Genomic DNA, 136,666 nt, shown 5'->3' with positions numbered 1-136,666 from the left:
TGGTGAGACCTTCTCTTACAACGACAATGACATCTTCCTATTGGATGTAAATCTTGCTTTCTGTTAAATACTTTTAATCTATGGAAACTGGATATAAGTAGAACTGTTTGATTATTCCTTAATTATTCTGTTTCAACTTTGGTTACATAGTAGACAATATGATAAAAGAAGGAAGATTAACTTAATCTTTGGAGCTTATAATAGCATTTTCTTTAAATATTTGTTGTATGCCGGCCTGCAGCTTACAAGGGCCGGGTACACCAGGGAGGCAGGCTGGGGCTGAAAGAGACTTAGACGGCGAGAGGTTAATGGAGCTGTTAGACCTAGTGGGGAAACCCCCACCCCATTCCCAATTCGGCATGCACCCAAAAAAATCACGAAGGACCATCTCTTGCTGTAATTACATGAGGACGTTTAATTACGGGAGCTCCGGACCGGCATGTATCCCACACAGGAGAAAACGGCTGTCAGCCCCGAGGCTTGAAAACTAGGGGTTTTTATGGGGTAAGGGGCTTAGGGGTGTGGAATTTAGCATAGCGACACACTATTGGCTTATTCAAACATTAACAGAAAGATTATAGGGCACCAGGACTTTGTTCCTGTGGGCTGGGGGCTTATCTTTGTTCACATACAACCAGTTGATGTATGACTTTACCCGGCGCCAAGGGGCAATAGACAGAGGGGAGGATCCGGCCAGATGGACTCAGACCAGATAGCCTTGCCTGCGTCCTTGCATTCTTTTCATCTTTACAGTCAAGATGTTCTTAGGAATACCTTAACAACAGCCCTGCCCTGGCATGCCAGGGGGCTGTTCTGCTTTGTTCTCAGTCCCAGGCCGGGGCAGTGGGCTCTTAAACAACTCACAAGTTACAATATTTTATCTTCTTTCAGAGCCAAGACATGATTCTTCAAGGCCCTCCAGTTTACTATGAGAGTAAGGCCCATTTCCCCCCCCCCTCCCCCGTCAGTCCATTCTTGGTGTCTGGAGCCAGCCTGTAGGTGATGTGCAGAATAGGATGTTCCTCCGGAATGTCTCAGGGGCCTCTCAGCAGGTAGCAGTGTCTTGGAGAGAGCAGTGGCAGGTGGCAGAACAAAAGAGCCATCTAGGTCGGAAGGCTCCACCTTAGGGTAATGAAATTCCTTCTCAGTGGCAGCAAGGTCAAAGTCTGGATCAGCCTGCTTCAGGGCTGAGGGAGGCTACAAATATTTATGGAATTCATGTTTGTTTCATCAAAAATGTCTGGATGCGTATGTCTTTGTATTGATTCTGTAGGGATGAAATACTGCCTTGAATGTGTGACCCAGATAGCTTAGTTGAGTAAATACAGAACTCAGTGTAGTTAGAAAGCAGGCTTGACCTTCTTTTCACCTAAACTGCTTGTCCTCCTTTTTGGCATGACCTTGTCAACCTTTGCTGTATTATAATCTTATCCCATGAAACTGGAAATTCATTTGCTGTTAGCACACTTAAGTTCCTGGTAGCTGTTCACAGACTAGTCTTTTATTTATGGCAGTGAGTTAAGACCCTATAAGTAATCATCAAGGCTTTAAAATTCCCCTCAGATGCCATCCTACCAACAAGCTAAGCTCTGAGCTGCCATCCAGGGTTCTTCCTTTGTTCCACATAGATCCCACAATCCAGTTCTACCTAGAACAGATTGTTTCCAGATAGTCTCAAATTCCAAAATGTTTCCTTCATCTGTCATCCCAGTGAACCATAAAGTAGAAGCCAAAGACGGGGTTCCTCTCATTTCTTACTAGAACAAATGACTCTTCGACAAGGCTTTTACAGAGGAAGCATCAGAGGTTGTTTAGAACTAGGTGGGTCGGAATTGGGAATGGGCAGTGAGATATGCGGGTGAGAGTGAAACCCTGTTGTAGGCCACCGTGGCCCAGGGTAGACTGACCTGGGAGGCCTATGCCCAGCTGTGAAAGCCAGACAGACAAAACTTTAAACAAATGCTGGGACAGTGCAAGCTTTCCTGACAGGACTAGATCAGACAACTGAAAGACCAAGACAGGAGACAAGATTGAAGAAATACTATATCAGATAGCAGTAAAGGAAGAAAGAAGCATAGCAAAAAATCTGAAAAATTGTACAAAATGTCAGCTGATAAAAGGACTGTAGCACGTGCACCCTGACTGACATAATGTGTGGTCGCACCTACTGATGTATTATTAATGTATTAATGCAATCTAATGATGCATTAACACTACATGTCAGTCTCAAAAACTATGCCATGAAAAAGAAGCCAGGCACACAAGGCAGCACCTCGGATGATCCCAGTTACTCCAGAACAGGAGAATCCACAGAAATAAGTAGATGAGAGGCAAGAGGGTAAAGGGACCAGCGGAGAGTTAATTAATGTGTTTCTTTGAGGGATTATGGAAGCTGGGTTGCTCTCATAGCTGCAAACTCCATAAACATTCTATCTTTAAGAATCCAGCCAACCATATACTTCAAGAGGATGATTTCAAACTGTGATTTTTAGTAAAGCTATCATTATAAATACAGGAGAACTTTGTGAATTGAAACCCCTGATGGAATGTGGACTGGAAGCGAAGGGTAGAGAAACAGCATACTAAACAAGTGGAGCCAAAGAAGTGTCTTAAGATTCAAAACCAGGGGTCTGAAGAGATGGCACAGTGGTTAAGAGCACTGACTGCTCTTCCAGAGGTCCTGAGTTCAACTCCCAGCAACTACGTGGTGGCTCACAACCATCTGCAATGGGATTTGGCACCCTCTTCTGGTGTGTCTGAAGACAGCAACAGTGTCCTCACATATATAAAATCAAATCTTTTAAAACATTAGAAGAAATGAAGGTCTCTACATATTAATAGAGGAAATAATTCTTTACAGAGATATAATGGTTATAAGTGTATCTCATCAAACAAATACTCTTGGACATAAAGGTACAGTGAGGTCAAGATAGAATGTCTGCAGTACCCCATTCTCATCAGTAGGTGGATCATCCTTTCCTTAGTAGTAGGCTCTAGTCTGTTTGATCTAGTCCTATAGTTTGCTTGGTTTGGTATTATTATTACTACAACAGTTTTCTGAATTGTTTTTTGTATATGGGTGTTTGCCTGCGAGTCTGTGTGCCATGTGATGCCTGCCTGTCTGTGTGCCATGTGATGCCTGGTAGCCACAGGCCAGAAGGAGGTGTTGGGTCCTCTGAAACTGTGGTCTTTTGTGAGGCTGTGGTCTTTTGTGAGGGAGCTGGGAATTGAACCTGAATCCTCTGAAAAAGCAGACAGTGCTTTTAACCAGAGCCATCTCTTCAGCCTCAACAGCAGTTTGTTTTATCTTCCCTGGTTGGTACTGAAGTACGCCATGAACATCAAGTTTCTCAATAAGAGCCCTACATAAAACTGGGAAAGGTGTCAAAACCAACAGGCTGATGATGCACAGAAGTACCAGAAGCAACGTGATAGGAGTCACAGAAGATCGTAATTCTACTATTGAACTCAAAGACAGTGAAACAACCAGACGGCTGATGACCAATCGTTAATGTTTCTTGTAAAGATGATCAGAGACCCTTCTGAGGTGTAAGGCATGCAGAGGGACTTAGTCCAGGGTCTGGAAAAGTCAGCAAAACAGCTGAGAAAATATGAATATGGATAAAACAGTCAGCGGCATGGGAGAAAGTTCAGCAAAGACGTTCAGACTGGCAGTGGGCAGGGGGAGGGGACAGGAGACGGGGGATGGGGGACAGGAGGCAGGGGTGTGTGTTGACAAACAGAAATATTGGAGAAAGTCTCAGTGAACCAATTTAAAGATACAATGTAAACATTGCCAATGATCTCAACCAACAGAAGACAGAAGAGCAGAATTAAAAAAAAAAAAAAAAGAATAACTGGGACAGACAAGGCCAAGGAAATACATTGTGAGAATGACAGGCCCTGGGTGTGATGAAGAAATCACACCTAAAATAACATGGGGCAGAAGATGGGTCTGGGACGAGAATTAAAATCATACCAATCAATCCATTCAGGAAAACTAAAGCAGAAAACTACCAAATATAGAAAAAATATGTCATCCAAATTTCAGAGGCATTTAGCACTGCAAACAGACGTGAGCAGAGCCACCTCTCTGTGGTCAAGCAGGGAAAACTGGTAAAAGCTATAAGGAAACACGCCTACAAATGCAGACACACCAGGATTGCATCAGATCTCATCACAAGTTTAAAACCTTGAAAACAGTGGAATGATGTATTTCAAGCCCTCAAAGAAAATGGTTATAATAACCATCAACCGAGCTAGTGAGATCCAGCAAAGCTATCGACAGAGTGACTAGAAATAGGGATCAGTGTAAAAAAACACTTTCTGCTCTCGGCCCACATGGCAGCTCTCAACTGCCTATAAATCAGTACCAGGCCTCCTCAGGCATCCTGGACAAAGGTGGTGTATTTCCACAAACGTATAAATAAATCTTTTTTAAAATGTATTTTTAATGTGTGTGTCTGTGCATGGGTCTGTGCATGCGAGCTAAGGTCCCCAGGAAGCAGGTGTCCTGGATCTGGCATTATAGGTGGTTGTGAGCCACCTATACGGATATAGGTGGTTGTGAGCCACCTATACGGATATAGGTGGTTGTGAGCCACCTATACGGATATAGGTGGTTGTGAGCCACCTATACGGATATAGGTGGTTGTGAGCCACCTATACGGATGCTGGGAGATGAACCTGGGTCCTCTGGAAGAACACTGTGAGCAGTGACCGCTGAGCAGTCCCTCTAGCCAATACATTTTAAAAATGATGGAGAAATAAGTACACTTCCAAACAAGGAAAACCAGAGGCAGTTCATGACCACCACATCTGGACGGCAGAAGATGCTTACAGGAATTAAAGGAGTACTGTACACAAAGGGGTGACAAGCCCAGCCACCAGAGCATAGCAAAGAACAATGTTTATGAGGGGACTACGCGTACAAAGGACAGTTAGAAAGAAAGCCGTCATGCCTGACGCAGTAAACCAGAAGATCAAGGAAAAGAGAAGATCAGACAATAATCCAAACAGAAAAATAGCAAAATTATGGGAGTTAAATATCCCAACAGTAAATGTAAATGGACTCAACTTACCAGTAAAAAAGATGCAGACTAGCTGTCTTGATTACAAAACACTATTCACTTAGCTTTGTTGCAAGAAATCCACTGCACTTAGACTGTGAGCAAGGACACGCACATTCTAACACTGTAACCTACCAAGCAACTGGAAGGCCAAAACAAGCTGGCCTACCTACTCTGATACTTATGGGCAAAATTAAAGTTAGAAAAGATTTTAAAAGGCCACCATATAAAATAATCAAAAAGAATCATCAATTCAAGGCCAAGAAACTGTGGTGATAGGCCAGAGGGCCTATGGGAGAACCTAGTGTTATTTTCTGTTAAATGGAAAAGCATTAAAACGATTGCTAATGACTTAGATCCATACCCACAGAACAGTGCAGTTCTCAGCAGAGAACCTCAACTGGTCAGTGTGCAGAGGGTAAGACCGTGGAGTGCTCAGCTCCACACTGGATACATATCACACCCCTCCCATGACGCTCAGGAATCTTCCAGAAAGGTGAGAGTCTCTTAGAACCAGAGCTGGGGGAAAGCTTCGAGGGAACAGTTCAGTACAGCAGAGCAATTGCTCATATGAACCCACAGCAGTGACAACCAGCACAGACCTGCACAGTATGAAGCCAGACAAAGTGGTGGCAGAGCCACTGGGGTTGGGGAGGGGACACTGGACATGAAATCCCATCACGAGTTTAGGAGTTTGTCTTAGGGTTTTACTGATGTGAATATGTGCACCCTGTCGGAGGCAACTCTTATAAGGACAACATTTAATTAGGGCTGGCTTACAGGTTCAGAGGTTCAGTCCATTATCATCATGGTGGGAACATGGCAGCATCCAGGCAGGCATAGTACAGGCAGAGCTGAGAGTTCTACATCTTCATCTGAAGGCTGCTAGCAGAATATTGACTTCCGGGCAGCTTGGGTGAGGGTCTTAAGCCTACGCCTACAGTGACACACCTACTCCAACAAGGCCACACCTCCTAATAGTGCCACTCCCTGAGGCAAGCATTTACAAACCATCACAGCTTTTGGGCCTCTAATAGCTGCTAGGAGGTGGGGAATTTAGAATGGCGTTACTATGGTAGGTTGATTACATTCCACAGCAGTTCCTGCTCCAATAGTAGCTGGGCAACACATGCTATATTCACTGGGAGGAGGCGAGGGTATGATGTGGATATGGGAGGAGTTCAGGGGAGAGGAAGTGGCCTTGGTTGTTAGCTTGACCACATGTAGACTGAATTAAAACCCCAGGCTGGGCACAGCTGGGAGGGCTTTTCTTTTTTTTTTTTTCTTGACTGGATTATTTGAGGTAGAAAGACCCATCCTAACTCTGGGCCACATCTTCTTGTGACAGCCAACATAAAGGACATGGAAGAGAGAAGCTTTTGCGTTTTGCCTGCTTGCCCTCACTCTCACTGGCCAGTTCATCTGTCTGGCTACTGAAGTGTTCCTTCACTAACATTAACTCGGGCTGCTTTGGGATTTCAGTGTATACTGAAGACCAGCTGAGACACCCAGCATGAGGACTGAACAACTACTGCATTCTTGGACTCTCCATTGGAGGACAGCTATTATCTGACTAAATGCAGATCACTGTCCCTGGGTCTTAAAGCTATCAAGCTGTCATAGTTGTTGCTGCAGATGGCTTTGCCTCTGAACCAAAATCCAAATGATAACCTGCCAGGATGACTTACACGAAATAAACAAATAGAGTTGGGGAAAGGGAAACATCTGCAAGCTGGAAGGCATGTACATTCCAAGAGAAATTCAAAACACAGCAAGGAACATAAAATACGAAACAGCGTTCCACCACGATTCTCCCACAATCTGACAGCTCCCCAGAAAGAATACAAGAAAGAAACAAAGATCATGAGACCACAGAGATACCAGAGAAAAACCCCACAGTCCTTCTTTCTTTCTTTCTTTCTTTCTTTCTTTCTTTCTTTCTTTCTTTCTTTCTTTCTTTCTTTCTTTCTTTCATGTATGTGAGTACACTTCAGCTGTCTTCAGACACACCAGAAGAGGGCATCAGATCCCATTACAGATGGTTGTGAGCCACCATGTGGTTGCCGGGATTTGAACTCAGGACCTTCAGAAGATCAGTCAGTGCTCTTAACCACTGAGCCATCTCTCCAGCTCCACAGTCCTACTTTTTAAAAAGAACTCTTGAATGACCATAGAAAACTTACATAAATTAACTCAAGGGAAATTAACTCAAGACCTGGACAAGAAAGTTACTAAATGAACTCAGGACTATAACAGGCCCCAAGGCCTTAGCACAACGGACTCCATGAGAAAGACACAGGCTACACTGGGATCCTGAACACACAGTGTATTCACTGGCAGCTAATAGGAACTTTCTATTGGCTTAAACCCGTATCCAAACAGTCTTCATTGGTACATCCCCCACAACAAGAACCAAGACAAGAAGCTGGGTGCGGTGGCACACGCCTTTAATCCCAGCACTCGGGAGGCAGAGGCAAGCGGATTTCTGAGTTTGAGGCTAGCCTGGTCTACAAAGTGAGTTCCAGGACAGCCAGGGCTACACAGAGAAACCCTGTCTCGAAAAACCAAAAAAAAAAAAAAAAAAAAAAAAAAAAAGAACCAAGACAAGAAAGCTACCAAAGCAAATTAAATAACAAATTTGAGTGGGGAAAAATTAAACATGTAAGAAAACTACAGCAAGAAAACCGAAAGAATAAGAAATTCTGAAAATTAAAAGAGCAAATAAAACACACGCCTGAAAGCAAGAGAAAGAGAGAAGACCAAACGTAAGGCCAGATTTCAGGGGAGAAAAACCGACGTCACAGCAGCAACGGCACATATTTGGATATACTCAAAGAAGAAGATCAGTGAACAAAACCATCAAGAAGTCTGAAATACACCGGTCAGAAAAGCACCTGGGAAGCTAGGGCACAGGGTCGGCAGACACTCGCCAGCTACCCACAACACCCGCCACAGGATCTTAAGACTTCTGGTGAGTGGAACACAGCTTCTGCTCCAATCCAATTGCGCTCGGGACCTGAGACTGCATTAGTTAGGGAAGCAGAAACCAGCCTGAGTAGGGCCACAGGCCTCTTCCGGCCGGATCAGCACCAGGGGAGCTAGAGCGCAGGGTCGGCTGACACCCGCCAGCTACCCACGACCCCCGCCACAGGATTTTGAGACTGCTGGTGAGTGGAACACAGCTTCTGCTCCAGTCCAATCACGCGGGACCCGAGACTGCTCTGGTTGGGGAGGCAGAAATCCGGCCTACATAGGGCCACAAGCCTCTTCCCGTCAGAAAAGCACCTGGGAAGCTAGGGCGCAGGGTCGGCAGACACTCGCCAGCTACCCACAACACCCGCCACAGGATCTTAAGATTTCTGGAGAGTGGAACAAGCTTCTGCTCCAATCCAATTGCGCGCGGGACCTGAGACTGCATTAGGCCTCTTCCGGCTGGACCAGCACCGGGGTACCGCCAGGTACCCACGAACCCAGCCACAGGATTTTGAGACTGCTGGTGAGTGGAACACAGCTTCTGCTCCAATCTTTAAACAGTGACAACGACAACAACTAACCCCAGAGATTACCAGATGGCGAAAGGTAAACGTAATAATCTTACTAACAGAAACCAAGACCACTCACCATCATCAGAACCCAGCACTCCCACTTCGCCCAGTCCAGGGCACCCCAACACACCGGAAAAGCTAGACACGGATCTAAAAGCATATCTCCTGATGATGATAGAGGACTTCAAGAAGGACTTTAATAACACACTTAAAGAAATACAAAGGAACGCTGGTAAACAGGTAGAAGACAATAAAGAGGAAGCACAAAAATCCCTTAAAGAATTGCAGGAGAACACTGCTAAAGAGTTACAAATCCTTAAAGAAAAACAGGATAACATAATCAAACAGGTAGAAGTCCTTAAAGAAAAACAGGAAAACACATCCAAAGAGATGATGGAAATGAACAAAACCATACTAGACCTAAAAAGGGAAGTAGACACAATAAAGAAAACCCAAAATGAGGCAACACTGGAGATAGAAACCCTAGGAAAGAAATCTGGAACCATAGATACCAGCATCAGCAACAGAATACAAGAGATGGAAGAGAGAATCTCAGGTGCAGAAGATTCCATAGAGAACATCGGCACAACAATCAAGGAAAATGTAAAATGCAAAAAGATCCTAACTCAAAACATCCAAGAAATACAGGACACAATGAGAAGACCAAACCTACGGATAATAGGAGTGGATGAGAATGAAGATTTTCAACTCAAAGGACCAGCAAACATCTTCAACAAAATTATAGAAGAAAACTTCCCAAATCTAAAGAAAGAGATGCCCATGAACATACAAGAAGCCTACAGAACTCCAAATAGACTGGACCAGAAAAGAAATACCTCCCGACACATAATAATCAGAACAACAAATGCTCTAAATAAAGATAGAATACTAAAAGCAGTAAGAGAAAAAGGCCAAGTAACATATAAAGGCAAGCCTATCAGAATTACACCAGATTTTTCACCAGAGACTATGAGAGCCAGAAGATCCTGGACGGATGTTATACAGACACTAAAAGAACACAAATTCCAGCCCAGGCTACTATACCCAGCCAAACTCTCAATTAACATAGATGGAGAAACCAAAGTATTCCACGACAAAACCAAATTCACGAATTATCTCTCCACGAATCCAGCCCTTCAAAGGATAATAGCAGAAAAAAACCAATACAAGGACAGGAACCACGCCCTAGAAACAACAAGAAGGTAATCCCTCAACAAACCTAAAAGAAGACAGCCACAAGAACAGAATGCCAACTTTAACAACAAAAATAACAGGAAACAACAATTACTTTTCCTTAATATCTCTTAATATCAATGGACTCAACTCCCCGATAAAAAGACATAGACTAACAAACTGGCTACACAAACAAGACCCAACATTTTGCTGCTTACAGGAAACTCATCTCAGAGAAAAAGATAGACACTACCTCAGAATGAAAGGCTGGAAAACAATTTTCCAAGCAAATGGTATGAAGAAACAAGCTGGAGTAGCCATTCTAATATCTGATAAGATTGACTTCCAACCCAAAGTCATCAAAAAAGACAGGGAGGGACACTTCATACTCATCAAAGGTAAAATCCTCCAAGAGGAACTATCAATCCTGAATATCTATGCTCCAAATACAAAGGCAGCCACATTCATTAAAGAAACTTTAGTAAATCTCAAAGCACACATTGCACCTCATACAATAATAGTGGGAGACTTCAACACACCACTTTCACCAATGGACAGATCATGGAAACAGAAACTAAACAGGGACACAGTGAAACTAACAGAAATTATGAATCAAATGGATCTGGCAGATATCTACAGAACATTCTATCCTAAAACAAAAGGATATACCTTCTTCTCAGCACCTCATGGTACCTTCTCCAAAATTGACCACATAATTGGTCACAAAACAGGCCTCAACAGATACAAAAATATTGAAATTGTCCCATGCATCCTATCAGATCACCATGGACTAAGGCTGATCTTCAATAACAAAATAAATAATAGAAAGCCAACCTTCACGTGGAAACTGAACAACACTCTTCTCAATGATACCTTGGTCAAGGAAGGAATAAAGAAAGAAATTAAGGACTTTTTAGAGTTCAATGAAAATGAAGCCACAACATACCCAAACTTATGGGACACAATGAAAGCATTTCTAAGAGGAAAACTCATAGCTCTGAGTGCCTCCAAAAGGAAACTAGAGAGAGCACACATTAGCAGCTTGACAACATACCTAAAAGCACTAGAACAAAAGGAAGCAAATTCGCCCAAGAGGAGTAGACGGCAGGAAATAATCAAACTCAGGGGCGAAATCAACCAAGTGGAAACAAGAAAAACTATTCAAAGAATCAACCAATCAAGGAGCTGGTTCTTTGAGAAAATCAACAAGATAGATAAACCCTTAGCCAGACTCACTAGAAGGCACAGGGAAAGCATCCTAATTAACAAAATCAGAAATGAAAAAGGAGACATAACAACAGATCCTGAAGACATCCAAAACACCATCAGATCCTTCTACCAAAGGCGATACTCAACAAAACTGGAGAACCTGGATGAAATGGAGAAGTTCCTAGACAGATACCAGGTACCAAAGTTGAATCAAGATCAGGTTAATGACCTAAACAGCCCTATATCCCCCAAAGAAATAGAAGCAGTCATTGATAGTCTCCCAACTAAAAAAAGCCCAGGACCAGATGGGTTTAGTGCAGAGTTCTATCAGACCTTCAAAGAAGATCTAATCCCAGTTCTTCACAAACTATTCCACAAAATAGAAACAGAAGGTACTTTACCCAACTCATTCTATGAAGCCACAATTATTCTGATACCTAAACCACAAAAAGACCCAACAAAGATAGAAAACTTCAGACCAATATCCCTTATGAATATTGATGCAAAAATCCTCAATAAAGTTCTTGCTAACCGAATCCAAGAACACATCAAAACAATCATCCATCCTGACCAAGTAGGTTTCATCCCAGGGATGCAGGGATGGTTCAATATATGGAAATCCATCAACGTAATCCAGTATATAAACAAACTCAAAGACAAAAACCACATGGTCATCTCGTTAGATGCGGAAAAAGCATTTGACAAGATCCAACACCCATTCATGATAAAAGTCTTGGAAAGATCAGGAATTCAAGGCCCATACCTAAACATGATAAAAGCAATCTACAGCAAACCAGTAGCCAACATCAAAGTAAATGGTGAGAAGCTTGAAGCAATCCCTCTAAAATCAGGGACTAGACAAGGCTGTCCACTTTCTCCATACCTATTCAACATTGTACTTGAAGTCCTAGCCAGAGCAATTCTACAACAAAAGGAGATCAAAGGGATACAAATTGGAAAAGATGAAGTCAAAATATCACTCTTTGCAGATGATATGATAGTATATATAAGTGACCCTAAAAATTCCACCAGAGAACTCCTAAGCCTGATAAACAGCTTCGGTGAAGTAGCTGGATATAAAATTAACTCAAACAAATCAATGGCCTTTCTCTACACAAAGAATAAACAGGCTGAGAAAGAAATTAGGGAAACAACACCCTTCTCAATAGTCACAAATAATATAAAATATCTTGGCGTGACTCTAACTAAGGAAGTGAAAGATCTGTATAATAAAAACTTCAAGTCTCTGAAGAAAGAAATTATAGAAGATCTCAGAAGATGGAAAGATCTCCCATGCTCATGGATTGGCAGGATCAACATTGTAAAAATGGCTATCTTGCCAAAAGCAATCTACAGATTCAATGCAATCCCCATCAAAATTCCAAATCAATTCTTCAACGAATTAGAAAGTGCAATCTGCAAATTCATCTGGAATAACAAAAAACCTAGGATAGCAAAAACTCTTCTCAAGGATAAAAGAACCTCTGGTGGAATCACCATGCCGGACCTAAAGCTCTACTACAGAGCAATTGTGATAAAAACTGCCTGGTACTGGTATAGTGACAGACAAATAGACCAATGGAATAGAATTGAAGACCCAGAAATGAACCCACACACCTACGGTCACTTGATCTTCGACAAGGGAGCTAAAAACATCCAGTGGAAGAAAGACAGCATTTTCAACAAATGGTGCTGGCACAACTGGTTGTTAACATGTAGAAGAATGCGAATCGATCCATTCCTATCTCCTTGTACTAAGGTCAAGTCTAAGTGGATCAAGGAACTTCACATAAAACCAGAGACACTGAAACTTATAGAGGAGAAAGTGGGGAAAAGCCTTGAAGATATGGGCACAGGGGAAAAATTCCTGAATAGAACAGTAATGGCTTGTGCTGTAAGATCGAGAATTGACAAGTGGGACCTCATGAAACTCCAAAGCTTCTGCAAGGCTAAAGACCCCATCAATAAGACAAAAAAACCACCAACAGATTGGGAAAGGATCTTCACCTATCCTAAATCAGACAAGGGACTAATATCCAATATATATAAAGAACTCAAGAAGGTGGACTCCAGAAAGTCAAATAACCCCATTAAAAAATGGGGCTCAGAACTGAACAAAGAATTCTCACCTGAGGAATACCGAATGGCAGAGAAGCACCTGAAAAAATGTTCAACATCCTTCATCATCAGGGAAATGCAAATCAAAACAACCCTGAGATTCCACCTCACACCAGTCAGAATGGCTAAGATCAAAAATTCAGGTGACAGCAGATGCTGGCGAGGATGTGGAGAAAGAGGAACACTTCTCCATTGTTGGTGGGATTGCAAGCTTGTACAACCACTCTGGAAATCAGTCTGGCGGTTCCTCAGAAAATTGGACATAGTACTACCGGAGGATCCAGCAATACCTCTCCTGGGCATATATCCAGAAGATGTCCCAACCAGTAAAAAGGACACATGCTCCACTATGTTCATAGCAGCCCTATTTATAATAGCCAGAAGCTGGAAAGAACCCAGATGTCCCTCAACAGAGGAATGGATACAGAAATTATGGTACATTTACACAATGGAGTACTACTCAGCTATTAAAAAGAATGAATTTATGAAATTCCTAGCCAAATGGATGGACCTGGAGGGCATCATCTTGAGTGAAGTAACACAATCACAAAAGAACTCACACAATATGTGATAAGTGGATATCACTGATAAGTGGATATTAGCCCAAAACTTAGGATACCCAAGATATAAGATACAATTTGCTAAATGCATGAAACTCAAGAAGAATGAAGACCAAAGTGTGGACACTGTGCACCTTCTTAGAATTGGGAACAAAACACCCAGGGAAGGAGTTACAGAGACAAAGTTCGTAGCTGTGATGAAAGGATGGACCATTTAGAGACTGCCGTATCCAGGGATCCATCCCATAATCAGCTTCTAAACGCTGACACCATTGCATACACTAGCAAGATTTTGCTGAAAGGACCCAAATATAGCTGTCTCTTGTGAGACGATGCTGGGGCCTAGCAAACACAGCAGTGGATGTTCACAGTCAGCTATTGGATGTATCACAGGGCTCCCAATGGAGAAGCTAGAGAAAGTACCCAAGGAGCTAAAGGGATCTGCAACCCTATTGTTGGAACAACATGATGTACTAACCAGAACCCCGGAGCTCTTGTCTCTAGCTGCATATGTATCGAAAGATGGCCTAGTCGGCCATCAATGGAAAGAGAGGCCCATTGGACTTGCAAACTTTATATGCCCCAATATAGGGGAATGCCAGGGCCAAAATAATGGGAATGGGTGGGTAGGGAAGTGGGGGGCGCTATGGGGGACTTTTGGGATAGCATTGGAAATGTAATTGAGGAAAATATGTAATAAAAATATCAAAAATTAAAAAAAAAAAAGAAGTCTGAAATACATCCAAGACACCAAACTTAAGAATCCGTGGGGTAAGGAATCAAGCAGAAATGAAGGCAGAAACTCTGAGATGCTGCCAAGGCCTCCATCAGAGAAATGATTACAGCTCTAAGTGCCCACATATGAGGAGAATCTCACTGAAATAACCTCATGGTGCATCTCAAGCCTCTGGAAAAATACAAAAAGCCACAAACTCAAATGCAGCAGATAGCAGGAAATAATAAAAATCAAAGCAGAAATTGGAGCTTAAAGGAACAATACACAAAACCAAAGAGTTGGTTCTATGAAAAGATTTAACAATCTAATTTCTAGTCCCTAGCTAAGCTAACTAAATTAAAAAAAAAATTGGTAAAATTGTGACTGCTCTTCCAGAGGTCCTGAGTTCAATTCCCAGCAACCACATGGTGGCTCACAACCATCTGTAATGGAATCCAATGCCCTCTTCTGGTGTGTCTGAAGACAGCTGCAGTGTACTCATATACATAAAATAAATCTTTCTTAAAAATGATAAAATTCAAAGTGAAGGAGTTATTATACTGGAATCTATTATAACAGATTCCAATGAAATCAACTATGCGGAAGAGGAGGCAGAACGATTCTAAAATCCAGACGGGATGAAAGACACCAAGGAAACCATCTTCTAGACACAACAGGGCTGAAGCATATATGTACAAGACATGCACAGATTCAAGCCAGATGGAGTCTCAGTGCTAAGAGGAGGAAGCAGACAAGAGCTCCCATGCCTAACCAAGAAGCAGTCTCTAATTAACAACTACTCGCTGTTGGAATACGCAAGGATGGGGCTGCGACAAGACTCCCAAAGCATAGGGAATAATGGCAAATATACATAAATAAAATAAGAAATTCTAATCGAAAATTAGCAGGTGCAGTAGTATCCTATAGGATGGAAGGAAAAAGACATTTGCAAATTATTCATTTGATACCCAGAAATCAAAGGAAGTTTTAAAAAACTCAATAGCAAGAGAGCCCAATTTCAAGATTGGGCAACAGATCTAAACAGACACTTCTCAAAAGAATGGGGTAATATTGTCTTTATAAATAAAACGTCATATCATCACTAGCTATCAGGGAAGTGAAATCAACACAAAGTTATCAGCTTACCCCAAAAAAGCTAAAACTTGGTGCCAGTGAAGATGCAGCAGAAACGGAGCCATTGCACACTATTCGGGTGTAAGTTAGTGTAGTCTTAGAAATATTTAGAGTCCTCAGAAGTTAAAAAATAGAACCCCCATATAAATTAGTAATTCACCACTGCATGTGTATTGAAAGGAGATAAAATCAATATTTGGGAGAGACGTCAGCACTGTGCATTCATTGAAGGGTTCGTCACAGTAATTAAGAAACAGGATCAGCAAATGTGGAATATATACAGCATAAAGAATTAAACTGGCTGAGTATGAGGGCTTGTGGCTTTAGCCAAGGGCTGAAATGGCAGGATAGCTTGAACTCACAAGTTCAAGACCATGAGGACCTTCAGGCAACTATTTGAGGAGATGGCCTGAGGTGAACATTACACACATATACTTGTACTGAACATTACATGGAAAGTACCCCATCGATACACACACCTTTTACAACTTATCTATTTAACTTTAAAAAAAATCATTATTCAAGTGACAGGTATAGCAGCAGTTTGTCAGCTTCACCTTGCCTATGCATCACTCGGGGAGCTCTCAAACACCTCCCACATCTTGTGAGTAATATACTTCTCTGCTTGGACCACATCCCTCAGAGATTCTGATTTAACTGGTTCCGTGTAGTTCTAATGAGCATCTGACTGACAGCTATTATGCAGAATGCTGAACATACATACATACATACATACATACATAGTCATGCCTTCCTGTGCTCATCATGAAACCTTCAAACTTAAGAATGGCGAGGCTCAGGGAAGGACGTGCAAGCACACCCCCTGAATCAGAGGCTTCCCTACCTTTCCTTGCCACTCTCTGCCGGCTGGCATCCTCTCTCCTTCCTGCTCCTGGAGCCCCCTTTCCTCTCTAGCACCTCATGCGGTAAGCCACTGTGCCAGATCAAGGCTTAACCCTCAGGCCGCTGTCCTGGGAATACACTGAGAACTACAGTGCTGTGAAGTCAGTCTCATCTGAAATGGGCCGAAACAAAGACTGCGACCTAGGTTTGACGGATGGGCATTGAAATCATATATTCTTTTATCTCCCCCGGTAGCATCCTCCCACTGCATGCTGACCAGATTTGATGTGAGCCTTGTATCAGAATCTGTATAGCTTTTGGCGCTACTCACAGCAAGGAGCTAAAGTTGGCCCTGGGCAGTGTGGCAACAATATTCCCAGAAGCCCAGAGCTGCTCTCAAGGTTTGCTCACAGAACAGCAGCTGGACAAGAAAAAAGGGATAGCTGTTAAAACCTTAGCACACTGGACTTCCTGTTGTATTTGAAAGGTGACAGTAGAGCATCAGGTGGCCTGACAAAAGGCCAGGGAGCCTTGGTGGCACTGCCCAGCATGTGCTCTGTCCCTCTGCACCCCATGGGACAAGCTGCACTCCCTCCGGAGCAGCAGGTCTGTGATGGAAAGGGGTTAAAAGCGGCTTTTAAAGACCTCGTTGGACTTCAGTGTGGCGATTGTAAGCCCAAGAATTCACTGAATTCCTCCTGAGAGTAGACTTTGTGAGTAGACCAACCAAATTATGGCTTGTTTCCCTCTAAGGGTCAAGCAAGTGGAGCCTTTTCGAGGCTGCGTTTGTCATTTCTTGCTGCTAGATGGCGCTCGAGGTCAAGCACTCTGCAGCCGTGCCAGCAAGTGCAGGGCCCTACCATTGCACTAAAGAAATTCGAATTTAGCATGCAGCTTGGAGCTTCTCTACTCCAATTATTCGTTTTTAACCTGGGAAAGTAGTTAAAGCGACTTTCAAATGAGTTCTTTGGGAATAGAGCTTTAGGGTAATTCTCATAAGGTCATCTTCCCACGGTTTCAATTTATTTTCTAATTTTACTCTATGCAAAATAGCCAGAGCATTCCCCTTTTACAGAAATTGGCAATAAACTGTGACTTTATTCCTTGGAAGAAGTGGGAAAACCCTAACGAGGCTCTAATTACACCCGGAAATTGTAAACACTAACCAAGACAGCTCAGTCGAAAGAAAATCTGTGGCCATCTTTCGTTAGGACTAAGGCTGGTACATTGTAGAATTCTAGCAGGAAGAATATAAAATTCTTACAATTCAGGCATGCCTGTGAATCTCCAAAAGGATTTTCTCAGGCTGAGAATACAGCTACATGTAGAACACATACTTTGCACATATGAAGTAGCCAAGGGCCTGGGGGGTGAGGGTGGGAGGGGGAGTGTTCTTACTTTGTGGTGTCCTGGCCAGGAGAACCTGCAGGAACTCTATATTGTGTGATAGAGGATCTAGTGCTTGTCCTCTAGCGCCACCTAGCAGCAAGAGAAAGGCAAAACCCAATTCCAACAACGATATGTTACATTATGTTACAGTATAAGGCAGACAATGACCACATGTTACAATATGTTACAGTGTAAGAGAACCAAGGCACAAGAGTTAAGTATCTTGCCCAAATGTGGCAGAGAGTAATACTGTGTCATATGAGGTTAGTATCGCTTTACTAGGCACTTATTACATAAATTTATTAGAGTTTTCCAGAGGAACAGAGCCAATAGGATGAATATATCCAGAAAGGGAACTTATGCTGGCTTACCTGTATGGTCTGGGTAGTCCAGCAATGGCTGCCTTCACATTGGATAGAATGAGCATCTGGTAACCACTTGGTCTATGAGGTTGGATTCCTGGGAGCCAGCAGGTCTTCAGACCACAGAGGAGAGCTAAAGATGCTGGGCTCTAGTGTCCAAAGAGAATGGAGGCAGCAATGCAGGCAGAAATGAGAGAATGGTGGACAATGGGAAGGCAAGAAGGAAAAAAAGAAAAGGTAAACCACAAAGCCTACCCATCAGTCCTTGTATCTAGGCTGCCACTGAAAGGTGCCCCTAATTCAGGGCAGGTCTACTTACTTCAGTTGCTGTAATCAAGGCACGCCCTGTAGGCTGCCCATTACTCATTTTAGCTAGATAATCCCAGACAGATGTGCCTAGAGCTTGCCTCAGGTGATTCTAGATCCTGCCATGTTGGTGATATGACTCATCACAATTGATATACTTTCTATGTTTTCCATTTTCCCAACACTCCTACTACAGTTCCATTTTTATAGGTGACTTGAGCATCAGAAAGGTGAGTACTCTCTACCCAGGAGTCACATTCAGAAAGTAGTGACAGGATCCAAACAGGTGGCATTTCTCCAGCCAGTCACCTGAACCCCATTCTCTACGTGTCTCCAGTCCCCTCTTTAAACCCTTCTGATTCCACACACGACACTACCAAAACTGTGTCTGCCAAGGTCTCTTGAGATTGCCATATCACCCAACCCACCAGCCAGCCACCCCCCATGTCCTGCTTCCCCAACCTACTCCCCCAACCCCATCCCCTGGTCATCCCTCCTTGTCCCCCAGCACTGTCATCCCACCCTACTTGTCGGCACCTGACTGCCTGACCACACTTCCTCCTGATACCCTTCGTTTCCAGGACCTCCCTTCCACCTTTAGAATTTCTTCTCTTGCTCAAGCCCTAGCATCTTTCAAGGTCCTCTTTTCCTTTCTTTCTTAACGCTTGAGGGCGCCTTAGCAAAAGTCTCCACATTCTGGCTTTAATCATGGCCCCTAAGCTGAGGACTCCTGCCTTGTAAAATCTGCCAAGATGGCTCTCCCAAAGGGACTGAATTACCTGCTGATCTCTTCACTAACATCCAAACATCTCAAACTTAGCAAATGTGAAAATCCATGAGAGCTACCCTGTCTGCATCCCTAACTATGCCATGTGTAGTTTTCTGTAATCTCATAAACTATAGAGCTCTCTTCCTTCCACCACCAAACCCCTGTGGGTTATCCCTGAGTCTTCACTTCCACTCCTAACATCCAATCAGTCATTACCTTCGAAACAGATCTGATATGGCCACTTCCCACCACGATGGTCAGCCAACCTTAACTACAAGCTCCTACATAAAATGTTCTCAAGTTACCTCTCTGATGTCATCTCTACCACCTCCCCTTGCTCACTCTGCTCTTCTTCTAGCACGTGTCAGGGTAGGCCAGGAGTTAGGGGACTCAGAGAGGGGGTTGGTTCTCAAGCAGGCACCTTGAAACCTTCACCTGCTGGCGCTACAACAAGCAATCCTCGTATTGCTCAAAACCATTCACACCAAGGTGAACCAGCAAAGGCCTCATTCAACCACAATGAGGCAGGTTATGGAGGCTGAGAGCTGGCCTTGAGCTAAGAGCTAAGTGTGATAGCATATATGGTCAGCTGTCTCCTAGATAAAAGGCATTGCAAGCCCCAGTGGGCTGGGCCCTCCCCCATCAGTCACCAATACATTGCCTACAGCCCAATACATTGGAGGCATTTTCCCAACTGGGGTTCCCTCCTTTCAGGTGACTCCAGCCTGTGTCAAGGTGACATAAAATTAGCCAGCACAACAAACAACTCAGTTTGACACACAACACTTTTTAAATTATAACCTTTCTTCCTTTTGCTTCATTCGCAAGATCTCAGATTAATAAATAGCACAAATATAAAACATATTAAAAACTTAAAAGTTGAGGCTGGAGAGATGTCTCAGTGGTTAAGAGCACCGGTTGTTCTTTCAGAGGACCCAAGTTTAATTCCCAGCACCCACATGGTAGCTTATAACCCTCTGTAACTTTAGTTCCAGGGGCTCTGGCACCCTTGAACAGATACATGCAGGCAGACACCAATGCACATAAAGATAATTTTTTTTAAAAAAATCTTGCACTGGGTGTGGTGGTGCACGCCTTTAATCCCAGCAGTTGGGAGGCAGAGGCAGGGGGATTTCTGACTTCGAGGCCAGCCTGGTCTACAAAGTGAGTTCCAGGACAGCCAGAGCTACACAGAGAAACCCTGTCTCAAAAAACAAACAACAACAACAACAAAAACCTTTAAAAGTCCCAGTTTTTACTGATTCATATACTTTAAAAGTTCAGTCTCTGTTTTTGTTGTTGTTGTTGTTGTTATTAAGTCTTTTTTAAAATCCCAAATTTCAGGCTCTCCCTGGGAACCCAGAGGTCACTCTGGCCAGGGAAGCAGGTAGGCTAACTGCAGATCTTCACTTCTCCCTCTCACCTCCAGCTCTGAGCAGAACGCCTGCTACAGCCACTTCCCCCACATCTCCAGTGGATCACACAGAACTCCTCCAAACTCCTTTGCTTTATTCCAGCCCCTAATCCAACAGGCATTCCCTGAGAAAGCAGGCCGCTTTGGCCAGCAAAGCAGGCTAACTACACATCCTTACCTCTCTCTCCTTTCCCCTGAGCCCAGCTCCCCACTATCATATCCAGCTGTGTTGTAGACCTTCTGTCTGTTGTGGCCTCTGCTGTCTCCTCGACCTCAGTCCCAGGGGATTAAGAAGGTCCTCTTTTATCCCTCCTGTGGAACCCCTCAGCCTTCCTCTAAGCCCATCCCTATTCCTGTCTCAGATCCCAGCACCTAGAAATGTGTTTTACCTGGAAGCCCCACTATCCGCATGTGAAAGTCAAAGTGCTGTGTCCTTGACTAGCTCTTTAGATTAGTTTTGGTTTGAAGTCTATTTAGTCAAGTATTAAAATGGTCACGCTTCTCAGGTCCATTTACTTGAAATAATCTCAGTGTAAACAAGGACCGTAGGGCTGGAGAGATGGCTCAGTGGTTAAGAGCACTGGTTGCTTTTCTAGAAGATCCAAGTTCAATTCCCAGCACCCACATGGGAGCTCATGGCAGCTGTCTGTAACTACAGTTTCAGTGGATCCAATACTCATACAAATGTGTGTGTGTGTGTGTACACAAAAGCACCAATTCATTTCAAATAAAAGTTAATAATAAGGACCCTACATATCCAAAGAAAAATATCTACCAAGAAGACACTGCAATTCTTAACATGTGTCCCAAACAGAAGGGCACCTTAGTTAGGGTTTCATTGCTTTGAAGAGACACCATGACCAAGGCAACTATTATAAAAGAATACATTTAGTTGGGGCTGGCTTATAGTTTCAGAGGTTCAGTCCATTATCATTATGGTAAGAAAATGGCAATATCCGTGGGTAGACATGGTGTTGGAGGAGCAGAGAATTCTACATCTTGCTCTGAAGGCAGCTGCCGCAGACCCTCTGGGTCCCTGTGTCTGCGTGGAACGGGGTCTCTCGTCGCGGGTGGGCAAAGCGTGGATGAGCGAGTGACAAACAGACACACACAGGAGAGTTCGTGTGTAGAATCTGAATGTAATTTTACAATTCGAGCTTCAGACTTTTTAATACAGAAGACAATAAAGAAGTTGGGTGACATACCCGCAAGGTACAAATGAGGTAACCGGATGCTTAATGACTCTTACACAGAACAGAGGAATGAAAACACAAAGATCGGAAGGAACTGGGCAGTAAAATAACTGAGACAAAGTCAGCTCTATCTAAGGTCAGCTATAGTCATAGAAGCCAGGTGTGAGAACTTTTCACTCCTAGGGCAAGGGCTTTCACACCCAAGTCATGGTTCTAACTAGGGAGTTCCGTTCTAGCTAACCATCTCATGAATAATGCAATACTCTAAAACCACAGCCCGATCTGTTTACTAAACCATAGTAAATTCCTGTAAATAGGTGTAACTCAGCTATAATACTAAGCATCTATTCTGGTTTCCCCTACGGTCAGAAACTTCTTTCTTCCTAGGTGATGGAGATTCCTGTGAAGGGCAGGGACCTAACTTTTACTCAAAGAGATAGTGTAATACCAGGGGCAGTACTGAAATCCAAGCCCAAGGTCTTGCTAAGGACGAACTAGGACTGTTGGAACACTGGTTTAGCTATGTCAGAATTCAATCTTAAAAGGCACTTATGATAGGAAAATATTGAAAGAGAGCACGTGGATCCATACACTAGACTAATGTGGGAATGGAACGCGGAAATGAAAAATTACTGTATGGGTAGGGAACGCTAGACTCCAGGAGGAGAGCTTCTTTGAAACTCTTTTGCCTCATGAGTGACTTTTAAGCCTCTAGGCTTGTCCAGTTGACTCGAGAGCGTAGCAGGCAGCCAAGGAGACTGGAGGTCGAGGAGACAGCAGAGGCCACAACAGACAGAAGGTTTACAACACAGCTGGAGATGATAGTGGGGAGCTGGGCTCAGGGAAAAGGAGAGAGCAACCAGTGCTCAAAGCTTGCCCCACAGTGACACACTTCCTCCAACCAAGCCCACACCCACTCCAACAAGGCTACACCTCCTAATAATGCCACTTCCTGTGGCCAAGCATTCAAACAGATCAATCTGTGGGGGCCAGATGTATCTAAGCCACCACAGCTCCCACGTTTGTAAAACAAAACAAAACAAAACAAAACACAGGAGGAATGTGTAAAATAACAAAATCAGAAGCGAAAGGGAGAGATAACTGTAGATGCCACGGAGATCCAGAGAGTCATAACTGCAAATACCACGGAGATCCAGAGAGTCATAAGGGCGAACTTTAAAAACCCATACTCCACCAAATTGGAAAATCTAAAGTAAATGGATAATTTTTCAGTAGGTACCGCCTACCAGAGTTAAATCAAGACAATATAAGCAATTTAAACAGATCTGTAAGCCCTAGTGAAAAAGAAGAGGATTTTAAAATCCCCTCCCCTAAAAAAGCAAGGACCAAATGGTTTTAGTGCAGAATTCTACCAGACTTTCAAAGAAGAGCTAAAGCCAGCATTCCTCAAATAACTTCATATTACAAGGCCATGGTTACCTTGATACCCAAACCCCATGAAGACTCAATGAACAAAGAATATTGTAGACCAGTTTCCCTTATAAACACAGATGCAAAAATACTCAATAAAACACTTGCAAACCAAATCCTAAAACAGATCAAAAAGAGCATCCACCACGATCAAGTAGGCTTTATCTCAGAGATCTAGGGATGGTTCAATATATGTAAAGAGATAAATGTAAGCTAACTGTGATGGTTTGAAATGCTTGGCCCAGGGAGTGGCACTTTTTAGAAGGTGTGGGCTTGTTGGAGTAGGTGTGGCCTTGTTGGAAGAAGTGTGTCATTGTAGTTGTGGGTTTTAAGACCCTCATTTTAGCTCCCTGGAAGCCAGTCTTCTCCTAGCAGCCTTCAGGTGAAGATGTAGAACTCTCAGCTCTGCCTGCACCGTGCCTCCTGGATGCTGCCATGCTCCCAACTTGATGATAATGCACTGTATCTCTGAACCTTTAAGCCAGCCCCAAGTAAATGTTATTCTTATAAGAGTTGCCTTGGTCATAGTGTCTGTTCACCGTAGTAAAACCCTAACTAAGACAATAACAGATTAAAAAAAAAAAAAAACTGAAAGAAGAAAAAAAAAAACCCACATGGTCATTTCATTAGATGCAGAAAGGCCTTTGACAAGATCCAACAACCCTTCGTGATAAAAGTTCTGGCGAGATTATGGATACGGGGAATATATCTAAACATTAAAAAGGCAATTTACAGCAAGCCTATAGCCAACATCAACTTAAATGGAGAGAAACTCAAGGCAATTTCACCAAAATCAAGAACAAGACTCAGAAAGATAACATGGTATGTATTTGCTTATATGTGGATATTGGCTGTTAAGTCAATGACAACCAAGCTGCAATCAATAGAACCACAGAGGTTAGCTATAGTAAGGGTAGGCATAGCTAGATCTCATTAGAGAAAGGAAATAGAATAATTACAGATGAATGAGGGGTAACCGGGAAAGGTCAAGTGTAAAGCAGGAAGAGGAAATTGGGAATATGAGGAAAGATGGCTAAGATTGAGGGCTACTCGAGGGGAAGTGTGTACCCCAAGTACAGTGCACAGCTTCCTAACATATATACATATATGAAGATAATCTAAATGCTAGCCAAATAATGATAGAGACAGAGCCCAACTCTTGTCATCAAATGAAGCTTCCAGACCTGGGATTGGGTTACATCTAGTTGAGTTGTTGGCCAAAGGCGTCCCATGGGAATTTTCAAATGACCTAGGCTGTTGCTAGTTCTATCCTAGGTTTTGCTCTCCACAAACTGTCAGCAAGGCTCCATTGCTGAAGACAACACCTATGTAACTCACTGAATGTGAAGAAATTGAGCTGGTGCCTACGCGAGCCTTTACCCCTATGCTCTAGAGTCTTTGGGATAGGAAGGTACTCTGCACGCTACCAAAACAGAAAGAGAAACACCAACCTAGCCACAAACTCTTTACAATGGTGCCCTTCCTGCAAGGTATGCTGGGGCAATGGTGGCACAAAGCTGGTGGGAGTGACCAACCAATGTCTGGTTTGACTCAAGGCCCACTCCACAAGATGGAACCCATACTGGACATGAAAGAAAGAAAACTAAATTCAAGGCTTTAAAGCCCTAGCCAGAAAGTTTATTCAAGGTCCATATCTCATGTGGCTTGCTAGTTAGGAGGGCTTTTGGGGCTTAGAGCAAAGAACAAAGGCTATAAAGTCATCCCAGGAACCAACTAGCCAGTGAGATAAGAAAGGCACGCAAGGACAATCTCAGGACAAGCTCAAGATGAGTAATGGACCACCTGCTGATATGGTTTGGGTTTTAGCCAGATGTCCTGCCAACCAAGTTAAACACCCTCCCTTTAGAGTTACTCTCTGATGTTTAAATTGCCCATGTGTGTGTATCTGCACCAATTCTTCCCCTACCCCCACCCCTTTCCTATATAACCCCCTAACTTTTGAGCCTTGGGGCCAACATCCATTATCTCCTGTGTGGGATGCATGTCGGTCCAGAGCTCCATCATTAAACTACCTCGTGTAATTACATCTATTGGTGATTTTTTTGGGTGCACGCCGAATCGGGAACAGAGTGGGGGTTTCCCCACTAGGTTCTTTCAGACACTGCTTGAATGATTGAGAATTGAATAGTAGGTAGTTCAGGGACCGAGGGTAAAACCAAATACTACTGTTTCTTAAAACAAAAAAATTTAAAAAATTAAAAAAACAGTTGTAATAAAATGACTCCTAATGACACTCATAGATGAGTGCCTTGCTCAGTTATCCTCAGAGAAGCTTCCTCCTGCAGCAGACGGGAACAATACAGAGAGCCACCGCCAGACAGCGTGCAGAGAGTGAGCGACTTTAGAACTCCCAGCCCTAAAGAGGATGTCTCCATCAAATCCTGCCCCTCCCTTGGGTGCAAACAAATGGGTCTCTGACTCTTGTGCCTTTTCTTGGGCTCTTTACCTTCAGTCTGGTCCAATTCTATCATGTCAAATTTTGTTATATCACTCTCCCTTAGGAGTCTGTCTGTTTTCTAGTGAGAGACAGAAAGGGAGTGGACTGAATGGGAGGAGGAGGGGGAGGGGCAGCAGAGGAAAGGGAAACAATAATCCAGATACAAAATGTGGGAATATATCTTTAATAAGAGAAAAATCTCAAAAATTCAAAGTCTCTCAATTGTGGGCTCCTATAAATTCAAAAACTATATAAGCTAAATGCTTTCTTACAGCAAGAGGGAAGAATCAGGCCCAGTCACAATCTGAACAGAGCAAACTCCAACTCCAACAGTGTACATAACTCAATGTCCAGTGTCTGAGATTCACTCTCGATTTTCTGGGCTCCTCCGAGGAGCTTGGCTCACTTCTCCAGCTCCGCCCTCTGCAGCACACATGGCTTGTCTTTCTAAGCTCAGGCAGGCTCCACCCCACCTCTGCTGCTGTTGGTGGTGGTCACCCACCAACAGTACTGGCATCCCCAAAATGCCTTCTTCTGCAAAGCTTCACTGTCATCAGGATTATTCCTGGGCTCTAACATGATGCAAAGCCTTAGCTTTTCTCACAACTTCTTTGATCTCGAGGCTCCCACTACTTCTTGGCTTCCCACTCCTTCACCAATGGCCTCTCACACTGCCAGGCCTCAGCTGCTCTCCATGACCTCTCCATGCCTTCCAAACCAGTATGACCTGGGAGACTCTTACACTACCATGTTTGGCTACCAACACAAGGTACAACCTTGGCCACCTCTGAACACAGCTTGTGTGTGTGTGTGTGTGTGTGTGTGTGTGTGAGGCGCACACACATGAACACAAACACTGAGCAAACTCTTCTCAGATTTCACCTCAGTGATGCTGGACTCTTCTTAATCACAGCCCCAGCTGACTAGCATCCATTGTTCCAGCAAAGATTTTACTTTAGTGGTTCTGGGCTCTTGTTATCACAGCTGATTCTTCGTCTCCTGCTGACCAGGACCACGGTCTTCACACAAATGGCCCAGTAGAGTCTCTGCCTCCCTCCGAAACCTCACAAGGCAGGCCTCGGTTGTCTGCACTGCCCTCAACATCTTACCTTCCAAGCCCACTGAGCCCTCAACACTCATGGCTTTTCCAGTCCAAAGTGCCAAAGTCCTACACAATCCTCCCCAAAGCAACATGGTCAGGTCTGTCACAGCAAAACCCTGCTATCATGGTACCAATTGTCATAGTTAGGGTTACTATTGCTGAGATGAAACACCATGACCAAAAGCAAGTTTGGGAGGAAAGAGTTTATTTACCTTGTGTTTCCACATCAGTATCCATCACTGAAAGGAGTTAGGACAGGAACGTAAAACAGGACAGGAACCCGGAGGCAGCAGCTGACGCAGAGGTCACAGAACAGTGCTGCTGACTGGTTTGCTCCTCATGGCATGGCCAATCTGCTTTTTTTTTTTTTTTTTTGGTTTTTCGAGACAGGGCTTCTCTGTGTAGCCCTGGCTGTCCTGGAGCTCACTTTGTAGACCAGGCTGGCCTCAAACTCAGAAATCCGCCTGCCTCTGCCTCCTGAGTGCTGGGACTAAAGGCATGCGCCACCACGCCCGGCTCCAGTCTGCTTTCTTATAGAACCCAGGACCTCTAGCTCAAGGATGGCGCCACCCATGTGGGTTAGGCCCGCCCCTATCAATCAATAAGAAAATGCCTTCCAGGTTTGCCTACAGCCCAGTCTTTTTTGTGGTTTTTTTCAAGACAGGGTTTCTCTGTGTAGCTCTGGCTGTCCTGGAACTCACTTTGTAGACCAGGCTGGCCTCGAACTCAGAAATCCGCCTGCCTCTGCCTCCCGAGTGCTGGGATTAAAGGCGTGCGCCACCACACCCGGCTGCCTACAGCCCAGTCTTATGGAGGCACTTTCTCAGTTGGGGTTCCCTCCTTTCAGATGCCTCTAGCCTATGTCGCGCTGACATAAAAATTAGCCAGCACAGACGGCAAGAATGACAACAAACCCCACTTTTATCTTCTTGGTTCCAGACCTTGCACTGAACTTCATGGCTAAGGAGCCAGGGATAATTTCTACACAGAAGGACCTTATGGTAAGGCAAGGCTCCTGTGTCTGATAAAATTTAGCATTCTCTGCACAAGCCACAATCCTCTATATCCTATAATCTCCCTCTCAGTTATTTCCTACTTTGGTAAACCCCAAGAGAAAAGCAACCCGAATACTAAGCAGGAGCAGCAAGAAGCACATCTGCTCTAACCTCTGTATGACCCTCATGCAGTAGCTGGGGAGATGAATTAAAGCGATGAAGCCATTGGCGTCAGTCTCCAGTGACGCCAGCAGGAAGGTGGAGCCCAGAAGCAGATTTGCAGCTGACAGTCATTTCCCACCCCAGAAAGTCCCCAGAGGTCCAGGAAGCCATTCCAGCTGGAATAATGTTTACTTGAAAGCTTTGTTTCCATTCTTAACCCACCTTATGTGCACCACTGCATGTTTCTGAAGTAAGATTAGAGAAATTCCCATCTTGATACATAATTGCAGTTTGCAGAAGACAGCTAAAACACATAGAGTAGAAAGCAGACCTTGGGAGTCGGTGCTTTACAGAGGTCTTTTCTCATCTCCATTGCCCTCAAATTCCAGATGGGCTCCCAGTATGGACTAGTCAGAAACTTGGGGTCACCTTCCAACTCAAAGAAAACATATGAGAGACCTGTTAGACACAGGCTTCCTGTTTCCATAGACCGTGCTGGTTATAACTGAGTGTGGAAGACTTGGGAATTTTAGGAACATTTTAAATCACATGGATCCTTATGTGATTTAAAACAGATCCCAACACCCATCTTGAAATTTCTTCTTAAGTTTCTTTTAAAGTTACTGCTGGAGAGATGGCTCAGTGGCCGAAACGGCAGCTTTGTCATCATACTTTATTGTATCCATGTGTGCAAAATAAAAATAAAATTTTTAACAAAAGAGACACAAGTGAGTGCTCTGATGGCCGGAGGGTAAAGGTGCTTGTCACAAGCCCGAAAGCCTATGTTCAATTAGCACAGCCTACGTAGTGTGAGACGAGAACTGGCTTCTACAAGTAGTTCTCTGACCTCCACGCGTGTTTTGTAGATCTGTGCACTCATGCACACAAACATACAAATAAATGGAAAAATATTAAAATAAAATGGCAGTTAATATCTCATTTGTAGCTGAAAAACTCCACTTTAACTGAAAAAACAAAAGACCCACTAAGTATGTTCATTTCTTCCTACCACAGACAGGAAGGAGCTAAGTGTGGGCTTTGATACCCACCACACTGCCAGAGGACTGCTGGAGCAAGGACTAAGGACATCTATGGCCACATCAAGTAGAAGTATAAGAACTTGGTTGTTTCTGTTACCCGGGGCAGAAAAACACACAGGCTGTCTTCTGGGTGAACTCAGCAGCCCTAACACTGGAGGGAGGAGGGCTGGGTTCACAGCTTAGAGACCATGTTAAGACTACCACACCTTCCACATTGGCCAGGTGCTGCCAGGCAGACAAAGACTCAGCCTTGCCTTCCCACTGGAGACCAGCAGAGGGACTCACATCCAGGACGCTGAAGGCAGAGAATTGGAGCAATACAGCTTCTAGAGCTTTAGTTCCTGTGAATGTTCCACAGCCTGTAAAGAGGTGAAGGGGAAGACTGGCTGCCAAAACCACTCGGCCCCAGCAAAGGAAGGATCCACCAACGTTTGTCTCATTTACCCTGGTCGACACTCGGGTATGAGAACTTTGTGGCTATTCCCCAACATGTAGGCACTATTACAGTGAATTAGAGTTCTGACTTTTAATTAATTAGTTAATTTTAGTTTTTGAAACAGGGTGACACTCTGCAGCCCAGGGTAGCCTAGGACTCACTTTGTGGCTCTCGCTTGCCTCAAAGTCTTGGAGATTCTCTTGCCTCAGCCTCCCAAGCATTGAAACTACAGGCGTGAGCAACAATAGCCAGCTAAGGTCTCTTAACCGAAGCAATCTTACTGATGATATCCTGAAACATTCCATCTCCAAGTATGATGCTCAGGGGAAATGTGACTATTAACAAGCAGAGTGGCCTGTTAGCTGTTAAGTACACAGAGGATTTTCACTGCCTAGTTTCTATCTCAACTTCACACAAGCCGGAGAGAACCTCAGTTGAGAAAACACTTCCATAAGATTGGGCTGTAGGCAAGCCTGTGGAGCAGTTACTTAGTTAGTGATTAATGTGGGAGAGCTCAGCCCATTATGGGTGGGGCCACCCTGGGGCTGGGATCCTGGGTTCTATAAGAAAGCAGGCTGAGCAAACCATGGGGAACAAGCCAGTAAGCAGCATCCCTTCACAGCCTCTGCATCAGCTCCTGCCTCCAGGTTCCTGCCCTGTTTGAGTTCTTGCCTGACTGCCTTCAGAGATGAACTGTGATATGGAAGTTAAGCCAAATAAGCCCTTTCCTTCCCAAGTTGTTTTTGGTCAGGGTGTTACATCATGGTGATGCAAACCCTGACCAAGGCAACATTCCTTCTCTCTGTTACACTGCAAGCATCCCAGGGAGTTCTTCATCTTTGGCTAGAGACCGGAGGTGGTTGATACAGCTTTCTCAGGAAATACCAGTCTTTAGTTTGTAAGAAGTCCAGTGTAGGGCTGGAAAGATGGCTCAGTGGTTGAGAGCGTTCCCTGGGCAGATCAGATCTCAGCACCCATCCAACAAACTGTGTATCCCATGCATCTCTATTACCTCAGCTCTGAGGGATGCTGGGACATGGGGATGGTTAAAAATTGATGTCTACCAGCCTAGCCAAGAAAATGTAAGCCCCACGTTCAGGGAGAGACTGTGCCTCAAAGGGAAAAGCAGACAGTGATGGAGGATATGCGATGCTTTCTTCTGGCCTCCACATTCATGAATAAGCTCAAATACCACCAACACCCCACAAATAATAGTAATAGTCTTTTTTTAAACCCAGTCCATTGTATGTGACAATAAAATGATAAACCTCTTCTGAGGGAATGTCTCCCCTCGTTAATTCAAATAGCCATAGCCTGAGCACCAGAGTACACAGCCAAGGGGACAGAGATGTGAGTCTCTTTAGATGCAACCTTTAATTTCTCACACGTGATCCCACAAACCAGCTATCATATGATATTCTCCCCTACACCTGGATTAAAATTGGCAGCGTTTCCAGGCTCTCCCGGCTTTTATCATTCTTATCTTATCATTACTTTCAAAACAGTCTCTCTTTTCTAGGTAGCGCAAGTCTTATCCAGGGTCAGATAGAAACTTCAATTGTCATTTTATTGAAAACTTCCCTCCTTCTCCAGCTGAGAGCTCTGTGGCAGGAGGGTCACAGTCAGCATCACTCTGCCCCTCACAAGCCCTCCCCACTTGCTAAGATGGGATTGTGCTAAGGAAGCAGAGGCCAGGCCTGTGTTACAGAGCCAGACACCGGGGCAGTGGCTGACCCTAAATGTGGCTTTTCTTGTAGGACTTTCCTTGTGTTACTGAAGACCTTCTAGGGTCACTGGAACCTCTTTCCTGTGCCTTCAAAAATCCTTTCTCCTGGGACCCTAGGATTTCTGCTCAACTGCTCTAGTTTCCAGCAGTCTGCCTTAAATAGGGGAATGTATCTTCTGAGCGTTCCCTTGGCTGATTAGGACAGACTTCCTTTTAGCTATTAAAGTGTTAGTCTTTTAGTTATGGTCAGGCTTCCACCTAATTGAATGAGCCACACCTGTATTAGAGACATTCATCCATTAGGGAGGGCAATGTACCATTCTCATGATGTAACGCTAAAGCCGCGTTCAGGATCAGACCCTTCTCCTACCTCCATTGGCCACTCTCAGTAGTACGGGGTTGCAGATTTCTGGGAGGTGGCACTGGCTGCTGCTACAGCCAACCGTCTGGAGGTGCTGGAGGAGACCATGAAAACTCTACTTAAGATGTCAAGAATTCTGACGATGAGTCTTGCTATGACAGTCACTTGTGTGCAGCTTTGTGAACAATGAGTTAGCCCAGAAGCGCTGTCGCTGATGATTAAAGAGCTTTACAAAACTGCCGAAGCAGTAAAGGATGAAGAAGATATGACAGGCAGATTTTCTGGAGTCCTGATAAGACGTGACAAACACTGTAGTCAAGAGAGTGTTAACTGGGGCCTGGGGAGATAGATCAGCGGTTAGGGGCACTGGCTGTCTCTCCTGGGACCTGGGTTTAATTCCTAGTTCCTACAGGGCAGCTCATGACCATCTGTAACTCCAGATCTGGAGATCCAACATCCTCTTCAGGCCTCTGGGGATACCAGGCATGCATATGGTGCACAGACATCCATACAAGCAAACCATAAAAGAAAAACAAGTTAAAAAATTTTAAACATTTTTTCAAACACAAAGGAACAGAAAACATTTCCTTCCCAAAAGAATTGTCAAGCTACAGCTTCATAAGCCAGTGGAAGGCAGCTTACAGAGAGAAGCGTCCGGTGTGTTCCTGTGCCGGCATACAGGTCTAATGCCCCAAGGCTTTGGCACAGCTGTGTTCACATGGGTTCACATGTGCTCCTTAACTACAGCCCTGGGAGCTCTTGCCTCCTCAGCAGTCTGCCTTCAGGTGTGCATGTCTGACGTCAGTGGAACCCAGTAGTGATGTGTCGTAGTTACAGCTTGTGAAGATTTGCACTGTGAGTTTTAACTTTCAATTAAATATGTAAAAGGAAAAATCAAACGATACAATCATAGTGTCATGTATCAGTAAAAAATAATCTTGGTAGTTAAAAAAAAATGTTGATGCCATCCAAAACACCCAGAAGATTGGTCTAAATGTCTGGGCACCAGTGTGATTTGAGTGAGAACTGTTCCCGTAGGTTCTGGTTTTTTAATATGTGGGACCATTTGGGAAGGTGTGGACCTGCTGAAGGAAGCCACCTCGAGCTTTGGGGGTTCATAGCCTCACCCCACACCACTGCTTGCTCCCTCTGTTTCCTGTGTGTGGTAGAGATGTGTTCTCTTAGCTTCTGCTCCATCCTACATGCCTTTCCTGCTGTGATGGATACCCAACCCTTTGGAGCTGGAAGCCAACATAAAATGTAAGTTGCTATTTGCCACGGTATGTTATCACAACAACAGAAAAGTGATGAACACAGCACCTGATGTCCCAGGGAAGTTTACACATAGCATTAACCATCTTGTGACTGAAGTTAAATTGGCACTAATCTGAACTGTACTGACTTAAGTTGTCATTTTTAACCCCAACAGCAACCATTAAAGCAATAACTCAGAAACAATATAACTATCCCAGTAGATATTTAAAAAGGCATTTGACAAAAATCTAGCACCCTTTCATTACAAACAAAACAAAACAGACCACATCAACAAACTAATAGAAGAAAAAAACTTCATTAAGTTATGAAAAACTCACTAGCAATGTTTTATTGTGAGTAATGTGAAGGGCTGATACTCACCCTCTAAGACCAGCAACAAGGCAAAGATGTACAATTGTGGAACTTATATTCAGCATTATGTGGATGGCTCCAAATAGGATATAAAAGATATAAAAGGCATTCAACCATGTAGAGTTGAGGGCTCAAAATTCTCATATGTCTTAGTTAGGGTTTAATTGCTGTGAAGAGACACCATGACCACAGCAACTCTTACAAAGGCAAACATTTAACTGGGGCTGATTTACAGTTTCATTCAGTCCATTATCATCATGGTGGGACGCATGACAGCATGCAGGCAGACATGGTGCTAAAGGAGCTGAGCGTTCTCCTGTTCCACACTGGGTGAAACTTGAATATACGGGACCTCAAAGCCCACCCCCACAGTGACACACTTCTCCCAACAAGGCCACACCTCCTAACAGTGCCACTCCCTATGAGCCAAGCATTGAAACACGTGAATCTGTAGGGAATCATACTTATTCAAACCACAATATACAAATGTCAATTGCATTCCTACATGCTAGGAAAAAAATTTATATGAAAATAAATTTAGAAAAAAATTTCATTTGCCACAACATCAAGAAAAATGAAACAGGAGCAAACGTAAGGGAAGATGACTAAGGTCTGTTTACCAAAACCTGCAAAACAGCCCTCATGTCTCATGGAGAATGTTTGCAAACTGCATTGGTCAATGATACTTTCCCGAAGACTCCTGTGAGCACTTGACTGTGTCAGGCACACAGAGCTGATTCGTAAATGTTGTTCCATTTCCCTTTAAGGTATCAATTATGCCTGAGCCCCCTAACCGCCAAGGATGAATCGCTTTCTCTGACTTGAAATTCATGCATTAGAGAGAAAAGGACTAATACTGTTCATTTATAAATGGCCGTGAATCCCAGTGAACCCTAGAACTCTCCCTCACCACAGAGCATTATGTAAGTCTGATGCTCACAGCATAGCATAAGTCTTGGCAAGAACTAGAACACGAATCTCCAGGGCTGGCCCAAGAACAGTGGGTCCCAGAAGCCGAATGATGACTAAGTGACAGGAACTCCGAGGAGAACCTCAATTTGCTCCCGTGATTTATGGTCTCCTCTCCTCTGTAATGACTCCCACCATTTGATCCAGGCTCACAAGGCACCTCAGCAGAGGCGTGGGCAAATTACCTTCCAGAGTCTGTCTTGGGCTTATGCAGCACAAAGGGCTCACAAACCACCTTTCTTCCCTGCAAAGTTTCATCTGCCTAATTGAAGAAAATAGGTTTGCATCTGTGGCCAGGGACTGGAGCTAGGTGTACTAAAATCTGGATTTCTCCAAGACTATAGGATTGTTGGAAAATGTCAGGTTTTGCAAGAAAAACATTTTCAGATTCATGAGTGGCAATTTCTAATAAAACAATTGTGAAATTGTGTCAGCTTGATACAACTTAGAGCCATTTAGGAAGAGAGATCCTCAACTTAGAAGATTCTTCTCTTAGTCAGGGTTTCTATTCTTGCACAAACATCATGAGCAAGAATCAAATTGGGGAAGATAGGGTTTATTTAGCTTACACTTCCACATTGCTGTTCATCACCAAAGGAAGTCAGGACTGGAACTCAAGCAGGTCAGAAAGCAGGAGCTGATGCAGAGGCAATGGAGCGATATTGCTTACTGGCTTGCTTCCCCTGGATTGCTCAGCTTGCTCTCTTATAGAACCCAAAACTATCAGGCCAGAGATGGCACCACCCACAATGGGCCCTCCCCCCCTTGGTCACCAACTGAGAAAATGTCCCACAGCTGGATCTCATGAAGGCACTTCCCCAACTGAAGCTCCTTTCTCTGTGATAACTCCAGCCTGTGTCAAGTTGACACACAAAACAGGCCAGTACAATTCCCCACCAGAGTAGCCAGTGGGCAAGCCTGTGGTACATTTTCTTAACTAGTGCATGAAGTGAAAGTACTTAGCTCATTGTAGGTGATGCCACCCCTGAGCAGGTGGTCCTGAGGTATGTAAGGAAGCAGGCTGAGCAAGCCTTGGGAGGAAGCCAAGTAAGCAGCACTCCTCCATGCCTTGACGTCAGTCCCTGCCTCCATGTTCCCACCCTGCTTGAGTTCCTGCCTGATTTCCCTCAGTGATAGATTATGGCCCGAGAGTTATAAGAAGAAATACACTCTTTCCTCCCCAACAAGACATGGTGTTTTATTAATAGAAACTTAAGATAATGCCAGGCAGTGGTGGCGCACGCCTTTAATCCCAGCACTTGGGAGGCAGAGGCAGGCAGATTTCTGAGTGAGAGGCCAGCCTGGTCTACAAAGTGAGTTCTAGGACAGCCAGGGCTACACAGAGAAACCCTGTCTCAAAAAAAAAAAAAAAAAAAAAAAAAAAGAGAGAGAGAAAGAAAGGACGGAAGGAAGGAAGGAGGGAAGGAAGGAAGAAAGGGAGAGAGAAAGTTAAGATAAATGGCTATCATTTGTCACTCTCTAGGCTATTGTCTTAGTCAGGGTTTCTATTCCTGCACAAACATCATGACCAAGAAGCAAGTTGGGGAGGAAAGGGTTTATTCAGCTTACACTTCCACATTGCTGTTCATCACCAAAGGAAGTCAAGACTGGAACTCAAGCAAAATCAGGAAGCAGGAGCTGATGCAGAAGCCATGGAGGGATGTTACTTACTGGCTTGCTTTCCCCTGCCTTGCTCAGCCTGCTCTCTTATAGAACCCAAGACTATCAGCCCTGAGATGGCACCACCCACAATGGGCCCTCTTCCCTTGATCACTAATTGAGAAAATGCCCCACAGCTGGATTTCATGGAGGCATTTCCCCAACTGAAGCTCCTTTCTCTGTGATAACTCCAGCCTGTGTCAAGTTGACACACAAAACCAGCCAGTACAGCCATCTAGAACAGAGACCACAATCAACTTTATCAAATGTTTGACAAAATGTGAAGTTCAGAATAAATGATACACTGCAATGTGGCATGTGACCCCTGCATGAAAAATACTGGGGACCTGGGATGGAAGGTAGAGATAGGAACTTGAGGATGAAGGTTGGAAGAAGGGATTGGAAATGGGATGGTGTTAGGCAACTGACTCTACAGCTTTTCCTAGGGGTAGGTAGGGCAGCAGGACAGGTACTGGAGTGTTGCTGTGCAGGTCTGCCAAAATGGCACAGAGAACTCCTGAGCCCCAGGCCTGCCTCACTGAGCCACAAGTGCACAGACATATTCACACTTCCCGTGGTACCTTTGGCCAAGACAGACCACCAAAGTTCCTCTTCCAGGAATTACAACTAGAGAGGCCTATCGGATGTATTTGTTACTGGCAAGATGAGGCCGGATGAAGCTCATTTTAGCCTGAAGAGTGCTTTGGAGGATGCTGTCATGGACCAGGCTCCCAGCAGCATCCAGCCTCTCTCCTTCCCTCCGCTGCTTCTGGCCCATCTTCAGACCTATCACAGGACCCAGTGAGAGCACTCAGGGGACTTCTGGTCTCCAGGGAGGTTTTCTTGCATTTCCATCCATCCTGTGACAATTTTAGAAAGACATACTTATGTGACTGTTTGCTTTTTGCGGGTTTGTCTGTGAGATGCCACTACCTATGAGCACACAGGTGGCCAAATCTTTGCCACAAGGATAGAATGACAAAGCAGTCAGGGTAACTTACAACTGAGGTCAGCTGCTCTAGTAGAGGGAAGAGTTAAATGGCTTTTGTCCTTAAGCCACTATTGTTTCAAGACCTGGACTTTTGTGTAGTATGGAAGACCTGTTGGAGAATTGGATTAGCATGTCAGGCATGCCAGCTTATTCCCATAATCCCAGTACTGGTGAGAGATGAATGAGGCTGGACGATTAAAACTAGTTCTCAGGCAGTCTGGGACCCAGAGTTAGGCCCCATCTCAAAACACAAGGCCGAACAGAGCACACTAGCAAGTCCTCTCACACGCTCATCAGTTTGTGCGCAGTTGGCCAGCTGTAGTTCCAGGAAGACATTCCTTTCTCATCTCCAGGGCACCAGGGCTGGGAGGGGTGTCTGTTTCTCTTCCTGCCAGCATCCTGAGATCCGGTGGTTTCTCTTCCTTGAAATATATTTGTTCCTCAAACCCCTCTGATGATCTTTGCTAATGGAATGCTCTAAGGTGTGTGTCTGTGTGCACTAGTGCATGTGTTCAATACACATTCCCATCGGTTACTGCTTTGCGTTGATACTCACTTGTTTCAAATGGTTGTGGCTTATTCAGCCAACTGTATTCAGATCTCCACCCTCCAACTTCTCTGAATTCCCTTCGGATGGGTATGGGATGTAGACATTCCAGTTTCATTTTAATCCATTGCTGCATGGATCACAAGAGCCAGCCAGCTGAAAGTTCATTCAGTACAAAGACAAAGTAGTCGCAATCCAGGGCAAGCAGTGGGCACGGGGAGGTGGGGGGGGGGGCATTGGGCTGAGGACATCGATGGAGAGAGAGTCACTAGGCTGGGCAGGTCTGAGAAGGAGTCTCCCGTGCCATTAACATTTGTCTCTTGCTGTAGAGCCACAGTGGCTTCCTCCTGAGCTGGCCTGGTTTTACAGATGGGTATGACTGGCATTGTAACGCCGCTGCCACTGTCACTTCTTCCTTGCATACAGAGATCTCCCATCTCCGCCTCCAACAGGGGTTTGCTGCGGAGACAGCTGAGAGCTCGCAGCTCCTGGAAGTGCCCAGCAAAGTTCACCTCTGTCCTCCTTTCCTGTTCTCAGAGTGCTTTCAGCCCCATTCCCATTCTTTCCTCTTTTTTTTTCTTCCAACCTCTGTTTCTATGAAAAGATTAATCTTTATGGTTCAGCTCTCTGAACCAAAGTGCTGATAGAGGGAGAGGGGGCGAGTGGGTGCTTCCCCGCGCGGCTTCGGGGTGCTGCGTTCCTGCTTTTTAATCTTGCTGCTGTCAAGCTCCATTAGGAGGCCTGAGCATCAGCCTCCTACCTTTGGGGCCTGGCCTTCCATCAGCCCTGACTGAAATAAGGGCAGTGCTTGAGATTGGTATAAAAAAGGACGGGCCGTAGGTTCCAAAGAGCAGGACTGTAACTCAATACCTCTCTGGGCTGGTCCCCTCACATGCCACAGGAGACCCTCTGTCCTCCCAGGGTGGTGACAGCCTCTGGTGGAAGCTGTCAGGATGCCATGTGCAGTCAGCCACAGCAGCAGCACACCAGGGCTAAGCAATGGGTTTCCTCTCCTGAGAGCATGGAATGGTGCTGGTGGAGACAAACCCCCACCTAACGTAAGTGAAGACATCAGCTCGGGTAGAAAGGTCAAGGGTGGCAGCTGTCCCTGCTGACTTGGCTTCTCATCTAATCCCCTGGGTAGCTTTGCTGAGTCAGAAGTAACACTTTGACTCTTGCCTCAGGACTGGCAATAAGTTTCTCAGAAGGAAGAGGCCTCCTGCATGACTCCCCTTCTGTGCATTTGGTATAAAGTAGAAACTGGCACCCTACAAGAAGATGAAAGAAATGTTTCTTTGGTTTACATTAGGGCCTTTACTGTCATCTGTGGAAAACACTAAGGGCTCAGCTATGCAAGTTACTATGCTGGCTCTAACGCCAGAAGGGCATATGTGTGTGTGTGTGTACCTGTACATATGTATGTGTATATGAGTGTCCAAATGTATATGTGTGCATGTGTATGTCTATGTGTATACATATACATATGTATTGTGTGCATATAAGCATGCAGGCACATGTGCATATGTATGTGTGTGTATGTATGTGCATATGTATATGTCTGTATGCTTATATATGTGGTGTGTACTCTTAAAGTTCTTGATATTTTTGTATAAAAAAAAAGCCCTCCTGAACAAGGCCTCCTGCACTCGTGTAGCAGATGTGCGGCTTGGTCTTCATGGGAATCCCCCAACAGCTGGAGCAAGGACTTAACCTTGATTCTGCTGCCTGCCTGTGGAACCTGCTCTCCTAACTGGGCCTCCTTGCCTTCCTCCTTGTCTGGCCTCAGTGGGAAAGGATGTACCTAGTCCTGCAGTGACTTGAGGTGCCAGGGTGGGTTGGTTCTCTGGGAGGGACCACCCCCTTCTCAGAGGTAAAGGTGTTGGGGGTAGGGGAAGGAGCCTTGTAAGAGGGGGACTGAGAGGAAGGTATGCTGAGATCAGGATGTAAAGTGAAGAAATAAATATTTTTTAAAGCCCCCCTTGTATAAAAATATTGCTCAAGTTATTTTTGTATGACAAAAAAAACGAAAGTGATGATTATAACTCAGCAGGTCTTGCTGCTCCGTGTACATAGCACTAGCCAGGAGATGGTGACACATGGAAGCCAGGAAGGACAGAAGAAGCCTGGCAGACCTTATCCCACAGCTACCGTTGGAGTAAACATTTCATCTTTCAAAGAAGGTCAAATTGAACCTCACAACTGTCTGTCTTTGCCAAGCTAGGTATTTACTGTGGAATAGTCATTTTTGTTATTTAATAATTGTGTTTAATTCAGAATTAAAAATGAGTTTGTTAGTAAGAAAGTCACCTGTGGTACATTTGTGTTTTAGTGATACAGATATGACATACTTCTTTTTTTTCTTTTTAAGATTTATTTATTTATTTCATGTATGTGAGTACACTGTCACTGTCTTCAGACACACCAGAAGAGGGCTTCAGGTCTCATTATGGTTGGCTGTGAGCCACCATGTGGTTGCTGGGAATTGAACTCAGGACCTCTGGAAGAGCAGTTCATGCTCTTTACCGCTGAGCCATCTCTCCAGCCTCCCATACTTCTTTTTTTAGTGGTTTTCTCATTAGACCAAAGCAAAGTTATTTTTTTTTCTACTTTAAAAAGAAAAGTGTTCCCAGCACAAGGAAACAAAGTAGGAGAGCTTTTTTGCTGTAACAGTTACCTCAAGCATGAAAATTGAGGCCAGAGCTAAGGAGGTGGCTTACCACATATACACAGGGACCAGAGTTCAGTCCCGAGCACTGTGAGACAATCCAGGCACAGTAGTACATACACATGGGAGCTATAAACCCAGCTCTGGGAGGTGGAGACCGGAGGATCCCCGAGGCTCACTAGCCAGCCAGCCTGGCCTCCAGTGAGAGATCCTGTTTCCAAAGGAAGCAGACAGCTCCTGAGAGAGGACAGCTGAGTTTGGCTTTAGTGTGGTGTGTGCGATGAATGCATTTTCACATGTAGGGCACATACGTGCGTTGTAAGGTGTGTACGTATGCATGTGGAGACCCCAGGTCGACATCAGGCATCTTCCTCAGTGACTCCCCATTGTGTATCTTGAGGCAGGGTCTCTCGATGAACCTGGAACATGCCCATTCAGCTAGGCTGCCTATCCAGCCTGACCCTGTGATACTCTATCTCAGAGGCTGCCATGCCTACCAGCTTGTATGTGTGTCCTGGGAATCCTAAGTCCACAGTCCTCACTCTGGATGGCAAGCATCTTATCAACTGAGCTGCCTCCCCGGCCCTCGGGTTCTGTACAACCAGCAAGACAAATACGTTTTATGTCAGAGTCTTGGAAGAGAGCAGCTCTGCTCTGTGTGGGCAGAGAGAAGGAGCATTGATTTGTGAGGTATATTCATAAAATTGACAGGCGTTGGGAGTAGGAAGTTGGTACTTGAGGGCTGAGGAAGCATCTGGTATGACAGTGAGCTCATTATTTCTGATGAGAAAGCCTTAGAAAGCAATGCTAAACTGATGACAAGGACCGTCCCTAGGTTGAGATGTTGCAGGTGTCTAGAACAACTGGAAGGAGCTCTCTTTAGGGGCAATCAGACAATTAAGTGAACAAGACATGACCTATAACACAAGTATATGTATGTGATCCATTCTGTTACTGTCGTTTGAGACAGTCTTACTCTGGAACCCAGCCTGTGACAGTATTTTCTATTTAGCTCAGGCTAGCCTTGAACCCAGTGTGATCCTCTTGCCTCGGCCACTCAAGTGCTGAGACTGCAGGGGTGGACCACCATTCCTGGCATGTGGGGGATTTTCAGCTCTAAGTGCCTTGTAGTGAGCTAACAATGCTCTGGACTCAGGCCAACTCAGTGTTGCTCAGACTGCAGTGCTAAGGTCAGGCCCTTCATGATTCTTCTCTCTCCTGCAGTTTGCCAAGTGGTGGAAACAGTCTTTCTCCCTTGTGTCTGTTTGCCTATTAGCTATAACCTATTAACAATACGGTTAGGTTGTATTAGCCAAGGGCAAATAAGGCATCCTTGCAGAGGACAGATATGATGTCCTTGGCAACAAAGTGAGACCAGACTGCCCACAAACACAGTCCTAGCTCTCCTCAGATCTTCCTGCATAGTCTTGATGGCCTCACTTCCCGCTCTACTGCCACGTGCAGACTAATTGTGCCCGTTCTCGTGGGCACAGAGACGATCTCAGGCACGTGAAGTACTTGCTAAAAGGGGATTTGAAGGAGAAATATAAATATGTTCGTGACTTGTCTATTTCAGGTGGCTGAAAATAGGCCAAAGGTTAGCTAATTTCATTTCTTTAAATAATTCTCCTTAAATTTACAGTGTTATAGCAGTCACGGGACCCAAGCACACAGCTTGTGTGAGTCTGTGAGAATGCTCCCTTAATCACTTACGGAATGACCTGGCGTTCTCCTGTGACTTTCTGTCCAAGAACTGATTCATCCTTAAACATCATCTGCTGCCCTGTGCCAAACGGCAGTGGAAGGTCAGCCGCAGCTCCATATGGAAGCAGGCGCTTTAGAACTCCTGGGTGCTGGCTGGTGCTTCATTAACTCTGGAGCCTAACGCTATCTATCCACATAGCGTCACACGCATTTTACCCTGTGTGGAAGAACTGGAACTATGGGCTGGAAAAGCTGTCGAGTGCTCAGAGAACGGGTTGTTGTGGGAGTCTGGAAGATAAGAATGCTGAAGGCAAGCCAGTAAGCAGCCTTCCTCCGTGGTCTGCTTCAGTTCCTGCATCCAGGTTCTCCTCTTGGCATCTCCTGAAGATGGACTGTAAGCCAAATAAATAAACTCTTTCCTCCTCAAATGCACAGTCCTCCTTTTGGTCACAGGGTTTTATCACAGCAACGGGAAGCAAACCAAGACACCCTGTTTGCTGTAACAGTTAGCTCAATGATGAATAAATGAGACAGAAGCTAGGGAGATGACTTGTTCAGTAAAATGCTTGCCACACACAGAAAGAGACCCGAGTTCAATCCCTAGCACTGTGAGACAATCCAGGCACAGGAGTACGAATTATAGCTATGACTCAGCACTGGGTGGGCGGGGTGGGGGGAGACAGGAGGATCCCCAGGCCACCCCGCCCTACTTAGTGAGCCTCAGGCATCCAGTGAGAGATTCTGTTTCAAAAGGAAGTAGATGGCTCCTGAGAAAAGACAGCTGAGTTAGGGCTTGGTTAACACATATACTACACGAGCGCGTGCGCGCGCGCGCGCACACACACACACACACACACACACACTTACACACACTCTGCCCCTCTCAAAACACACATTTATACTTTTAAAGCATTAAGGCAAGATTGAAACATGGGGGAAATTAAGGGCACAGGATGGAAAAGAAGCCATTGACTCTGGAATCTAGCGTGTCTGTCTCAATAACTGAGGTGACAAATGGAAATTACCTACAGAGATAATGTGTGTTTTTCCCCAGAGACATCTCAAACAAGGACATTAAAGACAACAAACAGCCTTTGCTTGCTTGTTTGTTACCTTGGTTTTTACCGCCTTAACACCCCCTCTCATTCCCAAGTCCAAACAACACACATCATAAAATCCCTCAGGATTCCAGTCACCAACTCTTTCCACTTTTACTACTCTGGAGGGTAAGAGAAATAAACCAGAACAAACCGGTTCATTTATTTTTGCTTAATTTTTAAACTTCACTTAAAATTTCAGTTTTGCTTAATTGCTGAACTGCTGAACATGTGGGTTTACAGGCCCACAAGATTAGCCCAGCGGTAATGGTCTTTAATTCTTGGAGTTTGGGAGGCACAGGCAGGCAAATCTCTGTGGAATGGAGGCCAGCCTGATCTCCAGAGGGAGTTCCAGGACAGCAGAGAAATCCTGTCTTGAAAAACCAAAAAAAGGAAAGAAAGAAAGGGAGGGAGGGAGAAGGAGGGAGGGAGAAGGAGGGAGGGAGGGAGGGAGGGAGGGAGGGAGGGAGGGAGGGAGGGAGGGAGGGAGGGAGGGAGGGAGGGAGAAAGGAGAGGAGAGGAGAGGAGAGGAGAGGGGACAGGAGGAGAGGGGACGGGAGGAGAGGGGACGGGAGGCGAGGGGAGGCGAGGCGAGGGGAGGCGAGGCGAGGCCACAAGATTGTGTATGAAATCACTGAAGGAGCTCCTCTTCTTTTCCAAAGCACCCCTCCCTCTCTTGCTCTAATAAAGTCGCTTATCTTTGCTTTACCCTGGCTCACCCTAGGATGCTCTCCTGAGCCTTCAGAGTTAAGGGTCCAGCTTTACCTGAGTGGAGGTCCCTAAGGAAGAGACCTCAGGCTGCTGGTGGAGGTGCTGGGCTGTGTCCCCCTACTGCTGCTGACAAGTATTTCATGCTGGTCACAGTTTTCAGAACTGTGTGTCGTGTTCGTGTTTAGTGAGTTTAGTGAGTAATGTTTGTACCCTCGAGAGCAGCCATGCCGGTAGTAGACGAGTGCCTAATCTTGGTCACCAGCTGGTCTGCTGATAGCGGGTGAGAAAGGAAGAAAGGATATGAACAGAGAACTATCCAGAAATCCCACCCACAGCACAATGTCAAGGACACCTGACTAGCCACAGGAGCATGAAGCTAATTCAGCTCAGCGGGCCATGGACCTGGGCAAGTCTTAGAGATCAATAGATGGCAGCTTTTTAAAATCCACTCTGCTTCACCTACTGGGCTAAGCCCTCCGAATCCGCAGAACTTAAAAGGTATAATTCTTTCCCACTTTCCAGCTGACGAACAAAAGAAAATGCAAAGCTAAAGTTGGGGGGTAGAGGACAGGGTGGGGGTGAGGGTGGGTTTGAGACAGATGGCCTCCTGCCTAAACCACTCAGCTGAGCTCAAAGATAAGTAAAATTAAACACCATTGGAACCGCAGACCTTCACAGGACCGAGCCACTGCTTGCCTGGTCATGAACTCCCTTCTTGCCTCTTACAAGGAGTCTCCCAATTCCAAGGCGGGAAAGCAGGGTAGAGGAGGAGAGAAGGTTCTGGAGCCTGAACTCGGATTCCTCTGACAGAGCAGCAAGGGCTCTTAGCCACTGAGCCATCCCTCCAACCTGATTAAGCTTTACAAATTAGTATATGAAACATGTTGGCAAAAAGGCAGGATAAAACAGCCACCCAATCCACCCTCACCCCACCCCCACCTACCAACTAGCCTCCATACAGGTAGAGCCGCCTCAGAGTGTCCAAAGATGGCCTGCAGTTCCTTGTGATGCTATACCCCTGGGCAGAGATTTAAGACATAACGACACGTGTGATGCATGAAGTTGTATGTAGAACTACACAGAACAGATATGCAAATAAACCCCAAACCCCAATGCTGAGGTAATAAACACCCTAACTATTTATGAAAACCATGGGCTAACCTTTCCCGCTTTGTTCCAGCCTGCTTCCTCCCTTGGAAACATATCATCCCAATGAAACTGACCCTGCTCCTGTTGTCTGATTAAACCCTTGTTCTGAGACACGAGAGCCTGGGACCCCACGGGAGATGCACTGTGAATCCCAATACTGTTGACCTCAGCAACTTGGCTCTATCATTTCTAGGATTCTCAGAACAGGATTTCTCTCTACCTCTGTGCTCTGGCATCTATATGTGCTGCCTTTAAAAAAAAAAATCCACCATTTTATATATAAGTGTATGTGTGTGTGCTGTGCTTATATGTACATACATTTGCATGTGTGCACACATGTTTGTGCATGCTATTGGAGAACTGAGGCTGATGACAGGAATCACCGTCGGTTGTTGTTGTTGTTGTTTTACCTTATTCATTGAGAAAGTATCTCTCAGTCAAATCCAACCCCTGCCTATAAGTCTTACTCTCACCAGGCCCTGGAATTAAGATTCTTGTGAGATGTTCCCAGTGATTTAAGGACCAGGGTGCATGCTACTTCTATGAGTGTCTGAGGGTCATAGTGTAGTCAACTTGACTTGGCTTTGAACCAGCTGCGGGTGCTCAAGCCTAAAATCCCAGTACTCAGTCTCTCCTCTTCTGTCTCCGAGGCTAGAATTACAGGCAGGCAGCCACCCACACCGGACGTTTCCGTGAGGCCCTGGGAACACTGGCCCTTACACTTACACAGCCAGCACCTTAACCCCCCCGTGTCGAAACAGGTACAAAGGCAGCTTCCCTTCATCTATCCCCACACCCCATAAATTCACTCACAGAAAAGTCTGTCAGTTTGGAAATCTCCGAAAGATCTGGGAGATTTCTAAGGGACGGCACATCACTTAAGTCTTCCGTACACCTGCGCCCACTGTTTTCCTCTCTCTGTCTTTGTTTCTCCTATCCCAGAAGTAACAAAATCTTCCTTCTGTTTCGCAGAGGACAATTTACTAGGCTGGAGAGATGGCTCTGTGGTTTTAAGAGTACTCGCTGCTCTTCCCAAGGATCTGAGTTCTGTTCCCAGCATTCATGTTGGGCAGCTCACAGCTGCCTATAACTCAGGTCCAGGAGATCCAGAGCCCTCTTCTGGCCTCCAAGAGCACTTCCACATATGTGGTGCAAGCATGCTCACTCCAATGTGCAAGCACACACACAAATACACATATTTTAAAAAGAGAGAGAGGAAACGTTTTATTGAGAGTCAGTGTCCACAAAATTGGGGTACAGCTGTTTCTTCAGGTACAACATGACCATCACTGACCACTGTTGGTGGGGAGCCACAAAACCCCTTGCCTACAGAATCCCAACACTGAAACAAGCAGCAAGATACAGTGTTAGTCCTATGGTCCTGGGACCATATACAGCTGTCTTGGGGGTTCTGGAGTATACAGGAGCTGGAAGGCTGGAAGGTGGGACAAATACAGCTTTCTGAAATTGTTACCCCTACTGGGTGACACAGATGCAGGGTGTGTTACCTACACTCCTTTAACTGTGGAAACCAGGCTGTGTCCTGCTGTAAATGCCTCCATATTGCATAACCTAGTGGCTCTTAGGCTGTGCCCTGCCTGGGGTGCCTGTACCTTACAGGCAATATTTGGCTCTGTTCTGAATGCAGTGCAGAGGCAGGGTGACTAGGTGTCACCCAGTGGACACCACACATTAGGCACAGACTGGGAAACAGTCATTCCGAAGTATAATGCTCCCACCTCCAAACTCATCCGAGTAGATGGAGAACAGATGAGCTCCAGGGCATATTAGCTCCATCAGGAAGACCACGCCTGAGAGCTTACAGCATGCACCAGACACCCTAACCAGGACTCCAGAAAGAGAAGAACACTTAGCAAGTCGATGGTGGCCGCCCCACTGACCTGTCATCTAACCATCATGTGTCATCTCATCTGACCATTAGTGCGCATGTCATAGGACTGACAGCAAAGAACTCATTTTCTGCAGGGTTCAGCTCAATTCTGCACTACAGACACAGATTACTCAAATAGCATCCCTGACCCATCTATCTGCCCATCCTTCTGGATCATACCTGTATCTTGTCTCTTTGGCTTCCAGAGTCCTGTACCCAACCTCAGCAGTTCAGCTCAACACTGAGGCCTGGCTCAACCCTATAGTGATGTAATTTCAGAAGCTTCTACAGGCTCTCCCATAGGGTTGGTTAAAAGCTTATCTAAACCATTGCAGCAACTATCTACATAGGAGGTAGCTCTCTGCTCCTGTCTCCAGTGAGGCCTCTTTGAACTCTCAGAGCTGTGACCTCTTTAACCCTTTTGTTGCCATTCTATACATGTGCGTATGTGCGCTGAATATATAAATATTATGTGATATGTAATGTGTACTCTGAGAGTTGATATTAGTAATTAAGATAGGAATAAAGGAATTTGCTTGCCAGTGGCCAACAAAGGAAACAGACGACATGGCAAATTTCAGCCAACAAAGTTGATATAGCTTGTAGGTTATTGTTATCCAGTAAAATGAATGACATTGAAGAAAGACAAAGATGGCCTGCCATCCATGGTTCTGGCACAGCATGCTTATGGTAGTGACCCATGCCCATGCAACTGTAAGGAAGATCAATACACAATATCATTGGCTCACCAGGATACACCTGGATGGGGTTGATTCTTTGTTCTGTCTCTGTTGCCTTATCTGGGATGAATAGAAATGTGTTCAAGTCTTTCCAAGGTAAGTAATTCAGTGCCCTAATTTTAAAGATGTAAGTCTATGCACTTCCTGTTTATCAGCATAACACACAGCATTAGAGCCTGCAATCAAGTATATCGACATTTTTTCCAGCAAAATGATTAATATTAACTCCAAGTAAAATAAAGGCTTATGAGGTCTCACTGTGGTTTAATTTTGCTTCCCAATCAATTCAACTCAGGGATTGTACTTGAATAAGGTATCTTTTTAAAACTTTGACTTTCAGAGATTTTCGAAAGTTAAATTGTGGATAAAAGACTGTGAGCCTGCAAAGGAGAAACCGGGGAGTTGGACTTTTTAATCTGGCTCCTCTCTAGAGAAAGGCTTCGTCTTAATCACCAGTTAAACAGTACTTGACATCTTTACAAAGGAAAAGTTGAATCTGGCTCTGATGTCGTCCCTGCTTGACAGCCAGATGGCAGAGTTGACTAAATGCAAGAAATTAAATTAGCATCCCCCCTCCTTTTTTAATATCTGCCCAAGTGAGTCCACACTGCTGACAGTATCACAGACCGAGGGGCTCACCCACAATAGACACTCCCCTCCTACTGTTCTGTAGGCTGTGAACTCCAGGGGAGACTCTAGAAGATTGGGAGGGGGTGGCGGCGGTGTTTCCTGGATTATAGATACCTTCTTGCAATGTCTTCACTGGGAAGGGAGGTGAAGAAACTCCCAGGGGACTCCATTATAAAAGCACTAATCATGATAGGGAAGCCCCACCCTCACAAGCTATCACTTCAAAGTCCCTCCACCAAATAGAGCCACCTCGGGGGCTAAGATTTTAACATTTTACTGATGTGCAGGGCATAAGTACTCAATCCATGATGATATTTCAGAATGCTTCCACCAGCTGTACCTGTCTTAAATAAAAAGCTCTCCCCTCCTAATATGCTGATAACATAAAACTATCTTGGAACAAAGGAAGAAAATATCTCAGTGGCTAAGAGCATTTACCTTCCCAATGTGAGGACCTGAGTTTGGACACGCAGCACCACAAACATAAACTCCAAGCAAAGATGCACATACCGGTACCTCCAACACTTGTGGGGCCAAAATAGTGATGAGGGGGAATTTATACAACACCAAGTTTATGCATTAGAAAACTCTAAAATTAGTAATTAAGTCCAAGAGAAGTAAAATTGGTGTCTATATTAAGAACTCAGAAAAACTCAGAAAAAAAGGTGGAACAAAATAAACCTTAAGGAAGAAGGAAGAAAGGTCGGGGCCTATAGATGCAGTCAGCCGGCAGAGAGCTTGTCTAATGTGCACAAAATCTGGGTCTCTCCCTAACAGAGCTTAAACCCCAGAAAAAGAAGCAGGAAGCTCAGGGGTTTAAGGTTATCCTTGGCCACATAACAAGTTGGAGGCTGACCTGGACTACACAAGATACTATCTTGGATGGGGGAACAGGATAGGGGTTTAATAAGGGGGGAAAAACCAGAAATCAGTAAGCTGAAAAAAATTTTACTCAATAAATGAAAAGCTGATATTTGTAAAAGACTAATAAGTGTAAAAAATGTCAAACAAGAACGGTAAGAAAAATGGTAGAGACAAACACAAATTACCAGCGTTTCCAAAGTGAAATGAGACTTTGCCATAAGCTCAGCCATTGTCAAAAGGAACAGACGGGGGGACACAATGGCAGACTCTGTACTCTTGGCTTGATGCCTGACAACTTGGAGCAAGTGGATCTTCAAGAAGTGTAAACTATATCTCACCCAATAGGGAAGGGACTACTGAGCAGACCCACAACTATATTGAATTTGCAATTTTAAGAAATACTGAAGAGAAGTCTGCAGGCTCAAACAGTTCTACAAAAAATTCTACCAAACATTTATAGAATTAACATCAAATCTCCTCCAGAAAATAATAGAGGGAAAAGGGAAGAGAGCTTAACCCATATGTTAAAACAAAAGGCAATAAAAGACACACATACATAATTACAGACCAAAATTGGTATACACACATTCTAAAATTTATATACATTACACACACACACAGAGGGGGAGGGGGAGGGGAGGGGGAGAGACTGAAACAGAGAGAGACTTACGTTTAATATGCCTAAATTAGCTCAAAGGCTGAGTCACTCCCAAATTTCCACTTCACTAACACCTCCCCTCCCAACTCCTGAATTATTATTTACTAATATCTATATTCTATCTTTGGGAGGGGCCCCTGGGCCTGTTCCTTCCCAGCGCTTACATGGCTGTGTGCTTTCTCTCCTGCAGAGCTCAAGCCTGATCCTCCTGCTTCCCCCTCATGGCGATTCTAAAATCCTTCTTCTTACCGAGGCTCCCTTACCCAGGAAATCTAAACTCCCCCCTCAGACTCTCTGATCAGCCATTGACACTGGCAACTTTATTTACCAATTCGAACCAGTGGGGGGCAGGGACCCTCAGCATCTCACATGTGGGATTCTTGTGCAATTTGGGAACCCATAATGCAAGCATTAAGCCAAATCCACAACAATATTTAGTGAGTACTAGACTAACCAGACCTCCATAATCAGACGCTGGATTTCAAACACCAAAATTGAAGCTGGGTAGTGGTGGCTCATGCCTTTAATCCCAGCACTTAGAAGGCAGAGGCAGGCAGATCTCTATGAGTTTGAGGCCTGGTCTACAGAACAAGTTCCAGGACAGCTAGGACTGCACAGAGAAACCTGTCTTGAAAAACAAACAATCTAACCACCACCAACAACAACAAAACTAAGACCATAACAAAACAGCCAAACAAAAACAATTCACTATCTAAAATATAAGCTATGTGAACAGCTCCTTTTACAACAGCCTCAAAACTACAAATATTTGTCAACCAAGAAAGAAGGTGAATGACACAGACACTCTCTCTGCATGGCGAACATTATGAAATAAACTAAGTAAAAGCAAGGTCTGAGAAGCCACGGTGGCAGGGCACTTCCCTAGCATGCATGAGGCTCAAGGTTTACACCAGAAAACTTGATAGAGTCAAAACACCCATACTCTCTCTCCAATGTGATCTGCAGACTCCGGAGCCATCTCATCAAAATATCAGTGTCATCCTTCATAGAAATACATAGATAATCTCAAAATTTTAGGCAAAGTAATTAAATAAAATTATCTCCAAAGTAATACATATGGCCAGCGGGTATAAGAAAAGGTTATCAACATTGCTAAAACGAAAAACAAACAAACAAACAAAACCAACAAAGTAATACATATGGCCAGCGGATATAAGAAAAGGTTATCAACATTGCTAAAACGAAAAACAAACAAACAAACAAAACCAACAAAAACAAAGAAATGCAAATCAAAGCTCCACTGAGATTATCACCTCACACTGGTTAGGGTGGTGATTATCAAAAGATAACAAATACTGATGAAGAAACTAACACTGCCAAATCATGGTGATTTGAATGAGAATGGCCCCGGTTGGCTGGCTCATATATTTGAATACTTGGTCCACAGTTAGCAGAACTATTGGGGAAGGGTTAGGAGGCAAGCATAGCCTTGTTGGAGGATGTGTGTCAGAAGCCCACACCAGACCCAGTCTCCCTCGCTCTTTCTCTCCTCCCTCTCCCTCTCCCTCTCCCTCTCCCTCTCCCTCTCCCTCTCCCTCTCCCTCTCCCTCTCCCTCTCCCTCTCCCTCTCCCTCTCCCTCTCCCTCTCCCTCTCCCTCTCCCTCTCCCTCTCCCTCTCCCTCTCCCTCCCTTACTCCCTCACTCCCTCCTCACTACTTCCCTCCCTCTTCCTTACTTCCCTCCCTCCTCTCTCCCTTCCTCCCTCTGTCTTCTGCCTCAGCCAGGAGGTAAACTCTGAGCTACTGCTCCAGCACCATGCCTGGCTACCTGGTGCCATGCTCTATGCCAGGATGGTCATGCATTCACCTTTGAAACCCTAAACCCCAGTGAACTGTTTTCTGTAAGTTACCTTGGCTGTGGTGTTTTATCCCTGCAATGCAATTGAAAAGTAACTAAGACATAAATAATATATGTTTATATATTGTATATATGCCTATAAATACAACATATATATATTGAGAGAAGGCAGAACAGAGAAGAGGGAGAGGGAAGGGACTGAAATCAGTATCTTTTTTTTTTTTTTTTTTTTTTTTTTGGTTTTTGGAGACAGGGTTTCTCTGTGTAGCCCTGGCTGTCCTGGAACTCACTCTGTAGACCAGGCTGGCCTCGAACTCAGAAATCCACCTGCCTCTGCCTCCCAAGTGCTGGGATTAAAGGCGTGCGCCACCACTGCCCGGCTGGAATCAGTATCTTAAAGACATATCTACACCCCCATCTTCATTTCAGCATTATCTAGATATGAAAACCATCCAAATGTCCTCCAAGAGATGAATGGCTAAAACAATATGATGTCAGCTGGTGTGTGCCTGTAAACAACTCCAGCACATGGGATGTTAAGGCAGAGAGATCCCAAGTTCAGTGCCATATAAGTGCTATCTGGCTACAAGAGTAAGACCCTGTTTCAAGAAGGGGAAGGAGGAAAAGGAGGAGGAGAGCAGACAGGATGTGATGTGCACACAGTATTCTTCAGCCCTCGGTAAATCCTGTCCCTTGAACAAAGTAGATGAACCAGGAGTACATCGTTCTAAGTGAAATGAGTCACACATGTGCAAAATACTGCCTGATCCAGTTAATGCTGAGCTGCTAACACAGCCACTCCAAGCAGTCCAAGAAGATGAAATGCTAGTCTCCTATGGATGTAGCGATTTTAAATGAAATTGTTTCTAATGTTTGTGTAGATGTGCTCTCCTGCATGCTTTTCTGTGCACCACTTGAGCAGAGGGCAGAAGAGCTTGTCAGATACACTGTAACCATTCTCTTAGATGGTTCCAGCTGCCACGAGAGAACTGAACCCAGGTCCTCTGCAAGAGCATAAGCACGATTTACTGCTAAGCCAAGGTATAAAGTTTCACTTATGCAAGGTTAGTAGTCAACAACATAATTCCTATAGTTAGCAACAGTACATTGTACATTTTCATTTCTAGTAGGAGTTAGGTCTCGTGTTAAATATTCCAACCACAAGTTCCACAGATTCCCACATAAGATGAAGAGACACAAGGAAACTTTCTGGGACAATGTGTGAGTGTCACCTAGGTTCAGGTGACAGTTTCATCAAGATTTAATCAAATAATGGCAGAACTGGAAGCTAGGTCAGCCACGTTGCTCGTGAGGATAATGATGCCGCTATCCTGGAACATAGACTGACAGGCTCTTAATGCACTCAACTACATATAATCTAGCACTTGAATGCCTGGGCATCCAGCCTGAAGTAAGAAAACTTAGGTTCAGGCACAATTCAGGCTGCGAACGCTTATGGCAATTTCATTTGTAGTTTCCCCAAAGTGCAAACTGCAACTATGTCTTCCACTGAGAGACCAGTTTAGCAAGCCATGGCAGGCACACATGGGTAGTAGAGTGCTGCTCAGTAATAGAAAGAAAATGCTGACATGTGAGACAGTATGGAGGACACTCCAGAGGATGACTTCTCTAATAAAGGATTCCTAAAATCCCAATTTCTGGACACAAAAACCAATATTGTAAATGGCTTCTAGAGCTTAGAGAGAGGAGAGGCTCAGAGGGTAAGTAGGTTTGTCTACAAAAGAGGGACTTGTGTTGCTGAGACATGTTTTGTACCTTGACTGTGTTGGTGACAATGTTCACCTTGAAATCTTGAAACTATAATTCTCAAGATGTTACCAATATGGGAAACCAGGTGAAGGGTGTGTGGATGCTTAAAAAAAATTTTGTGTGTTATTTGTTAGTAGTGCTATTCTTTGGAGATAGGGTTTGTATAGCCCAGGTTGGCCTCAAACTCAATATGTAGTAAAGGACCTTGAACTCTTGGTTCCCTCTTCTCTACCCCTCGAATGCTGGGGGTTATACCATGCACTGGTATAGTGGTTTATACTGTGTTGGAGCAGGAACCCAGAGCTTTGCACATTCCAAGAAGGTATTCTGCCAACTGAGCCACATCCCTAACCTTCTTTGTAAGGTTTCTCAAAACCACCAGTGAGGGCTAGAGAGCTAGCTCGGCAGTTGAGAGTGCATACTGCTTTTCCAAAGGACAGGAGTACATTCCCAGCATCTACATCAAGCAGTTCACCATCTCCTGTAACGCCATCTAGAAACAGCCCGAATGTCAAAAACACAGAACTGAATTGTGATGAAGGGATACTAAATAGTATGAAAACCGAGCAAACTACCACATGTGACAAAAGAGGCAGTTCCCACAATCCTTCAAATAAAAGCACAGGCATAAAAACGGAGTGCTGCCGGGCGTGGTGGCGCACGCCTTTAATCCCAGCACTCGGGAGGCAGAGGCAGGCGGATTTCTGAGTTCGAGGCCAGCCTGGTCTACAAAGTGAGCTCCAGGACAGCCAGGGCTATACAGAGAAACCCTGTCTCAAAAGACAAAAAAAAAAAAAAAAAAAAAAAAAAAAAAAAGCGGAGTGCTTGCTATGCTATTCTGTGTAGAGGAAGCTTTAAAGCAAGCAAAAGTGCTTCCACAGATGCATCACAAATAGACAAAACTCTAAAGGCACATGAGGATGTGATACAGTTAGGATGGTGGCTACTATGGGACCAGGGACTTGGGAAATGGGAAAGGTAGTGGAGTGACTTTGGGTTCTGGCACTAACTGGAATGGTAATTACATAGATGTTTGACTTTAATGAGCCATTAGCCTGTGCACATACTTGTCTTGTTTTACTGTTTAAAGGTCTGTGACAAAATTGCAGGACTCTCATATTTTGTTCTTTTGCCTTCAAAAAGGAGATGAGAAAGATGTGCAGGTGTGAGATTCGACTGTGGAGAGAAAAGGTGGAACACGGAGAAAATGTGGGCTGCATATTTAAAACCTGTGAAGAGAAAGTAATGAGGTTCTGAACTACAGAAGTTCCCCTGCAGGGGCAGGGTGGAGTGGGAATGAAATGGAGTAGTCCACCCTGGTGACATCTTTCTTATTCCTTGATCGGATCAGACTGGGGACCTATCATGTCTCGTGTTAGGAATTTTATTTTGGTTTCTCAAATCTGTGGCCTTTCCTTTGAACCACTCAGACTATGCAGGACATGAAGAAGAAAACATCCTGACTCTAGTGGGGAGAAAAGCTCTGTCGCCGAGCTTATCCTGCAGGACCCAGCTTCTCCTTCCTCTGAATCATCAGGATTTGTGAAACAAGCCTGTGAAGTGGGTAGGATCCTGAGAAAGGAATTCTGGCCTGAGAAGCTTTGGCTAAGCTAACTTCCTTCCCTCTCCTCCTGTCCTGTTCTCCAAGGAAACCTTCCAACGACTACCAGCACAATTTTCCTGTTTGGGGTACAGTTCATGGGCACCTCTCAGTTGTAAAGCACTTGTTGCCAAGTCTGACCACCTGAGTTTAATCCCTGGGACCCACAGGGTGTAAGGAAAGAACTGATTCCAGCAAGGCTATAGTATGGACATCGACATCTACATGCATGCATATATGCATGCATACATACATACATACATGTAAAAAAATTAAGGAGACATCAGTAAAGAAATCCCTAGCATCACTAACGTCCCTCTTGTCTCTTTCCTGACAAATCTGACAAGCACATACTCTAACTCTGCCCCCTCCATGAGGGACCTCAGCTGTCACTAGACTCCCTGGCCTAGATGTGCCTTTAAGGAAGCTGTTGAGGTGACCCCCCCCCCCTTCATTGGACAGCGACGCACTCTGGCACCTAAACTCTCTTTCGAGATTTTCCATTCTGGACCCCACCTGCAGTTCCCCAAGTCCCCACTACTGAATCATCCCTGGAGAGCCCCGACTGCTGGGCTCTGTGTTTCTTGGGCTAAAAGGCTGCGAACCTGAGTGAGAGATTTTTCTGGACCATCACTCCAGCTGACCCATTACCCCACTAAGAGCAATCCTCCTTGCGGGTTGGGGATTCTTTCAGGACTCCCTCTAGTTCCTATCACCTGCCCCCATCCTCGGCCACCTGGAGGAGCCAGGAGATTCAAGGTTGGGTACCCAGCCAGCGCTCTCAGAGCCGGGGCGGGCAGAGCAGCCTCACGTGGGCCGGCCGGGCCACCGGCGCTGGGAGGAAGGCGCGCAGAGTCCAGGGCAGCGCTGAGCGGGAGCCACGGCAAGAGCCACGGCGGAGAGAAGCCCGGACCCGGGGACCTAGGAGGCAATTTCCTACGCAGAGGGAGCGGGGCGGCGCGGCGGAGCAGCAGACGGATCTCTGGGCTCGGTGCGTGGATGTGCCCGGCGTTAGAGCGCTGTCGGGGGCGCCTGAACACCTAGGTAAGCGCGCCCCGGCGCCGCCTTGCGCAGAGCACCTGCCTTAACCGGGCTCCGCGTCCTGGCTCCCGCAGCAGCTCCTAGAGGCGCTGGTGGGAGGCTGCGGGCTGCCGGCCCCTGGAGCCCCTTGCTTCCACCGGTCCCCACCGATCAGCCCCTCACCACTTTCCCTGCTCCGGCCTTCTTTCATGGGAGGGGGGGGGGGGCTGAGCCTTGGTGCTGGCGACACTCTGGGACCCTAGGAGACCACTCGCAGGGCAAGCGACACTGGATTGCCCCCCCCCCCCATCTCCTAGGCGGGTGCGGGGGTTGGAGAGCGCTGCCCTGCTCATGGGCAGCCGTCGGTTGATGCCTCCAGGTTCCAGCAGGCTTGCTAGGGATTTTCCTGAAGTTTTACGAAATAATGAGGGCAGAGGTGCTTCAAGGGGCGGGATGTGTGGCCACAACAACGGGAGGGAGTTCGAGGACAGTTGTCTTTGCCAGAGACTCCGGGTCCAGGGCAGCCGGAGGTTCCTGGCTGTTTAGAGGTCCAGCTCCCTGGCAGGTCCATTGCCTGCTTGCTTCTGGAACCCCGGAACTATCTCTTGTACCTGCATCCCTGACCCTGTGTCAGTTGCAAGGAAGCTTCAGCTAGTGGCATTAAGGCTTGACCCAAATAGAGACCAGGGACGAAGGGACAAAGTCTTGGGAGTCTGCTGCTGGGTCCTGGTCACCCCAAGCTTTACTGCTAATGTTGGTGCTCTACAAGACTCCCTAGAAGGGTGGTGTCCTCAGAGCTCTGAGACCCAGAAGACAAAGAAGAAAAGCCGGAAAGAAACACGAGAACTATCAGCTCCCAGGGCTATTCATCCCGTTTGATTGTGACTGGGGAGTGGGGGAGGGCGTTGTTTTTGTTTGTTTTGGTGTTTGGTCTCGCCAGGACATTCCTTTTCTCTGTGTGGACCTGTGGGGCCCTGGACATTTGTGCTTCTTAACAGGTTTGATGTGGCAGGTAACCAATTCAGACCCATTCTCTAGGTTTTCCATTCGGTGAGGACAGCAGACCCTCTCCCCGTTCAGGACCACATTACGGGCCTGACTGTAGGAGAACAGGAACTGGGGTTCTTTCAAGTAGGCTGAGGAGTTCCAGGGAGGCAACCCTGTAATTGCAGGGATTGATGTGTGCCGTGGGATCTCTGGGTCCTGCTTGTGTCAGAGTCAGTCCCAGGAGAGACAATTCCAGACACAATAGGAGGCAGTATGAGAAAACATTGATGGGAGACAGATACCGACATTCGCTTCACTAACGAGCCCCTGGGCTTTGCAGTCTTCAGAGAAAAGACAGCCTCTTTCCATTACTAAGGAAGTTTTGGAAGCCACAGATTTTAATCCTGTCCTTTTCATTCCAGCCATAGGTGAACCAAAGGAAAGAAGGAACAAAGGCACACTCCGATAACTTCTAATTCCCCAGCCTCCTCTCCCAGTCCCCATTGCAGGAGAGGCGCTAAGCCGGCATACAGAGGCAGGTCACTGCCAGTATCCAGAGAGAAACCAAATGTGGGCTCCTGATGGTTCAGATGTGCATTAGGCAAATCCACATCAGCACTCTCTCAGTTCCCTGCCCACTCCAGGAACGTGCTCACAATTTCCACCGTCCTAGGGAAAGCCAGAAGGTGCTGCCTGAATGAAAAACTTCTGGGTCCTCTGAGGAGAGGGATACTGGTGCAAATAGAAACCATGGCTGGCTGTGGGCATTGCTGCCAAAACTAGAGCTTTGCCTTTGGTGACCTCAGAAATAATATCCTGAAAAGGCTGGCATCCCAGGAGTGTGTGGTCCCTGGTGTGTTGTCAGAGGATTCTGTGTTATCTCTCACCTGCCCATCTGTAATTGAAAAGGAGCATTGTCCCTTTGTGTACAAACACCCTCTGGCAATAAGGAAAGCCTGCCCAGGGACAAGCAGCTAGCCTTCACTCAGGCCCACAGTAGAGCTTAGTGATCTACTTCAGGCTGTGGAAGAGGCTAAGAGGCTCAGAAGAGGAGCTGGGAAGGCTCTAGTTGACCACTTGCCTAGGGGCGGGGGTTGGGGGGAGCCATTTGATCTTGGCCAGGGAGTGAGCATCCTTTGTGAAAAGTATCCAGAGGCTAACTCTGATTATTATTCCTGGTTATTAACTCCCAGGAAAGCCACTACTGTTTAAGTACCATTATTAAGTGCCTTCTGTGTGCCAGATGCAAGGCACTGCAAAATCAATATTACCTCCATTTTTAATGTGAGGAGACTGAATTTGGAAGGCATAAAATAATTTGCAAAGATCATAAAGTAAGTAGCAGAGCTGTGCCTGAAGCCCAGTCTCTCAGATTCCAAAACCCTCATCCTGCCACGGGATTTTACTTATTTTCTCTCTGTAAGAACTAACACCCTGTGGTGCCCCATCCAGAACCATCATGAGTAAGCACTGTTTTTCACAGACAGATGTTTGTGATTCCATTAGAGTTCAAGGAAAGTGCTGGTCTAGAAAAGGCAGATGCTGTTCACTGGCTTTAATATGCAGAGTGCAAATTACAGTAACATAGACACACACACACACATACACACACACACACATGCACATACCCTCACTTTAGTTAGCAAACAGTGAAAAGACTGGTAAGGTCTCATGAGGTTTTGGGCAGACAGTCTCTCTCATAAGTTCCTGGAAGGAAAGTTGAGTGGTCGAACCTCTTTGGAGACATTTTGGAAATACCCATTGTCTTTGTTAGGGTTTTAATGTTGTGAACAGACACCATGACTGAGACAACTCTCCTATAAGGACAACATTTAATTGGGGCTGGCTTACAGGATCAGAATCAGTCCATTATCATCAAGGCAGAAGCATGGCAACATCCAGGCAGACATGGTGCAGACAGAGCTGAGAGTTCTACCTCTTGTTTCAAAGGCAGCTAGGATGAGGGTCCCAGAGAGACATACCTATTCCAACAAGGCCACACCTCCAAATAGTGCCACTCCCTGGGCCAAGCATATTCAAACTACCACACCCATCCAGATTAGAAAATCCTGGCCCATCTGCCCATTGATTCCATCTTTAGGGATTTAACTTGTTCCTTGTTATACTGGCACATGAACACAAAGGCATGAGACTATCATAGCATTATTTGAAGTATGAAAGGAATGCCTATGTGTTCATTAAAAGGAATCTTGTTGAATATTTCATCTTGCTTCCAGACAGTCAACTACTACCCTACTCATCTATAGGAAAAGAATTAGGGAGTCTCGCATATAACTGAGGGCAATGTTTTCCAAGGAGAATATAAGATGTATAGAAAGTTATACTATGTTATAAAAGAGGATAAAGATAGATGCAGAGTCTAACAATATCTATTGTTCCAGGGGCTCATAAACCCTTTGTTTCTTTTGAATTTAGAACCATGTGAAATTAAAAAAAAATCCCTCTTTCCTTGCCCTGTGCCTGCCACGTTCCCTCAAGCACTTCTTCAGCTGAAGTGTTGGTGACTCTTCCTACTTTGTGCTGGCCAAGAAGACTCCTTTGGATGAAAGCCAAAGGACAAGGGCCATCCAGAATTCCTTTGAAATGCAGGGTTGTGCTTAGAAAGCGGGGAAGAAGAGATGAGTTCGGACGGGAGGCTGCTGAGCTGGGTAGACAAGGCATGCTCATCTAGCCTTGGAAACAACCCAAACAAGCAGAGCCATTTTTCTTCTCATGGCCTCACTGTTATCAAAGGACAGGGGCTTGCATATCAGTCCTCCATAGGAAACCACAGGGAATGTGGTGACATCAGGAGATATGTAGGTCTCATTCTGGAGGTTGCATTTGGACCGGAGATGGGAAGTAGGGGACATGTTTGGAAGAGCAGGTGTCTTTATCAGTGTTCTACTGATGCTATGAAGAAATACCATGACCATTGCAGATCTTTTAAAAAGAGAACATTAGTCAGGGCAGGCTTACAGTTTCAGAGGCTTAGTCCATTATTGGCATGATACAGTGCAGGCAGACATAGTGCTGGAGAAGGAGCTGAGAATTCTACATCTGAATCCACAGACATCAGAAAGAGAGAACCACTGGGCTTGTCTTGTCCTTTGAAACCTTAAAGCCCACCCTCAGTGGCACACTTCCTCCAACAAGTCCACACCTACTAATCCTTTAAATAGTGCCACTCCCTACGCATTCAAATATGTGAACCTCTCGGGGCCGTTCTTATTCAAAACCACTACCAAAGGTTTGAAAATTATTCTGGGGTTGAGCTAGCTTAGTAGTTTAGAGCAGTTGCTGCTTTTCCAAAAGACCAGAGTTTAGTTGCCAGTACCCATGTGCAGCGACCTGTCTGTAACTCTAGCACCAGGGGATCTGATGCCCTCTTCTGGCTTCCGTGGGTACCTGTACACATGTGGCATACACTCACGCAAACATATTGAAGAGCAACTTAAAATTAATCAACAAGAAAATCATTCTGGAGTCCAGGGTTCTGTTGCCCTCAGAGTATTTGAGCAAAGACGTTATCACTGTGTTAAGTAGAGTCTCCTGAGATGTCCCATTGATTACATCAGAGAAGATGCCAGGTTTACTTCCTTGCCCCTAAGAATTCCTGTCCCCTGGCAACACAGCCTGGAAGTGATGAATGCGGAAGGGGCAGTAGTGGGGTATTATATAAACAGCCATTCCCTTTCAGGCAAGGCAGGCTATGAGTAACAGACTGTCTTCCAGCCACAAGTTGGCATCTCCAATTTTCACCGGAAGCTTTCTAAGTCCCAGACACTCAGTGAAGCCCTCTGCTTACCAGGTGTTATTTGCCCTCTTGAACCTGATGTCTGTTCAGACTCTTTCCCATGAAGCAACATGTCTTTCTTCTGCCACTCACAGACCACTTGTTCTCTGTATAATACCTTCCAAGTCAGATATGCCAGCATCACCTGGGCACATACAGACCTGCTTTGGATTATAACCAAATGTGGCTGGGAGTCACATGCTTTGAATCAATGCAATATGCATAAGTTTGTACACATTGCATGGCAAGGACAAAGCTATCTGTACTCTTGGTTAGATTCCCATCTCTCTTCTATCCCCGTGCATATATAAAGGACAGAACTGAGACAGGCTGTGACATCTCCTAGAGAAAGGTGATTGTCATTGCTTTGGTCCAGATACTAGTGGCATGGAAATCTGTGTCTGTACCAAAGAGAACATTCAGCAGGGGTATCCCTCAGGCCTCAGGTCTAGGCCAGGGGTCTGTGATGTTTAGAAGAAACAGCCCAAGGCCTCTAAGAGTCTTGTTCTTCCAAAGCTCTTCGGTGAGAACTCACCTCTGACTTCCATTTCAAAAAGGGAGAGCTTGAGTTTTTCCCCAAATAAATTCTGGAGCTCACAGGCAATTGCTTTTTTGATGTCTTATGGTTGCCTGCAGAGGTGGGAGCAAGAAGCTGTCCTGGGCTCTCAGCCAAGCTTGCTAGAATCCAGCCATCAAGGGGAAAGCTGGAAAGCCCACTAATTTTAAAAAGCAGGAAAAGCTTACATAGCATACTGTAGTGAATGGTCAGTTCCACTCACTTGAATTCAGAAGATATGTATTGCTCAGGCTATGTGAAATCAGAGCCAAGCAAGGCATGGTCCCTACATCTTGATGCCTGCGAGGCAGTATGAGGAAGGACCAGTCATGTCCACCAGAAGAAATGTTAAGTAGAGAAACAGGTGACATGCTGTCAGAGGCAGAAGCACTAAGTAGATCAGAGGCTGGTCAAGTGACTCTGATGGATTATTAAGGTCCTTTGGAAGTGACCCTTGAAGTAGACCTAGGTGATAGAGTGATTTTGATTGACCCAGGAGAATGGGCAAAGCCAAGAGAGTAGCCTGGGCAAGGCACAGGGTTACAATATGAAGTGAAGCAACATGAATATAATCTCGTATTTATCTACCTTCTACCACATGCATAATACAGGGCTATTTCTTTTCCCTCTCCCCTCTCCTCCCCTCTCCCCTCTCCTCTCCTCTCCCCTCTCCCCTTTCTCCTCCCCCCTTCTCCCCTCTCCAATCTTCAATCTCTCCTCTCCTCCCCTCTCCCCTCCCCACCCCATTGGTGCCCAGGGTTGCTCATTTACTAGGACAGTACTCCACTACCAAGTCCTATCTGCAGCTTATGGCATTTAAAAATATTTATGAAGAGGAACTATTTATATCCTCATAATCACTATAAATACATACATATATGTGTGTTTGAGGGATGTGCATTTAAAGAAGAATGTCTTGATGATGCCTTATAGATATTAGAAGTAAAGTCTCTGACCTGTAAGACTCTCATTTTATATAAGATCAGCTTTACTTGAAAGACAACAGCAGATGGTATTTTATGTACCATACAGTGAAGACCACCATTTCTGTTGTCCCCAGTTGCTGTGTCTCAGTGGGTTCTTCAGTGGGGACACAGGCACAGGGACAGGACAAAGATTGTCTTCATTATTTCCTTACTCAGTTGTCAACAAAATGACTTTTGTATGTGACACTAGTGGTAGTCTGATTACGGGGGAGAGAAAGAGCAGATGTAATCGGTCATGGTCTCTGTGCCATCCAGGGGCACACAGCACATGGACGAGATTACAGGGGGTGTTAGATGCCATAGTGGAATGGGGGACAAAAGACTGCCTGAAGAGATAATATGTGCTTAGTAAGTACTGGTTTCTAAAAATGAATAAACAACATGATAAACAGTAGCAGACACTGCAAGGAGAACAAATTAGAGGACCAAAAATATTCCCATGGACTTGACCAGTGGGGCTCAAAATCTGTTCATATAATGAAACCCAGGAAAACTGTGGTTCCTTTTGGAGAATAACTGAAATATTCATAGATTACAATTACTGAAAACATAATTTGGAGCTGAGTCGGAGAACATCTTGTGCTAGATTCTACTACAGGTGCCAACTGTCAAGAAAACTTAGGAAACAAAAACATTCGGTTAAAAATATTCTATGAGCCCACTCTTTTCCTATAAACTGTGGGGGAGACTACCCACATTCTATTTTAACAGTGGGAACCTTCACACCAGCTGGTAGGACACCAGGACTCCAAGGAAGCGTTGGCATTTGAAGGTTGTTGATGGTTTCAGCAAGGACGATTTCAGCAAATAACGAGGCTAGAAGTCATATGGGACTAGAGGGGAAAGTGAGCATTGCATTTTCAAGACACTAGCAAGTATTTGTCAAATGTCCCCAGGATGTACAGTTGAGAAGGAAGGGAACAACCAATGTCCCAATTCTCGTGAGTCTTGAAGTTGTTCAGGAGAAACAAACTGATCACTAAGGAAACATAAAGAGATGCTGTGATTTAAAGCTATAGAGCGCCACATGGTATCACAAGAGTTTAATACTATTAATAGTATATCTGGGAGGAGGGGAGGAGTTCAGCAGGGAGAAGAGCTCAGAAGATGGGCAAGGACATTCCAGAAAGGAGCCAAAGGCTTGGGGAAAGTATGGCTTCTGGGGTTCGAGGCCAGGGAATGTAGATTATGGAGACTTGAGATGAACAGAAGAGATTAGGATGACAAGCACACAGTCTTAGTCACAGCAAGGATGCTGATGATTGGTTCTGAGGACTAAGCAGCAGTTGACATTGATGATCAACTTCACCATACTGAGAAGCACCCAGGCAAGGTACTGGAGGAGGGCATTCCCAGAGAATCTTAACTAAGGGCAAGAAGATCCACCCTGAATGTGATCAATACCATCCCATAGGCTAGGGGCCTCGGATGGAAAAATCGAGGGAAAAAGAGAAAGTCTGCTAGAGTCTTCTCCTCCCCAACCCTTCCCTCTCCTCCCTCGTACCTCTCTCTTCTTGCTCCTCCTCCCGTTCCCCTCCCACTCCCTTTCCCCTCCACTCCCACCCCTGCTCCCCATCCTGCTCCCACTCTGTTCTTGCTCTCTGCTTCTGGCTAGCAGTGGGGTGAGCTCCTCGGCTGTCACAGCTTCCCTGTAAAGGGAATGTCCCCTCGGAAGCTCTGAGCTCAAATGACCTCTTCCTCCCTTTAAGTTGACTTTCTCAGGTATTTGTCATAGTAGCAGAAAATCTGTCAAGCTGTGACATAATCAGAACTTCTATTTTTAAAGGACCATTCTGGGGCTGGGAAATAATTTGTGGGTAAAGCCTTGCTGTGCAGATGTGAGACCCTGAGCTCAGATCCCCAGAACACATAAAGTTGGACGAGGTAGTAAGTGTGTAATCCTAACACTCCTACAGCAAGGTGGGATGCAGGGACAGGAGAATCCTTGGAAGCCTGCAGGCAGTGACCCTGGCTTACACACTGGCAAAGAGACCCACACACATGAGAATATACCTACACACAAGCACACACACTGCATACATGTTCTCACATGTGCACACACTGCACACATGCCCAACATTATGGCATAAATCCTGGTCAGAGCTTTTCAGGAAGAAAAAGAAAGAAAAGGCATCCAAGTAGGGAAGAAAGGAGTAAAATTGTCCCTATATAAAGAGAACCCTCCCAGTGTCAAAAAAAAAAATGTTAGAACTAGAGAACAAGTTATAAAGTTGATAATGCATCCCCCACCCCGTGTGTGTGATTGTGTGTGTGTGTGTGTGCATGAGTGTGAGTGTATATGTGTGTGAGTGTATGTGTGAGTGTGTGTGAGCATGCATGCGTGTGTGGGTGTGTTTGTGTGTGTAGGTGTGTGGTATATGGGGAAGTGCACATGTGCACGTAGACATGATCACCTCTGTATGAATGTGTACAGGCCAGAAGTAATTACCAGATGTCTCCTATTACTCTCCACCTTTTTAAAGACAGTCTCTTTGAACCTGGATCTTGATAATCAGGCAACTAGATGGTCAGCAAACTCCCAGGACCCTCCAGCCTCCTCAATAGACCAGAGCTGTCGCTATAGACCTGAACCTCTGTGCTGTGCCTTTCCACAGATGCTGGGAATCCGAACTCTGCTCTTCATGGTTATGCAGCAAATATTTCTCCCCATCTCCCCAGCCCTAGGTACATCTTTACATCAGCCGTGTAGCCATCTGATGAGGACCACAGTCACACTTTACACACACTCACACACACACACGCACGCCCAAGGGCACACACAAACACACACACAGCTCAAGAATAAGTAAAGTTAACAAAGGAAGGGGGAAATTTTGTACACTAAACCCCACAAAACATCAATTAACGGAGGCACAATCAAACAGAAGGCTATCCCTTATTCACAGCCTGGAAGGCTTAACATTGCTAAAATGCAATTAAATTTTGCTGATTCTGTAATTAAAGTCTTTGGTGAATTCATTGGTTAGTTCTAACATGTTTATGAGCCTCTGGGGCTTTGTGTACTTACGGTGTCTTCTGTGAATAGGACAATTTTATTCCTTTCTTTCCCTGTTAAAAATCCCAGTGGCATTTTTATAGAAATACAAAACAGGGAGCCAGGCAGTGGTGGTGCATGCTTTTAATCCCAGCACTCAGGAGGCAGAGGTAGGTGGATCTCTGAGTTAGAGGCCAGCCTGATATACAGGGCTAGTTCCAGGACAGCCAGGGCTACACCAAAAAAAAAAAAAAAAAAAAAAAAAAAAAAAACCAAAACAAAAAAAAAAACAACAAAAAAAAAACCTGTCTCTGGGAAAAGAAGGAAAGAGAGGAATAAAGGAAGGGAGGAAGGAAAGAAGAGAGAAAGAGAGAGAGAGAGAGAGAGAAAGGAAGGAAGGAAGGAAGGAAGGAAAGAAGGAAGGAAGGAAGGAAGAGAGAGAGAGAGAGAGAGAGAGAGAGAGAGAGAGAGAGAGAGAGAGAGAGAGAGAGAGAGAGAGAAAGACAAGCAAGGACCAGTGAGATCAGTGAGCGGTTCATTAGATGAAGGCAGCTGTTACTAGGCCTGGCATTCTGTGTTTGATGCCTGGCATCCATATGGTAGAAGAAGAGATTCAATTCCCAAAGGCTGTCCTCCAACTTCCACACAGGTGCCGTGTTACACACATCCCCTAAACCGCACACAGAATGAATGAATGAATGAATGAATGAATGAATGAAATCTAAACATTTTAAAAAATATACAGTGTAGTCTTAAAATCCATGTAGAACCATAAGACTCTATAAATATACAGTAGCCCAAAGCCAAACACACCCACAATCCTACCCTCGGTCTACACCAATTACACTAGTTTGGAGTGAAATAAAGACAGACATATAAACCATCAGAGCAGAATTTAAAAGTTCCTAAATATACCCGCTTGTATCTGTTTAATTAATCTTCTCTAAAACCACCAGAAACATGCAATGGGCAAAGGGCAGTCTTTTCAATATTCTGGATGAAAAAAAGTCCCCACACATGAAACCGAAAAGTGAACCATAGCTGACACCACACTCAAGAAAATCCAACTCAGAATGGATTGCAGAGTCCACAGGAGGGAGGATGTGCCTAGTGTTCTTGTCACCGTGTTTTCGGAAGCCAATGGGAAGGATTCAAATTTAATGGTTATAAATAGCAGGGTCATTTGTAGTGAGAGATTCCTAAAAGGTGGGTGGAAGTGGACAGTGTGGAATTTCTGATGGAGGAGCTGATCTCAGGAGGAGTGGGGATTTCTCTCCTTTCTTTGGCAGAAAAATTGGGCAAAGAGCATCCTTCATCCCAGGGTATTAAGAAGGAAGAACAGCCAGTGCCTGGCAAATACAGAAGTGGATGCTCACAGTCATCTATTGGATGGAACATAGGGCCCCCAATGGAGGAGCTAGAGAAAGTACCCAAGGAGCTGAAGGGGTCTGTAACCCTATAGGTGGAACAACAATATGAACTAACCAGTACCCCCGGAGCTCGTGCCTCTAGCTGCATATGTAGCAGAAGATGGCCTAGTCGGCCATCATTGGGAGGAGAGGCCCTTAGTCTTGCTAAGATTATATGCCCCAGTACAGGGGAATGCCAGGGCCAGGAAGTGGGGGTGGGTGGGTTAGAGATCAGGGCGGGTGGGGGACGGTATAGGGGACTTTCAGGATAGCATTTGAAATGTAAATGAAGGAAATATGTAATTTAAAAAAGAGAGAAAAAGAAAAAAAGGAAGAGCAGATGAGGGCTTTGGGTAGTGTTGTCATCTGATGCATAGAGGAAAGCTGAAGGGGAGGCAAGAGAGAGGACTGGGTTTATTTTAGAACCCCTGTAAGGAGGGCTGAGTGAGGAGAGGAAGGGTGAGCTAGACAGTAATGATTTGTCGCACATGTTAGCTATGTGACATCGGGCCTATTTCCCAATCTGTAAAACAAGATTGATAACCATGAAACCTCGACCCCATTAGAATTGTGGCTCACACCGATTAAATGGCCAACTAATGTAAACTGTCACTGTCGCTTTCATGGTCGCTGTCAGTGACTAGCACAGTGCTGAGCACATAATTGGTTTTAATTTAAAATATTCACTAATTCTTTCAGGTACTTTGTATCCTAGAAGTAGTCAGACACCACTGAACCACCAAGATCTCTCTCTCTCTCTCTCTCTCTCTCTCTCTCTCTCTCTCTCTCTCTCTCTCTCTCTCTCGTAGCACGACCCCAGTCTTTAATAATATCGGCATGTTGGCAGCCAAAGTACATGACCTGAAACTAAAAGTGAAGCCCCAAACAGAGTTATTTAATGAGATCTTTTCTCTCTAAGCACTTGGAAGCCTTTCTTCTGCTTACTGCTAAGGGATTTGTATGTGCTGTTTTGCCAGGGCCGATTCTATTAGGAGATTTAATCATATGGGCAGGGCACTGAGCCAGGGTAAGAAGAGATTCAATTAATTCCAGTGCTCAATCTCTTCGGACCTCATATGAATAGAGGACAGGCCGTCTCTGGAAACCATTCCTTTATTCCTCCCATAATGTTTATTGAAACAACTTTGAGCCAGGCCTGCACATGGGGCTAAGACACCTCAGTGAATAGGAATGGTTCCTGCCTTCATGCTATGAGTTTGATAAGGTAAAGGTTACAGTGGCTATGCCTAGGCAGAGAAGGCTTCTGGAGCAGGTGGTAGAAGTTGGTGTGTGACCTGGAACCTAAGATATCTTTGTAAATAAGCAGAAATATACCCTTTCTGGGCAGAGAGAGGCTCTGGGAGTAGACAGCAAGGGATGCTGGGAACTGTATGTAGTGCAGTCATATCAGAGTATGAAATGTCCATCTACAGAGATATGAGAGTAGACGACAGAGTCCTGTGCTGCCTGCTAGTCTAAGGACTGTCACTTGGTCCTGTAGGAGATGTGGGACCAATATTAACCTCTGAGCAGGGGAGCAACCCTCCCTGGTTGACATATTAGAAAGCTCTGTCTGACAGATACTGGAGGAAGGGTTTAGGTATATAGAAGTTGTGTAGGATGGGGTGGGGGTGGGGATGTGGCCATAGTCACTATGATCAGAGGCAGAACGATTGTCAGGAGACAGCAATGGAAGACTGGGAGTGGGTTGACCAGAGGACTGCTCCAAAGAAATGAATTATGAAATCCTAATTATGACCATGGTAGTGGGTAATAGAAATGTAAGTGGTAGCCATTGGCATCAGGAGACAGTGACGTCTGAAGTTGGGGTGATATAAAAAGCATTTCTCTCTGTTAAAGTTTCCCAGGATTAGGGGTGGGGGGAGGAAGATGCTGAAATTCTTGCTGAGAAAGAATCAATGATAGGGTAGGGTGTGTGACAAAAGACAAGGCCTCAAGATAATGAAAATAGAATACTCTTGACTTTAATTCTGAAAAGAGAAGGGATTCTTACAAGATGCAAACTGTCACCTCTTGTCTCCAAGATGAAACAACCATTATAAAATACTTGGGCCATAGGCCCAGGATTCCAGGACTTTGTCCACAAATTTCATATCTTTAAAGATGAGCTGGATGAGACGGGTCATACCTTTAATCCTGCATTTGGGAGACAGAGACAAGATCTCTGTGTCTGAGGCCAGCCTGATCTGCAAAATTCGTTCCAAGACAAACGAGCGCTATGTAGAGAGACCCTGTCCAAATGTCCAAATTTATCTGAGTCCTTATGGTAACATCATAGCCCACAACAATGGTGGAGAGCCTTTCCCAGGATCCTTAGAAAACCATCACCAACTTCTTTGCTGAGGCTGCACTGACACACAGCACATCTTGTAACTGTGGCAGTAAATAGGTGAATAGCATTTATCTATTACTGTATTTATCAGTATTTATCAGTACTGTTAGAGTACTGTGAATCTGAGTGATGCGCTCAGAAAATGTGTTCATTGGCATTTTGCCTGTATGCATGTCTCTGTGAGGATGTTGGAGCTGGAGTTACAGACAGCTGTGTGCTAGGTGGGTGCTAGGAATTAAACCCAGGTAATCCTGGGTTAAGACTAGTTAGGCTGGGAACAGGGCAGCAAGCTCAGGTTTTCTTGATGTTGTCTGTCTCCCCAGGACAGACACGATGTTGTTTGCTAGGAGGAAGGAGGATGGAGTGATAGGATGGATGCGGAGCAACGTGAAGGTTTGGAGTAGTCCCTGAGGAGAGTGAGCTTGCTGTAGACTCAAGGTTTCAGGGCTGGGCAATGAACAGTGATGGCTGTGTTGACAGAAACGAGAGTTGTTACTTTGGAGGAAAGATGTTAGTTATGTTTTAAACCTGTTAAGTTCAGGGCAGTGGCAGGAAATCCATGTGAACAACTCCTACAGGTTATCAAGAACATCTCAAGGGAACATGGCTGCTTCTCCAGTATCCAGCCCCACCGAGCAGAACTCAGGGTCAGCTCCGCAGACACGGGGTGGCGAAACAAAGGTCCTGTAGTATGCCATCTCTACTCGTGGTCAGAAGCTAGGATGATAAGATTACTGAATTCCCGAAGCTTTGGTGGAAATCCAAACATTTAAATCCAAACAATGGAAGCCATGTTGATAAAGTGGATCGGGGAGAACTCTTCTGGGAACTTTCTAATCTCGGTGCTTCTGTAACCTAGCCTTGCTCAGAACGCATGTCCCACGCTCTGGGGACAGCTGCTTGTTTATTTCCATTTCAGGCTTTCCTCAATCCTCACCAGCTTCTCAAATGTCTTCTTCTTAGAAGACAAATAACTTGATCATCTGGAATTTCCAAATAAAACTTAAGGTTTCTTTTTTAAAGTTTTACATCTTTTTTTACTTTAAATGGATGAATGTTTTGTCTTGGGGGTATGTGTGTCTGTTCATCACAAGTGTGCCTGGCCCCTGTGGAGGTCAGATGAGGGTATCAGATCTCCTAGAACAGGAGCTATAAGCAGCTGTGAGCTACTTGTGGATGCTGGGAATCGAACTCTGGTCCTCTGCAAGAGCAGCCAGTGTTCTTAACCACTGAGCTATCTCTCCAGCCCCACAAATGATTTTTTTTTAAAAAAATCTAATTTAAGATATTTTACTACAATATTTGAAAGGAAAAGATAGTTTCTTGGAAACAGACCCATCTTAGTTTGGGTTACTGTTACTATGATAAAAAAAAAAATCATGACCAAAGCAACTTAAGGAGGAAAGGTATATTTGGCTCACGTAGAAGCCAGAAGACAACCTTGAATGTTGTTCTTTGGGTGCCATCCCTCTTGTTTCTGAGATAGGAGCTTGTCCAACAGGCAAGGCTGGCTGGATAGTGAATTCCGGGGTTGCTCCTGTCTCCACCTCCCACATGCGATACCATGCCTGCCTCTTTGATGTAAGTTGTGGGGACAGAACACAGCTCCACACTTGTATAGTAAGCATTTGATGGCTGAGCCGAGCCACGGAGCCATGTGTGTAGAATGTCATCTGTCTGAGTGGCAGTCATTGGTGCGATGGTTATCGTGGTGTGGGCGAGAGATGAAGAGAAGCAACACAGAGGATTACAGAGACTGGGCAAGGCTTGAGATCTGACTTGTTTGCCTCTATGACTCAGAAACAGCTCTAGAGTCACCATTACTTTATTGTAATACTGATTAACTACCCATTATGAGCACCCACTGTATCCATGGTACTAAGACACTACTAACCCAAGAACTAGAAGAGAGATGGACACAAAAGGTTTCGGAATCAAGGGACCAGGATTCTAATAGTATGAGAGTATTGAAGTCCAAGGAGGAGGCACTAATCCAGCCTGAGGGGAGAGAAGAATCAAAGACTGACTCTGATTTTCAAAAACCATTTAACCCAGTGAGTGGACACACCAGGCCCAGTGCAACCTTGCAAAGACTCCAAGGATGCATACAGAAGCGTAACACCAGGGCAAGGACAAGGAGAGCAGAGGCTGGCAACATTGACAAGAGCCAGACCAGGACAGTAGAAGTAACATGGGGCTTCAGGAACAGCTCATAGCAGCTGGCAGAGGAGGCAGACGAAAGAAGCAGGGGGTTCCAGTGCCAGGAGCGCCTTACATTCTCTAACTGCGCAATCACTCTCAGAGCTATCTTAGATGTCCTACAAGGGTCCCCACTCTACTTCTGGCATATCAAGCAACATTTACTATAGAGAAATCTTAATTCTGGCAAGAGATCACATCCAAAGACTTTCTAGGTCTAGGTAATTTGGCTGGAATACAAACATGTTTTTAATCCCAGGAGACAGAGGCAAGCATCTCTGAGTTCAAGGCCAACCTGGTATAGAGCAAGTTTCAGGAAGAGAAAAGCTTAGGTCCAGGTATGGTGGTCCACACTTCTAATCCCAGCACTCAGGAGACAAGAGACATGCTCTGTCTCTGAGTTCTAGTCAGTTCTGTTCAGTCAGTTTGTGGAATTCAGAGGCAGTTTTACCAGGAGAGTTTTACAGAGATAGGCTGGAGAAAGAACAAGCTAGACACAGGTGAAGGCAGAATGGGCCAGAGAATGAGAACAGAGTGCTAGAGTTAGTCTGAGGCCAAGTATGACAATTTGGTGAGAAGTGGAAAGAAGCCAGTTTGAATCAATCAGCTTGGAGAAGAGTTTGAGCCAGAGCAGCTGAGATGAACCAGTCAGCTAGAGTTCAGACAGAACTAGAAATGGTGAGCTGATTCAGCAGCAAGTCTCAGAGGCTGAACACATTCTAGGCCTAGGTTAGATTGTATGGAGGTTAGAAGCTTCCAGGACTAGGACTAGGCCTAGGTTAGCAGACAGAGGCAGTAAGCCTCGGAAATGACAATTACATCAGGAAAATAAAAATACTTTTACAATTTACCTCTGCAAATCTGCCATGTTCTTCCATGCCTCGTGCCCTCTCTCCCCCTAAATCCTAAAGAGGGAGCCCAAGATTGTACACATACTCAAAGCAATCTTAAATTAGTCCACTTTCCATGCCATACCAAAATATCTAAGGCTGGGTATTTGTGAAGAGAGGTGTAACTATCTAAGTGTCATGAAGCTGCCTGTGATGAGCCCCCCTCCCTCTACTGCACCACACCATGGTTGGAAAGCATGCAAGCAGGGGAAGTCACATGGCAAAACAGAAAGCCAAAGAGACACCCTAAGTGGGTCACTGGATCAGTGTTCTTGTTGCTATGACAAAATGCCTGACGAGAGAAACTTAAAGAAGGAAGGTTTCTTTTGGCTCACAGTTTGAGGGTGCAGCCCCACATGGCAGGGAAGAGATGGTAGCAGGAACCAGAAGCAGCTGGTCACCATAGGAAGCAGAGAGCAATGTGACGTCCTGTTAGCATCCTTCTTTTTTTGTAGTCTAGGACACCCACCCATGGAATGGGGCTGCCCACAGTTAGAGTGGGTCTTCCCACCTCAATTAACCCGATGTAGTTAATTCCTCACAGACAGGACAAGCTCAGAGACTTGTTTCTGGTGACTTCAAATCCTGTCAGATTACAATCAGTATTAACCGGCACAGTCATGTTTGTTATTTTGTTTTGAGATGGGGGGAGGGAGGAATGCGGGGGTGCGGGGTGTCTCCCGTAGCTCAGGCTGACTTCAAGCTTGTTATGTAGCCGAAGACGTCCTTGAGTTTCTGCTCTTCCATCCTCTCTACTTTGCTAGTGGATTACAGTAGCACACCACCACGTTCGGTTTATGTGGTACTGCGGATTAAACCTAGGGTTTTAAGCGTGCTAGGCAAGCATCCTACCTCCTGAGCTACACCACCAACCACAGTTGCTCATGCGTAAAAACCTCCTTTGTGAATAAACCAGGGTCTCACAAAACTATTTCGGCTCCCTTTAGGTTTTTGATCCTTTGGTCTTATGTAGCCCAAGCTGGCCTTGAACCTGCTATGTAACCGAGGAAGATGTTCAAATCCTGATCCTCCTGCCTCTACTTTCTAGGTTCTGGAATTACAGTATGCGCCATCATGCCTACCCTTCAATTTCTTTTAAGGGCAGATACCTCAGTGACCAAATTACTTCCTGCTACCCCCAACTCTTTAAAGCTTCCGACATTTCCACCCTTGGGGTCAAAATTCTAATACTTGAATTCTTTAGGGACACACCCAAGCCAAATCTAAACCACGCAAGTATCAGCTGAAATGCTTACTAATAAAAGGTTTCAATGGTAAGCTAGCCACCACTTAAAGTGATGTAGAAGCTGAGTTAACATGATATGTTGTTAAATTTTAAAACATCAGGTACACAGTATAGTCTGCATTTGAGTAGGTGTGGTACATCTGGGTGGACAGGATTAAAATAGCAGCCACACTTATCTACAGTGGGCAGATTGCTAAGGGATTTCAGACCTAATCTTTTGACTTGTATCATTGAAATTATCAAACACACAGTTGGTATATTATGATCAACCCCCCACCTCCCCATCAAAGCGGCTTGGCACAGTGCGGAGGAGCACTTGACCTCTGGCTGGTTCCTGTGACTGCACGTTGTTGACACAGCAGTATTTCTGCCCAGGAGGACTGCAAGCGAGACTAATTCATTAAGTGCCTCCAGTCCCGAAGATGACAGGAGCCAGGAAAACATAAAGTCTCGTTACTCTGACAGCCGGTAGCCTTGATGTCTGCGTGTTTATTTATTAACTGGACTGCACGGATCCGTTCTCCCACAAGCACTGTAGCTGACCTTGACACAGATCTCATTCTCATAGAAGATGGAAATCACAAGAACACTGTCCTAGGAAGGGACGTGAACTTGAATGACAGTCGGCTAGGGCTACTGTAAGGTAGTAAGAGATGAGAACGTTGAGGGATTTGGCTCTGTGTGTGTGTGTGTGTGTGTGTGTGTGTGTGTGTGTGTGTTTCTGTGTGTCTGTGTGTTCGTGTGCGCGCGCCCATATTAGGCATAATATACAAAGTGTTCCATATATACACTTCCCCCTTTAAGTCATAACAATTCTGTGATGAGGTCTTCCCATTTTAAAGCTGCTGGAACTGGGATTTGGAGAGAATGAATAATTAGCAAACAGCAGAAGTTAAATTTTAGTTTGGCTAATTCCAAATTCAGACCACCCCTCTGCTTCCCTTTTTAATAGGCTGCTGTTACAAGCAGGGAATTTTAAAGCTTGGGGAAAACATTCTATTGATTTTGGCCTAGAAGGTTCCCGGCAGGAAGTAGATGCCAGATGCTCTCTGTTCAATGGATGGATGAATGAATGAACAAAAGAAAGAAAATTCTAAAAGGTCATGTAATCAGATCAAGGCAGGGAGAAATAATCCTGTTAGGAACCCATCTCAGAAATAGATGTTACGAATGAATGCAGCAAACGCTCTGCAGTTCTGTTTCTCGGCCCATATTTGCAAGAGCATGCCTGCAATAGAGTAAACATCAGGAGAGTCACTTTGCGGGGGCTTAGAGAGCTGGATTCTGCTGGGTATGTGGGTCAATCAGTCCTAGTGCAGTTTAGGGGAAGAGGTGCTGGCCTGGTTGAGTTCCCAGGCACTGAACTTGATGTCTGCTGTTTGCTAATCAACCACTGGGTCCTCTCGGTTTGTCTGAATCACTTATGGTCTGAGGACAAAGAGAAAAGGAGCCCCAAACATAGATACTTGCCCTACCACTTGTGAGAGAAATGCTTTCTCTCCCTTTGCCTGTGATGGATCAAGCTGACAGGCTTCCCCCGGCTCAGATGAAGAGCTGTTTTTCTCCATGTGTGTGCTGTCAGCTCTAGGAACACTCAACACTGGTTATTGGGTCAGCAAGCAGAAATGGAGAGAAGCTTTGTTCGCCCCCTCTTTCCTTGGGCATCTTCTTGGCTGTGCACAGTAAAGGCTCATATATGCCTCTCCCCAGTTCAGAACAGGAGGGAAGCCATTGGGCCCCAGACTACTGTGGGGGACACAACAGAAATACTTCAAGGTATTTATCATCCGGGAGTTCGGAGCGTAGGGGAGGAAACACAATGTCCCCTCTAGTCTCTGTAGCTCTTAGCCGGGACCACTAGAACAAAACAGCTTAGCAAAGAAAACAAGTGTATTTATACCTAGGCCTGATACATACACGAGAGGAACCAAAGGCAGCCAGGGGTTTAGGTTTCAGGTTCCAATGTCATCCGCAGCTGAAGACTGAGACGCGTGTAGGGGAAGCACTTTTGGAGAAAGCACTGGCATAAAGCGTGCATGTGTGTTGTACCCACAAGTGTGTACATGTTTGGGCATGTGTAAAAGACTAAGGATTCTGGGTGTCCTTCTCGATCATTCTCTGATCATTCTCTGATCATTCATTTTCACGCTGAACCAGAAGAAGCAAGGCTGGCAGCCAGGGCGACTCAGTCATTATCCTACCTGTCCACCCACACCAGCACTGTGTTTACAGGTGTGCATGTGGCCATACCCAACCTTTTAAACCTAGGTCCTCACACTCGTGCATCAAGTATTCTTGCCACCAAGCCGTCTCCCCAGCTCACAACCCTTATTAGGTGAATTTAAACTGACACTTTCTCAGTTGTTTTTGTTTGTTTGTTTGTTTATTTGATTTTCCTTTTGGCAATACTGGGGACAAAGCCCAAGGCTTTATGCAGGCTAAGCAAGTGCCCTATCACTGAGCTGCACCCTCGGTCCTTCCGCTAATAAGACTTAACTGAGATGTATTTGGGCTTCTCCACATACACAACGAAGACACACTTACAAATGAGCATTTTCCTATTTAAGAAATGAACATTTTCCTCAGAAGAATCATTCATACTGTGTTCTCACAGCTTCTCTTGTGTCTGTTATGTCTCAGAATAATCAGATCAAAACACCCCTTGTGCCAAAAAAAAAAGGCGTATTTTATGGTGCATATTCTGGTTAGTCTACAATAGTGTCCCAGAAAGAGGGACTAGAACACAAACGGACTTTACAGCTACACAGCAGTGTCATTGAAATGAAGCTTAGGAGCCCTATGCTGACTGGTTCCATTTTCTAGAAAGCAGGGGTTTCAGGGGGTGGGAAGGACGACACTCTACCTCTATGCCCCTTCTGCTCTAACAACCCTATAATCACATCTCTGAAGAGGGCAGAGAATCCCTTAGAGAAGCGTATGTAGTTGGAGAGGAGGTGAGTGGTCTCTGGTGCTGGGCTGTAGTAAATCCTACTTTACAGAGTAGGAAACGGAGGTCAGAGCTATGCCCTCCTTACCAAAACAAACAAATGATAACAGGGAGATCCAAAGTTTTGGACTTGAACTTCAAGATGTCCATCTTCCCTTGGTCCAGGAGAGATACTGCCCTGTCTGTATAGAAGAAACTAAATTCCTCCCCTTGTCTCCCTGTCACTTTTTTCCTGGCCCATCTTGCCAGGAGCATCCAATTTGGATTGAAGAACTGCTTTTGAAAATCATTCCTAAGGCATTGCATACGCACACATCACACACACACACACACACACACACACACACACACACCACTGGGTGAACTCTTTGAATTTAATCTGGGAAGCCATAATCATTCTTGGGCTATAGAAACTGAACCAATCAAATCATCCCAAACTCAAGAGAACTTTGATTCACACAACTGGTTGGGAGCCCTTAAGTCTCTGGCCATCTCCCCTGAGCCTGTTTCCCATCTCACCATTGTAGTACTGAGATCACAAGTGCATGCCACTGCATTTGGTTTTTTATGTCAGTTCCAGGGTTTGAACTCACAGCCTGTTATTCACCAAGTCGTCTCTCTGACCTGGAGGCATAGGTATAACTCCTGGAGCACAGGTGGGCCACAGTGTTGCAAGATGTGTTTGTTAGCTGTACAGTCTGAAGAGAGGACCTCAGAGAACAGGGAAGCCTGCAGACACAACACTCCAGGCCAGTGTGGGAGGCCCATGACAGGCAGCTAATGACAGTGGTTAAGGAACTTGGCTCGGGGTGTGTGTATGTGTGTGTGTGTGTGCTCATTTTCTGTATTCTAACTCATTCAGGACTAAGTCTACAATCACACCCTTTAAGGTAGCACACACCCTTGATTCCAGCACACGGGAAGCAGAAGAAAGCAGATTCTGTTATTTCAAGGCCAGCTGGTCTACAGAACTAGTTCCAGGGCAGCAAGGGCTATACAGAGAAACTCTGTCTTGGAATACAACAATAACAACAGCAACAACAAAACAACCACAAAACACACCTTTCTTGCTCTCCTGTGTCATGATTAAATGATAGACAAAGGTGTGGTACCCACTGATGGCCAGGATGTATGCACGTGGTGATTGTCAGAATGGTTCAAGGAGACACAGAAGTACCCAAAGCTAGGGCTCTATCCCCTCTAATACTACTTTCCAGACAGTGGCCTCACAGGGTAGAATGGATGCTACCTCAGGCCTCAGAAGCTAATCAGTCTTGTATGTGGTCATAGTAGGTGGACCACCTAAGCTCTCTTAGACAATCTGTGTTCCAGTAAATATGAACAGCAGGCCTTCACACAAGGAGACCAGCTTCCCTCTGGTTTCAAAGTCTAGATAGGAAGCCCCTCCCGCTATCCCTCTGCCAGTCTGTATCCGACAGCTCTGTCTAACACACCACATGTCATAATACCACGGAGGGCAGAGAAACTGAGGTCTGCCATGCACAGACTCCAGGGAAATATTCCCAGGAGATGTTCTGGAGGAAGGCTAGGCAGGCTGGAGTCCCGTTCTGCCCACTGATGCCTGGGTTCCCTGAGCCAAGCTTGTAGTCTCTTGGAAAGTGGCCTCCTGTTAATAAGCCTGAAAACACTCAGCAGGCTCTGGCCACAGCTAGGGATTCAGGGACTCAGCCTTTCCCAGCCCCCCAGCCCACTCTGCCAACTCTGAGCACAAGCGAGCTTTTAATCTCCTGCACGGCTGCCTGCTGGAGTGTGCTACACATTTGTATCTGTCGCTCCGCATCGCCTGCGCGTCACTGCTCTTGGCAAACACGAAGTCTTCTCCTTTCTTCCCAGAATGCTCCCCAAGGATGACCCAGCCCTTGACAAAGTCTTCTACATTTTTTTCTTTCTCTTATTGATGGCACTCCAACACACACACACACACACACACACACACACACACACACACACCCCTACTCTGACTTTCCCTAGCCTATGCAGTCCCCAGCACCCAATTCCTATAGCCTTGTAGGAAGCAGTCATTTCCTTTCTGATAAACAAAAGCTAAAAAGCTTCCAGCCTCCACCAATCTCTTTTCCTAAGTGGCTCCCCAAAAGGAGATTAATCCTACCCCAATGCCCTCCCGACCCAGACAGAAGTCATAGCACGCTGGAACTTTATGACATCCCTCTAATTCTTACAGCTAAAAAGGCCCAGTGAAAGCCATGGGAGAAAGACTTTGGGTAGAGAAAGAGCATCAGGAAAACTGGCAGAGGAGAAATGAAGTGGACTAGTAGGCGGAGATGTATGAGAGAAAAGCACAATGATGTATGTACGCACAAGGAGGACATTAGACCCATTGTCTTGTATGATAGCTTTTAAGTCAATTTTGAAAAACACTATTTTAAAAAGGAGACTGGAGAGATGGCTCAGCAGCTAGGAGCACTCACTGCCCTTGCTGAGGACCCAGGTTTGGTTCCCAGCACACACAACACAGCCACAGGTGCCTGTAGTTGCTGGTCCAGAGGACCCAACTCCCTCTCTCCTGGCCTCTGTGGGCTTCTTGTACATCCATGCTGCACATAAAAATCACAGAGTCCAGTATCCTTAGCTACCAGGGAAGTGCACATTGAAACTACAGTGAGATTTCATCTTATTCCAATTAGAACGGCTAAGATTTAAAAACAAACTAGTAGTAAATACTGGTGTGGGTGTCGGGAAAGAGGAACATTTATTCACTGTTAGCGGGAGTATGAACCAGTGCAGCCACTGTGGAAATCAGTGTAGAGATTCCCCAAAACGCTAGAAATGGATCAACCTTATGATCCAGCTATATCACTCCTGGGTATATGCCCAAAGGACTCTGTATCCCGCCACAGAGATAACTTTGTTCACCCTCGTTCATTGTGCCTCTATCCATGTAACCAGGAAATGGAAACAGCCTTAGATGTCCATCATTTGATGAGTGGATAATGAAAATGTGGTATTATTCAACGATGAAGAAAAAAATGAAATTATAAAATTTGCAGGAAATGGGTGGGGCTGGAAATTATTTCTTCTGAGTGAGACACCCAGATCTAGGAAGGTAAACACGTCGGTCACTCTTGTACATGGATGTTAGCCTTAAATCTCTAGATATGTGTTTCATTTGGAATATCCTCAGAGGTTAGGAAACCAGTAAGGGGCCATTTTGAGTCGAGGGCATTTCAAGGGAAGGCAGACAGAACAGGCATTATGGGGAGGCGCTAACAGAACAGGAAGGACAAAATGGGAAGGGAGATGAGGAGCCAGAGTAGAGGGGACTGTGTGGGGACCGTGTAATGAACACCTTTGAAAATGTTATGTGGAAGCCTACTACTGTAGAAGCTCCTGACATATATATGCATATAAAAGGATTTTAAATGGAGTTATCCTTCAGCACAGAGGGACAAAGCCTTTCTCAGACACTATAGGCCATCAAGCAAAAAGCCTAGTGCCAACTATGGATTACCTCTTTTTGAGTTGTTGGTGAGTGGGGTCCCATTGCAGGCTATTGCCATTGCTCTCAGTTATTCTCCAGAACTTGATGGTAAGACTTGAGCTTTCACGATGCCAGAAGTTTCAATTTATGCTACTTGGGGAGAATACTATTTAACAATTGTACCCAGCTGTGAACCCTGCAAACTCCAGTAGCCAGATGCCTGACAAGATTGGGCGGTGCAATCCTGGCATGAATGTTATAGGCCTAAGCAGCTGCTTCCTAATTGAATTTAAAGCCTGCTCCACAAGGCTGTACTCACGCCTGGTACTGTGAACTGAACTCAAACCCTATGTCTGTTAGTCCACAGGCCATAGGGAAGAATGCAATAATTTTATTCAGCTAAATGGAACATATTTAAATAGCACCCCTGCCAGGTTCTTCTCTTTGTATCCATAGATTAGTAAATCTCTCAACCCTCATCAGAAAAGCTCTTTTTGTACAATTAATACAGAGACCTACAACTGGCCAATGTGCAGAGAACACGAGACTATGGGACATTCAGCTCTAAATGAGACATGTATACCACCTTTCCTTCCCACAAGGCTCAAGGATCATTGTAAAGGCCAGACGCTGTGGGTGTCTGCAGTAAACAGTATCGGCTGGACATGATGAGGGTCATTGTGCACATAAACTCACATCGGCTGTGACTGCAGGCATGAGACCAAGACATCCAAATCCCGAGCATGGGTGGGGGAAGGACCCGTGAAATCCCACCCACCTCAGCTGAAAAGTTACTGGCAATTGATGGCTGCTGTCAGGAGGAGAGTGTGGTTTCTTTCAGGGATGCAGCACCTGGCAGTCTCCTCATGCTCCAGTAGAGGGTCCTGCACCCATGCACACACAGGCAGAGAACATGGACTCAGCAGGGAAGAGGGAGAGAGGACAGGGGAGGGATTGGACAGGAGGGATGGGGTTTGGGACTGACCTAAACACATCTCATGCCTGTATGAAATTCTCAAGAAATAAATCTTTTTTAAAAGGCTGGTTATGGTGTCCTATGCCTTTAAAAATTAAAAATGCAGGAGGGGCTTCATAAATAAAAACAAAATGAGGAAATTCTAAAGTAAATGAGTAATACAGGTATGCTGGCAGATGCCAGCAATCCTAGTAAGGCTGAGGCAGGAGGATCATGAGATCTAGGCTAACCTAGGCTACATGGTGAGACACTACTGCAAAAATATAATACAACACAATACGGTACAATACAATATGTCTTAGTTAGGGCTTTACTGCTGTGAACAGACACCATGACCAAGGCAAGTCTTATAAAAACAACATTTAATTGGGGCTGGCTTACAGGTTCAGAGGTTCAGTCCATTATTATCAAGGTGGGAGCATGGCAGCATCCAGGCAGGCATGGCGCAGGCAGAGCTGAGAGTTCTATGTCTTCATCCAAAGGCTGCTAGTGGAAGACTGACTTCCAGGCAACTAGGGTGAGGTTCTTAAACCCACACCCACAGTGACACACCTATTCCAACCAGGTCACACCTATTCCAACAAGGCTATACCTCCAAATGGTGCCACTCCCTGACCCAAGAATATACAAAGCATCACACAATATAACACAATACAGTACAGTACAATACAATACAATATAACCCTATACAATACAATACAATACAATACAATACAATACAATACAGTGCAATATAATACAATACAGTACAGTATAACACAATACAGTATAGTACAACACAATACAGTATAGTACAATGCAATGCAGTACAATACCTAAGCCTAGCATGTATCCATGTTTAGACGCACAGCCAAACAGTGTTGATATGCTCACATTGCTGTGAAACAGATCTCTTGAATCATTTTCACCTTGTAAAACCGAAACTCTATACAAGTGGTTCTCAACCTTCCTAATGCTGCCGCCCTTTAATACGGTTCCTTGTGTTGTGGTGACTCCTCAACCATAAAATGATTTCTGTTGCTACTTTATAACTATAATTTTGCTACTGTTATGAGTTGTAACGTGAATATTTGATATTCAGGATACTTGACCCCTGTGAAAGGGTCAGTGGCCCCCCAAACAGTCATGACCCACAAGCTGAGAGCCACTGCTCTCTAGCTGCTAAATGCTAATCCCCCTCTATTCTTCCCATGGTCCTTGGCAAACCACTTTCTGCCCCGTGTTCCTAGGGCTTCGATGACTTAGTCCATAGGAACAGAATCATACAAGACTTGCCCCACTGAGAATGGCCTATTTTTACTTAGCACAGTGTCCTTGAAGCTCATGTATATTGTACCATATGACATGATTTCCTCTTCAAAGCCACATAATATTCTGTGGCACACATATCCAACTTTTTATATTCCTTTGTTGATGAATATTTGGGTTGCCTCTTCAGGTTTTTTTTTTCTTACACCTTAGTTTGCAGCTGGTTACCTACATAAACCAAGTTACCAAATACCCTGTAGCCAGTAAAATAGGTTTGTGTAGAATTTTATCATTGTCTTCTGAGCCAACATTTAGGGGTCTCTGGTTAGTCCTGGGATAATCTAAGATAGACCCTTTGAGAACTCTGCAGGCCGTAGACATGGGTAATGACTACTGGTGTGATGGTACCAAGGACTCTGCACCCATGAGGATACCCAGTCTTGGCCTTGGTCAGATGCTTTCTGTGCACGCACATTGGATTTACTAGGGAAGTGTGAAGTTGTTTGTGTTAATTGTATTATTATTAAAATCTGGGGGGAGGTGGATGCCCGGGGTAGATGCTGGAAATGATTCTCCACTACTCTTCAGCCTTATTCAGTGAGGCAGGGTCTTTTGATCAAGCTCAGAGAGCTCACCGACATGCCTAGTCTCTTCAGCCAATTTGCTCTGGAGTGTTCAGGTACACAGGAACTCTGGAAATCACTGATGGTGCCTGTATGTCATCCAGGGACATCGAGAAGATGTGTTACTTGCATGGGTATGAGTGACATCAGGGTGGATGGGATGAAGGACAGTTTAAGAGTGATAAAGAGGCCAATTAGGTGGCACTAGAACAACCCAGAAAAACAAGATGGCTGGGAGTCAGACAATAGTCAAGGCCTTGGATGTGGACACCCAAATATGAGATAACTAAAAGGTAAATTTATTCATAAATAGGGGTGGTTAGAAAAGAGAGAAATAAAGATGTAAACAAACCAACCAATAGCTTTACTCCACGCTCTATCCAAACTGATTAGAAACTAGGAAGGTTAGGACTGCTAGTGGGAATGTCTGCTGGGAAGGTGGCTGCGTTGGTTCACACACGTAACCCCAGTACCAGGAAAATGGGGCAGAGAATTGAGAGTTCAAGGTCACCCTCAGATACACAGTGAGTTCAGGGCCAGCCCGGCCTACACAAGACCCTAGGACTATAAATATGCAAATAGTAAAATAAATTATACTTTTTAAAAAGGAATGTCTGGTGAAGAAGCATTCCAAGTTCAAGAAGGAAGGTCTGGGCCCCAAGATGAGCTGTCCCGTGGAGAAGCCTGAGCCTTCCCACCACAGGTACTTCTCTCTATGCCACACCCATCCTTGCTAGGTTTGAGTGCGTTTGTGTGGTCTGCACAGCAGCGGTGACATTTTATTCTTCAGAATGAGGGAAGAGGGAGCAGAGCTCCAGCACGGAGAGAAGCGATTAATAGCAAAGTGTACTCCAATTTCAGCAATGATTGCATAGTTCCAGTGGAGCAGTAAGCAAGCATGGCCCTATCCAAACAGAATATTAAAATGTATTCTGAAGCTGGGAAGTGGTGGCACACTCCTTAGTAAAGGTGGCACATGCCTTGGCAGTCCCACTTTACTCTTTCCTTGCCGCCCCTGCCAAACTGGAGTTGTGTTCTTCAGAAACACCACGTTTGGGGGAGGGGGAGACAGCTCAGGAGTTAAGAGGTCTCGGGTTCAATTCCCAACACCAATGTGACCTATAACTCCATTTGCAGAGGGATCCAATACCCTCCTCTAGCCTCTGTAGGCACTACATATACATGGTGCAGACATGCATGCAGGTGAAAAAGCACTCATACACATAAAATAAATATAAATAATTTTTTTAAAAAATGAGAATATCGGGCTGGTGAGATGGCTCAGTGGGTAAGAGCACCCGACTGCTCTTCCAAAGGTCAGGAGTTCAAATCCCAGCAACCACATGGTGGCTCACAACCATCCTTAAGGAGATCTGGCTCTCTCTTCTGGAGTGTCTGAGGACAGCTACAGTGTACTTACATATAATAAATAAATAAATAAAATTAAAAAAAAAACGAGAATATCATGCCTTTCCTTATTTCCCAGACTTGGTACATGCTGCTCCACTGCCTAGGACACCCCTTTTTTCCTTCCTTTCTCCCATAAACCTTTGATCTGGAAAACTTCCTCACGACCAGCTGGATCTCACCTCCTGTAATAAGAAATCTGCCTTGACTTCTCTCTGAATCGGCCGGTAGCCCTGCCCTGCTCACACAGAAACCCCGTCATCAGATCACTTCACCCTCTTCCTTATTGCAGGTGTTTCCATAAATATCTTTTTGAATTAACAGAGCACATCTCACTTGACAGAAAGCAAAGAGTTCAGTATCCTTGGCTGTCTCTAGATAACCCCATGCTTTCACAGTTCCCTGGCCCCACGGCCACCGAAGAGGGGTTTACCATGGTATGTGTCAAGGACCTCAACTGGTCAACTATGTGGTCCGGTATGGTCTCAGACAGCTTCAGTTGCTAGCCCTCTCACTTGATGCTACCATCTCAGTGCAGGCAGACCAGAACAGTGGCCTCAGAGTCTTCCTCTGGTCGTTGGAGCTTCCAAGTGGTCTCACAGCCCCTGCCATGATGGGGTTTCCGTGGGTCCCTTCCACTGTGTGCCCCACTGATTGAATCTCCACCCAGTCGGCACCCGTAGACTGACATCTAACACTGACACTAGGCCCCACCCCTCACACGCCCAGAATCCATCATCTTTAACTCTCTGAGCCTCACAGAGATACCACTGTGAAAGCCTTGGCCTCTTCGGCTCTCTTCCTGCCAAATTTCTGCCCTTCCCTCTTCTCCCCTATTGCCTTGCAAGCGGCCCTCTGTCCTGTGGTTCCACTCACTTTTTCCTCACTTGCTGTTCTGTTTTTATGTCAACTTGACCCAGACTCGAGGCATTTGGGAAGAAAAAAAAAAAAAAAAACACAACCTTAGTTGAGAAAATGCCCCAACTAGACTGGCTTATGGGAAAGCACGTGATGCATTTTCTTGATGATTGATGTGGATATGAGAGACCGAAGCATATAGGATACGCCACCCCTGGGCTGGTGGTCCTCAGTGCTATGAGCAGGCTGACCAGTAAACAGCACACCTCCATGGTCTCTGTTTCATCCATGTTCCTGCCTGGAGCCCCTGCCCTGACTTCCCTCAGATAGAGTGTGGCCTGTGAGATGAAACAAACCCTTCCTTCCCCAAGTTGCTTTTGATCATGGTGTTTTATCTCTGCAATGGAAACCTAACTATGATACTCCCTCAGGCCCATGCACCTTCACTGCCTTTTCTAGTGTCTGGCCTATCCCTTAGTTCCTGGCTTTTTCCATTCTGCTACACCAAACTTAGATCTCTTGCAAAAGTCACTGCTTGTGTCCCCCCCCATCCCAACATCCTGGCTCTCTGTTCCCTCTCTTCAACAAGTCTACCACTTCTGTGTCACCACAGAGCTACCATTCTCACACTTTGAAGTGGTCTCAGTAATGATACCCATCCCCACTTAATCCCAAATCCCAAGGTGCAGAGCAATTGGACAGAGACAACCCAGTGTTGTTGTCCTCTGGTCTTTACTCATATAGATACATATGTGGTGTAAGACTCTGATGAGCCTTTGCTTTCTGAGAATCCCCTTCCCCTGAGTGAACAACTCAGAGCCAGGGATCGATGCAAAAGCAAGAGGAATTTATTGTTATAGCACGTTGGGGTCATCCCACACCCGAAGGAGAGTCGGTGACCCCTGGCCACCTGTTCGGCAAGTTTTTATACAGTTTCCAGGGATGGAATAGAGCATCAGCATCTAGGCACAATATGATTGGCAGAACATTATGACTTTTAAACTGATTGGTCCTTGGGGGATGAGGTAGCAAGGTATTTTAGGATGTTAAGCAGAGAGGAGATGCCCTTCCCTTATCTGCAGGTGATCAGAGGTCAGTCCCCCCTGTGGTCTTTCTGAGGAATGTAAACACCCTCTCCCGTCTAGAGGGGAGGTGTGCCTACATGATTCTTGACCTCTCTCTTCTAAGAAGGAAGGGGTAGAATTTTCCAAAGGTTCTGAGCTGACCTCTTCAGTGGCATATGGCCACACAAACAGGGGCACACGCACACACACACACACACACACACACACACACACACACACACACATAGTTGCTGAAATTCCTTCCCTGGGGGTGAAGTAACATCTACCCCTCCTCCTAAGATCCTAACAACAGAGGCACAATTCTTCCAAAATTCATTCATCCTTAGCATCAAGGAACCAGTGATCACCCTCCTCTCTGAGATCCTCCCTCTCTTTATTAGGACACTTATAGCATCATGACTACAGGCAGCCATGATGGGCCCCTGAAGGAGGACAGACTTTCCTTGGTTTCCCTTAAGTCCCAAGGAAACAGGGAGTTTGCTGACCTTATGTGGGGAGAAAGAGTGGTGGTCGGGAAAACTCTCTATGCCTCATGACCTGACCTACATCTTAGAAGCCAGGAAAACAGATAAGAACAAGGCCACCTTGGATCTGGGGTCCAGGTTTTGGCAGGTCTACTGCTGCAAAGGGAAGGAGACAACTTAACTGTTGGTAAGAACTACCGGGTTTCAAGAAAGTTTCCCCTAAAGAGAGCTGCAAGGTCTGTGCCCTGATTTCTGGGAGAAAGAACCCAAGAGGGAAGAGGGGGGTGCGTAAGAGTTCTAGCTAGCCCGTCTGTTACCTAACAGCATGTACGGGTCTGCCTTGCCTCCGCCCACTCTCTTCCTCTGCTGCTGACTTGTCCATCTTCCTAGCTCTCAGTGTACATTTTGTGAGATCCTGTACCTGCCCGCACATCTGCACAGCTGTTCTGGAGGCAGCCTTGCCTGGGTATTTCCCAGCTCACAGCCTGCAGCCCGGCCACCTCTCCTGTTCATAATTACACTTTGACTGCTAAATATCACACTTCTCTTATCCACACAGCAAGCCCTCCAGACTTGCCTGCTTTGTCAGCACTTCCATCCTCCAACTGGGCCGTCTTTGGTACCTACTCTGCTCTACCTGACCACCCCATAGGTCCAGCCCCCTCTGTTGTCCCTGGAACTCTCATCATCTGTTTTGAATTTCTCCTATGCCCCACTCACTATTTTCAGTCTCATTTCTGAGAAGTCATTTGGTTGCCTTCTCTGTTCCAGACCCAGGTCTCCTATTCAGTTGTTATACCACCAGGTCACTATCCACTCTGCCAAGTCCATTTCTTCAAACAAATAGTGCTCAAGATATGACTCTGGTCCAGCTTCCATGTCATCTAAGGCCTTGGTAGAAATGCCCACTTGGGGCCACCCAGCTCTACTGTTGCAGAATCTCTCTTGACCTGTGCCCAGCAATGCATGTTGAATAACTCAGACACACACTGAAGTTTGAGAACCAGTGTTCTGAAGCCTGGTTCGGGGCATCTCCCCTCGCTTAACATCCTAAAATACCTTGTGTCAGTTCCGGTCAGATTCAACCAGATGTGACAAATGGGGAAATGCTTTAAAAACACAAGGATATATTTTCCTTGCATTTTGAAGTCTGACCATGGAGAGTACCAAGCTGATACAGTAGCTCCACGGTGCCATTAGAAGCCCAGGGTCATAGCTTTTTATGTCTACTTCCAGAGCACAGATCTCTTTAGCATCAAAGTCACCTTATGGTTCAAGAGAGCTGTGATAACCCGAACCATCACAACCTAACACTGACAAGGAGAGAAAGCATGAAAGTCAGAAGGGGAAACTCTTCCAGCTTGTCAGGTCTTGAGAAGCAGCCTTCCAAGAGATCCAAGTGGCACTTCCACTTAAGAGCAGTCCATCAGAATCTGCTCACATGGCTGTACCAGACATGTACCAAGCAAGCTGGGAAACATGGTTTGTTGTTTTGGATGGCATTATGCCCAGAGAAAAATTAAGTTTCCCTCAAAAGGTTATATACCGTATGGTTTAATTTACATAACATTGTGAGATAGCAAAATTACAGAAAGCATTAACAGATCAATGGAGGTGACAATGGCTATCTAGAACTGGCAGGAAGGAAGACTGAGTGTGGTGGCCCATCCTGTGTTTGGGAGGTGAGAACATGAAGGTCAGGTGTTTGAGGTCATCCCTGGCTACATAAGTGAGTTTGGGGCTAGCCTGGACTACAGGAAAACCTGCATCAAAACAGCAAAAGAATAACATGACAGAGTTGTTATGAATACTGGCTGTGTAGTGATCCCCAAAATCTACCCATGTGACAAAACTGCAGAGCTAAGTGTGTACACGCCCCTGTTCATGTGCAGTCAGAGTGTTACTGGATGAGGTTGATATTAGTGTCCTGGCATGATACTGAGCCACTGGAAGCAACTGTGTGAAGAACAAAAACAACATCAAGGTCATATCACTGATGAGGACAGGGAGATGTCAGAAGCAGCTGTCTGTCTCCCCTGGTTCCCTCGTTTGTCCTGCTGTTAACTGAGGACCACTACGGTTTTCCTCTGAGAAAGTGCAAGTGCTCTCAGCAGAGCAGCTAACTTAACAGAGAGGGAAAATGTCCTCCAACCGATTGAAAGGGGCAGAGAGCAGAAGATGTGTGAGCCCTGGGTGTTTCTTTAGTGACTGCGGGGACAGCAGACAACATTGAGACTTTTTTTTTTTGGCAACTATGAAAGAATTCTGCCCTGTCACCTTTCTCTGCTCTCCGTACCTTGAGGCACCAGCTGCCTCCTCACAGCTTTGCTGGATGTGACTGCGCTCCCTGGGGAAGAATCACACTGTTGTCGCATTGCTCAAACAGAACCCTACCTGGAAGCTCTTTTTGAGACAAAGAATAGTCCTGCTTTTGAGACCTTGGCTGGACTGGGACTCACTGTGTAAGACCAGGCTGGATTCAAATGTGTCGCAGCCTCCCTGGGTCTATTGCCTTCGAGCGCTGGGAAGACAGATGTGTCACCATGCACCTAGCCTGGTTTGGCTCAAAGGATGCTAAGGTGTTAGGGAGGGATGTGTGGAAATGTAGCACCTGGATGATGGGAAGATTAGGGGGGATTGGGGAGGGAGAGAAGAGATGAGAGGGGAGAGGAGAGGGGAGGGGAGAGGAAGGAGGGGGGAGGGGAGGGGGGAAGGGGAGTGGAGGGGGAGGGAAAGGGGAAGGGATGGGGAAGAGGAGGGGAGGGGGAGGAGCAAGGGATGGGGAAGGGGAAGGGAGGGGAGGGAGAGAGAGAGAGGAGGGGAGGGGAGATCCAAAACACAGCACCTAGAGAATAATACTTTGCACAGACCTATAGGGGACCAACATGCAGAGCCAGCATAAAGGGCATGGGAAGAGCATGTCCAAGCTTCCTGGAAGAACGCCAAGAGCAGAGAACTTAGCTGCATGGCAGCATACACCCATGAAGGCAGCTCCTATCAGTTTGTGGGAACTATGGGTGTCAGGCCTGGTGGAATGCAAGAGGCCTCCTGAATCCCTTGGCCCTGAGCCCGTGGACGGAGATCAGGAAGGGCAGGGATGGATGTTTGGGATCCGGTGAATTCTCTGAACTTATAGGCAGAATTCTATGTGTGTGGTTTTCTTATAGGAGTACCCATGACTCTCATCAGACTCTCAAAGAGCTTCCATACCCCTAAACAGCTGGGAGTGGCATCTCAAGATTTGAGAAAAAGGCCTGGATGGGGAGTGAAAGGGGTGGGGAATAGATAAGGGCCAAGGGACTAACCAGACTCAAGAGGAAGTGCTTAGCTTTGGCTGGTGAGCTAAGCTGGCACATACAGCGATGTGCCTCCCGGGTTCCTGTGGGTATGGATGTCCTGGCTTCCTCTCAGCCAGGGCAAAGGACATGACCGGGACACTCTGCTGCTTCTCCCAACTCCTGAGGACCCTTTCCTGCGCAGATTCCTGTCGACCTAGCCCTTTTGCTTAACTTAGTCACTCCCCCAGGCTCAGGGTGACCTTCCCTGTAGCCCTAGATTCCCTATCCTACCTAAAGTGCTTCCTTAGCACCCTATAGCTCCCCTACTGGAGACCCCGTGCCCATGTCCCTGGGGCTGGTGTCTGTCCTGACACAGTTCTAACCCCAGCGATAGCCCAGCACAGTGTCTGGCATATGGCAGACACTCAATATTCAGCGACTGCTAATTGAATGAATAGAGATACAGAAGACAATGTTGTCATTGGGTAAGGAAAGGACATGTGCTCCTTGTAGGGAGCACTCCTTGAGTGCTCTCAGAAAGTGAGTTGGGTGAGTCTTTAATCCATCAGGAAAGAAGATGAAAATGCCCCCAGGTTTGTGAAGTAACTCCACAGAAGTTAATGATAGTCTTAGCCACAGAATATCCCAGAGAGTCCTTGACAGGGGAGGGCCATCCTCATTAATTCCTAGCTATAAATACAAAAACAGATGAAGCTGAATAAATTCAAGAGGGAGAGAGCATTATGGAAATGTTTATATGTAAATATTTGTAAAGTAGATGAGCCATGAGTAGACTGAAGCAGAGGCCTGTGTTTAATTTGTGCTCCGGCCCGTGGGCCAGCATTGTACACAGAGAATGGTTTAATCAGGGCCAGTGCTAGCAAGAGGAGACACACGTGAGTGAGTCCTGGGCAGTAACCATGGAAAGACAAACCACCTCCAGCTTTGTTAGCCCAACACCACTGTGGTCACCTGTCCTCTCCTCCCTAGAGCATAGGAGGGGTGTGCGTGGTACGTGTGGTGTGTGGTGGTGTAGTGTGTGTGTGTGTGTGTTGTGAGTGTGTGTATTTGTGTGTGGGTGTGGTGTGGTATAGTGTGTGTGTATGTGCAGTGTGTGTGGGGGGAATGTATGTATGTGGTGTTTGTGGTGTATGTAAGGTATGTGTGGTGTGTGTGTGTGTGTGTGTGTGTGTGGTGTGTGTAGCATGTGTATGTGATGTATGTGTGTTTGTGTCGTATGTGTCATGAGTTTCCTGTGTGTGTGTGTGTGTAGAGTGTGTGGGGTATGTGATGAGTATGTGTGTGGTGTGTGTATTGTATGTGTGGGGTGTGTGGGGTATGTGTTGTGGGGGTATGTGTTGTATGTGTATTGTGGGGGGATGTGTGTGGTATGTGTGGTGTGTGTGTGGTGTGGGGGGCTGGGGGTATGTGTGTATTGTGGTTTGTGTGTGGTATGTGGAGTATGTGTGTGGGGTGTGTGTGGGGTGTGGTATGTGGTATATGTGTGTATGTCTGGTATGTGTGGAGTGTGTGTGTATATGTAGTTTGTGTGTGGTATGTGTGTGTGGTGTATGTGTATGTGAGGTGTGTGGTGTGTGTATGTGTGGTGTGTGTATGATGTGGTATGTATGTATGTGTATGTGGTGTATTTGTGTGTGGTCTGTGTGTATGTGTAGTGTGTGTGTGTGTGTGTGTGTGCAGTATGTGGCGTGTGTGGAGTGTGTGTGTATATGTAGTATGTGTGTGGTATGTGTGTGTGGTGTATGTGTATGTGAGATGTGTGGTGTGTGTATGTGTGGTGTGTGTGTGTGATGTGTGGTATGTATGTATGTGTTGTATGTGTATGTGGTGTATTTGTGTGTGGTCTGTGTGTATGTGTAGTGTGTGTGTGTGTGTGTGCAGTATGTGGTGTGTGTATGGTATGTGGTGTATATGTGTGGGGTATGTGTATGTGTAGTGTGTGTGTGTGTGTGTGTGTGTGTGTGTGTGTGTGTGTGTTGGCCCTGATGGAGTGAGTGAGTCCTTCATTTCCATAAGGATGTCATCTCTATTCTCTGCCTGGTTAATTACCAGATTATAAGATGGCTTTTCATTAGCAAGGCTGATGGCCATCCCTTCAGGCTGGGTTCCCTGCCCCCAATTCATATAAGGTGGAATTGCCATTATTAAGTATACAGTTTCATTGCACTTAGCATATTCCCGTTGCTGGGCTATCTCTACCATCACTCTCATAACTCCATGCCCATAAGCAGCTTTCCTGTCCTCTCTAAGGACTGCCATTATGGAACATGGTATAATGGGTGAGGACGCATCCTTGTCATGGCCTATGTCACAGTGCCTGTCGTTCCCCTCTTATTGTGGGACAGTATTCCATCCATCTTCTGATGAATATTTGGACTAGTTCCATCTTTGGGTAACTTATGAGTAAAATCTGTCTTGGACATGTGTATAAATATTTGATTTTCTTTGCATTTACCTAGGAATTTAAGCCCTCTAAAATTTTACCCCCAAAAATTTGAACATGAATTGAAATTGAAATTCTCCCAGAAAATATTCGTCAAAAGCTCAGTGAAAAGAAATATTACTCATGATAGGGTTGGGGTTTTGTGGGTTTTTTGTTTTGTTTTTGTTTTTATTTCTTTGCTTTCTTTTTTGTGACAATTTTTTAAACATAAAATCCTTTCATCAGATGGCTGACCCCAATTTCTAATTCATTAAGTATAGAAAAGCAGACATGAGCTAGGCTGGTCACAAGGGCCAGGAGCTGAATACGATTGTCCCTCTAGTCCTCCCCCAACTCCTCTAAAGACCCTAGAGCAGTGGTTCTCAACCATCCTTCTTTTTTTTTAAAGATTTATTTATTTATGTATATGAGTACACTGTAGCTGTCTTCAGACACACCAGAAGAGGGCATCGGATCCCATTACAGATGGTTGTGAGCTGTCATGTGGTTGCTAGGAGTTTAACCCAGGACCTCTGGAAGAGCAGTCAGTGCTCTTAACCACTGAGCCAGCCCCCCCCCTTTTTTTCTTTTTGGTTTTCAATCTTCTTCACGTTGTAACCCTTTAATACAGTTCTTCATGTTATGGTGACCCCCAATCATGAAATTATTTTTGTTGCTAATTTATAGCTGTAATTTTGCTACGATTATGAGTTGTAATGTTGACATCTGGTATGCAACCCCTGTGAAAGGGTTATTTGATCCTCAAAGGACTTACAACCCACAGGTCAAGAACCACTGCCCTGGAGTTTTACAGACCTCCTGAGCAGACCCTGGGCTCTACCTCGAGCCCACGTGCAGAGCACCCTGTGGCTGCTGACAGCCCCCAGGGAGCTGCTTTCCAGCACAATGTATTTGGATATTGGTCCTGAGAGACACACTAAGAAACTGCTTTTTAGTGGGATATAGTGGCACATACATTTAATCCCAGCACTGGAAGACAGAGGCAGGCAGACCTCTTTGAGTTTGAGGTCAGCATGGTCTACATAGCATCTCTACATAAAGTGACCCTGTCTCAAAAGCAAAAAACAAACAACAGCAAAAATAAAACAAAGACTATCGTATTACTATCATCATGTGTGGGCGTGGTGGTTCATGCTTGTACACCCAGAACTCTGGCAGCTCAGATAAGAGGGCTTAGAGTTTGGAACTTGCCTAGGCTACATAGCAAGGCCTTATCAAAAAAGAGGGAGGGGCTTTGGGGGACGAGCACTGACTGACAGGTGATAAAGTACTTGCCGTGCAATCATGAGGACCTGAGTCTGATTGCCAGGTCCCACATAGAGACTTCCAGGCTTGGTGATATGGACTTGTAATCCCAGCACACTAAGGAGTTGTGACAGATGCCTGAGGTTCACAAACCAGACACTACTTGTCAAGTTCCAGGGCAGTGGGGGACCCTGTCTCAAAACAGAAAGACTGACAGTGCCCAAGGTTGTCTGCTGACCTCTACACACATGTGTGCAAGAGCCTGTACACCTGCATACGCATATGTGTCCATATAAGCGAAATCATCCACAGATAAAGATGGGAATCTTTTCATCCACAGATAAAGATGGGAAGCTTTAGCTGGGCATGGTGGCGTACACCTTCAATCCCAGCACTTGGGAGGCAGAGGCAGGTGGATTTCTGAGTTCGAGGCCAGCCTGGTCTACAGAGGGAGTTCCAGGACAGCCAGGGCTATACAGAGAAACCCTGTCTCGAAAAACAAAAAACAAAAACAAAACAAAACAAAAAAGATGGGAAGCTTTGATCTTGGGTTTCTAGTGGTAGGAAGGATAGTAGCATTCTGGGTAAGGCTTGAGGGAAAGCTAAGGCAGATGTGGGCAAAGGTACAGGGATCTATGTAGCTGGATACACAGACCTCAAGCTCAAGGCCTACCGTCAGCATCCATGCAGGAGACATGGGAGAGGGTAGTGAGGCAGGCCCTGGGTTCAATCCCTGTTGCTGGGGAGTTGTGGGGATGCTTAACTGTTTTCTCTGTGTGTGATGAAGTAGCAGTGACTCCTATGGAACTCTCAACCTGCTCTTTTAGGTAGATGGTTCGAAGTCAAAGCTTGAAAAGAAGAGGAGCTGGCTCGTCCTAAACTCTGAGTCGTCTTAGCTGACTGTAGTGAGAATTTGGGTTTCTTTAAAAACACAGAAATTGCCAGGCAGGGGTGGTGCATGCCTTTAATCCCAGTACTTGGGAGGCAGAGGCAGGCAGATTTCTGAGTTTGAGGTCAGCCTGGTCTACAGAGTGAGTTTCAGGACAGCCAGGGCTACACAGAGAAACCCTGTCTCAAAAATCCAAAAAACAAAAACAACAAAAAACAACAACAACAAAAAACCCCAGAGAAATATTATTAAAAAGTGTTTTCATTTTAATCCCGGGTGTGGGAATCTGGGGCTGCTTCAGACTCTGCAACAGCTGATTTGCCTCCCACTGTAGCAGGGGCGTGGTTTTGCCAGCTGCAGATATTTTCTGCAATTGTGTGTTATTTGGAATTCTGGGAACTTTTCAGAGGGCATGGGAATGGTAGGGCCCCGAGAGGCAGATGGTGGTTGTTGGTCATTCAGAGGCATTGGTTGTGGTTTGTTAGTAATCGTGCTCAAAGAAGCAAGAAGAAATAAATTAGATTCCGATCTCCCCTCCCCCTCCCTCTCTATCCCTCCCTCCCTCCTATCCTTCTTTCTTTTCTATCTAGTGATAGAGGGTGAAACTGAGGAGATAAAGGGTGGGAAAAAGAAGAACCCACAAAATAGCTAAGACTATTACAGCTGATTATATTTCTCTTTTGCTTGTGTTGCTGAAACACTCAGAGGCAAGAGGAAGCCAAATCCAGCATTTCTGTAAGTCAGTTCCATGCCTGGCTGTGCACTGCTCTTCTAACCTGCCTGCTGCCTTATCTAAAACCTATCCTGAAGCACCTAAAATACTGTGCTGATGCTGGGCAACAGGAAGCATCCTCCTGCAGTCATGACTTCCACAGTCTTCCACCATTAACTCTCAGCCTAGATCCAGGTGGGGGGAGGTCAGACTGGAGACTTACTCTTCTCCGTGTTGGTTCTGGATCCAGAAAGAAACTGCCCCAGAGCAGACAGGAGAAAAGTAGGGGAGTCCACAGCCTGGTACAGCCATTATCAGTGTCAGTTCACCTGCGTGGGAACATCCCTTCATAGAGTGAGAGCTATAAAAAGCATGACTCCCAGCCATGAGGTACTGGAGAGGGCAGGAGGGCACGGAAGCTGACCAGGACACCAATTTATTCAGTTTTTCACAAAAGTAGAGCGCTCTCTGCCCACAAGCAGAGGGGGGGGGGAGAAGTTTTTCTAACCATAGGATCTGAGGTGGAGGGGAGCAGGGGGGACTGAGCTGTCGATCTGGACTTACTGACAAATGCAGGAAGGAAAAATAGCAGAGTTCTGGGCAGGGAAAAGGGCTTGAGGGAAGGCTGAGCTGTGTGTGGGAAAGGGGGTTGGGGATCTGTAGGTCTGTAGCTGGACACACAGACCACAAGCTCTAAGGTCTGCAGGGTGAACACTGCGTGTCCGTGCATGAGACATCGGGGAAGACAGGTGGGAGGTGCCCAGGGGCATGTAGTAAGACCCAGTACAGTCCACACCACCTTTAACACTGTCCTTGAGAGCCCTGTGGGACACAGCCAGCCAGCCTGACACAAGCTTGATGCAAGCTCAGAGATGGAGTCACAGGACTGAGGAGAAAGAAGGCTGACTAGGAAGGCAGGGAATGGCCAGGCATCATTCTCATGGCTGGACAAATCTTTTAAAGGCCTAAGCAAGGAAGCAACATAGCTATGCTTTGAAAAGTTATTAAACTGAACACCCTCCATGCGCTCCTATATTGCAAAGGTACTTTAATAAGGACAGCTGAGACTAGTGACTTGGATGGTCCTTTTATTTTATGTATATGAGTACACTGTAGCTGTCTTCAGACTCACTAGAAGAGAGCATCGGATCCCATTACAGATGGTTGTGAGCCACCATGTGGTTTCTAGGAATTGAACTCAGGACCTCAGGAAGAAGAGTCAGTGCTCTTAACCACTGAGCCATTTCTCCAGCTCCATTGGATGGCTTTTCAATGACACAGAGAGCCGAGTCCTCCCACAGAGTCCCAGTGGGACAAGGTTAGTGGGTCTCAGAGCCCAGGCAGTGACAAGAGGATGTTTTGGCCAAATGAAAGGGCTGGAATGTTTCAGGGAGCCTGGTTAGACTTCTGGACATGTCAGGCTGAAACCCAAACGGTAACAGACACTCCTATTTCCTGTTATCCGTTCCCAGTGGCTTGTGATAACTTGCTGTACATAACAAGTAAGTTTCTGTTGTTTTCAAGAAGAGGTAATAAGGCCTCTAGAATGATCAGTCTGGGAATCATATGTGTACAAAGCAATGGATGGATGTGTGGCTTAAACCTTAGAGACATGGTTTGATCACTAGCTAATCAAATCAACTCCCAAGAAAATCAACCCCCTGTACTGATGTTTTAGATTGACTTGTAATACTATGGATGGTCTGTGCAGTAGGTAGAATTGTTTGGAGCATTTTATTCCATAACATGAGAATACTATATAACATACGGAGAGTCGTATATAACTGTATGTCATTCCTGATATGATAATATTATTTATTTCTCAAAGATAGCAATTGTTTTCACAGACAATGTATACTCTGAAGAATGCCCTGGTGTGGCCCAATGCTTGACACTTGGCTAAGCATCCAGAGTGCAGGCCTAGGGGGTTGAGGCCAGGCAGATTCGAATGAATATAAGACACAACATGGGCTCAAAGGGGAGTCCTCCTCATGATGGGCCAAAGGGCACAGATCTATGGCATAGAGAAAATCTCAAGGATGCCCATAACCAGAAGGAGAAAATAATCTGTAAATTCAATCTCACTTCTGTTCAGAAATTCTGTGTGATTTGATTATGCCCTGTTATAAGCACATTAAGGAATTGTGGATCTTGTCTCCTAAGTGTGAAATGGAAAATCTGAATATAAAGCATTGTTTATGGAAACGTAAGCAGTGTGAGATCAAGACAAGATCTCAACCTAATCCATCAGAAGTAAAATATGAACTAGGCATGGGGAAGTGTCCCTATAATTTGAGTACTTGGAAGGCTAGCCTGGGCTACAGAGAGAGAGAGAGACTCTGTCTCAAAGGGAGGAAGCACATATGGCCAAATGCGTAAACACATAACTTCCTTGCTGTGGCCATTAGTCAATACAGAGGAGATGCTAACGGAGAATATCTGTACATATGCTTTTCTGTGTGTGGATACCACATTGGCATCACTTGAGAACTGAGGAATGCAAAACCTCAAGCCCACCCCAGCATGCAAGTGATTAGACCCCCATAGCTTGGCTCTAAATCCTCCAGGTGGTCCTGATGCTTGCTGGAGGTTGTGTAACGCCTCTGCTAGTGCCTGCCCCAGGACGGTTAGCGCTGACCATCTCTATGGTTTCTTAGGTTTGCTGAAATGCCTCAGCCCTCGTGCAAAATCAACTAAGCTTCTTAATGTTGCTTAAACATCTAATACCTCCTAGTTATATCCGCCAGACCAGGGCTGTATTCCCAGACTTACACCAAACGACCAGAATGTTCTTAGCATCTTGGCCGTGAGAAGACAGAGGGCACTTCTTAGTCCTCAAGTGTGTCAAAAAAACCTCCAAGAAGTGCCGGGCGTGGTGTTGCACGCCTTTAGTCCCAGCACTCGGGAGGCAGAGGCAGGCGGATTTCTGAGTTCGAGGCCAGCCTGGTCTATAAAGTGAGTTCCAGGACAGTCAGGGCTATACAGAGAAACCCTGTCTCGAAAAACAAAACAAAAAACAAAACACACAAAAAAAACCAAAAAGCCCAAGAAGCTGTTATAAGTTTTGATGCTTGGGGATCTCAGAAGAAACGGCATCCTGGGTGCATCACGCAAGACTTTTGGCAACCAAAGTAGAAAGCAATGCATATACTCGGGATGGCTCTTCGAACCAGAGGTTTAGCAGAGATGCACGGAAGACTAGTGTTACAGCTGTGTGCAAAGGGGAAGTGGGATGCCTGCTTCATGGATATGATGGTGAAGGAAATGTTCAGAATAAAGGGCTGGAACCTGCCACTCTTCAAGCTAGTTTCAGCATAGCCAATGGTACATGCTCTTGATTGGTTGACCGCTCTAACCCCTCCGCCCCGCAACGGGATTCAAATGAGCAGCCTCAAATGAGCAGGCTCCTGGGAACTGGAGTGTGGTTGGACTGTGAGATCTCGGGATGGTCCCTGAGGCAAGAATACCTTTTCTTGGAGTGAATCCATACCTCCAGCTTAGTAGATTCCTCTGGGATTCGTGGAAGGGGAAAGTGAGTGCAGAGAAGAGAAAAATGACTTCTTGCCTTGAGCATGAGTTGTTTCCAGTCGCCTGTGATGCGCACAAATCTGTTTGTTTATGCCATCAGAGAAGCCGAGAGCCAGCTGCTGCTCCTTCAAGTAGGGACAGCACCTCTCCGGAGCTGACTCCTGCGCTGCCCCAGGGAACACGGGATGAGCTCAGGGCAGGGTGAAACGCGCATCCCGGACAAGGACCAGGCCCCTCTGCTCACGGATATAATCAGCTTTGATGGGCAGAGGCTGGGGCTGTTTTTCCAATTAGAGCTGTTAGAGGATTCTGGCAGGGACAGCATTTGGCTTAATTCAACAGACCCGGGACTCATTGAATTAGTGGATGTAGAAGGGATGAGAAGGGCACTAATGGGAGGGAACCTGGGGTAGCAACAGGATAGGGGGAAGGGAGCCCAGAAGGGGTTGGTCAGGAAGTACTCGGTAAGGCCTGGCAGTATGGTCTGGGTCACTAGGCAGGCCAGGTAAAGCAGACATCTTTTGGTACTTGAAAGGTAAAATTGGTGGACATTGTAGGCATCTGGATCCTCAAAGTCCGTGTCCCAGCTTCTGGACAGTTTTAGGTACCCTTCTTCCTTCCCCGCCATCTGGCACTTGCTGTTGCGCCCTTTTTCCAGATCCTACAGTTCTAGGTCGCCCCAATGGGCAGCCTTCTGGCTTGAAAAATAAAGAATGGCAGAGAGCAGACCTTGAAGATTCTGAGTCTACATCTTCATTTAGCAGGAGAGAAAGCCCTTCATTCCCTAGGAAAGTTTAGGAACTCTTCAAGGCCACCTTACCTAGAGGCAATGTCAAAGTTGCAATCCAGCCTCCCACCCCTACGTGTCGCTGTCTCCCCATGTTCATAATGTTTGTTTTCAGCTTCCGTATAGACTTGGGCATTCCTGGAGATTTGCGTTCCTAGCCTCCTGAAACCAACTCATTAAAAAAGCTGAACTTGGTGACCAACGCCTATATTCCTAGCATTCGGAGGGCAGAGGCAGGCGGTCAGAAGGCAGAGGCAGGCGGATCTCTGTGAGTTCAAGGGCAGCCTGTTCTACAAAGCAAATTCCAAAACAGCCAGGGCACAAAAAGAGAGATACACACTTACACACACAGAGGCAGAGAGTCAAAGAGACAGAGACAGAGAGAGACAGAGAAAGAGTGTTGCACGGAATCTGGAGAAATGGCTCAGTGGCTAAAGCACCTAACCACAAAAGCATGAAGACCTGAGTCTTCCGAGAACCCATGTAAAGTCGGGGCCCAGTAGTTTGTATCTGTAATCCCAGGGTTTCAACAGCGAGATGTGAAGGTGGAGACAGGAATGTCTAGAAGTCTTATTACACAGAGATGAATATCAAAGAGACCTTGCCCCCAAACAAGGTAGGTGTTCTGCAAGCCAGATACGCACATACACTGTGGCATACGTGCATGGGCACTCAAAACACACACACACACACACACACACCACTAAGATTAAATAAATAAATAGAATTGCTAGGGATGCAGCTCAGTGGTGGAGTGTCTGCCTAACCAGAGAGGCCCGGGGCACAATCCCTAGTACAGAGAGAGAGAGACAGAGAGACAGAGAGACAGAGAGACAGAGACAGAAAGAGACAGAGAGAGGAGAATGAGAATTGACTTTGATTCAAAATAGATCCAAACATTTATAATTGTCTTTCCTATACCTCTCAACATCCTGTTGAAATAGTAGAAGGAAATTTTTATTATTTGTCTAGGAAAAAAGAGGGGAGGGGGCTGGTGAGATGGCTCAGTGGTTAAGAGCATTGACTGCTCTTCCAAAGGTCCTGAGTTCAAATTCCAGCAACCACATGGTGGCTCACAACCACCCATAATGAGATCTGACGCCCTCTTCTGGTGTGTCTGAAGACAGCTACAGTGTCATCGCTCATCAAGGAAAACTCCCTTTGCAACAGTTGGAGACTACTACAGAAACACAGCCAATCAAAACGCAGAGCTGTGGAGCTCAGTCCCAGTGGATATATCCAATAAGGCTCAGGGAAGTTTGGAAGGGCATGGGGTGTTATTTGTAAGAGTCAGATGATAGGGAATTTGCTGTAAGGTTGTTTCCTTATAATATTAGAAGCTATACCCATAAAAATCTCACCACATGACTTCCCAATGTGTGCTGAACATAGCACCAATGGACGTGCCAAGGCAGATGGGGAAAGCCCATGGGACTTAACCCTACACAGGCAACCGAGGGAAGCTAAGGACAGAAGTGGCCTAGTCCAAGGAGAGCACACCAATTGGCTGTCCAGTGCCAAATGATCAGCCCTGAAAACATACATATAAGTAACGTTATACAGGCTGAGCAGATGATATCCAGGGATATTAATGTGCATACATATACACATATCCATGTGGTTATGGGTTTGAAGGTAAGCAGGGAGGGGTACGTGGAAAAGCTTGGAGGAAGAAAAGGGAAAGGAGAAATGTAGTTATAACCTCAAAAAGAAAAAGAAAAAATATAACCATTTAGCTTCTGAAGAACACACAAAACCAGAAGGAGAAATAAAGAAACATTGACTAGATTGTCTTTACACGCCAGCCAAAGGGATGTCATGAAGAAGCTAGCCCACAGCTAGATGACACAGATGACACATCCCAGTGAGCTGCAGGCTGGGAGTTGCAGGCTCGGGTCTTCCTTTCCTTCCAGGCCCTTTCTTCTTGTGATTATTTTAGCGCACTGACTTAAGAAGTGGCTTTCATACTCCCCGTCTTATCCCTTCAATTCTGTCAAGCACACTGAGCTCTTCTGTTTCCTGGCTACCAGGCAGGTGGTCCCACATGTCAAAGAAAAGCTGCCCAGCCTTAGAAATTGTCCACGCACGCCACGGTGGGAGGACATATAAATATAGACCAGAAAGAGATTACTCATTTCAAGCCCAGCTTCTCCGCCATCATCTTGCTGTGACTCACAGATCAATTAAAGGTGCTGTAATCCAGTATGTCAGGAAAACTGTGCAGAGGGAATGGTTCAAGCCCCCCTCCCCCCCTTCCCACCCTATTCCCACTCCAAATCCCCCTACCCGCACCCGGCTGGTACACAAGTTACCAACTGCTTGTTTCTAGAAAACCAATTAGGAAACCATAAATTGCAATCAACTAGAAAGGTCACTGCGCAGGCTATAAATACAGGCATTTCTAAACTGGAGTGGAAGTCTGTGCTGCAGTGCCTCCTCCGCCCACATCCTCCAGCCGAGGCTTCCTTTGATAAACTGAAAGAACATTCGGGCCAGGATCAAAGAGGCACTCCCGGGCTTTTCATTTTACCACGGACCCTCTCAGATGACCCGGGCAATTCTTAGCTTTCTGGCTACACATTGAGCTGCCCAGCCCTGACTCTGAAACATTTTCTTCACAGTGCAAGACTTAGAAAATGCTGACAATTACCACAAGGAAATGATCATTTAGAATCCCACCCTTCAAAAACAAAAGTATGCAGGGTGGGGTGGGGATGTGAATACTTGTAACCTCACACTCAGGAGGCTGAGGCAGGAGGATCACCTGTCTGAGGCCAGCTGGGGCTACTTGGCAAGACTCTTTCTAATGAATAAAACAGAAAGGAGGGAAAAGTTAACACTTTAGCGCATACTCCAGCTATGTGAGTACACACTTGCTTTTCTTCGGGAACACACTTCAAGGCCGTCATGTAGCAGTTAGCACTGTTTTGAAACCTGCTGGCTCGGCTGCAGTGGTACCCATATTGATGCTTTTCTGTACTATTCCACATGGACGGTGATACAGTTACCTCCTGCTGCTGCTAGGCATTAGATAACTTCCGATTTTGCCCTCGAATAGAGGGCTGCAGGGAATATTACCGGACTTGACGTTTTCCTGTAGTCATGATCATTTATGATAAATGCTCAAAATGAAATTGCCAAGCCCTTGATCTCTCAAACCGGTTCGTGTTGCCAAATTGCCTTCCAGAGAGGTTTACCCTTATACAGCAGTGCGCTTATGTCCATTTCCCCAGGCCCTTGCCAAAAACTATTAATATGCATTTCTAAATCTCAACCAATTTATTGTATTAATCTAAAAAGTCAGGGCTGGGAAGATGGCTGAAGTCAGTAGCCTGTTTGCCTACTGACTTGAATCTGAGCTCAGCTCCCCAGAAGCCACATAAAAAGGTGAGCTAGTGTGGACCTATGCTAGTGTGGACATTTAAGGAGGTGGAGGAAATCCCTGAGGCATACTGTTCCAGCTAGCCTTGCCAAAAACGTGAGTTCTACATCCAGTAGGAGACCTGACTCAAAAACTAATGTAGAGGGTTGGTAAGATGGCTCAGTGGGTGAGGGCTCTTGCTGGCAGGACAGAAGACCTGATCTGATGTCTGGGAACCACTCAGAGTAAACAAAGACTCCCACACATTGTCTACTGAACTTCACATGTGAGCTGTGATACCTGTGCACCCACATGTATACACAAAATGATTCTTTTAAAATGGGAGCAATAGAAGACAATATCAATTCACACACATATGTATACACACAGACATGTATATATCACACACACACATCATTTTATTCAGGTGTTTCAAAACCTAAAAACTGCACAAAAGCCGGGCAAATGGTGGCACACACCTTTAATCTCAGCACTTGGAAGGCAGAGGCAAGCAGAGGCAGGCGAATTTCTGAGTTCAAGGCCAGCCTGGTCTACAGAGTGAGTTCCAAGACAGCCAGGGCTATACATAGAAACTCTGTCTCAAAACAAAACAAAAAATAAATAAAAGAGAAATTATCCCAAGGTTATACACAGAACCAGGAATTAAATGCACCCTTCAAGCCCCAGTTCTTGAGCATTTCCAGTAGGGCCTGGTGCCTCAGCAGGCCCTGGCATTTCTTACCCCAAATCTCTCCCCCACACTCTCACACATACGTGTGTCAGGACCCAGGAGCCAAGGTCCACTCTCCAGGGTCTGGTATTGGAAGCGGCTGGCAGGGACAGCAGGGTGCTGAAGTACTATCTGTACTGTGGCAACGTCAGGCCTGCTGCAGGAAGAGAGTATAAGACCTTCCAGTTATGGCCACTGTGAGAGGATGAATCTGACAATGTCTGTTAGGTGAACCTCGGCATCCTTTGACATACAAATCTGAATTATTGATGTTTGAAATGAGATTATTTCAAAGGCATTAAGTGGCCGTGGAAGGAGTAGCAGCAAGCCCAACTGTAATCTCCTAGCCCCTAAACAATCTCTTTAGCCCAAGGCTCTTAATTTACAGCAAATAGAGTAAGCTATTTAGCTGGGCTATTAGGTCTTTGAGCTTTGAGAGTGCCTCCTGAACGTGTCTATTCTGAGACTTGCTTGATCTAAAATTGACATAAATAACAGGTCAGGGTACCAGGATGCATTTGTTCTCCTGACTGGTATTTTCAGAGCTCTTACCATGTGCTGGTCACCAAAGACATGGAAAAGAAAAAGACATGGACCCTGCCCCCAGACATCTTCCCAGTTGTTTGGTGCAACTAAATGAGTCTGCAATGACATAAATAAGACGTAACCTTGGGAGAGCTGCCAATAGAAGAGAGGGGGCAGCAGATATGCAGGCCGGATGAGAATAAATTGTCATAGCCGTGGGCATGAGAATGAGGTCTAGCTCAGGTGTGTCAATGCTGCAGCACACAGGACACATGCACCCTAGGATAGTGATCAATGGGCTCTAACATATTTGTAGATGATAATGTAGTATCACAGTAACAAAAGGTTGGATCTGGAGGGGGATATATTGTGAGAAAGAAGTTTTCCAGAGAGGGAAGGGGGATCGTAGGGAAGAATAGGGGATAAATATATTCAAAATATGTTATATACCTATGTGAAACTGTCAGCAAATTAAAAAATAATAATAATAAAGAAAATTGGGCAATCTTTTTTGCCACAGCTGCCCTAGAGTGCCTGTCTCTGTCCTGAGATAGAGGAGGAACATGGGAGGGGCTTGATCACATTTGGGAACTTAATTGGGTGGCAGAGTAGAGGAGGGAGGGACTGGTTAAGGTACTGGGGTTCAAAGAGGAGCTCACCACAGGGCCCAGAGGGGAAACAGTGGGAAGCAGTAAGAGTTGTCTTGACAGAGACCAGCAGTTCTCAGGTAAGGACCACCATGGGGAGTGTGTGTGTGTGTGTGTGTGTGTGTGTGTGTGTGTGTGTGTGTTTAACCATTCAGCCTGTGGAGATGGAGTGTGGAGACCTGGATGGTTACAGAGTCCCTGGCATGGCTCCAATGTCCCCCAGTCCAGAGATTGCAAAGACAAGTTAATAAATGGCCTTTGTTCTCTAGACAATCCTCTGCAAATGGCCTTTGTGTTTCTCCCCAGAAGTAAATTTGCCAACCATCATGGGATCAGTTTTTCTTACAGTGCGCTTGCTCATTGGTGACAGTTTGGGCCTTCAGTCTCTAATGTTTCCATATCTATTTTCCTGACCCTCCAGCCCTTGATCAGCCAAGAAAGAGCAAAAATCAAAAGCCCTCCATCTAAAAGGAACTATTTTGAAAGTACTTAATTCTCCATTGGTCCCACCATCCCCTGGCTTGTTCATTTGGTGAATGCAAATCATATTAATTTTGGTTGAAATGATGGTTACTTTCAAGCCATGTTTGCCAACTATCTAGAGTCCACTTATCCTTTCCCAAGAGAGCATCTGCAGCCTGACCCTCACAGCAAAGACCTCTTCTTCCACTGTCTTAGGATTTTATTGCTGTCAAGAGACACCATGACCAAGATAACTCTTATAAAAGAAACATTTAATTAGGATTGGCTTACAGTTTCAGAGGTTCAGTCCATTATCATCATGATGGGAAACATGGCATCATGCAGGCAGACTTGGTGCTAGAGGAGCCCAAAATTCTCCATCTTGGTCCAAAGGAAGCCAGAAGGGGACTATCTCTTCTTCACTAGGCAGAGATTGAGCACTAGGAGCCCTCAAAGCCCGCCTACACAGTGACACAGTTCCTCCACAAGGACACAACTATTCTAACAAGAACACATTTCTTAATAATGTCACTCCCGTTGGGCAGTGATGGCACATGCTTTTTTTTTTTTTTTTTTTTTTTTTTTTTGGTTTTTCGAAGCAGGGTTTCTCTGTGTAGCCTTGGCTGTCCTGGAACTCACTTTGTAGACCAGGCTGGCCTCGAACTCAGAAATCCGCCTGCCTCTGCCTCCCGAGTGCTGGGACTAAAGGCGTGCGCCACCACGCCCGGCTGGCACATGCTTTTAATCCCAGCACTCTGGTGGCAGAGGCAGGCAGATTTCTGAATTCGAGGCCAGCCTGGTCTACAGAGTGAATTCCAGGACAGCCAGAGCTATCCAGAGAAACCCTGTCTCGAAAAACCAAAAAAAAAAAGAAAAGAAAAATTAATAATGTCACTCCCTATGGCCCAAGCATATTCAAACCACCACAACTACCATCTACTTGTATGTACCAAAGCCTGAAAGAATCATTGTGGATCTCAATAGCCAGATAAATTTTACATATTATGGGAGATGGGGGCGTAGAGACTTGGGTGTGGAGCCTAGCCCTGCCTCTTAGCAGTTGTGGACAATGTCTTGGTCCTTTTCCTGCTGCTGTGTTGAAATACTTTGACAAAAGCAAGTCAAGGGACAAAGGGCTTTAGTTCAGCTCACAGTTCAAAGGTTCGCCATCATTACAGGAAGGTCAAGGCAGCAGAAGCTTGAGGCAGCCAGTCATAGCACATCTACCCTCAATAATCAGAGAGCAGAGCTGGAGAGACGGCTCAGTGATTGAGAGGACTGGCTGCTCTTCCAGAGGTCCCGAGTTCAATTCCTAGCCACACAGTGATCATCTATAAAGGGATCTTATGCCCTCTTCTGGCATTCACGTGTACATGCAGTAGAGCACTCATACACATGATTCTTACCTAAAAAATAATCAGAAAGCTATAAATGTTAATTCTCAGCTTGACTTTTCATATTTCATACATTCCAGGATTCCTGCCTGGGGAATAGTCCCACCTACCTAAGCAAGCTCCTCCCTCACAGACATTCTCAAGGGACCAGCTTTGATCTAGACAATCTCACAGGTACCCCAAAGATACATTAGCAATGTGCAGAAACACGTAAGAGAAGGGCTAGAGGTTGGAGATGTCACCAAAAGGGAAGCCCAACAAGTGTGCAATCAAGTCACTCCAGCTCTGACTTCTTAAAGTGGAAGGCACAGCTCTCACGCCTGCCTCACCTACCAGGCAGTGTGTCCAGTCAGCAGAGGAAACTGCAGTCTGTGTCCATGGTGGTGCTGTATCTAGGGCTCTGCTCTTAATGCCCTAGGACAGTTTTCTCAGCACAGACAGCCATCCATCCTCCTGGCCCACACTGACCCAGGCCTCTCTGCCAAGAGAACTCTCCCACAAGCCTCTTTGCTTCTTGGTTGTTCATCAGGTTGACACAGGCTAGACTTATCTAGAGATCTCAACTGTTGATTGATGTGGGAGGGTTCCCGGGTTCCCGCCCACTGTGGGCGGGGCTACCTCTGAGCAGGTGGTTCCTGGTGGTGTAAGAAAACAAAATGAGGGCTAGAGAGAAGGCTTGGTGGTTGAGGAGTTCTTGCTGCTTTTCAAGAGGAGCTGAGTTCCATTTCCAGTACCCACATCAGGTGGCTCACAATGGCCTTTAGCTCCAGCTGTAGGTAATCTGATACCCTCTGGCCTCCAAGGACATGTATGTGAGGATATGTATGTATGTGAGGACATGTATGTGAGGATAGTCTACATAAGCGCGTACACATAAATAAAACATAAATTATTATTTTTTTAAAAGCAGGTAGAACAACCCATGGAAAGTGCTGTGGTCTGAGAACTGCCACGCAAACCACTCTCACACTGATCTAAGTTAAGCAGGGCTGATTTATTGAACTCACAGCCCAAGACTGATCAATCAGGGCCATAGCCTAGATTTGGAAACTACAAGTTATGACCATGAATTTTGTTCAGGGCCAGTTTATGAAGGGAAAAAAAAAAAAACAATGAGCTTACCCCTAGCTAGGCTGTAACTCTTTTGTTTCACACCCACCAGCCATCCCATATTGTTGACACAAAAGCAGCTTGACAGTAGATAAGAAAACTAGTTTGGCTCAAAGCAAGGTCAAATTAACCATATATTCTGAGACATCATCATCATCATCAGTGGCATCTAGCTTTGGCATTGAGACGAGGTCTCAAGACGAGGCTGACCTTGAACTCATCACGTAGGGAATGATCACCTTGAAATCCTGGTCCTCCTGTCTTTGTCTTTCAAGTGTTGGGATCACAGGCACAGGGTGCCATGCAAGTCAAGCTTACTCTGTCTCTGTCTTTGATGCTGTCCCTCTCTCTTTCTTTCTTTTTTTCTGTCTCTCTCTTTTCCTTTCTTCCTTTCTTCTTTCTTTCTTTAGCAACTGTTAATGTCTTCTGCTGAAAATTGAACTTTTTGTGGACTTCCTCGCAAAGCTTCTTCGTGACCTCTGACATGGTTACTCTTATCCCCATTTTAGAGATCTTATAGGGAAAAACTGAGACCCAACTGAGTGACTTACCCAAATTGCACAGTCAGCAAGCTATGGAGCCAATACTTCAGTCCAAGTCGGACTGATGGTCTTCAGAACTGACACTGTCAACCTGTACTGAGTAAATCCCTCCAGCCTACCTCAGAAACAAGCTGGATAAGAGAAGACTTGGTTGAATGAGCCGGGCTCACTCAGATAGGCTCTGTAGCTGCTATCTCCTCTAATAGACCAAATTTCCCCTTTCCAGACCTGAGTAGATCTGAGCAGCCATTCAGGCTGAGATTTCTCTGGAAAGAGTTCATTGTAGGCAGCTCCTGTTTGGGCTCAGCAGGCCTGCAAATGATGACCTGCAGGATATCAGAGCACGAGGAAAGAGGAGAGGTAGGTGAGAAAGAATTGCAGTATCAAAAAGGGAAATTCCTCTAAATCCCAGGGCATATTCTCCCACCCCCTTGCCACCCTTCCCTGAGATAGAGTTTCTCTGTGTAGCCTTGGCTGCTCACTGTAGACCAGGCTAGCCTTGAACTCATAGAGATCCTGCTACCTCTACCTCCCAAGTGCTGGGACTAAAGGCATGTGACACCACCTCCCAACTTTCCACCATCCCAGGGCCTACTTTTTTTCTTTTTGGTCTTTCAAGATAGGGTTTCTCTTTGTAGCTATGCTGGAATTCACTCTGTAGACCAAGCTGGCCTCCTGCCTCTGCCTCCTGAGTGCTGGGATTAAACGTGTGCGCCAACACATCTGGCCCCAGGGCATTCTTAAGAAGGAATTCAATATGTGAGCCCCCGGGTCTGAATTGGAAGCCATCATCCCGTCTCCCTAGCAGTTCCGTTAAGGCATTGAACTCAAAGTCCCAACAAAGCCCCTCAAAGCTCAGCTAATACTCAGCCTAGACACTGAGTCCCAGACAGAGGATTTGAGTCTTAAACTCAGATAACACATTATCTTCCAAAACAGAGGCAGGCAAAAGAAAGGAGAAGCCCAAGGGACCTAGCATCCTGGGACATTGTGAGAAGTAGCATTGTCCTTAGTCTCCAGCAAAAGGGACCTCTGTGGCTGGCTTCAGGACACAACACTCCCATCAGGGAGGACACATCTGTGGGGCCCAGAGGCTGCCTGTATGTCTCCCTTGCCCTGGCCTTGTAGCTATAGAGTGTTTCCAGGACCCGTGCATGCCAATAGCAGCCTGTCACCTATAGCGTGCATATTCTTGAGGTTATAGGAGCTCAGAGAGGTAATGATTCAATGCCTGGAACTCAGGTTGGTGTGTCCACACTTCGTGTACTTGAGGGCCCTTGTGACTGCATGACCCATGAGCCATCTCGCCAGCCCACCAATTCTTTTTTGATATAACAATTCCTAGCCTGTGGTGTATGTGTGATGGGAGTGTGGGAATTTAAGCCCAGGGACCTGAACAATTTGGGCAAGCACTGCCCACTGAACTGCATCCCCAGACTCTTTCAAGACTGTGTCCCTGTGTTGTTTAGGCCGGCCTTGAATTCATTGTGTAGCCCAGGCTATCTCGAAACTTGAGACCCTCCTACCTCAGCAACAAGTATTAGGAGTAAGACTTTAAACGGGAGAGAGTCAGCAAAAATTGAGTTCTCACCAAATGCTTGACAAACCTCAGGTGGTCTCACAGCTACTAGGTCTCTCTGCCCAGCTTCCTCACTGCTAGAACAATGTTCCTTTATTTGGAGTCAAAGTCTTATCTTCCTGGTTGGGAAACAACATTTGACAGTGGAACGCGTGATGATTTATCCTGCAGGGCTAGGGAATGTAGAGGCTAATGACCTTTGACCTGGTAGTGGTTTGAATAAGAATGGCCCTCAGAGACCCATATATTTGAGTACTTAGTCATCAGGGAGTGACACTATTTGAGAAGGATTAGGAGGTGTGGCCTTTTTGGAGGAAGTGTATCACTGGGGGTGGGCTTTGAGGTTTCAAAAGCCCACACTAAGCCCAGCGCAGTTCTGCCTACAAGATGTAACTCTCAGCTGCAGTTCCAGAGCTATGCATGTGCCATGTTCCCCACCGTGATGATCATGGGCTGACCCTCTGAAACTGTAAGCAATCCCCCATTTAATTCTTTCTTTTATAAGAGGTTCCGTGAGCAGGGTGTCTCTTCACAGCAAATGCTGACTCACTCACTCACTCACTCACCAGATATGTGAACTCAGGCTAGTTTCTTAATCTTTCTGAACTTCAGTGTCCCTTTCTGTAACATGAAAATGAGGTCATCATATAGTGATGAGATTATAGCTACCATAGATAGCTTTAATTCATTTGAGATTGTAATTTTATTACTTGTGTATATGTGGGTTTTGCCTTTACATATGTCTATGCACCATGTGCAAGCCTGGTGTCTGTGAAGGCCAGAAGAGAGTGCCAAATCCCCTGGAACTAGAGTTACAGATAGCTGTGAATCACTAGGTTTCCAACTCCTCTGCAAGAGCAGCCAGTACTCTTAACCACTGAGCCACCTTTGGTGGTTTGAAAATGCTTAGCCCAGGGAGTGGCACTATTAGGAGGCGTGGTCTTGTTGGAGTAGGTGTGACCTTGTTGGAGGAAGTGTGTCACTGTGCGGGTGGGCTTGGAGATCCTCCTAGCTGCCTGGAAGCCGGTCTTCTATCTGCCTGCAGAGGATGATGTAGAACTCTGAGCTCCTCCAGCCCTACGTCCTGCCTTGATGATACTGGACTGCATCTCTGAACCTGTAAGCCAGCCCCAATTAAGTGTTGTCCTTTATAAGAGTTGCCTTGGTCATGGTGTCTGTTCACAGCAGTAAAACCCTAACTAAGACACTACCCCTCCAGCCTCCGGTTTTAATTCTTGATGTCTTAAGCAGAAAGCTACTCTCTGAAGTGAAAGGCATATTTAAGCTGAATAAGAGGGACCTGATTATTTCTGTTACTTAGTTCCTTTCACTTTTCTCACAACAGAAAGGCCTTGGCAATGGACAGAGGAAAGCCAGAACCGTGTGACTTCAGACATGTCACCTGGTCTCTGTTGTGTTAGTAAAATGAAACTGCTGGCCATCCTCATCACCCACAGAGCTCACATTAAAAGTCCCAACTTGCTGGGCATTGGTGGCACATGCCTTTGATCCCAGCACTTGGGAGGCAGAGGCAGGCGGGTTTCTGAGTTCGAGGCCAGCCTGGTCTACAAAGTGAGTTCTAGGATAGCCAGGGCTACACAGAGGGAAAAAAAAACAAACAAACAAACCTCAGAGCTGGAGGCTTACATTTTTAATCCCAGTGTTTGGGAAACGGAGGCAGGAGAGTTACGCTAAATAAGAGGCCAGCCTGTCTTCATAGTGAGTTCCTGTTTCAAAATACAAAACAAGCAAAATATCTCCTACCTATAACTTATCCTTGCTCTCAGCCTATAATGCATGCACCAAAGTCCCTTTCTGGATTACACATGGGATATGAAAGTAGACCCCCACTCCTGTCCTTGGGAAGCCCACTCTACTATATGAATAAAAAGTAATGTATTAAAAATACATTGTGAGGGAGGGACAACTGGCTCCTGGAGACACACAGAAGAAGTGACACTTCAGAGATGACGGTGGTAGGAAAAGAATCTCCATGAACTGTCCCAAGGGAGGGAAGGAAAGGCAAGGCAGGGAGTCACATGGTTCATGGAAGAGAAATGCAGAACAAAATGAACCCCTCTTCCAAATGACAGGCTTTAGATATTCGTGGTAGATTGAATGAGAATGGCCCCATAGGCTCATACATTTGGATCACCTGAAGTGGAACTGTTTAGGAAGGATTAGAAGGACTAGGAGAGGTGGCCTTGTTGAAGGATGTCACTTGCAGTGGGCTTTGAGGTTTCAGAACCCAGTCTCTCTCTGTTTCTCTGTCTCTCCATCTATCTCTGTGTCTCTGTCTCTCTGTGTGTCTCTCTGTCTATCTCTGTCTGTTTCTCTCTCTCTCTCTCTCCTGCCTGTGGATCAGGATACAGAGCTTCTATCTACTTCTCCAGTACCATACCTGCGTGCCAGCCACCTCCCCGACACCATGATAATGGACTAAATCTAAGCAAATCCCAAAGTTAAATGCTTTTTTTCTCCAAGTTGCCTTGGCCATGGTGTCTCCTCGCAGTGATACAACAGTAACAAAGACAATATTTAACAAGGTTTAGCTGTCTGTCTTCATCCTTTCTACAACAGTTTCTCGTAGGCAGGTCCTCACTACACTGTCTATTTATAGTTCACTAGGTTGGCTGTGAGTGTCGGTAGGTCCACCCTGGGATTGTCCATCCTCTGTAAGCTGCCATTATCAGTTATTTAACCACAGTATAGTCAACACATTGTTTTTAAAATAGGTAGTGATGCTTGCTAGTAGGACATACTGAAGAAGTAGAGAAAGGAGGGTCACAAGTTTGAGACCAGACTAGATGATATCTTTAGAGTAGTGAGGTGGGTTATCAAATTGATGACCTGAATTTCATCTCTGGGCCCCACATGGTGGAAGGAGAGATCCAACTCCCACATACTGTCCTGGGCCCTGGCATAAACATCTCTCTCTCTCTCTCTCTCTCTCTCTCTCTCTCTCTCTCTCTCTCTCGTGCGCGTGCGCACACACACACACACACACACACACACACTTACACATGCACAAAGTGAATGTAATAAAATTCCAAGAGTCTATGAGTTGTTTTACAAGGCAGAAGGTTTATGGTCCATCTATATAATGATGTATGAGCTTGTCTCATGGATGCTGTATTAGTTAGGGTTTTACTGCTGTGAACAGACACCATGACCAAGGCAAGTCTTATAAAAAACAACATTTAATTGGGGCTGGCTTACAGGTTCAGAGGTTCAGTCCATTATCATCAAGGTGGGAGCATGGCAGTATCCAGGCAAGCATGGCGCAGGAGGAGCTGAGAGTTCTATGTCTCCACCCAAAGGCTGCTAGTGGAAGACTGACTTCCAGGCAACTAGGGTGAGGATCTTATACCCACACCCACAGTGACACACCCATCCCAACCAGGTCACACCTATTCCAACAAGGCCACACCTTCAGGTGGTGCCACTCCCTGGTCCAAGGATATACAAACCATTACATTCCACTCCCTAGTCCCCATAGACTTGTTCAAAAACATGAGTCTATGGGGGCCATACTTAAACATAGCATAATGCAAAATGCATTTAGTCCAACTTTCAAAGTCCTCATAGTCTATAGCAGTCGCAACAATGTTATAAGTCCAAAGTTCAAGGTCTCTTCTGAGATTCATTCAACTTAATTAACTGTAATCCCCAAAGCAAGGCAGGAAACCAGCTGGGCAAACTCCAAACTCTGCATCAACATGGCTGATGTCAAAGCAGTCTTCAGATCTCCACTCCTTTTTCCTCTTTGTTGACTGCATCAAACTGCTTTCTCTTGGGCTGGTTCCACTCCCTGTTAGCAGCTTTCCTCAGCATGTATCCCATGGCTCTGGCATCTTTAACATCTTTGAATTTCCAAGGCAATTTCAATGTTACAGCTTCTTGTTTCAGTGTCTGGGATTCCACTTGATCTTTTGGACTCCTCCTAAGGACTGGCATCACTTTTCCAGCTCTGCCCTCTGTAGCACTCTAAGCTCAGGTTGATCCACTTCACTGTTGCTGCTGTTCTTGGTGATCATCCCATGGTACTGACATCTCCAATACACAAGGGTGTTCCACTCCAACTAGGCTTCACCAATAGCCTCTCATAGGCTCTCGTCAGGGTGCCAAGCCTCAAATCCTTTGCATGACCCCTTCAGTCCTGGGCCATCAACTACAGCTGAGGCTTCACCTTCTCCAGTGGCCTTCCCTGGCCTCTCACAGTGCTAAGCCTCAGCTTCTCTCCATGATCCCTTCATTCCTTCACAAGCAGTACCACCTGAGTGACTCTTACACATTACCAAGCCCAGCCGCAGCATGAGGTACAACCTTGGGTATCTCTGGAGCACAGCTTCTTTGTGCTCCCAGAAAACAATTTCCAGAAGATTTCACCTCAGTGATGCTGGTCTCTTCTTAATCACCGCTAATTCCTTAGCTCCAGCTAACCAGCTTCAATTTTCCCAGTAGTTCCTTCCATTCTTAACTCTAGAGCCAGAGCCACATGGCTGAAGCTGCCAAGTTCTGCTGCTTACAGGAACTAGAATATGATCCCCTTGTACTATTACATTATCACTAGCTTTATGTTTTCTAAATCCTTCACTGCCTAAGCTTGGCTATCCTGGTTCTTGCTCTGTAGATTGACCTTGAATACAGAGATCAGCATGCTTGTCTCATGGGATTAAAGGTGCGTACCACCATGCCTTGATCTAATTAAGCTGGGTAGAATCTTGCCCCAAGGTCCCACTCCCTTAATCTGTTATCTCTTAGAACACAAGATTTTGTTCCATTTCACTTCTTGGTACTCCTTTAATACTCGAACCATATATTTTATATTTTGCCTTTCTAAGCTTGCTATGCTTGTTCAAACTTCTCTTTGTGAGACTTAACCAGAGAACAAAGTCTCTGCTGGGCTTCTTTGAAACTTCCTTTGTCAATGCAATTAATGCAATTAATCTGAGTCTCTTCACCTTAGCCTCAGGCAGACTTTTCAGACAAGGGTAAAAAGTAGCCACATTCTTCACCAAAATACCATAAAAACAGTCTTTATGGCATATACTGAAATTCTTCTCCTTTGAAATCTCTTGGGCCAGGTCAACACAGTTCAAATTACTCCCAGCAACAAAGTCTTCCATATTCCTACTAGGATGACCCATTAAGCCCCATTTAAAGCATTCCACTGAGTTCCAAATCCAAAATCCCAAAATTCACATTCTTTCAAATAAAAGCATGGTCAGGCCTATCACAGCAATACCCCACTCCTGGTACCAACTTCTGTATTAGTTAGGGTTTTACTGCTGTGAACAGACACCATGACCAAGGCAAGTCTTATAAAAAACAACATTTAATTGGGGCTGGCTTACAGGTTCAGAGGTTCAGTCCATTATCATCAAGGTGGGAGCATGGCAGTATCCAGGCAGGCATGGCACAGGAGGAGCTGAGAGTTCTGTCTTCATCCAAAGGCTGCTAGTGGAAGACTGACTTCCAGGCAACTAGGGTGAGGATCTTATACCCACACCCACAGTGACACACCCATCCCAACCAGGTCACACCTATTCCAACAAGGCCACACCTTCAGATGGTGCCACTCCCTGGTCCAAGGATATACAAACCATCACAGATGCAAAGTATGAGACAAGATATGGAACCTAGAAACATACAGAATGTGTGCGTTCACAATCTGTGGCCTTCTGGCTTAAAGCTAATTAGGGCACTGTGAAACCCTAGGTCTTCACAGTGTATTGTCAAGTCTCAAGGAGTCTTGTTGAGACATGTCTGGGACTAGCTCAAACTTCATAGCTTGAAATGGTTCAAAGGTCTTGGAATTGGTTTTGAATGGAACTGGTGCTTTCCCATGCTTGTAAATTAAAAAGAAATCAAACTGAGCCGAGAGTAAGTTTCTTAGAAAGAAACATGAACCCAGCCACAGGCATGGAGATACTCGTACTGTGTTAATGATGCCCTGGGCATCCAGTCAGACTGCAAAACACTGCCACACACTAGGTAGCTATTGTCAGCCCCAATTGCCCAACTTAACAGAGATAATCCTCCTCATAGGTAAGCATCAGGCATGATTTATGTGATTAACTATAGGGCATCATTAAAGGACCATATGTGAGTCGGAAAAGGCCAAGATCTTGAAGGATAGTTAAAAGGGACCCCAGCATGGGTTTCTTGAAGCTTCATTCACAGTGGCTACAGCCAGCATCGCCTGGCAGGGCCTGGCAAGAACCCAGCCTACCCTTGCCCTTACTCTCTTGAGAACCTTCTGCTCAGTGCTCAGGTCAGAGTTGTGTCTTCGCTGTGAATTTAGGGAATTAAAGCAGAAATGTCACCTGGTTTTCAACATCAAGGCAGGTTCAGGCAGTAATTCTTACACTCTATCTCCAAAGAAGCCTTTGAAATAAGGGTGGCTGGTTTGTGCCAGTTATACCAATAAAATAAAATATATTTTATTTTATGAGCATAGGTGTTTTACTTACACATATGTCTGTGTGAGAGCATTGAGTCCCTCAGCGTGGGATAACAGACAGTTGTAAGTTGCCACTTGGGTGCTGGGAATTGAATCTGGGTCCCCTGGAAGAACAGCCAGTGCTTTTAACCACTGAGCCTAGGAGCCTTTGTGGTGGGTAATCTTCAGGGTCAACTTGATGGAATTTAGAATCACCGTGGGAACACAGCTCTGGGTGAGTTTTTGAGGGTGTTTTCAGAAAGGTTTAACAGAATAAAGACCCACCCTGAATGTGGGTGGCACACTCCCATGGCTTGTAGTCCTAGAGTGAATAAAAATGCGGAGGTGGGGCTGGAGAAACCTCACTGGGCTATGCACTTGCCAGGTAAGCTTGAGTTTGGGTCTGAAAGACCCTCATAAATGCCAGGTGGGTGTGGCACCCAATGTCTTTTCCAACTTATTCTGTTTCAGTGACCCCTGTAATTCCAACCCTAAAAAGTAGAAACTGGATCCCCAGAGTAAGCTGGATAGCAAGACTAGCCACATCAATGAGCTCAGGGGTTGATTGAGAGACCCTGCATCAATGAGTAAAGTAGAAGAAAGACGGAGACATCAACCTGAATGTGTGTGAGCACATGTGCACTTACACACACACACACACATGAACACACATGGCTACACACATAAAAGCATGCATATGCACACATATTCAAACAACACACACAAGTAGAAATGGAAAAACATTTAAAAGTCTAGTGCATACAGTGGTGTGCACACAATACTTGATAAGGAACAACTGACATTTGTGTATATGTTGCCTATGCTTTTTAACCTTTATTTTAGAGCATTTTCCCCCCAAATTTGTGTTTACACAAGCACATGTGTACACATGTTTATGGAGGCCAGAGGATGACCTCAGGTCCCAGGAATGTTGTCTGCCCTATGTTTGAGACAGGCTCTCTCACTGGCCTGAAGTTCCTTCATTAGGTAAGGCTGCCTATCTCTACCTCCCTAGCACTTGGTCAGGCACTACTATGTCTGGTTTTTCTATATCAGTTCTTAATATCAAACTCAGGTCTGCATGCTTGAAAGGCAAACACCTTACTTACTGAGCCCTATCCGTTGTTAAAGCACAGTGCTGTGTGGCAGCAGCCTCACACATTTTCTGTTTATCATACACCTTGGTGTTTTGTTTTGTTTTTGTTTTTGTTTTTGAGGCAGGGTCTTACTATGTAACCATGGCTGGCCTGGACCTCACTATGCACACCAGGCTGGTCTTGGTTACAGAGATCTGGCTGTGTCTGCCTTCTGAGTGCTGGGATTAAAGGCATATGCCACCATATCCAGAAAAAGATCTGTTTTATGTGTAAGTTAACGGGTATAGTTATGTCCACCAAATCTGTGCTTACCACATCTCTAGGCTGTTCTGCCTCTACTTGCCTTTGCCTCCCAAGAGCTGAGATTAAAGGTATGCTCCACCATGCTATGATGTAATTAAAAGTCCTTGTTGAAATTTTTGAAAAAATCCCAAAGGAAGCAAGTTACATATTTTTTAATGAAATTATACTTTCATATTTGAAAACAAAATTATATGGAGTTTAGAGATGGCTCCCAGGCCCTGTCTCTGCACTTCTGTAATCACAACATGTGGGAGGTAGAGGCAAGAGTGTTAAGAGTTCAAGATCAGGCCTGGAAAGATGGCTCAGTGGTTAAGAGCACTGACTATTCTTCCAGAGGTCAGGAGTTCAATTCCCAGCAACTACATGGTGACCCACAATTTCTGTAATGGGATCCATATGCCTTCTAATGTCTCTGAAGAGAGCAACAGTATACTCATATTCATAAAACAAATCTTTTTAAAAAAGATGACCAAGATGTTCTTAAAGAGAGAGAGAGAGATCAAGCCAGGTGCTATCAGCCATATACGCCTTTAATCCAGACACTTGAAAACAGAGGCAGACAGATCTCTGAGCTCTGAGTTTGAGGCCAGTCTGGTCTGCAGAGCAAGTTCCAGGACAGCTAGGGCTACACAGAGAAATTCTGTCTTAAAACAAACAAGAACTCAAGATCGTCCCCAGCTATCAAGCAGGTTCAAAGCCAGCCTGAGATCAGAAGAACCTGTCTAAAAGAAGTCATGTCAAGTAGTTGACCCATCCGATCTAGTTTTGTGTTAATATACTCTGTGATATTTGCATAATGATGAAACTACCTAACAACACATTTCTGAGACACACACCCTTCTTAAGTCGTGTGTGTACCTGTACAGATATTACCAATGTTCTTGTGCATAGACCTCTGTATGTGCACTTCTGTGAAGAACAGGCACCTTAAAAATGGAACTGCTGGGGTCAACCTGGATGTAGCTTTCCATTTTTTTAGACAAACTACCAAATTCTGCTTCAATTTGTTCTGCCCATTCATCCTCCCATCCGTGGGGCTAAGGAAGCCTTCTTGCAAGCACAGCACTCAGAGGCTGTTGCAGAGACCTTAGCTAATGGGAGTATCTTTAAGGTTACTTATCATTCAGATCTCCTGCCAAATCTGTCTACTTCATGTCTTCACACACACACACACACACACAAAATTTGGTTTGGTTATACTTGGGGTAATGACTTTCTGCCTTCTGCACTTATAATTAATCTTAATTTATCCTTTAGCCTCTACCCGTAAATCCCTTCACAGGTGTCTTTCTCCTTCATCTTTATTAATTGTTGTACTAATATAGAGGTTTTCTCGAGTGCCCCTTCTCTCTGTTCATCATCTTATTTACTCATCCTTCACCTTGCTACAGAGATGGAACTTGGCTGTCTATGTGCACCCTGAGGATATACACAGACTCAAAGTTTAAGAAGTTTGCAAACAGCCGGGCGTGGTGGCACACGCCTTTAATCCCAGCACTCGGGAGGCAGAGGCAGGCAGATTTCTGAGTTCAAGGCCAGCCTGGTCTACAAAGTGAGTGCCAGGACAGCCAGAGCTACACAGAGAAACCCTGTCTCAAAGAAAAAAAAAAAAAAAGTTTGCAAACACTAGCCCACCGTATATTTTTTTTACCTTTATATAAATTATTAGTATCTTTCTGTCTTTGAGAGTTGTTAATAATTTCTACTGGTTAATTTTCTTTAGAAAGATAGTTTTTCTTTATAATTAAAACCTACAAAGAAAAACAACGTCCGGAGGGCCCAGTTTAATTACTGGCACCCAGTGGTGTATTAGAACTGTCAGGTCCCAAAGAAACCTGGGACAAGTTTCACTGAAAGCCCCTGGCTCCTCCCAGCACTTCTCACCCCGCCCCCTACCCTAAACCTGTCCTGCCCAGGGGCTGAGCTTCCCTTCCTGCCCCCCAGTTTCTTCTTTGCCTATAGAACCCAGCCATTTTGACCACACCCTTCTTGGCCTCTTGGTCCATGGCTTCTCTCTTGGTTTGCTTGCCCGCTCTCCTCTCCTCTTCCTCTCTCGCTCCCCCCCCCCACACACACACACCCCTCTCATAGCCCAGTTCACTCTGGACTCTTCCAGATGCCTTTGGCTGAACTTTCCCCATACTTACAATAAAACCCTTCTCCTCGACCATACCTCGGAGCAGTCATGCCCTCATCTTCATTCAAGAACCATCTGTACTTTCTCCTGGCTTCTTAGGGTGCTGTACCCATGTGGTATACAGGCAGTCATGCAGGGAAAATGCCCATACATGTAAAAATAAAATCATGCATAAAATTACTTTCTAACCCCCCCCCTTTCTAATCTCCCCTCCCACTAGCTAGCTCAGTTGGTAGCAACCCCCAAGTCTCCTCAGAGTGGTCAAAAGGGAGCAAAGGTCAGAACCAGGAAGATCAAGGTCACGATCAGCAGTGTTGTTATCAGGACCTCTGAAACCCATGACATCACATAGGTGATAGTGTGACTGACACATCTGTTGCCAAGGCAACAGCCACCATATTCCCAGAATCCACTTGGCTCACCTCCCATCTTTACCTGTGACTACATCACCATCCATATATAAAGAAAGGCCCCTTTGATCTCTCTCTCTCTCTCTCTCTCTCTCTCTCTCTCTCTCTCTCTCTCTCTCTCTCTCTCTCCCCCCTTCTCTTTCCACTGCCACCTTGCCCTTTTCTCTCTCAATAAATCTCACTTGGAACTGTTTGTCCTGGTGTGGCCTTTCTGGAGCCGCATGACAATCACAACAAGCAGCCTTAAGAAGGGAGAGGAAGGACAGACTGGTGTAGATGCATGTCCTCCAACATAGGATCAGCTAGGAGCTGATCATGCTTGCAGATCTAGACAGGACTTGCCTAAACCACCATTACAAAGCTCTCTTGAGAAAATTTGCAAAAAATTGTCTCAAGGGCCATTTTTTTCACGGTCATTTCTGGCCTCAAATTCCTGCCTATACTAAGCTGGTCCTTGCCATCAGTATAGCCCCTGTAACACACAGATGGAGGCTCGGATTTGAGCTTGCCTCTGTCATTTCATCACAAGTAACGACAATATCACGTGTGAAGAGCAGCCACATCCAAACATGTACTGTAAGAGAATGCTGATGTCTAAGAGCCAGCAACCAAACAGCAGGGTACTTGCCGGCTTGCCTGTTCCCCTAAATCTGCATAGTTCAGAAGATGAGCTAGACTAGTTAAGCCGAAAGCAGAAAGGAGGAAAAGCTAACATGCTTCTGGCTAAGGGTTTGTCTGTCTTCTGTCCTTTCAAAGAGCCAGCTCTTTCTTTCATTGACCTTGGTGTGTGTTTGTCTCGGTTTCATCTGCGTCTGCTCCGGTCCTTGTTACTGCTTTATTTTTCAGACCTTCAGTTTAATTTGTTCTTGCTTTTCTAGTCCCTTGAGACACAGAAAAAGTTTACCTGATATCTGTCTTTCTAAAGTTTATGTAGTTTATGTGTATGAGTATCTTGCCAATGTATAATCCTATGCATTGTGTGTGCCTGTGCGTGTGCGTGTGCACACAGTGCCCAGCAGGCTAGAATATTGTATTGGATCATCTAGAATAGATGCATGGGTGGCTGTGAGCCACCACATGTGCGTCTGGGAGCAGAGCCCATGTCCTCTGCAAGTGCAGTAACCACTGAGCCATCTCTCCAGCCCGATGTCTTCCTATCTTTCTAAAGAGTATATTTTTGTGGATGAATGTTTTGACTACATGTATGTATGTGCACCGGTGTGTGCCTATGGATGGCTCTGAGTCACTATGTGGGTACTGGGAACTGAACCACAATCCTCTCCAAGAACAGCAAGTGCTTTAACCACCGAGCCATTTCTCTAGCCCCTGCTATCTTCCCACCTTTTTGATGGGGCCACTGAGTGCTATGAGCATCCCTCTTCAATATGCTTATTCTATTCTTGATACAGTTCAATATAATGTTGCCGTCTTCACTTTTCTCATAAATCTTAAATTTTGTTCCTGGATTTCTTCTTTGATCCATTGGTTTTTTCCCAAATACATTCTTTTTCATGTTTTCATATCATTGCCAATGGTTTCCAGTTTTATTGTATGGTGACATGAAAAGGTATTTAATAGAATTGTAACTTTTAAATTTTTCTGAGATTTTTTTCTGTGGCTTGTGATATCATTTATCATGGAGAACAGTCTGATGTGTATTTGGAAGTGGTTGGATGGAATGTTCTATGGACATCTGTTAGGTACATTTGACGTTATGCGCAAGTTACAGGGACCCTTAAAACCACCGAGAAGCCAATTCTGCTGCAAATACATAAGAGTCTTTATTACAAGCAAGGTCTCTCACCATCCCCATTGCAGCAGATTAGAATGAGAGCCCTGAGTTTAGGGGTATAGGGTATTTATTGTAGTTACAGCAAGCTTGGGGAGTTTCCATATGGTCAGCAAGTTAATATTTTTAAAACTGCATTCCTGTCGTAATCTGCAGGAACCAAACACAGGGACAAAACCACCTGACGAACAGGATGGCCAAGTTATTTATTCTCTGCAGGATGTCTTAGGTTATCTCCACGTACCTAGATCCTGCTATTGTAGCCTGACTGTTGCTAAGGGCAGGTTGTTATAGGATGATGGCTCAGGTGGACTTAGTGATGGTCTTCCTGGAATTGGAGTTTAGCCCCTGGTCTCCCACAAAATGGGGCTTCTTCAAAACCAGCGTTGGTTGGGCTTTACATTGTCATCCGTCTGGTTTGCCTCTGCTGCTCTTAGTTGGTTTCCTGTCCTGGGGTTCTGCCCACTGCTAAAAAGTGAGATGTTCAAGGCCTGTGATAGTTAATTTAGACTGGACTAGTTAACACCGACTCATTAACGAAGCATAATTCTGGATATGACTGCGAAGGTGTCTCCAGAGAGGAAGAAGGAAGGAAGAAAGGCCCACACTGAGTGCAGGTGGCACCACTGTCATTGGGGAAACTGAGATTCAATTGAGAGCAGAGGACTTTCTTAGTCTCACTGGTTTTAAACGTACTGGAGGGCTGGAGAGATGACTCAGTGGTTAAAAGCATTTGCTGTTCTTGCAGAGGACCCAGGTTCGATTCCCAGCATGCATATGGTAGCTCGAAACCATCCACGAGAAGCATGCTGTTTGGCAAGGAAAGGAGTAAGGGTAGCTTTAAAGTCGCAGACAAAGCAGGTATGAAAGCAACTATTACCATTAAACAGCTTACAGCCAGGGCTGGGGAAGATGGCCCCGTGGGGGAAATAATTGCTTTGCAAATGTGAGAACCAGCTGCGAGGGTTTGGTGGCTCACCTCAGCCCACAAGAGACAGAGGCAAGGAACCCTGGGAGCAAGCTGACTTGCCAGACCAACTGAAATGGAGAGTTCTGGGTTTGTGAGAGACCTTGCCTCAATATGTAAGGTGCACAGCCGTGGAAGGAGACTCGCATGTCCACCTCAGGTTTACACACACATAAGGGCACATGTGCATGGACACACACACTAGGCGAGGTTCAGAAAGGGAGGCTTATCCATCTGGTAACTGCGGCAGGGATGCTCTCAGAGAGATGCAATCAAGTCAGGAAGGCTAGCGAGGAAAGAGGGGAGGCCACACTGCAGGATGTGGGAGAGCATCCCCTGTAAAGAGCACAGCTCAGTGGATGTTGTTGGACAGTTTGCACCAGGAACAGGGCCTTTTAGACATGTTTGATCTTGTTCTTTGGGCTTCAGGTGTGTTCTCCCAGGGTGTCTTCTCTTACCCTCCTCCTGTCTCTCTCTCCTCCTGGCTCACATATGCAATCTTATATGCACACACGCCCACACTCGCAGAAATAAAAACAAGACAGCTTTGCGTTTCAGAAGTGACTTTGAACTTTTAAACAGTGTCGAAGAAACTGTCTAAAGCCTTTGAGAATTTTTAAAGGTGGGTGAAATGCATTTTCATTATGAGATGAAAATGAGGCTTTAGGGGCCTAGGATTTAAAACTATGCGTTTGGGTGACAACGGGTGGAGTTATAATGGTTAACCTTCACTGTCTTCTTGACCATATTTCGAATCATCATGGATCCTGCCCCCTGTTCTTTTTCTGGTAGTGTTGAAGTTGCCTATCGTGGGCTGTGCCTGAATGTCTTGGCACAAGGACCTGCAGGGTCTTAGGACACACCAAGGCCAAGGTGACATGAAAGAGACCCCCTTTTATGCCATGGCTTTGACTCTTCTTAATGCTCTGCGGGTGTTGTTTTTCAACAGCACACATCTCCGGGAGCCCGGGTTACTTACCTGGGGAAAAAGCATCTCTTCAGACCCTCACCTGAGAGTCAGGGCACAGTGTCAGTGGGCACAGAAACAACAGATCCTTGAGCTTCATCATCCCCACCCCCACCCTGCCTCGGCCTCCCTCTCTCACCAGCCTGGCCTGAGGCTTGCTGTCCTAGACAGTTTACAAGGAAACAACAGTCCCTCTCCTCCAGCTGCTAACCTGCTGTGTCAATTTCACCAGTTAATAAATGACTGGAGAAGGCTTAATTGCATCAGAAGAAATTGACATCAGCTGGTGCTTAGCCCCCACTCAATTAATTTGTGCTCCTAACAGGGTGGAGCAGGGGCAGAGGCCATTAATCACATACATTGGTGCCAGCTGCAGCCTGCCTTCTGCATCTTTAGTCACCCAGGAAGTGAATGAGGTAACCCTTTGGGGTTACTGATGGCAGGGGGGGTCCCTTTGAGAGAGCAGAGATCTCTAGTCTAATGGAGAGTGGCTTTTAGTGTCCTTCCCCATCTATGTTCCACTTCCCAGACCGATGTGCTCTGAATTCCCACCTCAGGACTACTAATGTACTCAGCCCTAAGGGCGCAGAACCCAGAACCAGCCTTGACGTGGGTACCAGATGATGTCACTGACTCTGCAAGGTCACCCCTCCTACATGCTTCCCACCCCACCCCTGCTGTCTCCAGACTGAAACCTCCCAAAGACCTTCATTCCTGTATCACTTCCCCAAAGGGCCAGACGGCAAGATGGCAAGATCTAAGCCTGGTACAATACAGACCCCGCCCACTGTGGGTGTGGCTCTGGGAGGTTTTGGGGGGTCTCTGCCTCTTAACCTGTAATTTGGTTGATTGTTACTACAAATCTGCTTCAAGAAAGTACACTCCAGGGGACACCTCAGCTCCTGGTGAAATTTGTATAGCCCTTCTGGAAGGACAGACAGCAGGACCAGAGGCAGGATGCTCCACACCCAGTGCCTCTCCAGGTGCATCTGTCTCGACCCTGCTGTGTGGTCAAGCAAGTTACTTATCCTCTCTGTACTTGGCTTCTCCCTGTTAAATAAGATATCAGGGGCCAGCTCCCTTAAGAGTCTTTGCATGTCCATGAACCATATGTCTACACTGAAAATCATGGGAGCAGGCTGACTATGACTTATGACTGGCACTCTACAGTCTATAAGAACACCAGCAACTGTCTTTTGGAAATAAGATAAAAAAGCAGCTGGATTGGGCTGAGGTGTGATTTGTGGGGATTGCTGTGAGGTTTTGTTTTGATTAGAGGGGAGCTGAAGAGATGTCTCCACTGACTATACTTTAAAAGGAGTCTCAAGACCTTGCCCTTGAGCAAAGCCCCACTCAGCACGCTCCTTCCAGGGGCTCTTGGTAACTCTTTGCTTAGCCCCTGGGTATCTGGGAGCCACCCGCCCACTGGGATTGGCTCACTAACTATTGGGTAGAGCAGTGGATCAGCCACAGCTCTTCTTGCTAGTGGGTGGAAAGGAAGCATTCACAGCTCAGCAATGGCTTTGCCAAAGAGATTTCCTCTCTAGCTCTTCACCAAATTACTGATCCCCCTTCTGTGTGCATGGAGTGTGGGTCTGGATCCTGAGACAGACTCCTTGTGTTTCCACTGTTCATTCAGCACATGGCCAGAATAGGGGACCTGCCTGAATACTCTGTGGTCTTCTGCCTTCTATTCATATGCTTTGAAATCTCACTCCAAATTCAGTAGGAGCACAGAAGGCCAGTTCCCACTTGATCCTTGACAAAGTCTGCCCAAATAGGCCTTACAACATAACCACTGGCCGAATTAGAGCCAGCAAGAGAGGGAGTTAGCTAGTGAGAGGGAGTCTGAATCTTGAGCCTGTCCTTAGAAGGGACCCACTACTGCTTTTGCATCAGGCATTCCCATTCATACCTGTCATATGGTTCAAAGGGCAGGAACATCCTTGAGAAAAGCAAGCCTGAGTCGGGCATCTCCAGCGTCAGGAGCAAGAACTACCCAGATGGAAGAGGAGGGTGATGTGTGGAGAGGGTCACTCTCTGGGTTTCTTTTCAACTTTTCCCAAGCTCTGCTCCCAAGTCCTGCTGGCCTTAGATCTGCACCAACCCCTGAGCTCTGGCTTCAGGGCATAGAGAAACAGAGCGTGCTCAGTGGTAGCTGGTTCCATAGATGTCACTAGTGATCGGATCCCCTCCCAGGACACCTGAGGCTGAGCACCATACACAGCACACATACCTGAGTGGAGTTTGAAAGGTTGTAGGTGGGTCCCTGTCCCCACTGAGCCTCTTGCCCCAGTGTTCTTCTCCTGAAGTGGACGGAGGGTTATAGACAGCAGAGCTGAAAGAAGATGGAACTGAGTATGGTCTTCTAAGAACTGAAGAACTTCTAGCTTGTCTGACCAACCTCCACATCCCAGTAACCTTGCCCACTCTTGTCTTCTCCAGCAGGGACCCATGATGCCCTTGGCCATAATGCCTCCCCAGCTGCTATCTGCTCATGTTCAGCCTGCATGAGTGAGCCACCGCTGCTCCAGCTGTTTCCTGTAAGTACAAAGCACAGGCCAAAGCTTTCTTCCCAGAAGATCTGGGCCCCAGGTAGGAAGGGGGGTTGCTGAGGGCCTGCTGTAACAGCCTTAGACTCAGAGAACAGGCCCTCAGAATTCTTCAGTGGGGAGGTTTTCCTTTGGGGACACTTTTCCTTCGGGTTAGCCACGAGCGAGTTGTTCTGCCCAGCTCTGAGGGGACCTGGGTGGGAACACAGGAACTTTGGTCTCCTTTTCATGAAGCTATTGAAGAGGCAGAGGGCGCCCAGTAGTAGCCTGGAGATCCTAGCTCTCTGTACCTGCTACCCTGTGATTGAGATAGATCTCTGAGAAGTCTGGCTTCTCCACCTGTGTAGTGAGATTTTATTTTATTTTATATTTTGGAAAGATGCAAGAAGGTATATTAAATTTTTTTTTTGCTATGAAACAAGTGTAGCAGCTTAAAACTGTGCACACAGAACATCTCGGAGTTTCTGTGAGTCGAGAATTCTGCTATGCGGAGCTAAGGCCACTGCTTCGGCACTGGTGGAAAGCCTGCATCTGAGGTTTGGGATTGTGATCCCGTCTGGAAACTTGAGTGGATGGGAAACAGACTTGCTTCTGTTCTGATGTGTGCAACGGATGCTGTGATGGTTCTGTTAGTTCTGAGCCATGGACAAAGAGCCTCAGCTTCCAGCCTTCAATTGGCCACAGTCTGCCTACACTCTCCGGTCACATGGATCTCCCAACATAGCAGCTCAGAGCATCTAAGCCAGCAAAGGGAAAGTTGCCTCATGACAAAGGAGCATGCACCTTGAACCTGCCTATTCCCTTTTCATCCTATTATCCTATTATCTTTGTTGCCTTTTGCAGGTTCTTAGAGGCAAGTCATAGTTACATCCACATGGGAAAGAAGGGCAGTATGCAAGGCCACACACACACATACACAGAGGGGAGGCCAGGGCCTAGTGCAGGGAGAGAGGCACTGTTCTTACAAGGGGAAGCCCTTGTCTTCTACAAATCCCAGCAGAGTGGACTAAGGCTTTCAAAGCCAGTATGGTGGCCTCACAGCTGACATACCAGCACTCGAGATTCTCATGCAGGAGGATTGCTACATGTTTGGGCTACATAGAAAGCTCCAAGCCAGCCTGAGTTACAGATCAGAATCCTGCCTCAGAGAGAGAGAGAGAGAGAGAGAGAGAGAGAGAGAGAGAGAGAGAGGAGAGGAGAGGAAGAAGGAGGAGGAGGAGGAAGGAAGGAAGGAAGGAAGGAAGGAAGGAAGGAAGGAAGGAAGGAAGGAAGGAAGGAAGGAAGGGAAAGAAAGGAAAGGAAGGGAAAGAGAAAGGAAAGGAAGGGCAGGGCAGGGCAGGACAGGACAGAAAAGGAAAGGAAAGGAAAGGAAAGGAAAGGAAAGGAAAGGAAAGGAAAGGAAAGGAAAGGAAAGGAAAGGAAAGGAAAGGAAAGGAAAGGAAAAAGAAAGCCTCTGTCTTGCTAGCAGCCTTGGCATGTACACATTTTGTATGTGCCTTACATGTTTTAGGGGACATGGAAGGAGGGGGACATTCACTGACCTTATCATGGCATCATATAAAGTCTCTCCAGCATGAGATTCATCTCCTCCCCCCACCTACCAACCAGATGCTTCAGGAACCAGAAACAAGGCCTAGCACACATCTGGGCAAAGCCAAATCCACCTTCAAGGAGATGCTCAATTTTGCAGGTGGAATTAAAAGTTGTAGCTTGCTGACCCCTAGTGGTCAGTTAAAGTAATAACTGTCAGCCTGTGACGTGTTACTGGGAACCAATTTCCCAACTTTTATTAAGTTGTGTATCATGGCACAATGTATAGAGTTTGGAGCAGCAGGTGTGGGAAACAATATAAGACAGTTTACAACTACCCACACACATATTGTATCAACCGGCTATGAAAGTGTGTCCCAGCCAAGCGGTGGTGGCGTACACCTTTAATCCCAGCACTCGGGAGGCAGAAGCAGGCAGATTTCTGAGTTCGAGGCCAGCCTGGTCTACAAAGTGAGTTCCAGGACCCCCAGGGCTATACAGAGAAACCCTGTCTCGAAAAAACAAAAAACAAAAAACAAAAACAAAAAAAAAAAGAAAAAACAAAAACAAAACAAAAAAAGAAAGAAAGAAAAAAGTGTAGAACAGAGACTGACATAAAGGCCATCCAGAGACTGACACACCTGGGGATTCATCCCATATACAGTCAGCAAACTCCAACACTATTGTGGATGTCAAGAAGTGCTTGCTGACAGGAGCCTGATATAGCTGTCTCCTGAGAGGCCCTGCCAGAGCCTTACATATACAGAGGCAGATGCTCGTAGCCAAACATTGGACTGAGCACGGGGTCCCCAATGGAGAAGGTAAAGAAAGGACTGAAGGAGCTGAAGGGGTTTGCAACTCCACAGGAGGAACAACAATATCAACCAACCAGACCACCCCCACTCCCCCAGGGACTAAGCCACCAACCAAGGAGTACACATGGCTCCAGCTGCATATGTAGCAGAGAACGGCCTTGTCAGGCATCAATAGGAGGAGAGGTCCTTGGTCCTATAAAGGCTTGATAGATGCCCCAGTGTAGGGGAATCAAGGGCAGGGAGGTGGGAGTGGGTGGGTTGGTGGGTGGAAGAACACCCTCATAGAAGCAGGGGGAGGGGGAATGGGAGAGGAGGTATCCTAGAGGGGGGAAACTGGGAAAGGGGATAACATTTGAAATGTAAATAAAGAAAATATCCAATTTTTTAAAAAGAAAAGTAAATAAAGTGTGCCTCAGCATTCTCAATTGTTAATCACTGTGCCAGCAGGATATATAAATGTTTGTCACTTCCTTACAAGCCCCAAAAGTGAATTCTCTAAGATTATCATATTAAAAAGTTGTCATGGGGGAGGTCACAGAAAGTCACATTGCCCTTAATCTTGCCAAGAGGCAACGCTGAGATTTGGACTGGGCTTAGTCCTGCTCACAATGAGTAGACTGTAGAGTCTCTCCTACTACGCTAATAGATTTTTTTTTTTCTAGGAGAAAGGAATGTGACTTTTGATAAAGAGCTTGCTTACCATAGGAGCTGGGGCAAAGGGACAGAAGCAGAGCAGGGGTTGGTCAGGGAGGCCTGGTCTGGGAGGGCCTGGTGGGTCAGGGAGGCCTGGTGGAGGGACATGTGTAGCTGAGAGACTGCCCTAGCAAACAGGCTAACATACCTGTTTGTCCAGGTATATACCATAGCGATGTCTCCATGTCTTTATTATTGAATCTCAGGCAGTAAACCCCCCAAACCCCCGCAATATACAACTTAGTAGAAGGCTTAAGGTATTTTTGCATCAAAAGAAAAATGGCTCCGCAATTATGAGCTCTTGCTGTTTTGTTTTGTTTTGTTTTATCCCCCAGAAGATCTTGATTCAATTCCCAGCATCCACATGGGTAGCTCACAGCCATCTGTAACTTCAATTCCAGGGGATCTAAAACCCTATTCTGGCTTCCTCAGGTACCAGGTACACACATGTGGTACACAGGCATTCACACAGGCAAAACACTCATATGATATATATATATATATACATATATATATACACACATATTCACTATATATATATATATATTCACTAGTACCCACTAGAATAAGACTTGAGAAGTAGAATATGGAAAGGTATTGCTGTAGAATCCAGAATTGAGGCAAGGGCTCGGGAATGGGGCAGCCAAGGAAGGTTACTTGGCGCTCTGAAGGATCAGCTTTCTCTGAGCAAGTAGAAAAAGATGATCATATGCCACCAAAGCCCCTCAGGACCTCCCATCACCTCTAAAGGAATCAAATCTCAGCTCCTCTTCTGTTCTAAAGCCCTGTAACTCGAAGTCTTCGGGACTTTTCTTCCACCCTCTTTGTACCAGAGTAACTGCAGGGAATTTCTATGCCTCTTAGCCCAGTCTGGTTCCCAAATAACTACTGACACAAAGGTCTATTAAGTTAATTAACAAGCTGCAAACCTAGGCTTGCAGGTTCTGAGCTATCCCAACTCTAAGGCTATCTACTTCCCAGCCAAAGGACCTTTAATCTGTATCACCCTGGCTCGCTCTGGTCCATGTGCCTTCTCTCTCCCAGCTATCTCCTGGCAAATCCTCCCAGTCCCTCCCCATGGTCTATCTTTGTTCCTGTGGTCCTTCATTTCCTTCTCTCTCCCTGGGACCCCTGGCTGGGATCCAAAGTCCAACCTTCCCATTTCCTCTGCACAGCTAATTGGCTGATAAGCTCTTTATAGACCCAAGGATGGTGAAGAAGAATGTTTACAAAACACTGAGAGAAAACCAAAGTCAGCGGGTACTCAACTCTCTGTGTTGATTTCTCATCAACATTTGAATAATACAAGAATAGTCTTTATCCACTGCACAAGAACAACACTCCAACAAACCTTGTCTACTTCATGCCGACCCCCAGTGTGTCCCAACCTTCCCAGATTTTTTTTTAGTTCTCAGGGCCTTGCTCCACCAGCCATTCCCCCTCCCTCTTCCTTCTCCCCCCCCTCCCCCCCCCCCCATGTTTTTCAACCCCTGGACTGCTTCATTTCTATCAGCACCACCTTCTCTCAGCTTACAGGATTCATCTCAGACTTGTGGGAGGCATCTTCCTCAGTAATCAGCGCGCACACACACACACACACACACACACACACACCTAAGAGCCAGGACTGCTACAGGGAGCTTCAGCTGAGGGAACAATGGGGGCTGAGAAGAAGGTAAATGGTGGTGAGCCTGCAGTTGGGGAGGGCAGAGCCTTTGACACTGGAGGTGATGGGAAGTCCTGAGGGGCTCTGGTGGTACATGGTCATGTTTCTCCATGTATTCAGATCTTACACATCCTTCAAGGCACCAAGCAGCCTTACTTGGCTGCCCCATTCCTGAGCTCTTGTCCCAATTCTGAATCCGACCGACCGCAATGCCTATCCATGTATTCCACTCTTCAAGTCTTATTTTGGTAGAAGCTAGTCAACTTAAAACTATGTATCTATTTTCAGGCAGTGCCAGAAAGATGCTGGAGTCACAGGCAGGCACAGGAGGGGCTAAAGAAAGGCGGAATGACAGTGGAAAGCATGGGTCTTACACACAAGCCTAGGAAGGTTTGTTAGGAAGCCAGTACACCAGTTCAGCCTGAACTGGCACAGGGGACAGAAGACCAAAGACGATCAAAAGACTCTGAGATAGTTCAGCCAGCACAGCGTGGCACCTCTGATCAGACTAATGTGCAAATAAATCTCTTGAGACTTTTTTAAAATGCAAATTCCCACTCCTTAGGCTCCTGGTGAACAGGGGACCCCTTGTTGCTTCACAGCCAGGTTTGTAGCAGCGAAGCTGCTTGGTACCTCTAAATGCAGTAGAAGCTGTAAAAGCAATGATAGATTCTAGCTAGCCTATATAAAAGACACACAACTCAGCTATTTTCTTTATAAGCTCTAAGCCTCAATCGGGCAGATGTTGGAGCTGTTCTAACTTACATCCCAGCCACATGTCCCTTGTTATTTGCTGTTTCTCCTGGCCACGTGCTCATGGTCCATCTCCTCATGGCTCCTTCCTCTCCTCTCCATCTCCCCTCTTCTTCATCTTTCCTCTTTGGCCTACATCTGCCTACACCCATCTACTGCCCAATCACAGGCTTTAGCTTTTTATTGACCAATTAACTTGGGGAGGACGGTTACATAGCATCTCGTGGTATACGCGATGATCTCCTCATGAGGTGAGCAACCAGATTTGGGGGGGGGGCAGTATTTAGCATTTGAATACATAGCTGCACTAGACCAACCCCAACAAGAAGCAGGCTTTCTAGGAGCACCTGGTGGGCAGATGGTACCTTTGAGTGAAGGAATGGATACCCCTTCATCCAGGTGACCACACAGGATTCATGGCTTGGTAAGCAGGGTGCAGCTGAGGCCAGGCTGCAATGGAATCAGGACAGATAGGGACAACTTAGAGCAAAATAGTGCCTTTTTCCTGTGGGTATTGAGTTTGAGGTAACAGTGAACATCCAAGTGCTGTGTCAGGAGTAACATTCTCTTCCCAATATCTCTGTCCCTTTTGCTGTCTTACAGGTCATCGCTCCCTTCACTGAATGTAAGTCCTTGAAATCCTCCCTCCATCCTCAAGCCATGAAGCCACCACTGTCCAGCAGGGGTGTGGGTGGGGTCCCCATATGCCTGGAAGCTCAGAAACCACCTCTCACTGGCCTGCCAAAGGCCAGAATGGCCTTACCCACAACCTGCTTCTGTCCTACTCATTTGACTCCAAGAACCAAGACCAGTTTTCCTAGCCTAGTCATGGCCTTCTTGGATCCAGAATGTTGCCTGCCAGCTCTCTCTGGGCTCATGTCCCCAAAGTTTCAGAAGCCAGTGATATTTGTCCCCAAGAGAGAAGTGATACAGAGCCTGGCTTGTAGGGGGAGCCAGGCTAGGTACAATTCCAGGCAAATAGGTCAAAGCCTCAGGGCAGTGACGCATGTGCAGAACATGGATAGTGAGTAGCCGTCTCAAAAGGTTAATGTGATGACTCCTGAGGCATTGTGGGAAATGGGGAATACTTAGCATAACTCCCCACAGACAAAGCCCTTCTGGTATTTCTTCTTATGGCTACGGGAGCAGGAAGTCATGAAGGAGGCGAAGGCTGAGGAGGAATAATAGGGTTTGTTTTGCAAGCATAAGGACCTGGGTTCAGTCTCCAAAGAGGACCCGAGTCTGCTCCCTAGACCTCACATTTAAAAAGAGTCAGATGTGATGACGGGCATTTGTAATCCTAGGATGAGAGTCTGAAACAGGCAAATCATGGGGCTCCTTGACCATCTAACCTAGCCTTCTTGGCAAGTTCTGGGCTAGTAAGAGGTTTTGTCTAAGAGAGAGAGAGAGAGAGAGAAGGCTGGGGGGGGGGGGTATGTCTTTAATCCCAGCATTTGGGAGGCAGAGGAAGGTGAGTTCAAGGCTTGCCTGAACTCACCCAATTCCAGGACAGCTAGAATAACGTAGAGAAACCCTGTTTCAAAACAAAACAAAAATAATAATAATGATGATAGGAACAACACCCACGGTTGTCCTTTGGTCTTCACATATACCCCGCATGCATATATACATAACAACAACAACAACAATAGTAACAATAGTATTGGAGGAGGCAAAGAGAGAAACCAAATGACACAAGGAGAAATGGAGCAGTCAGTGCTCTCTGTCTTTTCCCTCCTGCAGCCAAGGGCCCCACCCCACTCTGGGTTAAGCATAGCAAGTCCTCTCTACCTTCAGGAAACCAGTGCGGGCCTGGGTTCACTCAGCTCCTGTCCTCCTGTCTACTGCTGTGCAGAGAATGTGGACCAACTACTCCTCTCTTACCGGCATACATCTTTGCAGAGTTTGATGGGGCGCCGGGCGGATGACAGCGGGAACGGTTGTGATCACTGGCGGAATCCTAGCTACAGTGATCCTCCTCTGTATCATTGCTGTTCTGTGCTACTGTAGGCTCCAGGTCAGTACCGTGGGCCTGTGGTCAGAGGCTGGAGGGACACAGGCAAGCCACTTCTCCTCGATGGGGGCAGAAACTGGAGGCCCGCTTTGGAGGCAATAATGCCCAAAGCCATAGAATATGGAGTATAAGTGAAGGAGGCTGAAAATTGAGCGTGTTCAGAAGGAAGCTGTTCATCACCCCCCCCAACACACAGACAGACAGACACACACACACACACGTTTTCTGCACCCCACAGAGGCACCCCAGAATGTCCTGGAAAGGTTCAGGGCTCTCCCTTTCACCTCTGAGATTGGTGGCCTTGGTAGGAAAGTCACCGCCCTGGGAGACTGAGAGCTGCTGAAGCAGCCTCCAACCCTGGCTTTGCGTTCCCTGGCGATGTGTCTCCCACTCTGCTCCCCCTGCCCACCAGGACACACTGAGCAAAAGGGAGAAGTGCTGGCCTGGTGAAGCTGGGAGTCCATGCTTGTGAGATGAGGGTCTCTAGTTCTAAAGCCTATTTCCCTTCCCCAACGAAGTGGCCTGCATGAGGTCCCCGGTAAAAGACGGAGGAGGTTTTGTTCCTGTGTACACTCACTAGTGATGGAGGAGGGGGAGCTAGACCTCCTCTTAAGCATCCCTTTTCCTCCCCACCCCCAGTATTACTGCTGCAAGAAGGGCACAGATGGCGAGGATGCTGAGGAGGAAGAGGAAGAGGAGGAACACGGCCTTTCCATCCATCCCCGAGTCCCCGCCTGCAATGCCTGCAGCTCCCAAGTCCTGGACGGCAGAGGCGGCCTGGCACCTCTCACCAGCGAGTCCTGCAGCCAGCCGTGTGGGGTGGCCAGCCACTGTACCACTTGCTCCCCTTACCGCACCCCCTTTTACATACGGACAGCTGACATGGTGCCCAACGGGGGCGGAGGCGAGAGGCTCTCCTTCGCCCCTACACACTACAAAGAGGGGGGAACCCCATCCCTCAAGTTGGCAGCACCACAGAGTTACCCGGTAACCTGGCCAAGTTCTGGGCATGAGGCCTTCACTAATCCAAGGGCTATTAGTACTGATGTATAATCCTTTCACCCTGATCTGCACACACCCAACACTGCTGTCCCAGCAGGAGCAGTGGAGTGTTAGAGGGGACGCTCCAATCGCCCTCTCCCCCAGAAACCATATCAGTTTCTCTGGCTTCCATAGCAGAGGTACAGTAGGATGTGTACAAGTAAATGCTTGAGGACCAGGGCAGAACCTGTCGCCAGCCCTGTGGCCCAGAGGTAGGGACCTGATAGGTCTGCAATGTCACCAGTTTCTCTCTGGGGATTTTCTCTCTGACAATCAAGCTCTATATGACACCTTCCAAGAAGCCCCAAACCCTTTGCTTTGATGGGTTGTGTAAAGACGCACCAGGGAAAGCTAAGCAAAGGTTAGGGAGGCTTTCAGAGACCTTGGGAGATGAGGTGGGCAGACCTAAAAGAAACGGACACAAAGGGTGAGGGTTAGACATCCCAGAGTTGGAGAGGAGAGAGGAAAGGGCGTTAACGGAGCCCCTCGGGGTTTGCTTGCTAGAATGCACACATGAGCTAGTTTACACTCTGTTATTTACTTGGGTTGCCTGCTCTGATAGGAATATTGAGTTCTGGAAACACCACATCTGCTAATCTAGTCCCTCCTCATGAAACACAGCAAACTGATGGATGCTAAGCACCACAACACACGACTGCTTATGGGGACTGTAGCAAGAAGAGTCTATATAACTTTGTCTCCCCTTCAAGTCCTTTCTTATGCCCCCCTGCTAGAGAAACTTTTCCAGGTTTCAATCATTATAGTTCTAGAAGTCCAGTGAACAGATAGATCACATTGATTCGCCCCATCCCTCCATGCCTTGCCACATAGACTCACCCCTCTGAGGGTGTGAGGATGCCCATTCCTGGGGTGGGGGCTGGCTTCCTCTCATATCCATCACCACCAACAGCCATGTGGCTTTGCCTCCTTCAGGAGCTGCAGAGCAGAAAGGTCCAGGGTACCAACAAGTAAGAAAAATCTGACCCTTTAGCAACTGGACCTAGAGGCAATTAAAGTGGCCAGTCTCCATGGCAACCAGAAGGCAGGAACTGAGGCAATGGTGCCACAGTTAAGTTCCCACATACCTGCATAAGCTCCTCGAGAGGCTGGTGCATCCCATGAGTGTCCATCTATGATGTGACATTATTAACAGGACATTTTATCCCACAAGGGGCTGTGGCCTTCTCCTCTGAGTTTTGGGGGGATCTCCTGAAGGTTGGCTGTGTCTTTGTAATTAGATTTTATGCTTGCCTCTTGGTAATGAGCTATTTTGCTGTTTCAGGTCCCAACACCTCCCACTTTTCATCTAGCAGTGGCCTTATGGGGTTTTTGTTTTTGTTTTGTTTTGCTTAGTGTAGTTTAGTTTTGGGTTTGTTTGTTTGTTTGTTTTGTATTTTTAGTATGTCTATAAGTTCTCCAGTTACCTCCGTGATTCAAGGGTCGCTGTCCCCATTTCTAAAAATTAATGCCTGCACATTCCAGAGTCTCGGAATGCTATGGAGGGTGGGCTGGTTTTTCTCCTGAAATCTTGTTGACTGTTGGTTGGTCGGTCTGACAAAGGCAGGGTGCATCTTACATGTCCAACTGTAAATAATGAACACAGAGTTAAGAAGCAGGAGACACTCTCTGCTCATGTTCTGTCCACTTCTTAGCTCCTGGGACCAGTCAGGTGTCTTCACTCAGACATCCAGTTTTTCTCCAGGAAAGAAAAGCTTGTCCCTTAATGTTCCACAAATCTGAGACGTCTTAGACCTGCTCATCAGCCTCTTGCCTTCATCCAGGCCAGGGCTGGGTGGACTCTCCTGCTGACTGCCCCTGGGTACAGGGACATTTGTTGTGGGTTAGAAACCACAAAAGGGGTGCTAGGAGGAAGCACCTACAATTAGAAGACAAAATCATTTGAATTGCTGTCGGGGCTAAGGCTGTAGCTCAGTTGATAGAGCTCTTGCCAGGCCTGCACAAAGCCAGGTCTGCACAAAACCTCAAGTCTCCAGCACTGCATAAAAGCCAACGTGAAGGGTACACCTCTATACTGGGGAGGTAGAGGGAGGTAGTTGTTCAAGGTCATCCTTGGCTACATAGAAGTTCAAGGTCAACCTGGGATACCTGAGACACACACCCCTCTCAAAA

General features: G+C 45.8%; 1 protein-coding gene across 5 annotated transcripts; it reads left to right on the top strand.

Annotated features, from left to right (window-relative positions):
* Positions 1–55,425: 55,425 nt before the first annotated feature.
* LOC110304198 (protein FAM163A) lies at positions 55,426–135,221 on the top strand. Of its 5 annotated transcripts, none has more exons than XM_085842186.1 (5): positions 55,426–55,643; positions 125,921–126,015; positions 132,085–132,106; positions 133,384–133,498; positions 134,135–135,221. In XM_085842186.1, exons 4-5 carry the CDS (start codon positions 133,406–133,408, stop codon positions 134,546–134,548), a joined length of 507 nt encoding a protein of 168 aa, XP_085698312.1. In that variant the 5' UTR covers positions 55,426–55,643; positions 125,921–126,015; positions 132,085–132,106; positions 133,384–133,405; the 3' UTR covers positions 134,549–135,221. The 5 variants fall into 5 exon arrangements, with proteins under 5 accessions (XP_085698312.1, XP_085698316.1, XP_085698288.1 ...); XM_085842190.1 differs by having other exon boundaries at positions 133,337–133,498; XM_085842162.1 differs by having other exon boundaries at positions 125,918–126,015.
* Positions 135,222–136,666: the final 1,445 nt, after the last annotated feature.

This window comes from Mus caroli, unplaced genomic scaffold (genome assembly GCF_978045245.1).
Source record: "Mus caroli unplaced genomic scaffold, Mus_caroli_1 scaffold_1, whole genome shotgun sequence".
Lineage (NCBI taxonomy): Eukaryota > Metazoa > Chordata > Mammalia > Rodentia > Muridae > Mus > Mus caroli.
This window is presented reverse-complemented; position numbering and strand designations above follow the sequence as displayed.

What these genes read in the sequence shown, in the direction of transcription:
- LOC110304198 (XM_085842186.1), top strand. Translation starts at nt 133,406, where the DNA reads ATGACAGCGGGAACGGTTGTGATCACTGGCGGAATCCTAGCTACAGTG. An exon ending in TGTGCTACTGTAGGCTCCAG is followed by an intron (nt 133,499 to 134,134) that starts GTCAGTACCGTG and finishes CCCCACCCCCAG; the next exon opens with TATTACTGCTGCAAGAAGGG.